Source organism: Ziziphus jujuba, chromosome 9 (assembly GCF_031755915.1).
Source record: "Ziziphus jujuba cultivar Dongzao chromosome 9, ASM3175591v1".
In the NCBI taxonomy this organism is placed as follows: Eukaryota; Viridiplantae; Streptophyta; class Magnoliopsida; order Rosales; family Rhamnaceae; genus Ziziphus; species Ziziphus jujuba.
Window position 1 is genome coordinate 7,805,567 of NC_083387.1, and position 111,931 is coordinate 7,917,497.

The 111,931-nt window shown below is 33.3% G+C and overlaps 10 protein-coding genes and 3 long non-coding RNA genes across 17 annotated transcripts; 8 read left to right on the plus strand and 5 right to left on the minus strand.

The window, feature by feature from the left end:
* Window positions 1-8,609: 8,609 nt before the first annotated feature.
* Window positions 8,610-18,719, plus strand: LOC112492935 (MADS-box transcription factor 23). The gene is made up of 8 exons (XM_025077642.3): window positions 8,610-8,760; window positions 9,002-9,231; window positions 15,024-15,102; window positions 16,072-16,133; window positions 17,901-18,000; window positions 18,089-18,130; window positions 18,217-18,300; window positions 18,542-18,719. The coding sequence occupies exons 2-8, from the start codon at window positions 9,050-9,052 to the stop codon at window positions 18,716-18,718; spliced, it is 726 nt and encodes a 241-aa protein (XP_024933410.3). The 5' UTR covers window positions 8,610-8,760; window positions 9,002-9,049; the 3' UTR covers window position 18,719.
* Window positions 15,456-24,961, minus strand: LOC107426706 (uncharacterized). 2 transcript variants are annotated; one of them, XR_007243054.2, is made up of 4 exons: window positions 24,680-24,961; window positions 24,380-24,492; window positions 19,622-20,150; window positions 15,456-18,361 (listed from the first exon to the last, which is right to left on the minus strand). It is a non-coding gene; the product is annotated as an uncharacterized LOC107426706 (long non-coding RNA). The 2 variants fall into 2 exon arrangements; XR_007243053.2 differs by having other exon boundaries at window positions 24,380-24,961.
* Window positions 24,962-39,245: 14,284 nt separating this feature from the next.
* On the plus strand, window positions 39,246-40,950 carry LOC107426570 (protein WHAT'S THIS FACTOR 1 homolog, chloroplastic). The gene has a single exon (XM_016036789.4). It carries the CDS (start codon window positions 39,287-39,289, stop codon window positions 40,559-40,561), a length of 1,275 nt encoding a protein of 424 aa, XP_015892275.1. The 5' UTR covers window positions 39,246-39,286; the 3' UTR covers window positions 40,562-40,950.
* Window positions 40,951-45,412: 4,462 nt separating this feature from the next.
* LOC107426513 (uncharacterized) lies at window positions 45,413-50,391 on the plus strand. Of its 2 annotated transcripts, none has more exons than XM_060820370.1 (9): window positions 45,413-45,769; window positions 45,904-46,005; window positions 46,098-46,257; window positions 46,376-46,555; window positions 46,911-47,045; window positions 47,395-47,477; window positions 48,163-48,256; window positions 48,361-48,460; window positions 50,253-50,391. In XM_060820370.1, exons 1-8 carry the CDS (start codon window positions 45,513-45,515, stop codon window positions 48,448-48,450), a joined length of 1,101 nt encoding a protein of 366 aa, XP_060676353.1. In that variant the 5' UTR covers window positions 45,413-45,512; the 3' UTR covers window positions 48,451-48,460; window positions 50,253-50,391. The 2 variants fall into 2 exon arrangements, with proteins under 2 accessions (XP_060676353.1, XP_048336571.1); XM_048480614.2 differs by lacking the exon at window positions 50,253-50,391 and adding an exon at window positions 49,195-49,323.
* LOC107426717 (oligopeptide transporter 4) lies at window positions 49,043-54,195 on the minus strand. The gene is made up of 6 exons (XM_016036964.4): window positions 53,510-54,195; window positions 53,218-53,315; window positions 51,261-51,824; window positions 50,791-51,043; window positions 50,341-50,523; window positions 49,043-49,825 (listed from the first exon to the last, which is right to left on the minus strand). The coding sequence occupies exons 1-6, from the start codon at window positions 54,032-54,034 to the stop codon at window positions 49,211-49,213; spliced, it is 2,238 nt and encodes a 745-aa protein (XP_015892450.3). The 5' UTR covers window positions 54,035-54,195; the 3' UTR covers window positions 49,043-49,210.
* A 4,689-nt stretch (window positions 54,196-58,884) lies between these two features.
* LOC107426589 (large ribosomal subunit protein eL38z/eL38y) lies at window positions 58,885-60,665 on the plus strand. The gene is made up of 3 exons (XM_016036811.4): window positions 58,885-59,045; window positions 59,985-60,168; window positions 60,487-60,665. Exons 1-3 carry the CDS (start codon window positions 59,043-59,045, stop codon window positions 60,507-60,509), a joined length of 210 nt encoding a protein of 69 aa, XP_015892297.1. The 5' UTR covers window positions 58,885-59,042; the 3' UTR covers window positions 60,510-60,665.
* A 1,812-nt stretch (window positions 60,666-62,477) lies between these two features.
* LOC107426559 (uncharacterized) lies at window positions 62,478-66,505 on the plus strand. Of its 2 annotated transcripts, XM_016036770.4 has the most exons (7): window positions 62,478-63,019; window positions 63,168-63,228; window positions 63,389-64,276; window positions 64,972-65,051; window positions 65,471-65,735; window positions 65,860-66,131; window positions 66,231-66,505. In XM_016036770.4, exons 3-6 carry the CDS (start codon window positions 63,529-63,531, stop codon window positions 66,123-66,125), a joined length of 1,359 nt encoding a protein of 452 aa, XP_015892256.1. In that variant the 5' UTR covers window positions 62,478-63,019; window positions 63,168-63,228; window positions 63,389-63,528; the 3' UTR covers window positions 66,126-66,131; window positions 66,231-66,505. The 2 variants fall into 2 exon arrangements, with proteins under 2 accessions (XP_015892256.1, XP_015892259.1); XM_016036773.4 differs by lacking the exon at window positions 63,168-63,228.
* Window positions 66,506-70,023: 3,518 nt separating this feature from the next.
* On the plus strand, window positions 70,024-73,996 carry LOC107426748 (heat shock 70 kDa protein, mitochondrial). The gene is made up of 6 exons (XM_016037015.4): window positions 70,024-70,363; window positions 71,115-71,191; window positions 71,304-71,382; window positions 71,488-72,054; window positions 72,139-72,759; window positions 73,148-73,996. Exons 1-6 carry the CDS (start codon window positions 70,286-70,288, stop codon window positions 73,772-73,774), a joined length of 2,049 nt encoding a protein of 682 aa, XP_015892501.3. The 5' UTR covers window positions 70,024-70,285; the 3' UTR covers window positions 73,775-73,996.
* A 972-nt stretch (window positions 73,997-74,968) lies between these two features.
* On the plus strand, window positions 74,969-84,196 carry LOC107426757 (rDNA transcriptional regulator pol5). The gene is made up of 9 exons (XM_016037025.4): window positions 74,969-75,125; window positions 75,611-76,225; window positions 76,801-76,926; window positions 77,023-77,220; window positions 79,174-79,401; window positions 79,510-80,634; window positions 81,219-81,509; window positions 82,133-82,616; window positions 83,002-84,196. The coding sequence occupies exons 2-9, from the start codon at window positions 75,641-75,643 to the stop codon at window positions 83,847-83,849; spliced, it is 3,885 nt and encodes a 1,294-aa protein (XP_015892511.1). The 5' UTR covers window positions 74,969-75,125; window positions 75,611-75,640; the 3' UTR covers window positions 83,850-84,196.
* Window positions 84,197-86,676: 2,480 nt separating this feature from the next.
* Window positions 86,677-89,389, minus strand: LOC107426740 (transcription factor GTE7). Of its 2 annotated transcripts, XR_009640850.1 has the most exons (4): window positions 87,758-89,389; window positions 87,425-87,638; window positions 87,162-87,325; window positions 86,677-87,031 (listed from the first exon to the last, which is right to left on the minus strand). XR_009640850.1 is itself a non-coding variant. In XM_060820393.1 (3 exons), exons 1-3 carry the CDS (start codon window positions 89,138-89,140, stop codon window positions 87,267-87,269), a joined length of 1,656 nt encoding a protein of 551 aa, XP_060676376.1. In that variant the 5' UTR covers window positions 89,141-89,389; the 3' UTR covers window positions 87,160-87,266. The 2 variants fall into 2 exon arrangements, 1 of the variants encoding a protein (XP_060676376.1); XM_060820393.1 differs by lacking the exon at window positions 86,677-87,031 and having other exon boundaries at window positions 87,160-87,325.
* Window positions 89,390-97,152: 7,763 nt separating this feature from the next.
* On the minus strand, window positions 97,153-98,331 carry LOC107426647 (uncharacterized). Its single transcript, XR_001582203.4, has 3 exons — window positions 98,128-98,331; window positions 97,686-97,776; window positions 97,153-97,492 (listed from the first exon to the last, which is right to left on the minus strand). It is a non-coding gene; the product is annotated as an uncharacterized LOC107426647 (long non-coding RNA).
* A 1,150-nt stretch (window positions 98,332-99,481) lies between these two features.
* LOC132805440 (uncharacterized) lies at window positions 99,482-101,834 on the plus strand. The gene is made up of 2 exons (XR_009640901.1): window positions 99,482-101,437; window positions 101,552-101,834. It is a non-coding gene; the product is annotated as an uncharacterized LOC132805440 (long non-coding RNA).
* A 73-nt stretch (window positions 101,835-101,907) lies between these two features.
* Window positions 101,908-103,851, minus strand: LOC107426773 (uncharacterized). Its single transcript, XM_016037047.4, has one exon. The coding sequence runs from the start codon at window positions 103,592-103,594 to the stop codon at window positions 102,077-102,079; it is 1,518 nt and encodes a 505-aa protein (XP_015892533.3). The 5' UTR covers window positions 103,595-103,851; the 3' UTR covers window positions 101,908-102,076.
* Between the last annotated feature and the right edge of the window lie 8,080 nt (window positions 103,852-111,931).

Sequence of the window (111,931 nt, forward strand, 5' to 3'; positions counted from 1 at the left end):
GAAAAAAAAGAGGCTTGAGTGGTCAAGTTTGGACGAAGTGGCCTGGCCTGGTGGTCGAGCAGCCACTGCTTGCGCCAGAGATGCGCGAGTTCGACTCGCTGGGGTGGAGGGGCATAGGGGTCAGCCAAAAAAAAAAAAAAAAAAAAAAAATGAAAATGGTCAAGTTTGACTGTATTATTTAATAAAAGTTTAATTGTACCTTTTTTAGTAATAGTTTAATTTAATTGTACCACTTACTGACAGATAATTTCATCAAATATTTCATCATTTCATTAAGGTATTTTGACACATAACCGTATATTAAAGGGCAAAAGTGAAAACTATTCTAGTTTTTTTTTTTTTTTTTTTTTCATCTTAAATTCATGATATTTTGGTTAGACAATGTTTGGTTGGCCCTCTTCTAAAGTAACAATATTTTCTTTCAATTTTTTTTTAAACTTTTTTATTGTGTCTTACTATTCATTATTATTATTAATGATAATCAATATTTATGTAGCAAATTTTAATAGAAGGCATTTAATTTTATTATTTTTATACTAAAATTTAAAAAATAAATTTTTTAATATAATTATTTAAATTACATTCTGTATGTAAATCTCATCGATAAACAATCACTAGTAATGGAAAACAATATTTTTATTTTTTATTAGATTATTTTCTTCTACCAATAAATTAATTCTTTGGCTCATCCATGAAAAACTTTTTGGGTCGATATATTCCATTATATTCTACTAATAATGGATTTAGTAATCATTATATTTGGAAATATTATGGATCAACACCTCAAATATTAAACAAATAAATGAGCATTTGAAAATAATTGAGAAGAACAGAATTTAGTCCCAACTAAGATATACTAATATTATTGGTTATAATTTCAAGTTTTACTATTTATCAAGTCATCACAGTAAGATGCGCAGCTAATATAGCAATTAATAAATACGACATTTAAGACATATTGGTATGCCAAATAAATATAAAAATAGAGCAGTTATTTATAAGATTCATAATTATTTATTTGTTTGATATATTTTCAAATTAAAAAAAAAATATTCCATAAAAATACATATTCTTTATTTAAAAAGTAACCATTATTTTTAAAAACATAGAATTGGCATTCATCCATTTCAAAGATAAACATACTAACCATATTTAAAATATATTTAAATATAAATTGATTATCCTATACTAAAAATACATAATTAATTATAAAATTTGACTTTTAATTAAGTTTTACCAATTTTAATCTTTTTAATAAAAAGATATTTATAAATGGTAAACATTGAATCTAATTCAATATAATAATCAAACATAGTAAAAGGAATAATTATTTATTTTCCTTTTTTTACTTTTATGAATAAGTATTTTTATTAATTTCATCAGAAATAATCATATCATATACCAAACACAACTTTTTTTTTTTTTTAATACTAAAAATTTACTCTCCTTATAATAGTAATCATCATGTAGCATGTAATTAGTCTTGCTTCATAACCAATGATGATAAATACTATCTTTTATTAATAGGCTTTGTCTAACAATAAAACTACTGGGAATATACTTTTAGATTCAGCATTCAAAACTCTACCTGGATAAAAATTTTCCCCCGTAAGCTATAATCAAATATATACATACACACGGCCATCATAATCACCAAGGAATTTGAGAAATATCATATATATAATCATTTTCTTTCAAAATGTTATAGAATTAGTTATAATTTCCATACTAATAAATAATGATAATAATAATAAACATTAAAAGTGTATCTAATGTTATCCCTTTTAGGGATTTTTTTTTTTGTTTTTTTTTTTTTTTGTTTGTTTTTTTTAAGTGGCACCAGCCCAAAGCAACCTATTGGTGGGTTAAGGAAACATCGTATCTTCATCGGATTGCAGAATCAGGATCACGTGGTTTTAGCCAATCAAAAATAAGGTTAACGATGCTTTTGCCTCTTAATCCTATATATTAACTAATTTATTAATATTTGTTTGGCCTGTAGACTGGTCCCCAAGTCCCAAATTATATGACTTGGTTTGTAATATTAATTATTTAGTTAGTTAATTAACCTTATTCATCTTGATTAATTAATAAATTTAACTAAAACTACTTTAATACTGCCTTAAGCATGCGTAGGGACTTGCTTAGTGGCTCAAGTGTACGATCTGTAACGTTTCCTGTTGACATGAACTCCATGAAGAAGGCATGCGCAAGCCATTGCCTAATTACCAGTGTGTGTGGGGGACTGTATATATATATATATATTTATATATATATGTTCATATACATACAGACACAAACATATACATACATATATTCTCTCTGACCTTCACGTGCATGCTATATGAAAGTAAGACCTTCAAAAGTTTGCCTTTATCTATATATAGTACTTTTGGTAAATGAAATTTCTGTATATTCGTGATGAGAGAAAAGAATAAGAAAAGGGGAAGAGGAAAGCATATATAAAGAATGCCGACTAAAAATATATGTTGTTGAATTAGTAGAAAAAAACTATATATATATATATATGAACATTTTGCAATAAAGAGATCAGCCTTTTCAATCTTTAATTGCTTTGAGCTTCCTACAAAGTTTTGTATTGGCGCAAATAGTTGTTTACTTTACCCATAGATCAATTCTTTCTGCCCTACCAGCCGCTCCCAAAAAAAATAAATAAAGTTTAGTTTTTCTTTGGTTAGTTCTTCATTACCAAAGCGCTTTGCATTTAATTTATTAACCTAATTAAATGTATAGCATATGTATGACATTAGTACCAAACAAGAACTAACTGAGAATTAATTAGCTTTCTACCTAAAAGTTTATGTGGTAGTTAGGACCATTGTTCGCTAAATCTTATTGTTCAAAACAAAAGAAAATTAGGAAGAGAAGAAACAAGATCTCAAATTTTTTTTTTTTTTTGTTGGGGGGGGGGGGGGGGGGGGGGGGTTGGGTTTAGTTCACCTCCTTGAGAAAATAAAAATGGTAAAAAGCATATTGCTTCATATTTAAGAAAAGGTTTCTTAATTAATTATCTCAAAATCAGATATATATTTGCTTAATTAAGGTGTTATTAATTAAGCAAGTCATCATCATCATTGAGCAAAGGTTTAGGTTTCCGTGTAGATCATATATTTGTACGTGTGGTAGTGTAGCTTTTGTAAAGAATACTCTAATGGTCAGATGAGGTTGGTCGGAGACTATGCCTCTCGCACCCATACATGTTGTGGGTTCAAAAAACTTCTTTTCCTTTAGAATAAAAAATATTTTAACCCCATTTTAGGGGGGAAAAAAAATTTGTCACTGGTACATGGTTACATAGTATTCTTTTTTCATATTTAATTACTAGCATGTGGGATGGGTTCACTTTCCCATCTACTGTTATATAAGATATTTCTTTTTAAAGGAAAGATAATGTGTCTCAAACCATGAGTTTATGAATGCGGATGCGAGAAGTAAACCATTGAACCAACATCATATACCTACTTCAATAATATTAGTAACAACATTGATATATGGAATTTTTACCCCAAAAAATAATAATAATAAAATAAAACAAAACAAAACAAAACAAAATACAAAGACATTTACGCATTAGAAATGGTGTTATGGTATTATAGTAGCTTATATTGAATTTTACTTATCGATTTGATTGTCTATTTATAAATTATTTTCGAGAAGAGGTTTTTCACCTTTGCCAGAAGAAAAGAGGTTTTTTGCCTCTGTAAGAAGCAGTTCACTGTTCGAAAAGGTTTTTGGCTTTCTATATCAGTATAAGCGGTTGCAATTAAATGCCACATTTTAACAATCTTATGTCGGGTTCAAAATACAAAAGAAAAATAATTATTGTTTTTTTGAAATAATAAAAATATTTTTAAAAGAAAAAAAAATTTTGAAGTCGAATTTTTTGTTTCTTAATATATGGTTGCGGCATAAGAGTCACTACAAAAAGTGCTTAACTAAAAAGTACAGTGACAAAAGTTAATTACAAAATTTAGTTGTACCTAAATTTAAATATATTTATTGTTATGACCCAACATATATACATTTGGCCATACAATATTTTATTATGTGACAAATTAAAAAATAGGATAAAAAAATGCATAGCATGTTATTAAAATAAAAAAATAAAACAAAAAAAAAATAACCTAGATCATGACCTGGTGCATGGTAATTGGAGAAAAAAAAAAAAAGAATTACTAACATAAGTATTATCTAAATTTTCATCTTTTCATAACTCTTTAAATTTACCATACCAAAAAGTTGTAGCCTACAACTTTATGGCTTACAGATTTTACCTGTTATCAATTTCTTATAATGCGGATAGAGCCAAGCCAAGAAATCAGATCTTCTCGCGTGATTTCAATATCTTCTATTTATTTCATTGTTATTTTACAGCTAAGACTATTCAGCTTTTTGGTCGTAAGGTTCCTTCTATATATGATTGACAATCATTCCATAACCTATGTCGACCTGCAAATTTAAGTAACCTTAATTAAATTAAGTGTTAGACAATCTCTAATGGTATGTAGTACAAAAATTGACTGTCTAATTATGTATTTAGGATTGATTTTAAACCTCTATTTTTTATTTATAGGAGAATTTTTCATGTACAACCTATAGATTATAGATTTTTTAATAAATTAGCCCTTTCAAAAGCTAGCATGTGAGAAGTAATCAAGAATAGCTTCTTAAATACTCCTTATAGCATAATTAGAATTTTAAAACCAAAATTACAACTATATCATTCAATTAATAATAAAAATCCTTTTTACCAATTTATATATAGTAATAATATATTTACAAGGAAATAATTATTCATATTTATTTTTATCATTACATACAATTAAAACAGTTAAATTAGTTTTTTTATTAAATGCTCAATTTTAACTTTATAACTTTTAGTAATATTGAAATATTAATTTACCAAAATACTATTGAGATTGTTAAAAAAAAATTGATTATTGCTTCAGCAGAGCTTTTGTTGAATCTTTCATAATCTATAACAACTGATAATTAAGCTTAAATGTAAATGGCATAAACATACAATCAATTTAACAAAAATTTTAATGGTAATATGCAAAAATTATTTATTATTATTAATTAATTACATATATTTTATTATTTAAAAAAAAAATAACATTTGAAAGAAACTTTTGCTTTAAAAAAAATCATAATATTTACCAGAACTTCTAAAAATAGAGGATCTCATTGAAAATGTCTTCTTTTTTTTTTTTTTTTTTTTACCACATCAGTTTATTAGATTGTTTAGACAAACCCATTAAAGATTTTTTTTAATGATTGTCTATATTAAATGCTTTTATTGTTCTTAGTCATTAATCTTAATATATTCAATTTAACCCAATTTTAGCTAGTCTCATATATTATTACAGTTACATTTGCAAAAGAGTAAAAAGTGTGAAGCATCTAAGTCTAACAATAATGACAACCATATATTTTTGGTATATGAAAAAGTACAGAAACAGAATACATAATTTATTGTCAATATTTCAAGATAAAAAAGCGCAAAATCCATTGTGGGGAATAATACACTTTATATATATATAGGACTGTAGCTAAATAATTTTTAATAGGAAACATAAAAGCAAGTGGGGATTAGTTTATTTATATAAGCCTTAAAAAGGAATATTAATCAGTTACTTACCTACACCTTTATGATAAGTTTTTATTAATTTATAACAGCATTCTTTAATATATTTTTTGTAAACGTATAAATTAAAGCGACAATTGAATGCTGACAGTTGGACCTCCCAATTAATTGGCTCATGAAACATGGAAGAACTAGCTAGCAGAAGACATTTCTCAAATTTCCTATTTAGGAAACCTTGTTTAAAACCCAGATATAAACTTAATCATAGTATTAAGTAATTAATTTAGTTTTTATACATTAATAGCCCTGTGCCTAGGCCACCATAAATTATCTCACATGGAATGCATACTACTGGGGGTCACATATATCCAATTTATAATATGCACTTGCAACAAAACCACCTTCATTGATATATGAGGTTCCCTCTTCCAGATTCAACTTGATTGGTTACCTATAGGCCATTGCTATATGATAATGATTAGATTCATTGCCCAGACAGTGAATACCTGACAGCTGATACCTCTCAATTAAATTCCTTTTTGAAATTGTTAGTGATTATTTACTACCCAGCCACAATTTTCTTTCCCCGTACCACTCTGATTTTCCTTGCCCAAGATTTCCCTTGTCTTATAGCTAAAGCTTCCGTTGAAAATTGATGTGTCTATATATATACACATACATGATTCCCTTTTCCCCCCTTCTGTTTGGCAAATTTTTGGGTTAAGCTAATTACTTTTTAGTAACACTTTTATATATGTTTCAAATCAAATTATTGATGTGGCTCACAAAATAATATATGTATATATATATATATATATAAATGACAATTTTGTTTGGTGGCATTAGTTTGACGAATTCGGGGAACCAAACAAGCAATGTAACAAATTAAAAATTAAATATACAATTGCAAAGGCTGACGTCCCACCCTGTTGCCTGGATGGTTGGAATGCTTAACAGTCAATATTTTAAAATCAAAGTTCAAGAGGAGTTTTATTGAAGAGAATGACAAGAAAAAATAAAAATAAAAAAAGATTCCCAACCAGTTTGTGTTTGTCAGACTAGAAATGTTGTACATGTACTTTCAATAATCTTGTATAGAAAGGGTTTGCTAAATCCTAATAGATTAAGAACTTTTAAAACCCACGTTTTTTTAAATTTCAATCATAAAAATGGAAATTTTGAACTCCGAATTTTTATCATAAAAAATAGTTTTTTACCATTGAGTTGCCTCCATAGGTACTCTAAAAGCACACATCTTGAATTGGAGTAATCAACCTTAGACGAACGTAGCTATTTTTATTTTCAGTTTAAGTACCTAAATAGACAATATATCCAATATATATAAGAACAAAAAGTCATGTTACTTATAGATCTATAGCACTATTTAGCTTGGTATTATTTTTCATAATCAATAATAATTTTCCATATCATGTCTTTGTCAAGGCTTATTATACAGCCGCTACAAATAATCTCAAATGGTATTACATAATCCAAACATAAACATGCATATCCTTGTTCCTTCAACTAATTATAAACTTAATTTTTCTGTGTCAATGAACAGATAATTCCAACAACAGAGATGCGTAATCAATTGGTCAAGAACAAAATGATCATTTTAGGGTAGTGGTAGAAGTTTGACATCCGTGACACGTGTAATTAAGCGATTGGGTTTTATATTAATTAATAAAATACTGGTGCCAAGATGATAACGTTTTTAATTAATTTTCTGTACAGTTCCACATCCTAAGTAACAATTAAATATTCCTTTATCAATATAAAAAAACATGCGCGCGGACCTTCAATTTCAATGATTGGTATAATGTGAACTCTTTAGTTGTAATAATGCTGAATCTGCAAGCTTGAATACATCCTCAACCTCAAATTTGAGCTTTAAATAAAAACTTCGAATTAATTAATGTACTCCATTACATTGCTACCACAAATAAGTCAAACTGACTATTAGTTCAAACCAAAAGAGAAAACTGAGTTTGTTTCTTTTTTTTTTTTTTTTCTTTTTGTTTTTTAATCAAAAGGGTTTACTTGAGTCCGAGATCTCATATATGAAAGATTATGGACATCATTACTAAGTTACCTATGCTCTTTGTCATCGCTATAAGTATTACGTGTTATACATATCATATAATAATTTAATTGATTAAGTGCTTGTAAGAATTTATTTTTTTCAATACTATTTACTATCATTAATAATTATTATTAATGTGACGCATACACTATATAACAATTTAATTAGTTATTCAAAAATATTTATTTTTTTCTCTATTAAATATTATAATATAAAATATATTTATTTTATATTAAAAAATATATTTATATTCAAATTATTTTAGATTAATTTTTAAAATAATATAATTAAATATATCCAATTAATATTTATATCTCAAAATGGAAAATAACTAACTGTAGCCAAAAGTAAAATCCTACTTGAAAATAAATAAATAAAAGAACACATGGCAAAGTGTGAAAGCGGCGTTGGAGAGGACATACATAGCTAAGAATGGAAAGGCAAACAGGGAATTGCAGCCTCAAAAAAAATACAATAAAAACAATCCCTCCCAAAAAGGAAGAAAAGCGCCATCGGTTTTAGTAAGACCACGTGTCAGCGATCCATACGTCAGACAACCATCATTTCTGCTATTTCCACGACCTCCCACGAATCCAGGGCCCTCTGAAAGTCCGAGGATACGCTGTCTTCCACTCGCGCAATGTCCACAAAATAACCCATAGCCCTGACATGCCGACACGTGTCCCTCTCAATCTCTCTCGGCTCCTTTAAATCTTATGTGATTCTCTCAAAAGGGTCAACAGGTCTTGGATTGATTTACTCACTAGACTGTTGGTGTCGGAGAGCGAGTAGCTAGATTTTATAATACTCGAGCGAGTGGGCTCGAAGGCCAAGTCCTAAACCGCCAGGCGGTTTTGGGTTCACAGAACCGCTCCATGTTACCAAAATTAAGAGGGTTTATTTAATGGGTTGTCATGGAAGACCAGCCTAAGGTTTCCATATAAAGCATACAATTTTTCCATCAGGTTCAGCTTCTCTTTCTGTCCCAGCGGCTAAAAACACCCAAAAGAGGCGCTTTCTTTCTTTCTGTCACTGTGTGCTGCCTAGTCTTCTTGTATATTTTCAGCAAGTAAGCTCTCTATTTTTCCAACTTTTGCTTTTTTTAGCAAAATAATATATATATATATATATATACTCTTTTTCTTTTTGGGTTTTTCTTTTGGATATACATAACTTCGTCTTCTTGATCTCATTGCTTTTGGCTTTTTTTCTTCTCTCTTATGTTCCTATTGTTTACTTATAAAAAGGGAAAATGGAAAATTGATTGAAATTTTGGAAGTTTAGAGTGACTTTATTTACCGATCTAGCAGAGAATTAAAAAGATAGAAACCCTACAATTGTTGAAGAACAAGAAAGAGATGGGGAGAGGGAAGATTGTGATCCGAAGGATTGACAATTCGACGAGCAGGCAGGTGACTTTTTCCAAGAGAAGAAACGGCTTGCTTAAGAAGGCCAAGGAACTTTCTATCCTTTGCGACGCTGAGGTCGGATTGATTATCTTCTCCAGCACCGGCAAGCTCTATGATTATGCAAGCTCCAGGTCGATCATCTTTCTCTTTCTATTTCTCTCTCTCTCTATTTTTTTTCTGTCAAAAATCTCCACTTCTTTTTTTTCTTTTTTGTTTAATTTAATGGGTTCTATATACATATGAATCTCTCTTTTTTTTTTTTTCTCTCTCTCTTTTTTTTTTTTTTTTTTTTTTTTTTTTTTCCTTTTGTCTAGATATTCTCTCTTGTTCTCTTTCTAATCTTTGTCATCACTTTTGAATCGAAAAATAATGCCCTCTCTCGCTTCGTGATGTATTATTATTCACGTTAATATTTTGATATTTTAGATTAAAGTTAGTGGACTTATTATTTCATTAGATTTGCTAAAGAATAATATTGTCGAAACTCTTTTTTTTCTTTTTTTCTTTTTTAACTGAAAAATATTTCACAATACCGATGGTAAGAGAGAAAATAAACTGAAACTTTTCACCAGCTTGAAGGTCGACTTGGAAGATGGAAAAAATTGTCACGCACTGGTGTACATTCGTGTCTTTGTGTGTGGGTCTATAGAATAGAGATTTAAAATGATAGTTGCATGCTAGCTTATGAGATTTTTAATATTCCTTCGGCAATATGCATAACTAGGGAAATTTAGATAGGGTACTATATATAGCTAGGATTTGGTCCGATATATCAGTTTAAGATATTAATACAGCAGGAAATTGCATGCTTCTCATATAGATAATTTAATTAAGTTTAATTAATAACAGCTTTCTCAGACACCCTTAACAAGAACCTTCTTTGTAAGCAAGAGATAGCCAATTGTTTGAAGTCACAAAGAGAAAATCAAAGGAAAATATTGTAAAATAAAACAATGCATAATAATGTATTGGTCATGTCTAAGGAAGAAGGTGATGGGGTATTGGTAAGCTTAATTTTTTTATCCTTTAATCATCTTTTGGTTTGGTGGGGGTGAAGAGAGAATCATTTTGAACCAACACAATGGTGTGAAATTAGCTCACAGTTAATTAATTTCTTAGTATCCCAATTGCATATAGTTCCCAATATGTATTATAACATATGTAAATTAAGTTCGTAAACAATGAGAAGGCTTCATGCACCCCTTTCGTGCATATATCAAAACGTCCATTCTTCACATTGTGTTGTTTGAATACATTACATTAAATCATAATATAGTATTTATCATAGTATAATGGAGCACTAAGTCATGTTCATTCATATGCATATGATATATGTATAAATATATACATCTTTCTACATTTGAATTATGTTTTGAAACGCTATCTATAGATTAATCTGTTAATTAATGTGGTATATATGTATATATATATATATAGGTATGTAAGATCACTTGTGCTTCTAACTTTATATTCCAGATAACCTGTGAACCTAGCATTAGGAGTGCTTGCATTATTGTCCACTCATGTGTATTACATATATGTGCCAACTAATTATAGAAAGATTAGAAGACAACCATAAACAGTTCTTTGATAGAAACTGTGTTTGATTTTAGCTTCGTTTTTAATTTCTAGTCAGCCTGCAGTTCATATAGATGTAATATATATAAATATATATATATATATATATATATTATAGATTTAAGTAGAAGCTTTAAGTCATGGAAGACTCGCAACATGACAATTGAGTCATCCATTATGTTGTATAACGCTGCCCCAAACAAATTTTACTCCTTACTTTCATGCAACATATGCATGGAGAAGGAGGCTCATTTCTGAGAGATGGACTAGTCAAAGCGATAAAGTATAATATGTCCATTTATATATAAGAATGCTATAATGGAAAATGTCACCCATTTTATAAGGAGGGATACATATTTTATCAATTTTGGTAGGATATATGTTTATTATTTCTTTTATAACACATTAATATTGGCGGGGAAAACAAAATTGGTCGTTGCCCATGTTGTAGTCAGGATGATTGTTGTCCACTATAGCTAAGCTATGTATAGGTAAATTTGCTGTGATAGGGAACATTGCTTGGTAAATAACAGATATTTATAATTGTCTAATCTGCATAATCACACAGATCGAACGATTATAAAAAGTTGCCACCTTCCAATTAATGCCCAACTTCACCTACTATAAAATTCCTGTATGTATTGATATTGATATAGATAATTAGTTCCCAACTGCTTTATAAATATAGAAGCCATTAGCTAGCTAGGATAGCTTAAGGATGTGCCTAGCTAGGTAATGCTGAGCGACATAATAGAGGCCATGTAATTAATTTGTTTTGTCTGCTGAAAGACTAGCACCACAACCAAATGAGAAACATTAATTATGAGTGTTTTTTTGCACTGATGCTCTCTGAATGTCCTTGATTTTGTACTTTAATTTTTAAAATATGTTTTTAGTATTATAAACTTTTGAGCTCGGTGAACAGTGTAGCTTCATTCTCTAACCTTTAAACATAAATTTTTACTTATAGGTGCTTGAAAGAACATTTTTTACATGTAAAAAGATTAGGTTAGGGGTGTAGGGTGGAAATACATGTTAACTCAGATCATTCACATGCAAATAATAATAATAATAATAATAATAATAAAATTAAAAAAATAAAAATAAAAAAATAAAAACTGTAAACGTCAAACATGACTATACCGGCACTAGTTAAGATATTCATTAAGTTATATAATGTTAAAAAATAATGATAATAATAAAGATTTAGAGACTAAAGTGTAAAATCATGAAATATTTAGGAGGAACTGGTACAAAAAATAAAAATAATTGACAGGTCAAAGTATTAAGAGAAAATTATATATTACTTTAAAATAAAAATAAAATATATATACATATAGTAGAAATTCGGTTTCTCATTTTCGTAATAGAACTCAAAACTCTTTTTCTTTATCCTTTTTTTTTTTTTTTTTTTGGCGTAAAATAATAGAACTCAAACTCTAGGCATGGGGAAAATGGTTATGCAGATATCTTTCCTACTTTTCCCTAATTGGTTTCTTTTGAATTAGATATATATATATATATATAGGTCATCTTATTCTTTCATTAATATTGAAAATATCACACAGTATTGGGATATGGTTATTCGAATTTCGAAATTATTATTCTACGTACATCCGAGAATGAGTTGCATATAGTTAAAAAAAATATACATCACCTATAAGAGATTAGTTTAAACCATTCTAATTAATGGAGCTATCGGATTTGAAGCTTGTATCAACCATGTATATGACCATATATTTCAACACTACCATTCCTTCGAAGATAAATCGGGCATGTAAAGAAAATAGTAGTAGATAACACTTACATATACATTTGGTTAAATTTGAACTTTTCTTTTTAAAAAGTTTTGAATAGGAAAGTTAGTAATTGATCATATAACAGTTAAGAATTCAATGTTATTTTCTAAGTATCATATGGACGTTATTCCATTTAATTATTCATTATTATTTTCTGTTTTTGTTATTGCTTTTCATAGTGTTCGTTTAGTTATATATGTTTAAATTTTTTTTTTCTAGAAAAAATCAATTTGCATATAATTGATTTTTTTTCAAATTATAGTTAGACTTCTTGCTTGATTACAGGTTCAACGGACCACAAAAATTAAAAAAAAATATATAAAATAATAAAATAAAACCACACATACAGACACCATATATTGAAAACCATATCAAACTTAGGTTCATTTTGATAATTTTTTTCTACTATAATCTTTCTTTGATTGAAAATAACAAAGAAATAATTACGAGCTAACAAAAACCATTTTCCTAATATGTACTTCCCGTAGAAGCACTTCAACTATACTTCAACATCAGAAGAGCATTTTAACGTTTCTAGCCTCATCTTTTACAAAGCTTTTATATATTAACCTATTACCAAAAAAAAAGCTTAAATATATTAACCTTACCCAGTAACTTTGCATGCTATGGTGATTGTAATACATGAACAAATTCTGTGAATTTAATATCACTTTATGAGTATACATAAAAACTTTATATAAAATAATTTGTGAGTCATGCTATTAAATAGCTTAAAAGTTTGACAACATAATATGATGTTTTTAACATATTCATAAAATCTCCTTTTCGTTTCTTTTACCTCGTGATATATTCCCACCTTTCTTATTCTCAAATTATTTACTCATTTTGGGATGACTTTTTTTTTTTTTTTTTTTTTTTTGGGTTGTTGTTTTTGAGGCTGAAAATGTAGTTTTGAGGAGTTAAAGGCAATTTATTATAAGAGATATTTAGACTCTCTCTAGACTCTTAGTTAAAACTACTGAATTATAGGTTTTTTATGACACTCTTAAGAGAAAATATGTGAAACTGCTCTAAATTTTAATGAAACTTTCATAAAATATTTCATCCAGCAGAAGAAAAAAAATAAACAATAATAAAAATGCATATTTACAGGTATGCACTAACTTGTTTACCATTCTAATGGATTGGTTTTCCTTTTACCCTTGTGTATATGTTTGCCTTTTTTGGTTGACTAAACTTAGATACAATGTTGCGATTTATAATCTTAATTTTGTTAGAAATTAGTTCAATTTCCAATTTGACCAAATTAATTAGTAACAATTTCACTTAAAAATTTACAGTTATATCCAAGAGGGAAAAAATTAAGATATTGATTAATGAGATGAAAACAACCATGTAGACGAAACTATTACCAATTTATATAGTCAAATTAAATATTGATTAATCTGTAAAGAATTTAAATATTGAAAATTTAAATTGCAAAAATTGAATATCTAAATTACCAAAAAATAAAATCATCACATTCATCCTTTCATCTCTTGGAAATTGTCGACGAAAGGGCCTCAGAGGCAGTAGGAAACATAAATCATAATTGAGGATTCCTTTTTTTATTTTTATTTTTTGGGTTAAATAATCATATAACTGAAAATTCAAACATAAATTCACATGTTTTAATAAATATGTGATCATATATGTATATATATATAGAGGAAAACATTACGGTACGATCCGTCAGCATACGAATCTAAACCAAAATTGATATTTTTAAAAAAATATCGATTTTACTGTATATGTATACACAGCTGCTGTACACAACAAAATCGATATTTTTTTTTTTTTTTTTAAATATCAGCTATGCAATCCGCAGCCGCTCCTTTTTTTTTTTAAATATCAGCTATGCAATCCGCAGCCGCTCTTTATATTGCACCGCAGCCGCTTTCTATATGTGCATATTGTTACATATCTGAATCCTTTCAACTTCAAGAATCGTCTCTTGAGACTTTGGCCTCCGTCTATACCCAAAAACAAATAAAAAAATTCAGGAATTGAGAGAAAATGTCTCCTTTCTCTGTTTTTGATACTTAGCCTCCTCACTGCGTTTTCATGTTAATGATATTATCAAATATGATGTTAGCATGCGTTATGGTAGCATGCACTTGTTTTATGCACCTTTTTTCTTTTTTTTTTTTTTTTTTTTTTTTTAAAGAGGTTAATTTGTTTTATGCATCTGACACATTACACATGATGGTAGTGATAACACATGGTAAAATTCATATGTAATCATCACTTGCAACCTTGTTAGTATTCACACCGCTCCCTCCAAAAATAGATAAGTAAATCACTTTTTCATAGATATTGGACACGATAAATAAAATAAATATATAACCAAAACTTCATATTTTCACAAAATACCCATAGTAGAGCAGGATACGCTGCCTACTTCACTAGCATCAGCGACTAAAACTATTACTAACAGTGACTCTTAATGAGATTACAATTTGAATGATCTTTTGCTTTACCAGCTTATATGTGCCAAAGTTAAATTCTGGTTATCTGATAATAATTGTATGACTGTATTTCAACAGCATGAAATCTGTAATCGACCATTACAACAAATTGAAAGAGGAACATCACCATCTGCTGAATCCAGCTTCGGAGGTCAAGGTATTCAATTATGAACAACTCCCAATCCTTCTGTCGAGTTTTATCTGAGCATTTTCATGTCATAATTGCCGAGTTTCTTCTAAATAAGTAGCTCAACAGTGCCAACATGCATGCATGAACCATGGTTTTAAAATGAATTCAAAGTTCAACCTAGAAACTAGTTCAACCAGAATAATGTCCTTTTCCTGCTCCATATAATGTCATTTAGATAAGTTTTAACAATTAGATTTCGAAATGAATTTGAATGTGTCAAAAATTTAGGAAACATATACTGTTATATAGTATATTTACAACGATAGAAAACATGCATATGACATAAAATGATATTCTGATGTCATAGGCATTGACAGATATCTATAAATCAATTGCAACCATGTGATTATTATTTGAAATAAATACCTCATTCGAAACTATAAAAGCTTATCGATAGCCAAGTCACCAAAAGAACTTAAAATATTTGTACATTCAAAATATCATTAACATCATCAATTTCATCAGCAAAGTGACTTGGTAAATGAAATATTTCCCAATATTTACACAGGTTAGTTGATAGCTTCTGTTTGTGGTCAAACAATTAACAACTTGAGACCAGGTGAATAGCCCTTCCCATCCAAATTCCATCCCTTTAATTGGTGAAGTCCACGAACCTATAGATTATTTATCCATCATTTCAACGCATTTGAATTGTTTATCTTTCATGTGGCCACCATATAATAGCCAGCACTCCGCAGACAATGCAAATATTTTCTTCTCATTACCAATATTTTCAGCATTTTAACTCTGTTTCTAATTGTTCACCAGGAATTCATTGACAGATAACCAACTTTCCTGCCTTTTGAACTTATGTTGCATCATACATGCATACTCATCCCATGCTTTTGAAAAATAGGATTCATTATTTAGGTCTGATCATAGCCCACGCCCTCAAATAATTTTGCATGAAATACCTGAATATTATTGCATTACTAGTTTTGGCAGAGGGAGGCGGCAAGCTTGAGACAACAACTTCAGTACTTGCAAGAATGCCACAGGTAAACTGCTTTGATGCCTAATAATTACTCTCTCACACTGCCTAAGATTGGATAAAAAGTAGTGGAACATACACGCACAAATAAACGCCTAAACAGACTACACTTCACCATGCATGTTGTCTTTTTGTGAATATTTGATATCCCACCAGTTAGGACTATGGCTCATCCAACTTGACCCCCACCATTCCTCACTCAATTATACAAGACTAACTACAACAAACTAATTTTTAAATGGAGACGTAGAAGAAAACTAGGATATAAAACAAAAGTCACAACAAAGAGAAATAAAGAGTTAAAATTTGGACGAACTGAATGTCTAGGCTCACACATGGACCTCCAAGGACCCAATAGAATCCATGATCTTAATTCAATAATGAACTACAAAGACGATGATTTGATCATCACCGATAATTAACATTTCCAAAATGGTCAACTAGGCTTATTATGGAACCCCTTCTAGCTTTACCATTTAAATCTGACAAAGGTGGATCAGAGAATGAAAAAATAACAAATAAAAATGAAAGACCAGTAGCATTAGAGTTCCAAGATTACTTTTATTAGACACTAAATGGAGTTTAACCACTCAATTATGTTAACATTTCCAAAATGGTCAACTAGGCTTATTATGGAACCCCTTCTGACTTTACCATTTAAATCTGACAAAGGTGGATCAGAGAATGAAAAAATAAAAAATAAAATTGAAAGACCAGTAGCATTAGAGTTCCAAGATTACTTTTATTAGACACTAAATGGAGTTTAACCACTCAATTATGTCTCCATTCCCTATAGATATCCACTTAATCAATAGATTGAAGAAGGTTTTTTACTTTTAGGATCAAATAAAAAATCGAATTTGCATCTTGTAATTTTAAGAATGTCTTCTATTCAATCTGCAATTTGAGGAATTATAAACACTGCATTGTCATTAGACAAGACCTAGAGGACAATTGGCTTTAGCAGCTTGAAATACAGAGTAATAAAGGAAGGCTCTCTAAAACAACATGATGTAGAGTAGACGAGTGCTGCCATAACACTCAATGTTAGAATGGAATGGACCCATGTCAAACTAGAAAACATAAAAAGAAATACCAATAAATAAAAAATAAATAAAAAAAAGAGGCAACTGTCATTTTCCTTTTATATTGTAAAATCAAATCATGCTCTATTTCAGAAGATCTACTTTAGCCTCTCAAACCATGAAAAGCAAAAAAGACAGCTGCATGCAGACCCTTGTCTGCAAATTCAAAGTTGGAAAGTTGTTAAAATTCTTTTTTCCCACTGAAGTGTTTGAAATAACACCATGGATCTAAAACTAGATTACTTTATCAAATTTATACAATGGTATATATATCCACACCCGTTTCGACGATGAAGAAGATACGATGAATCTATAAGAATAGTATCTGATATTTATCTCTTCAGTAACGGCCAGGTTGACAAGATTAGAGCATATAGAGAAATAAAAATGAATCGTAGTTATAATAATGAATCATGTCAGTTCCATTATTTCTTTCCAATAATTCTCCCATCCAGCATCTAACCATACTTTCATACATCTAATTTATGCCAACTTACTATAATCCTAAATCCTAGTTCTCTTATCTCAACCGCCCCACCCACCAGAGTCTTATACCAAATCATCTCTAAATGACAATGTAAAATACATGAACAAAACCTTGACGCAACAAGATAATGTAGAGATGCACATTATGAAAATAAGAGAAGCTTTCAAAAACATACCCGTTGTTTAGCCATGATGCATTACAGACAATTGATGGGGGAAGAACTTTCTGGATTGGGTGTCAAAGATCTACAAAACCTGGAAAACCAACTGGAAATGAGTTTAAAAGGTGTCCGCATGAAAAAGGTACAATCCATACCCTACTACCTTTCATGAGGCCTTCTATTTATCATGAATGCTTAACCAACCTTCTAATATCCTTTTCCTTCTGCAGGATCAAATATTAAATGATGAAATAAAAGAACTAAACCGGAAGGTCTCCTAACAAAACTTTGACATTTCTTCAATTCCATTCAGGTCCAACTCAAATATATCTGCTAAGTAACATTGACTTTATTTCAGGGAAATCTTGTTCATCAGGAGAATATAGAACTCTATAAGAAGGTAGACCTTATGCGTAAAGAAAATTTGGAGCTGAAAGAAAAGGTACTGCCCAGATAACTGCAAGTCAGCGAGAAACTTTCTTTTTCTGTAACCTCTTGCTTCCCTGAGACATAAATAACTTCATAAGAGGACAATAGGAGTTAAATATTTGGGTAAAGTAGCTTTGTTAATATAAAGAAAGAGGAAGAATCTACAGGTATAACTAAGCCGTAAGGCAAGTATTCTTCTTGAATATTGAAGGTAAGGTCTCTTCTCTAGCAAATTCTAAAAAGTTCAGTCCCAGGTGTATGGAACTAGTGATGGAAATGAAGGAAACAGAAGTCTGCATTCTCCATATACTATCACCAATGGATATGAAGTACACCCCCCCATCCACCTCCAGCTAAGCCAGCCGCAACCTCAGCAAAACGAAACACCGCATAAAGCTATGAAACTAGGGTATTTTCCCTTAAAAAAATAAATAAATAAGTTTTATCTAAGTTATATGTGCTGAATATTTTATTTTGAAGATAATAATATTGTATCTTAAAAAATCTGCATCAGATTACAACTTCATTAGCAACAGTACTTGTCGGCTGCTGGTGGCTCTGCATCACAATCCCACGAACATTTTATCCCAGAATGAAAAATCAACTCTCTGCTAATGACATCTTATAGTTCAGCAACTCAAGATGAAAAGCATCCGGCAGTTGAACAATCAGAGTCGGTATGATATGTTCTATGACATGTTAAATGTGTAAATTCACGTAATAAAGGTAAAGCATTATATGTCTTAGGTGTTTGGAGCGTTTCAAATTTGTGGTGATCATAGCATACTGTCAGGATTAGTTGTACCTATATTTCTTTTATGAAGAATAATCATGTCTCAAGCAAATTCTCCAATTTCTTTCAAACATTTTTTCCCCCTAACAAGTGAGTTTAAAATCTCTTTTAGAAGAGCTCGGTATAGAAGGTTGAATATTGAAATAAGAAATAGTCAATTCTCAAATTTTCCACTAAATTTTCATTGTTTTCCCTCTACCAGCATAAGTTTATTATTCCTTATATGAAGAGTTAAGGGAGAAAAAAGAAATAACAATAAGAAGTTAAAGCAAAGTAATAAAACTCATGGAGTAGATTTTAAAGTGGATACGTAGCAACATTTCAATATATAGTCTGTTTATTCAACAAAAGAAAAGTACTTGTATGTCTAAGCAGTAAGCGCAAACCAGCAAGCAAAAGCAACATGGTCAATGCAGCAGGAAAAGTATGAGCAATTACAGTTCAAATTTATAATATGATAGAAAAGATTTGTGACATGAATTGACAGTAACTAAGGTTTCTATTACTCATTCAGTTGATTATTGATTATGGTGGACATTACCTGTAAATTTGACATAATATATCTGATCAATCTGGTAGTCAGCTACAAGCACAGACAAAATAGAGTAACACGACGTATAAAGAAGGACAACAGCGACACATATCAGTCAGTTATAACAGAATGAAAAATACAAAGAAAGTATTTAAAACCAAGCCCAGTGCTTATCTTGCCAAAGCAGGTATCTAGGTTGGGCAATTTAAAAGCCAAAAAAGGTTAATAAATATCATATATGGCTCCGGGAAATATTAAAATTATAGAGACATTTTTCTTCACCATCATAGTTCAGACCAATGATATAATAAATTGGAATGCAACACTTATTAGTTTCTTATGATCAATTTAGCAAAAAGAAGAGTATCTTTTATAATTGCAAACCAACGAGGTTATTTTGATAGATATCTAATAAAATGTAAGGTTAGGCATTATAAGTAAAATAAAAGATTAGAGGATTTCCTCCACATACCTTATTTCCTCTAATGTCTGGAAGAAGTCCTTAGCATTTCTAGTGAACGGAAATTCCAATATTAGCCTAGAAGCAGTTGAAGCCCACAAACATTAGAATGGATACATGTGCTTTATGCACTATCAAGATCACTAGGCGTATGCAATAACAAATTCCAGAGAACATATGTATAGCTAAAATGACAAGAGTCCAGCTGTCTAAATGCAAAATACAAGGGATGGAAATGAACCAAAAATTTGAAAATTTAAAGATGAAAACAAAAAACATACATACCCACCCACACATAGAAGTTACAAGTATTATATGCATATTTTACATAAAATAATCAGAAAGACATTTTGCAGTGACCATGTTTAGGCTAGCAATCCACTAAAGCCTTTAATGATGCAATCAAAACCTGTACACCAATCTGAATAAAACGTACACCTTTCTTTATGATGCTTGGAAATCGCATTGAAAGTATAGGTCAGTTTTCTCAAAAAAAGGTAAGAAATGATCAAACTATATGGGCTGAAACGCTTCATTGGGTTATTTTTTAAGAAAGCCTGGCACAATTTATGTGGAAACCAAGTGAGAATTGTTGAGCAGTAAGCCAAACAAGAGTAAGACGCCACATTCACAACGTGAGTAGCTAAAGAGACACTTTAACTCAAGAGTTGATCATTCAGTAAGATATTCATGTAAAAATACTGTATTTTCTGTAGCTATGCTAAAATTCAACAGACTTCTACTTTAGCTTTAAATATAAAATAGAATTACAAAGATGCTTTTTGGGCCCTTCATTTCCCTAAGTTAGCTCGTAGATGTACTTGGGCCTCCTCTAGCTAAAAAGGCATTAGTATATGCTATGCTACATTGACGTTAATTGCTGACTGTTTCCTACCACTTAAGACTTTTGGATTTAAGGTAATTTAACATGTTACCAAGCCCACATTGGTTATTACCATAATTGACAAATGTTTGCTCATAATTTTTTAAACCTACATGTGTCACCCCTGCTTTTGGTTCTTGTTTACTAGGAGGGGCGCAGCGTGAAGGGAAATATTAGTTTAACAGGCTTGATATGCATTCCAAAAGTTTGTTTCCTAAATACCTAAGCTTTTGAAATCAATGGTCATAAAAGGGAACTCAACATCTCTTGACAAGGTATCATTCACTCCCATGGTTCTGTCATGTGGCAAGACCTAGACATAAAGTATTACAAAGCTCATCCCGACAAAATCAAAGCTTCTATGACCCTAGATGTAAAATCATGAAAGAAATGTCTGAATAAATGTAGCACCTCAGATTTGCAATCATGAATGCTCCTACGATCAGCTACATGGACCAGCAAACTCATCTAACCACCATGACATAATCTATATGTAGAAATAATGGAGCACTTAAATATACAAGGACCATGAAGAAGCTCATAAGCAATCAGGAAAAAATAACCATAATGGCAAGACATCTAATTCCAACCATCAATGAGGACCTGAACCAATTCATAAGAGAACAGACAGCATGATACAATAGGTAATACAAATTAATTAGATCTACTCTAGCTAACAATTATTATTAAACTACTCTTATATTATATACGTTCTTCCTCCTGCAGCTTCACTTCTCCACACACACACACACATACACGCACACGCACATGCACACGCGCGCACACACACACGCGCATGCATGCGTGCACACACACAAAATAAACAAATTTGTTTAATTGTTTTCACAAAACCTTGAAATCTTGCCAATAACGATATGCCCAAGTATTCATCCCATAAAACAAAGTACAGTCCTTCATTTCACATCGCATTACAAAAAATGGCTCCAAAATATAAATGCTCCTTGAATAGTATGCTCCAAAATATAAATGCTTCTAGAATAGTATAAGACAAATTTCCTTCAAAAAGTAAAAATTTCCCTTATAACTATATTATTGAAATAAATAAAAATATCCCTCAGTATGCTGAATCAAAGAAGCATTGTCATTTTTACATTAGTTTATATATATATATATATAATATTTATTATTAAAAAAAATTTATAAAAAAAAAAACCTTTCCATATTCCCATAAAAAATTATACTGTAATGCCACCAAGAAAGGGTATATCATAACAGTCAAAACCTATCCAAGAGTATCTAGCAAGAACTATGCTCATTTCAAAAGTTTAAAAACTCTACTTTTGAAATTTTATCTATGCTTGAAAAAGGAATTGTATGAGAATGCCCAAGTATTCATCCCATAAAACAAAGTACCAGTTCTTCATTTCACATTACAAAAATGGCTCCAAAATATAAATGCTTCTCGAATAGTATAAGACAAATTTCCTTCAAAGAAGTAAAAATTTCGCTTATAACTATATTATTGAAACGAATAAACATATCCCTATGCTGAATCAAGGATGCGTTGTTCATTTTTATATTAGTTCACACATATATATCTATATATAATATTTATTAAAAAAAATTTCCATATTCCCATAAATAATTATACTGTAATGCTACCAAGAAAGGGTATATCATAACAGTCAAAACCTATCCAAGAGTATCTGGCAAGAACTATGTACATTTCAAAAGTTAAAACTCTACTTTTGAAATTTTATATATGCTATGGGAAAAAAGGATGACATCGGCTAGGACAAAGGAAACCCCTTCAAGAACAATTATACTATGTTAACATCATTGACCATATCTACAATTTTTTTTTTTTTTCATTTTTCCTACTTTTCTATTTATCTTACACGTTTCTGGAACGAAAATGCATAAGAATCTATTTTTGTCTTCAACTATCATTTATGATATGTATACAATCATAAGCTATCATTAAAATGAACATATAATCTTCTCAACTACATTATTCAAAATAGGTTTGCAAAATCTTCACTCATAATTATATTAGGCAAAAACTAAATTTATAGTTTGAGATACTAACTACTTAACTGGAAAACTCATGAACCATTGCTCTATATGAGATTCCTACAAGGGAAAATAATTCCCTTCAGTCCCCTCATTGAATAACATATCTTTATACCTAATAAATGGAAATACATGCAATATGGAAGATTCAAACATGCATAAAAGAGTAACATACTATACATATAGTCACAAGCACATAAAACCATGTTCGAACTCACAGTTTCCCTAAAACTGATGTGCCGTCTAAGATATTACAATAATCAATACAATAAAAACAACCTTTTTTCTTTTTTCTTTTTTCTTTTTTTTTTTTTTTTTACATATCTAATCAATTTTCATAATGATTTGAAGTATCTAAGATCTTCTAACCAATAAGCTGTCAAGTTTCCAGGTTAGTAGTATGATAACTAAAGTGTTCATATTACATACCATCTTGGAACTCTTTTACCCATAAAATCAATGAGTTGTCTACGATACTGCCATAGGCAGGCCGTATCAATGTAAAATATCAAATCTTTTTTCTTTTTTCTCTTAAAGAACATCTTGTCAATTTTTCATAATAATTCAAAGTACCTATTTTTTGCTAATAAGCTGCCAGGTTTTCCTGCTAATAGTAAGGACAGCTTTCAGATTTTGTACCATTGTAAGCTTCAATTTTCCAGGTTATTATTGTGGTAACTGAAGTGTTCATATTACATCCATATTGGAACTCTTTTTTTTTTTTTTTTTTTTTTTTCCCTCCATAAAATCAATGTGTTGTCTACAATACTGCCATAGGCAACACAACGTAATATATCTAAATCTTTTTTTGTTTAAGTAAACATCTTGCCAATTTCTCATAACAATTCAAAGTACCTATCTTTTGCTAATAAGCTGCCAGGTTTTCCTGCTATATATAACTACAGCTTTCAGATTATGCACCATTATAAAATAGCCCTTCATTAACAAATGTATGTGTTTTCTTTCTTAAACTCTGTTGAACTCGTTGAATTCATTTGATATTAAATCAATGGACAAGTAACTATTCGTTTTTCAATCAACATATTGGAAAATAAATTATCTGGAAAATAGAAAATTCAATGTACGAAAAAATCCACCATCACTGGTGAGATTGTCTGGAATAAAATTTTATCAAGCCTACTGTGCATAGCATATGACCTAGATTATACAAATTAATTATTCAATTATTCTCAAAAAAAAAAAAACAAAATCAGTTATTCTCATCAAAACGTTGAAAGAAAATAAAAAGTAAAAACAACGAAAGAATAAAAATCGAAAAACAAACAATACAAACCTAAAAAAGTTCAGCAGGCCTATACGCATATGAATACATAAAGCTGCATACATACATAATTTTAACATACATAATACATAACATAACTATCTTCACCTGATAAAGCAAATAAAACTAAAGCACGCCGTTTTCCGAGCCGTTGTGGTCCAAACTTCAACCACTAAATCATCAAATTAGCAAACGCGAGCAAACGAGACCTAACTGTGAAACTAAAAATAAAGTTTAAAAAAACAAAAAAAAACAAAAACAAAAACAAAAATTCATTTCAGAAGCCGTTGAAGATTGCCGTACTGATACCAAAAAAAAACAACAAAGACTTTGCAGTGATATGCAAAAAGCTTAATCTGCAGCAAACCGCCATGGAAATCGCAGATACAGAGACAAAACGAGACATACATAAAAACGAAGAAAGCAAAAAATGGATTCATTCCAGAACAATAAGGAAACGAGAAAAATTTTGCAGCAACATTATTGGAGCCGAATGTGCACCAAACGCCATGGAAAATCGCAGAAAGAGAAAGCGAAAGAGAGGAGGTGAGAATTTGGGGAAAAGCGAAGAAGAAACCGAGACCATGCTAGGATAGAAAAATGGATCTGATTCTCTTCGGCAAGCAAACGGACGGTGATTTTATAAAATGGCGAGCGTTTTTGGAGAGAGAAGAAAATATCTGAGGAACAGTTGCGTCCGGGGGTTTAAATAAGGAACCAGTGGGTGGGGACAAAGATTGTGTACAACCAAGTTTATGATAGTGCGAATGGACAGCTGTCGAGTATTGACGCGGTAAGAATGGAATCAGAAGTGGTAATTTCGTCAAATGGGTAATGCATGGAAAAGGTTGCTCGAAAGGAACAGCCGGCCCCAGGTGCTAGGGTAATGGGATTGGACGGAGAATGATGATTTGATTCGGTGTGGAGCCCCACCTATGCTGAACACCCAAAGAATAGACGGTGCATGGAGACTGTACGGTGATATGGAATTAAGGATTTACGAATGTGGATGGGTCAAGTGGGACAACTTGATCTAATCTAATGGTGGGAACTGAGTCAAGCCGATTTCTTATTGTTGCTTCAACTTGGTAAACATAACTCCACCATGCCTCGCTGGGACAAACACTTTTTACTTTTCTGATCAATAAATTTATTCTTCTCGAAGTCTATGACAAATAAATTCATTTTATCTGTATGCCATGTAATTCGATTCAAATATAATTAAACTTCACTAAAGTTTGTCTGTAATCTGTATCAATGCAATAATTTTTCTTTTTCTTTTTTTTTTTGTTTTGTATTTTCCCTCGAAGCAATGCAAGAGGTTGAATTCATCCATTTATTATGAAATATTTTTCTTGTTTCTTTTTCTTATTTAAAAGTATATTTTATTTTAATATTTCTGTATAATTTGAAATTCTTGAAAATGATGTGTTTTTCAATATTATGAATCACTATGAAATAATCTTATGTTAAAAAATAGTTATAAGAATATTGTCTATAAATCGTGAACCAAATGAGCTCATGATGTGGGTGAAAAAAAAAAAGAAAGAAAGAAAAAAAATATATAGAGTTCATATTGCCCAAAAAAAAATTAAAAAAAATCTAACACTACTTAAGCAAAACTTGCCATATTAATAATATTCCAAATGTTATTATGGTAAGATCAATATGATAAAATTATAATCCCTACTTGTATTCCTGTATTCCAAGGATAGCATTGCTAATAATTTATCAAAAAAACATAGCATTGCTAATAACTTCAACAAAAAATAAATACCACGATATGCAAAACTAATTTGAAAAGTCGGTCCTTCAAATAGGTGTTATTCTAAAATTTTTAAAGAAATTAATTATATTTATATTTTTAAATACAATTTTATTCTTTAATGTTAATACATAAACTTATTTAATTATTTGTAAATCTTATATTATTTTATTATTAACCAAACATTGTAAAAAAAATCCTAACAAAATTTTTTTCTAATAAACTATATTTTAAAAAATTGATTTTCAGAAATCAATTTCCCTCAACACTTTCTCTTTCTACCAAACAAAGCCTCAAACAAAATAATATCACATTAGCATAATTTTTTTATTATTATAATGTTGGCATAATAACTTTTTAATCATTAAACATATAATAAATATATAACATGCATTGACATGTTCATTTTTTTTAACAGGAATTAAATAATATCAACATAAATACATAATAAATACAGTTTTTTCACTTCCATTAGTATTGTACGTTTTGAAACTTTACATATCATATTTTATTGCCGGAAAAAAAAAACTTATTTTATTTAGTATGTTTTGAAATATTTTTCACTCCTATATAATAACTATTTCTTTTCTTTTCTTTTTTTTTTTAAATCTACAAATAGCTATTCTTCGTTTTAATTTTATCTAGACTGTTTATTTTATTATAAATCAATATTTTTTTACAGTTTGGAACCTGGTCAATGTCCATATGTCTCTGGAGGCTGCCAATGGTAAATTTATTATATGATATAGAAAATTAAGTTTACTTAAAACTTAACAAGAAAAAAGCTTTTAATTAAAATCCAACATTTATATTTATTATATAACATTCAAAGAAAAACCTGATAAAAATAAGGCAGGAAATAGTAATTACTACAATAGTCTTACAATAAGAAAGCAGGCCAAAGCCAAGCTTAAAACCAACAGAAATACAGAGAAGGCAATCTAAAAAAACTCTTACATAAAAAGCACACCCTCATCAGAAGCTCACTCATACCACTTTTGTTTCTCACACACCAAATGCGCTCAACTGCATTATCCAAATACAGAAACCTTTGCTTCAAATCCAGGAGCTCTAACATTTAAATTAAAAAAAAAAATAGAAATAAAAAATACAAGTTTAATCTTAATTCTTGTGATACGAGAAATGTATTTAGTAATTCATGTATGTCAAAGATAGAAAACTTTGCAGAATGATCAGCCTAGCTATCCAAGAGCCAATAGCACAGCTCGCCCAAATTTTCATACACACACAGACATGATAGAAGAAAAGCATGTACATTGCTGTACTAAAAAACATAATTTGATATAAAAGTAGATTTTGTTTATACCAACATCACACCAAGTAAGTTTACTTAGCACTTAGAAAGATAGAAGGAATAATCTATTCACTCTAAAGAGGTGTTAAGAGTAGATAATAGACACAAAATTGTGAGAACAGTACCTGTATGAAAGAAGCAAGTGCTGTGGTGACAATTTTGATTGTTTATTAATTCATCAAAAGAGATTCATCAAAAGGGATGGATTTGTTATAAAACCATTTTACTCAGCAATAAAATCCTGAATAAAAGTATATTAAAAAGAGATACAAAATAGATAACGACTTCTACTAACAGTAAATGATGAATCAAAAGTTGCTTAACAATGATAGCACAAATAAGACTAGAACTCTGCTTTAATTCGAAGAAATGCTTGTTTCACTTTGATGCCTAAGCTCAGATGATCCAAGGTGCTTAAATGGCACATGGGCTATCTTTGGCCAATCTTCACCACTTTGCTGCCTACACCTTTTAAGAAGTTTAGGACAATCTTGAATTGAGAGGTGCTGGAGTCCAATGAGATGTTTTAAACTTTCAGGTAAGCATGTTATATTCTGACAATCTGAAATCGCTGAGGATCTCAACGAAACAAGCATCTTGATCCACTCTGGCAAAGCTTCTAAGCCAGGACAACTTCTGATTTCCAGACTCTGCAGTCTCATGAGGTTTTGCAGCTCATCTGGAAGAGATTTGAACTCCCAACAGCAGCCTAAGTTGGTCAAACTTTGAAGGGAAGAAAGATTTTGTAGGCCTTGCAGTAAAGTAACAAGATTTGGACTGTACATAATAATCAAATGCCGAAGAGATGTGATGTTGTTGAAACCCATTGACAAAGAAGTCAGATTACTGCAGTTCTGGGACTGGCTTCCTGGTGCTTTGGCCATAAAACTATTCACTAATACGCCTTAGTCGATGCATTCCCTGCAGCAAAAGGCTGTTAAGTAACGTAAAATTCCCAAGGGTAGGAAAAGCCTCGCAATTTCTACAGTCTATCAACTCAATTGCAGTCAAATTGGTAAGAGATCTCCAAGGAGGAAATGAGAATCCTGGATACCCTTTAACAAGAATTCTTTTAAGATTTTGGTGGGATTGGAGGCAACCAAGAAGAACTTCTACCGTTGCAACATCATGTCTGGCTTGGGGCCAGCTTTTCTTGATGTTTGGACAAACATCATCGTCCCCCGAGTATAGTCCCAATGACTGAATGCCCTCCTTTTCCATCAATCTATAATACCATATGTCTGGTGTATAATGCACCACATTCTCTTAAGTGTGTGATTTTTAGACTCCCGTGGAGGTTAAGGCGCTCCAGAAGCATCAAGTCAGGAATTCCACCAATAACAAATAATGGCAATGTTTGAATCTGATTTGAAGATCTAGGTAGAGCCATCTCCATCATTGCTTCGAATTCTGGTGAGAAATGTTCTGAAAATCTTTGTAGCTGATCAAAGGGTTTGTGTAAAGGTAACATAGTGGTCAATGCTTTACATCCAGTGGTATCGAGATGTCTGAGGCATTACATATTTACTAAGTTAGGCAAGGTGATGCAGCTGCAATATATTTGTTTTCTGTCTAAACGCAGCGTTTTATTTCCTTTTTACTTTTCCTTGCTAATATGGCTTTGTTTTTGTTATTTTAACTGCTGAGGTGGCTTTATGCCTTTTATCCTTCACCCTGCGTGGTGACAAAACAGAGATATAAAAGTTAGCCTACAAAGATGTAAAAGACAGATTTTCTATTTTTGAAATAAACTAAAAGTGCTTGTTTTCTCTCATTCTTCGTGACTGTGGTGGAATTGGACCAGAGTTAGATCTGGACAGGAATGAGAGCCTGAGATCTACTCCTTGGTAATTCCCTCTAGGATTTTCTGCATCAAATTGGTATCAGAGACAGGTTATCCTCTCTGAAATTTCCATGGCTAGTTCCGGTGAAAACTCTCAACGAAATTCTGGCGAGGACCCAAGCTCGAAAATGCTTTTATCTGCTGTTGCTAAATTAGATCAGAAATTCAACACCCTTTCTAATGAGATTCGGCAACTTTGTGCTGCAATACATTCTGGTCTGACGTTGAAATCTGGAGCTGCTGGTTCTCACCTCCCAGAGCACTCCGGCGACCAATCTATAGCAACACAGATGCCACAAACGCCCATTCCTTTGGCACATCCAGCAGATCCACACCTCCAAGACTCGCCTCCTCCTTAAATTCCCAGAACTCAACACCGTCAATTTCTGGATGTTCAACAACGTATTCCACTCTCAATCGACTCGAACTCGGAAGATGAGATGGAGACAATGGCCATGAATCGAGCCCCTCATGCTATTCCTAACAGGTATGCTCGAGACCACCAACCTTCAGACTACCGAATTAAAGTTGATATTCCAAATTTTGATGGGTCTCTGAATATTGAGGATTTTCTTGATTGGGTACAAACTGTTGAATCTTTCTTTGAGTATATGTCCATACCGGAGGATAAACAGGTTCGTTTGGTGGCTTACAAATTCCGTGGGGGAGCCTCGGCATGGTGGGAACAGGTTCTGAGTAATAGACGAAAACAAGGAAAAGGTCCGATACAATCTTGGTCACGGTTACGCCGAATGTTACAAGCCAGATTTCTCCCCGTTGATTTTGAGCAAATCCTTTACCAGCAGTATCACCATTGCCACCAAGGTAACCGTTCTATTAGTGAGTATACTGAAGAATTTTATAGACTCAGTGCTCGGGTGAACTTGAATGAAAATGAAGGCCAACTAGTTGCTAGATATGTGGCTGGGTTACTTACTCCAATTCAAGAAAGAATAGAGCTTAGTCCTGTGTGGAATCTTAGTGAAGCTGTCAATTTAGCTTTCAAGATTGAAAAGCAAATTGAGAGGCATGTAACTAAGACACCAACTAAATGGAAACCCATGAGTGAATTGTACCCACCAAAAGTTAAATCCCTATCACCACCAGCACCTTACCAAAAGGCCACCATTGCTGATAATTCCATGAAAAAAACCAGCAAACCCCAAAATCAACCCAACAGGCCTTCAAATCCTTATGACCGAAACTTTCCACTCAAGTGTTTCAAGTGTGGCCAGCAGGGCCACAAATCTAATGAATGTCCACTGCGTAAACAGGTTAATATAGTGGAAACTCAAGACGATTTGGGAGAAGAGTTTGCCACCGTGGGGGATGAAACCGAGTTGGTGGATGAAGACCAAGGAGAACCCTTTATTTGCATCATCCAGATGCTATTGTTCTCTCCTAAACACCCCATGGAGCCTCAACGACATTCCATTTTCAAAACGAAATGTACTATCAACAAGAAGGTGTGTGAAGTCATTATAGATAGCGGGAGCAGCGAGAACATAGTGTCCAAGTCCTTGGTTAAAGCCTTGAAGCTTCCTACTATGAGTCACCCGAATCCTTACAAGGTGGGCTGGATAAAAAAAGGCATCGAAACTATTGTCACTGAGTTGTATAAAGTTCATTTCAGTATAGGAAAACATTATGCCGATGAGGTTGTTTGTGATGATGTGGAGATGGATGCATGTCACATTCTCTTAGGCTGACCTTGGTAGTTCGACAACTCTGTATCGCATGATGGTCGACAAAACACACATTCGTTTCAATGGAATGGGAAGAAAATTGTCCTACTCCCTTCCAAGCCCCAAAATGATCCTACTTTACTGCCCACATCTGGAGTACCACCAAAACAACCTTCGGGGAAGGGTCCTATACTTTTAACAACCTCGGAAAAACATTTTGATCTTCAAGTTAAACACTCACAGATTTGTTTCGGTATTGTAGCTTCAATTCAAGCCCCTGCAGATTCTCAGTTTCCACAACCCATTCAACAACTTCTTCAAGAATTTGCTTAAATCTGTCCAAGTGAACTTCCGGATTCTCTACCACCCATGAGAGACATCCAACATGCTATTGACTTGCTATCCGGGGCCAAACTTCCTAATCTTCCTCACTACCGAATGCCACCAAAAGAAGTTCAAATCCTACAGCAGATGGTTGAGGACTTGCTGAAGAAGAACCTTATCCGAGAAAGCCTAAGTCCTTGTGCAGTACCAGCTCTTCTAGTCCCCAAAAAGAATGGTAAATGGAGAATGTGTATTGACAGCCATGCTATCAATAAAATAACTACCAAATATCGGTTTCCCATTCCCCGGTTGGAAGACATGTTAGACAAATTAAGTGGGGTTCAAGTGTTCTCTAAGTTGGATCTTCGCAGCGGCTACCATCAAATTCGGATAAGGCCTGGAGATGAATGGAAGACCGCCTTCAAAACTCCTACAGGTCTCTACGAGTGGCAAGTCATGCCCTTCGGGTTATGCAATGCACCAAGTACCTTCATGCGCTTGATGAACCAAGTTTTACAACCTCTCATTGGCATCTGTGTGGTGGTATATTTCGACGATATTCTTGTGTACAGCCACTCAACCGAAGCCCACATTGAGCATGTGCAGCAGGTATTTGTGATACTCAAGGAAAACCACTTGTATCTTAACCTCAAGAAATGTGTATTCATGACCCCAGAGCTTCTTTTCCTCGGGTTTATTGTGGGCAAGCATGGAATCAAGGCTGACCCCTCAAAGGTAGCTGCAATCCGTGATTCGAAAACACCCTCAACAGTCACTGAAGTTCGCAGCTTCCATGGACTCGCGACTTTTTATAAGTGTTTTGTTCGCAACTTCAGTTCTATTGCAGGTCCACTAACAGACTGCCTCAAGAAAGGAAAATTCCAATGGGGGCCTGCTTAGCAGCAAAGCTTCGAAATTCTGAAAAAACATCTTACTGAAGCACCGGTATTAGCACTTCCTGATTTCGACAAGATCTTCGAAGTCGAAACGGACGCGTCTTCAACGGGCATTGGAGCTGTCCTTATGCAAGAACGGCGTGCTATTGAGTTTTTCAGTGAAAAATTGTGCCCTGCCCATCAATTGTGGTCGGCCTACGAACAAGAATTATATGCTATAGTGAGAGCTTTCAAGCATTGGGAACATTACTTGATCCAGCGGGAATTTGTCCTTCATTGTGACCACCAAGCTTTGCAACATTTCAGTTCACAAAAGCACATTAACAAGATGCACATCCGATGGTCCCAATTTCTTCAAAAATTTCTGTATACATTCCACCATAAAGCTGGGAAACACAATCGAGTGGCAGATGCTCTCAGTCGCAAGGTGTGCCTCTTGAACAAGTTGCAAATCGAGGTTGTGGGATTCGATGCTCTCCAAGACCAATACCCCGATGATCCCGACCTAGGACACATTTGGCAAAAATGTCGTTTGCATGAGGCAGCCGGCGATTTTCATATTTATGATGGCTATCTCTTCAAAGGGCTCCAACTATGTATTCCTCGAACTTCTCTTCGTTTTCAACTTATAAGAGATCTTCATGGAGGTGGTTTGGCTGCTCATACTGGACGAGACAAAACAATTTCCTCAAACGTGATGTCACCAAATTGGTCAAACATTGTGCTGTTTGTCAAGCCGCTAAAGGCCAACAACAAAACACAGGCCTCTACACACCCCTGCCTGTCCCAAATCATATTTGGGAGGACATTTCACTTGATTTTGTCCTCGGTCTGCCACTTTCACAACGCAAAGTCGACTCCATTTTGGTTGTAGTTGATCGGTTCTCCAAGATGGCTCATTTTCTTCCTTGCAAGAAAGCTGTCGACACTTCGTATGTGGCCAACCTGTTTTTCCGTGAAATTGTGAGGCTTCATGGCATACCGAAGTCCATCACCTCTGACAGAGATGTAAAGTTCCTTAGCCATTTTTGGAAAACTTTATGGCGCAAGTTTGATATGGTGCTTCAGTTTAGCAGTGCTTATCACCCTCAAACGGACGGTCAAACCGAGGTTGTGAATCGAACTCTTGGTTCCATGCTGCGTAGCCTTGCAAGTGACTCTCCAAAATAGTGGGACTCATACTTGCCCCAAGCTGAATTTGCCTATAACAGCATGGTCAATCGTTCCACAGGATTTAGTCCCTTTGCTATCGTCTATACCAAACCTCCCAACCATATTGTCGACCTTGCCTCCACCTCTTTCCCTCCTCACACAGCTGCTGACACTTTGGCCCATAGAATTCAAGATATTCACACCCGGGTCCAACACAATCTGAATGCCAGTAATGCTCGTTACAAGGCTACAACTAATTTCCATCGTCGCCATAAGTCGTTTGAAGTTGGTGATCTTGTCATGGTTCATCTTCGGAAAGAAAGGTTTCCTGTCGGTGCCTACAACAAACTCCAAGCTAAAAAGATCGGTCCTTGTCGCATAATACAGAAACTTGGAGATAATGCCTACCAACTTGAGCTCCCTTCACATATAAAGATTTCCAACACCTTCAACGTTGCTGATCTTTTTGAATACCACCCCCCTGATGTTGCTGATGTTGCTGATTTATCTTCCTCGCTCGTGGTCGAGCCCTCTTCAAGTGTGGGCGAATGATGCAGCTGCAATATATTTGTTTTCTGTCTAAACGCAACGTTTTATTTCCTTTTTACTTTTCCTTGCTGATATGGCTTTGTTTTTGTTATTTTAACTGCTGAGGTGGCTTTATGCCTTTTATCCTTCACCCTGCGTGGTGACAAAACAGAGATATAAAAGTTAGCCTACAAAGATGTAAAAGACAGATTTTCTATTTTTGAAATAAACTGAAAGTGCTTGTTTTCTCTCATTCTTCGTAACTGTGGTGGAATTGGACCAGAGTTAGATCTGGACAGGAATGAAAGCCTGAGATCTACTCCTTGGTAATTCCCTCTAGGATTTTCTGCATCACAAGGCTTTAAGATTTAAGCAACCGAGTAGCTTCAAAGTTTGTAACTGACGGAGATTTTCAATGCTAAGAGGTAACACTTTGATATTTGTATGGGAAACATCAAGATATCTTAAACACAGTAAGTCACCAATTGAGCCATCTAATGCAGCAAGGCCACAGGCACCCATATCCAGCTCACGCAAGTATCTAAAACTTGAATATAGTTTACTAGGGACGTCCCAAAAATTTCCTTCTGAAAACAACAAAAGAGTTCGTAAATGCCTAGCATCATATACCTCTTGTGGAATCATTGGGGCCCCAAAATCACAAACAACAGATGCATGACGAATATATTCAGAACTCTTTGGAGGAAAGCCATGGTAAAATATCATGGACTCTGTTAACAGAATGCGCCAGATCATAAATTACATCATGCATCATATATCCAAAAACAACACCACCATTATCAAAATGCTTCACCTCTTCAAAGAAAGACATCCACAAAAGATCATTGAAGCAGTCCTCGCTAATGTCCTCTAGTGATCCCCAATTTTTACTTGATTGAATCAAGCCTGCTGCAATCCATTGACGGATTAGTTTCTCTTTCTTGATCTCATACTTTCTAGGAATTACTAAGCAGAATGAAAAGCAACGCTTGAGATGGGGTGATAAGTGAAAGTAACTCTACTTTAACGATGGTAGAATCCCATTACTTTTGCATCCATCCAAGTCCCATAGTTCACTGTTTTGGACAGCCAACCACTCACTTTTCTTTCTTTTGAGGCGCATAAGACTTCCCAATGTTCTTGCAGCAACTCCCCCACATTTCTTGACGATTTCTTGTCCTATAGGCAAGAGATCAGGGTGCTCCTCTTGTTCTCCTATACGGAATGCGCGGTGCATGAACAAAGACCAGCAAGCACATTCGGACAAACCCTTCAAGTAATACGGAGGAGTTGGGTAGTTCTTCATGATCAGTCCTACTCTTTTACTGCGGGTTGTGATTATAATTTTGCTTCCATCAACCACTCCTCTAAAAAGTGGTTCTAATTCGTCCCACTCTCCTTGATTTTCAGTCCAAACATCATCCAATACAACTAAATATCTTTTCTTGTATAACAAGTCTCCAACTTTCCTGTGAAGTGCATGCATCGTAAAGCAGTGACATTTCTGTTCAAAAAGAGACTTGATGACTGCCATCATTATTCTTTTAGCATCAAAGTGATCCGAAACAAAAACCCATATTTTAGCATCGAATTTCTATGAAACTCTTTGATCATTAAATACTAACTGAGCAGGGATTGATTTTCCTATCCCTCCTAAGCCTACAATTGGAATACATGAAACTGCTGCTGCACCTGGAGCTAATAACAGCTTAATTATATTCTTTGTTATCTTTCTGTAACACCCCGTCCCAAATCGCACCGGAATCTGTGCACGTTGACCGAGGTTGACCGTTGACTGAAGGGGTCAAAAGTTGACTTTTTGCTCCAGTTGGAATTTTGAGTTGACCAGGATACCGTGGCGAAGTGCACGATGCCCTGAGTTCGTAGACTAGTAGCACATTGAAAACGGAGCTACGGTTTGAAAGTTATGGGCAAAACAAGTTGCGATCCAAACTGTCCAAGGGGTGCCGGGGTTGACTTTTTATTTATGGGGAAATGAGCTTTGACTCATGCATGGTTGTGAAGTACTCGTTGATACGAGTTCACAGACTAGCGGCACGCTCAAAACGGACATCCGGTTAAAAAGTTATGGACGTTTGAAGTTTACCGGATACCGTAATATTTTAATATTTTTGAGTCGGTGAACAGTGAAATGTCACGTGTCAGCTTCTGATTGGTCCACGTGGCATGAACAATATCACACAGGGGTTTTTATTTGATAAAAATCTCGGGGAAGAGAGAGAGGAGAGAGAAAGAGAGAGAGAGTCCGCCGGCCACCGGAGATTTTCAAACTTTTCCGGCCGATCTACAATACACGCGCCGGCCAGCAAGGTTGCCCTCCTCATTTCCGGCAAAACCTCCAAATTTCACGGTGAACGGCCGCTGGACGCGCCCGGATCGGACGTCCGAAGATCAGCGGCCAGTTTTTCCCTCCACTGCCGGCCACCGCAGATCGAGCCACTTCTGGCCATTTTCCGACCACACGCGCCGTACACCCTTGATCCTCTCCTCAAGTCCGACCGACCCACCAAGTTTCACGGCCATCAGACCACCGACGCACCGGGATCGGAGCGTTTTCTGGCGAGGGGCCGGAAATCTTCAAACGGTGATTTCTCTGCCGTCCAGCCTCCGTTTTGCTCACCGCCGGTCCCGTTGGATTGCTCTCCTCACGATCTACAAGTCTACAAAAAATCACGACCAACGGCCACCGCACACGCCGCCGCCGGTGACGGTTGCAGGTGACCGCGGCGGCTCGCCTGAAAGTACTGTTCCGGCTAGTACCCAAATTTCCGGCCAGCTCCAGTCAACTGTGTTCGACCTCCTGAACCTGAATCCGGCATCCGTTTCCACCAATTAGGGACGATTTGAGAGAATTGCGGAGCCGAAACCCGAAAAGCTTTCCGGTGAGATTCCGACCCCGTCGGGTCCAATCACCGGAAAGTAAGACCGAATCCGTGATCCTCATTACGCGAGCTTCGATTCCGTATATAACTCATAACCTTTAGATATCGTTTGGTGTTCGCTCCCCGGGTACCCATTTGGGAATTACCCGAATAAAATATTAATATTTTTGGTTGGTACATTGTGGTTGTGTAGGTGCGCGTACGAGTGGTGGAGTTGATCCCGAGGAGGATCTTAGTTGATTTATGCGCTTAAGGTGAGTGACCCACCTTCAAAAATTATTTTGGGCAATTAATTATATTTAATTGGTATTTAAATTGATATTTAAATTATGCTCATGTGGTGTGATTTAATTATGGGTTATTGTGGTTTAATCTATTTATTATGCATGAGCAAGGTATGTTTCGGTATTAATTGTACGTGGTTTTAAGTAATATTTTTCGGGCATAATTGGGTTAAATATTTTACAAAAATATTTGTTTAAATTTATAAATTATGCCCACGGTATTTTTATGGTTGCATCTTGTACTTCGAGAAATTTGTGGTTTGTTGGTTATCAATGTTTCGTACCGGGTTGTTAAATAAAAACAAATTAGTGGGATGGTAAGTGTGAGAATTTAATATATTTCCCACGGTGATTTTGGAAAAAACGGTACGGTTGGTTAATAATGTTTATTTTTAGACGCACTCATACAGTATTGGTGTTTTGGTGTATGGTGTATGGACACGTGGTAGCGCGCGGTTATTATGTGGTTTAGCGCGTGGTTATTACTTCACCCGTGAGTTGCCATTGGACCGTGGGCAGGCAAGGTTATTGTTGTGCATAGCCGCCCCCCTCCTTGGCCGGGTGATGGTTTTAGCAGCGATACTGTCGGGACGCCGAAGTGACCGTTGCAGGTTTCTCTCTTTAACCCCCCGCCAGTCGGTGCTCGGGACGCTGGGTATCGGAGGGCATCACCGGTATATGGTGTGGTGCGGGTGTAAATTGCAAATAATGTTTTATACCCCAAAGGTGTTCAAAATTATTTACTATAATTTATTACATTTTAATTATATATTGGGGTATGTATTTATTTAAATGGTTTAATCCTTTGGTTTTCGGGAGGTATGTACACTGGGTTTTGTGAAAAGGTTTTAAAAAGGGAACATTTCAAACGAAGCGATTGGTGAGAGTTTTGAGGGAAATTATTATTTTCCAACAGTTATTATTATTTATTTATTAATTGTTGGTATTTGTTCTATTCCTTAATTGCTATTAATATTATTTTATTATCACTAAAGGTGTTCAGTAGTTAGGGCCACTCACTGAGATGATTAGCATCTCACACTCTTAAATTCCGTTCCCTTAGGTGCAAGTGGTGGTAGACGTTCTTCCGGAGCGAACCAAGTTTTCCGCTGCTGTTGTGTTTCGAGAAATACTTCTATACTCTTTCATTTCAGTGTATCATTTATTTCATCCTGGTTGTATTTCTGTTAATTAGCACTTCTTAAAGCTCTGTATACTATTGGGATATTTATGTTTTATTTATGCACTGGACTGTTGTTGTTTTTTGAGAAGTGCTGAAATTTGTGGAACAATTTGTAGTTTGTGGGAGGAATAAGGGGATATTTTTAGAAGTGTGTTTTCAGTGCAGGTAATTTGTGGTAAGTAAATTCCTTAGGGGAGGCTCTGCCGGATTTTCCATTGGAGGGTCCGGTAGGGTTTCCCTGGGATCAGGGCTTGTTTAGGGTTCCGGGGAAGGAATTCTGGACGGGTCCTGACATTTCTCCCTCCCATAAACTTGAGATTCAACAATAAAAGAGCTAGCTTCCCTTGTAATTATATGGGACATTTCACGACAAAGTAGATTAAATTTGGACTTCTGGTCGTTTCTAACTTACATAGCATCTCTTTTGCTTGATCTGCATGGTGTGTGCCATGAAGTTCAAGTTTGATACCTGATACTTGCTCTCCATAATCCACAAGGGCACCATCCATGGTAATATCGTCAAGCAGGTCTTCAGCATCACAAACCACACGTTGGAGCTTTGATAGCAAAGTTTCTCATATGTCCATCGATCACTTGCTTCTCTTCTGCATCTTGAAGAATGGATTGAACATAGATTAAGGTGCGCTGAAACTTTTCAAAGTTGTTAGTGAGGTTCCACATATTACCAAGCCTTTTTGGAAGAGGAGAAGCCAATCTGTCAAAGATCAACTGTGAAACTGGGGATACAACAAGCTCTCCCGTTCTTCTTCCTTTTTCTTTTTTTTTTTTTTTCTTTTTTTTTTTTTTTTTTGTGGGAGCGACCAAACTCAAGGATTAGAGGATTCTGACTTTTGGTGAAATTTTAATGGTGAAGAAATAGGCACTTTGCCAACACATACAATGTTTTTTCAGTCAATAATGAAGGCTTGAAATGAACATGAAGATCAGCTTGCAAAATGTAAAAATTCTAAACAAAATAAATCAGGTAGCTGGTTAGTACTTACTTTTTCTCATATTTATTTATTCAAAAAAATACTAATTAACATATTTATCTGTCAATACGCTGCCGTTTTGCAGGAGAAGCGAATCGCCGTTCGTAATTAATCCTCTAAAACCACCTAAAAAACCTTTATCCTTATGGCTTGGCGACTCCTCTTCTCCCGAACTACTCTGTTCAGACCATCCCAAACCTTAATCCTAACCTTGCAAACATTCAAAGCTCCTCTCCTAAACCCTAATCCTAACCCCAATGCCAGCCCCATTCCTTACGAGTATTGGCTTCCCTTCTTCGCTTCTCCATTCTCCACCTCATTTCTCATCACCAAAACCCCCAAGAAATTCAAAAAGAAGCACAAAAAGAAAGAGAGCCCCAGAACCAAGCTCGTCCAGTCCGATCCCAATCGAATTCTGCCATTGGAACGCATCGTCGAGCGCGACGCCTTCTTCCGGTTCCTCACCAAGTCCAAGGACTTCATCTCCAAGCAGCCCGAACACGTCATCCTTCTCGACGAAGCAGGAAAGCTCCACCGCGAGCTTGGATTCCCTCGCGGCCGCAAGATTGCCCGCTCCATCCAACGCCACCCTTTGATCTTCGAGACCTACCGCCACACCGATGGCAAAATGTGGTTCGGCTTCACGGATTTCATGGAGGAATTGCTTGAAGAGGAGCGAGCTATAATGGACTCCATGGAATTGGATAGGGTCAACACGGTGCGCAAATTGCTCATGATGTCTTCTAAGAAGCGGATTCCGTTAAGCAAGGTTCATCATTGCCGGTTGTTATTTGGAATTCCCGATGATTTCAGGGACCGGGTTGCAAAATACCCAAATTGGTTTCGGGTTGTGGTTGATGGTGATGGCAGGAGGGTGCTTGAATTGGTGGATTGGGATCCGAATCTTGCTGTTAGTTCTCTTGAGAGGGAGTTCATGGTTGATGAGGAAAAGGCCAAGAGGGCTTTCAAATTTTCAGTGAAACATGGTAAGGATTTGGATTTGGATGAAGACGAGACGAGGAAACTGAACCTGTTGAACACGCTTCCGTTGGTTTCGCCATATTCGGACGGATCAAAGTTGGATCTTTGGACATTGGAAGCAGAGAAATACAGGGTGGGAGTGCTACATGAGTTCCTGAGCTTGACATTGGAGAAGAGGGCTTCTATACACCACATTGTGGAGTTCAAGGAGGAGTTTAGTCTGACCAAGCATACGTACCAGATGCTGTTGAAGCAGCCGAGAACCTTTTATCTGGCAGGGACAGAGATGAACTGGGTTGTATTCTTGAAAGAAGCATATGATGAAAATGGCTTATTGATAAACAAGGACCCCCAGGTGGTTTTTAATGAGAAATTGTATAAGTTTGCTGAAATGCCGGAAATGGAAACTGGTTCTCTAGTAACTGGGGGCAGCAAATAATTGATGCTTGAACCTTTCTTGTGGAGTAACGGTTTGGATCACTAAAGCCAGAATATATAGAAATTGCTTCTGTACATGGTCGCCAAATATATAGTAGATTGCAGGGTTCCATTCCATTTATTAACCTTTCTTGTTGAGGGGTTTAATTTGTTTACCATTTAGAATCTTCTGATTTTTACATCTCAATGTCAGGGGAAATTTTTGTACGAATTATAATGCTTCCAGATATTATGTTACTAAAAAAGGCTGGTAATATAGAATCTTCCATGCTGTATGTTACATATAAATTTGATTATTATAATGAATGCTATGCATGCTGATCAATATAAATATGTTTTACTGTACAAAGTTTGATTGATATATAAAAGTATCTATATCAGTTATGAAGAGATACCACGGTCAAGCAGATAAAGAATCCAACTTAAACATGAAGAAGTCTTGAACAAAACATAACATTGTTAAAAATCAGCTCCAAAAACAAAGAGGTTGCCGACATCAAAATGGTCACAATTCTTCAGTACACGGTTTTGTTAAGAATGATTTAAAAAATGGAATGAAATGCTGCAATATCGATAAACGAGGAAGTTTTGTACAGAGCTGATCAAATTATCTCCTTTACGGACAAAGGATGAATTCAAAAAATAAATAAATAAATAAATAATCAAATAAAACAGTGCAACAAATGTTTATGTTACATTGCTGAATAATGGAAAAACTGTTTATGTTAATAATTATAACTATAATTTTGTTATGAACCTCCTATGAGGATCACATAATTTTGCTGTTGCATCCCGAACTATATCCAAACGTGATTCAATATCCTCATAGAGAAATCATTTGTTTGGTTTACTTTCCAGTCATATCCAACTTGCTAAAATTATCGGTACTCCTTAAATTCTACTTAAATAAGATTTACAAAGTGTTGTAATAAAAACTAGTTTTTTGCTGTAGTGAATGAAAATAGGAAAGTGTGCTTAATCCGAACTCAAAACAAGCAAGAATAATTAATATCTTGCCTAATTTAATGACTATCTCTCTTGCTAGTTACTGAAAGGTAGGCTAGATGATAAACCAGAATCAGTGTCATATACACTAGAATTACAGAAAGCTCTTCATTTTCTTTCTCATAATTAATTACATCATATGAAAAAAAAAAAAAAATTAATTGCAGTAAATTAAACAGGAGGTCCAATACAATATTAGTAATTAAAGCATAAAAGCATACAATTTACTAACTAATAAAAATAAAATAAAATTGACCTAACAACAAAGAAGTAGAACTAATAAATAAAAATTTTATTTTATTTTATTTATTTAAATAAATAAATAAAATAAAATAAAAATCAGCCAAAAAAAAAGAACTAATAAATAAAATTAAAAGAATTTTTTTATAGGTGTCTTGGGCTTCAGACTGGAGGGTCAACGTCAACCAAAAAGTCAACCAGTGATAGAGGGCTCCAAAATGTTGGTTTAGTTAAGCTTTTCATTTTCGTTGATCTTGTCGAGCATGATTTTAGCCCCGAGCATACAACCACCAGCAAGAGCCACGTAAGCCGCAGGGCGGGGATCACAAGTGCTAGTGAGGAGGAACATGGTTGCCGGGACGATCGGAATGGCTTCCGAGAAGACTATCAAAAGCATTAAAGAAGCCAACAAATGCGGCGCAGAGCACTAATTATATGTCTCTGATGAGCCGAGACGGCTTGGGATGTCTGATGAGCCGCGCACAAGTGCGGCTCTTGACGAATTGCCGACCAATGGAGTAGTTGCCATATTATGTCTCTCCGAAATGAAATTTTCTAAGGGTTTTGGAGGAGGGAGATCCATCTTATCAACCATATATATATATATATATATATCTCTTGGTTTTCGATGTGTGGAAAACAAGAAAGACATATACTCCATGATCTCCTTAAATTTCTTATATTTATATTTCAATGCAATACACTTTAATATTATAGTATTATATAAGTTTTTGGAAAAACCCATCAGGAATGATGCTTGCGACGTTGACTCGTCAGCTACATGCTATTATTATATTGCTGATTTGCTGTAAATATTTGGTGAGTGTTTGTGGGCTTTTATCTGTGTTTGATTTTTGGTTCTGAAACTTTGTGATGATGTGAGTCTTAATTACAAGTTTAAAGCATTTTTACTGAACATGAATTGGTTGTTGTATGGTGTTGCGGCTCCACATTTGACAGTGTTCGTCCTGAAGTTATCCGGTGGGGGCTAAATCTGTTCGAACATGCATGTTGCCGTAGAGAAACAAAGAGTGGGAATGTTGCATATAAGTTTCTAGAAAGGCTTCTACAGACCACATTGTGGAGTTCAGAATCAGAAGAGCTTAGCGCCACGGGCGGGCTTAAACTTGCACGACTAAGATTGCTAAAGAAGTACAGGAAGTATACTTGTAAACCTTTTAGAAGTATTACAAATAAAGGACCAACTATATAAAGAGATTGGCACATATCACAAGTATCTACAATATTGACACATATTACAACTATTTACAATATTTTAGATATGTATACTTATCATTTATCTAGCTAGTCTTCAGGTTATTCTAGATTAGTTTACAAGAGCATGTGTATACAAGCTCGTAAAGAGGGACTTGGTCTTGCTCGTGAGGGTATTGAAATTATTCGTGAGGCTAGTAAATGAAGTCTTGAACTAGCTTCTACTTATGAAGTATGGAAGGAGATTAAATTTGAATTTGAAGCAATGGATATTTACTGTTTATTCTCTTAATTATAATTGAAATTAAACTTGATCCAGTAATTTAGTAAAAAAATTGAACTAAATATGAAGATTTTATCAATTTTTAATAGATATAAACCTATTTAGATATATAAAGTATTAAATATAATATATAAGACTAAACAATTTAAACGTTTTTATTGTTGTGTTGGATCCATAATTAATCCTATAAAAAAATATTTTAGAAATGTTATATTTTATAATAGTCTAAAAATTTTAAAGATCCTTTAAAATATTTTAGATTAGTTTTGAATTCTTATGAAAAATGTAGAAACTTCTAGCTAAGCTTCAAGAAAGCATGCTCTTGAAGCAGCCTAGAACTTTTTATTTGGCAGGGACAGAGATGAGCTAGGTAGTGTTCTTGAAGTTGAAACATGCATATGATGAAAATGGGTTTTTTGATAAATATATATAGGAGGTAGAGGACCTCCAGGTGGTTTTTAATGAGAAATGTATAAGTTTTTGATGAAATGCAGGAAGTGTCAGGTTCTTTTGTAACTGGGAGCAAATAATTGATACATGAACATTTTTTCGCGGAGTAGCAGTCCGGAGGATCATGACTAAAGCCAGAGCATATAGCAATTATTTACTTCTGTACATCACTCCGTTAAATATGTAGATTTGCAGCGTTTCATTCCATTTGTTAACCCTTTTCTTTTTCTCTTTTTCGGTTGAGGTTAATTTGTATTACCATTTAGAATCTTCTGATTTCTCATATCTCAATACGAGGGGAGATTTTTGTAGAAAAATATAAATACTATCTGAAAATATGAGCCTGTCTGGTTATTAGATTTTAAACAGTTTTTTATTTTATAAAATAAAAAATTATTTTCAAAATAAAAAATTATTTATTTGACCATAATTTTCAAAAACAATTTTAAAAAATAAATTAAAAATAAAAAATAAAATTTAAAAAATATTAAAATGATATTTTCTGTTTTTTGTTTTTTAGTTTTAAGAACTGTTTTTAAATATTATTGGTCAAATACTATTATTTTGAAAAAATAAATAAAAATAATTTGTTTATTTTTTTAAATAATATTTTAAAAATAGAAAATACAAACAATGAGATAATTTGCAGGTAATATAATTTTAGATTTCTCTACAGTGCAAATTACCTACAAATTTGATAACCATCACTCTGCACGATAATCGGTATAAATATGTTTTACCACTCGACGTATCCATACCATCTTCATCAGAAGTTAGAAATACTTACTACAACCAACCATACAAAATATAATCTATAGTTTCAACATAAAAGTTTTGAACAAAAGATCACATTTTACTTGGGATAAATGTAAAAATCAGCTCAAAAAAATAACAAAAAAATAAAAAAAGACATTGCCAACCTCAAAATGGTTACAATTCTTTAAATAATTGAAAATTTCAAAATATTCTAACTTATCATGTCGCATGCCAGAAAAGATTAAAAAAATGGATAAATCCTGCAATATAGATATCTGCGGAAGTTATGTACAGAGCTAATCAAATTATCTTCATGCCACAAGATGCCATGGTCTGAATAAGCTGAAGAGTGAAAATGACTCTCTAATATAATTTTCTTTTTAACTCGGAAATGAAGAGTTTTTTACAGTGAAGGTGAGTGGAGTGCAAACCTATCCTTAAATTGCTATTGTTTTAAGAGAGAAAGAAAAGAAGAACAAGAATTTTATGATACCTTGTTTGGTAATGGTTGGGTTTTAGTTTTTGATTTTTTTTTTAAAATAGTTTTTTTTTTTTTTCAGACAGTAGTTAATTAATTTAATAAAACACAAAAACATTTGAATAACCGAACTACACAAATTTATTTTTTTTTCCCACTTTTTTTCAATTTACTTATAAATGAGGGGCTATGACATAGCCTTTAAAGTTTGAACAAATAAAAGGACGTTGAATTTATCAATTTACTGTGAGCACTTGTATCATCTCCTTTAACTATGTCTAACAGTACAAGTAAATGTTTATATTACATTACTGAATAATAAAGAATTTATTTAGGTTAATAATTATGATTATAATTTGTTCTTAGCATTATTTCCATTTTATCAAATATATATGTGTGTATATATATATATATATATAAATATATATGTAATCCATTTGAATAAAAGCCAAGGTCCAAAGAGCCCAGTGCTACGCCACTCGCAGTCTCTACGCTGAAGAAGAAGAAGAAGAGGAGCAGCGTAAAATGTGTCTATTGCCACTCCGGAAGTGGAGAACCATTATTACCTCCGTCTTACCTCCATTATCGTCAGCTCAAAGCTTCCGATCAGACGCGGCTTTGGAGGCTCTGGCGAAAGCTTCCATAGACAAAGTCCCAAATTTGGTTCTGTACAACTACCCATCCTTCTCAGGAGCATTCTCGTCTCTTTTCGCTCACCTCTTTCATTCCCGTCTCCACCTTCCTTGCCTCGTTTTGCCTCTCTCTTCCGTCGAGCCCTTCAGGTCCCCAACTCAATTCCACACCACCCCCCCCCCCCCCCCCCCCAAAACACACTATTTCCCTCCGCCTCTTGAAGATTTTGCTTTTTCTTATTTACATTTTTTTATTTTTTTGTTCTCTTCGTAATTGTTTTCAGGGTTGAGGATTTATGTATCCAAGGACTTGAGACTTGCTATCTTCTTGATTTTATTGGCCCAAAAGGATTTGCGCAGGAGCTTTTGCGGCGATCTTCATGCAAGTGAGCTCGAGTTTCATTCACATTTAATCTACTTGTTCGGCTTCCTTTTTTTTTTTTTTTTTTTTTTATTCTTAACTGTTTGTTGAATTTAGGATAATAGGATTTGATCATCGAAAATCTGTGCTTCAACATATAACCTCCGGGGAAGAATTTCCTGAGAACCTTAGATTTCATGTGAATGTTGAGAAGAGCAGCTCCACTGCTGTGTACGAATACTTCTCTGCTAAACTTAACGATACAAACTGTTCTAATGTGAGTGGAATTTCAGTTTTTTTCTTTCAGCTTGTGGTTTTTTTTTTTTAATTTTTATTTTTTCCTAATTTATAATATGTAGCTCCATGATGAAGATTTTTTTTTTCTCGAAATTTAGGGGATGGCTACTAATCTGTTAGAGACAAAGGATAGAGAACGTGTGGAAGTGGTACTCAAGTATATTGAGGATGGAGATCTTCGCCGTTGGAGCTTACCAGATATTAGGGCATTTAATACTGGACTTGGTGAATGGCGCTCGAAGTTGAATTGCATTACCAATCCATATATGTATGAACAGGTTTGGAAATTCAATAGCTTAAATCTTTCCTCAGTTTCCTATGAAATAATTTGTATAGTGATTATGGTTTTAGGTTTACACAAAATGTTGCATTACTTTTATTGAATGTTATCCTAGCTTATGGTTTGACCATCCTCGTTTCGACATACCCAAGTATTAGTCTTTAGTTATATTGCTTTACCAGTTGCCACTATATCATGATCTACAAATGTGAATAAAAACAGAATGGCTTTGTAATTGCAATTTTTGAAACTTACAACCTCATCATCTCAGCCCCAAAATACTTATTGTCTGATCTTTATCTTGTTTTAGTTCTGAAGTCTCTCTAACTTGGTTCTGATATTCCTTTTTGCAGTTACTGGAAATAAGTGCTGTGGGTTTAATTGCTAAGGGAAATTCTTATATTTCTAGTCGTCAAAAAGCTGCAGAAAAGTTGCTGAATAAGGTTTTCAAAGTCAGGTTGGGCAGGGGATTTTATGGGGAGTGTCTGGTAAATTATTAATTTCTCCTTCAAACTGTCATCCATGAGAAATAGATCTACATTTTAATATCTTGTCTTCTTTTATCATATGAGCTTGACATTTTAATATCTTGTCTTCTTTTATCATATGAGCTTTACATTTTAATATCTTGTCTTCTTTTATCATATGAGCTTTTGTAGCAATATTCTAATAAGTGCTTGCTCTTCATTTCATGGAATAGTTTCTTGCTTTTTAATTATATTATGTATCTCTGTATGTTTGGGTATCGTACAACTTAGATTCTCACTTCTAGTCCATTCTTCTGACTTTGTCTTTGAAAAGTTCTTGACAAATATTTTTCCTTTTTGTTGTGGTTAGGGAGTCAGAGCAGATGGGAATTCTGATTTAAGTAATGAAATTGGCAAGCAACTTAGCATAAAAAGTGCTGCAGCTGGTCTAAGGTAATTTAATTACAAAAGTTGTGTTTCTGGGATACTTATGTCTGTTTTTTTAAGGAGAATTTGCTCCATGAGTTTGGCTTAGTTTACTTTGTAGTTAAGGCTCAATGAGTTTGTCTTAGTTTACTTTTTAGTCAAGTTTTAACTTTGTGCTTGCTCAAGATATATATTTATATTCAATTTTCAGAATAATATGAATTAGAGGCAATATAGCAAATCTGTTAAACATTTCATTGACTAATTTACTTCTAAATGAATGAAAGAATACTAATTCCTTGGCAGCAACTAGTATTGGTTAGGATCACTTGTTAAGTCCTTAAAGGGGCAGAACCACTTGTTTGGCTAGGTGTTTGCTTTATATTTGCTTTTGCCCATATATAATGGTGCACAAATGGGGAGATGAAATTTCTTTATATCGTGGTTACTCGGTCTTTTATTTTGATAATAAATTTCAAGTTACAGTTCCCATCATGACGTATTAGTGTCATATATCTAACATCTCGCTTATCAATTGATTCCTAGTAATGTTTTATGGCTCCTATTTGTAATGCTTCCCATACTTAGATATGTGTTGGTCTTCTTATTACTATTGAATTGTTTTTGTTTGTAGAATAGTAAATCTTTTAATTTGGTATTATCACCATGATGTCTCTGATTATTTTAAGATTGTGGTTATTCATGGTACCAGACCTATTGGAGCTGTTATATTCATGCAACGGAATAATCTCAAAATGTGCTTGAGGAGCACTGATGATGCTACTGATACCTCTGAAGTTGCAAAGGTAACATCAGTATTCATTTTCCATGCAACTATACTTTTTTCCTTTGTAAATATTGAATTATGTGCTTAACAGTTTAGTTTTTTTATGGATATTAAATTATGAAGGCATACGGTGGAGGAGGCTCTTCATGTTCTAGCTCCTTTATAATAAGGATGGATGAATATAACCAGTGGCTTTCTTTACATTCATCATGAGCATATCAAGGTGCTGAAACAATACCCTTCACTCAATATTGAAAAATGATACCATCAGATTTTATTTCTCATATATGTCTCCTTGTACCTTTCATATCTCAACTACAAGTGAATATTTCTTAACATCTCATTGTCCATTTTGTATTTGTTATTTTCTAATACTGAAATTTAAATTGTTTTATTATTCCTGTATGTGTGTGTTCGGAGAGGAGGCTATATAGATTCAACTGTGTTTTCCCAAGTGCTTGATATGGGAAGCTATTTGTTTAATTCCAGTTAGCATAAATATCTTCAGTTGATACTTCAGAATCCTCGGCTTCTGTGATGGTCTTAAATATTAGAAGCTTTAGTTCTGGTTGTGGATTGGAACTAAAAACCACCCAGACACTATAAAATTGAGGTTAAGCAAGTTTATATGGCTATGAAAGCTCCTAGTGACAGATTTTCCACTCTTAAGGAAACATGGTGTCCTAAAATTTCTCCTTAAGCACTTTTATTTTCAACTCAGGAAAGAGGTAATAGATTTATGTCAATTGGTACTGCATGTGGTAAAGCAAAGTAAGTGCTCAATTTTTTTGAGTTAGGAAAGGTGTGAAGCAGCGCACAAAAATAGAGAAGAATATATAAAAATAATAACTATTGTGATACGTACAATTTCCAATTTTTATGCATTAAATTTTATCCTCCTTTTATTGTGTTTCTGATATTGATATGTAAAATTCTAATGGGAATCATGAGTAACAGAAGGGGTAGAGAACCTTTAGTTCAATGGACAACCATCAACTACAATGCCTCTAGCAGTTGGACAGGTTGCTAATGGACAGTGTTCACCCTCTGTGCCCCACCATGTCAAACTTTTATCCTCCACACCAACAGAAAAGTACAGTAACACTCCCATGAAAGCCACACCAGCATCGAGTGCTGCTGAAAGAACGTAATTGTACCTCTGCCACCACTGCTTCCTGTAGCGGAAGACAAAGAAGTTGAAAATTGTTCCTACTAAAACCCAGGAATTGTAGTTCAATGGTGTTGCTGGTGGCATCATTGCTGTTGCTCCTAGAAGGACTGGAAGGTTAATCAGCGGTATCCAAGATTGCTTAGGGAATGCTTTATGCATCAGCCAAACAATAATGGGTCCTACTGCACCTCCAAGGAAGAACCAATTCATGGATGTATAATTTCCATGACGTCCAAATATTCTTTTAGGTCCCACCAAACCCCATATGACAGATGCATCAAAGAAGACTCGGTCACCAGGGCATGTCCACGGACTATTTGGGGGAAGGAGTTCATCCTGGCATATGTTCTCTATAGAGTTCAGCAACCACCAGGCTACTGCAAGGTTGACGTTTCCAGCAAGAATTGTTCCTATGAACTAGGCATTCACATGGGCAAATGCAAGAATGGAAAATATCAGCATTTTATTCTCTTTTTATTCTTTTTTGGTGAATATATCTGCATGTATTCTATGAAAAAGTAATGCTGTAAATTGTATAAACATAACTCAATTTAATTTGTGCAGATAGAGAGCTAGGCGGAGAGACCATTTAGTTTTTAGAAAGTCAGAATAACCAATTCCTAGTTTAAATTAATAATATCGTAGTTTTCAATTATGCACACCTGAATTTTTGGGATTAAGGCTTAAATTATATGGCGTTCAATAGTTTTCTCGTACTAATATTTTTTTGAAGATTATTATATCTGAGACTGTACCATCTGCTTAACAGTATGGGTATTATTGGAACTTCACATGTTCTGTATCAGGTACATTTCTAACAACTACTTTTTTTATATTGTTCTAGATCATTATCCTCCCCTCTCAGCCTGTTGTAGGGTATGCAATGAGTACTAGTTCTACTGCTTTATTGATGGTGTTAAATAAGAATGTACCTGAACTAGGAACATTGATCTTGGTGGGATCTTCATGTAATGTCCTAGCTTGAAATCATTGAGAAAGGAGACAGCCTGCGACATGCTCATATAGCCATACGTTTTGAAGCATACATTTGCAATTGGTCTCCCAGGTAATATCACACCCATAACATACTCTGTTATTATATTTAGCCCAGGAGTCTGTATATCGGTTCATATGGAGATCAGAACATTAGCAGGAAGCACATAGATGGTGAAAAGAAGATGTGGCAACATTGCTTTTTGTAGTACAATGAAAATAAATTCACTTCAGTTGCAATTGAAGAAATGCAAACTAATAGCTTTATTTGATTAGAATTGGTTTAATCAATCAATAACGAGCAGCTTTTAGATATCTAAAATTCTATGTGATTATACTTCAGTATGGTATGCCAAGCATATTACTTAAATGAGAAAATTTTCACTTGCCTGGTTTGTTGTTGCAGTTATAATGCTGATCGGAAGGGTGAAAGTAAGGGCCATTGCACCAGCAAAGAGGAGTCCCCACCATGGCATCTGAACCTGGTTATTCAAAAAGATGCAGAGTGCTAGGGAAACTGCCAACGTCACAGTAAGCAACAAGTAAAACCACCAAGAAGGTATGTCCTTGTATCTTCTCATCAATTTTGTATGGATATCCTCCTTTCCTTTGTAAGAAGCACGATACCTCTCATAGATTTCCCTGTATGTTTTATGGTAAAGCAAACGTGTCTATTTTGAATACGATGAATTGGATAAGGGAGGAGTTATTTTGGTTGTTAATAACTAAACTAGTTGTACTTAAAATAATTCAATTGAACTGCTATTAGTAAAAAGGAATTCTCATACTAAATCTGATCCAAGTGAATTATCATATAAAAAATATTGTAATCATCAGTTAAAGAATTTCAGAGTATTACCTTCCATAGAAGAAGGCAACATGTGTAAGTGTGGATGCAATGGTGGCAAAACCAAATCCATAAGTGAGGGCAAAAAACATGCTTAAATGAATTCTTCCTTGTTCCTCATATGTTGTTAAATCTAACTCGAACTTGTTATTTACAATAGCTGATATATTGTAAGCTTGACCTTGTTCTGTAAACAAGTGTGAGGAGAAAATTGGAAACTTGTGTGCGCCATACAAGTCTAGGCCCCAGTATGCTAAAGGGATGACAATGTATATAATCAGTGTATAGCCTGCAAACACATTGGCAATGGAAAAGAAAGGGCTGATAAGGGGGCTGAACAAGAAGGATGCCACAGCTGACCAGTCGAGTGTGAAGGCTCCAAGTCCAAGGCCTCTCATGCCTGAGCCTATCTGCTGGGCTGTAACAGACTTGGAGAATATCCAGCAAACCCATGATATGTTGGTGAGTGTTGAGAACAGGTACCCTGGGACAGCATACCATGTAAAGCTGCAAATTAGAGCAATTACAAAGAACTTTGCCCTTGACATGCGCCGCTTGTCTTTCTCATGCAAAGCCCTGCAAGTTGAATATGTTCAAGAATTTATTATAAATTAGATGGCAATAGACTTTAGTCTGTACTGATCCAGCACCGAATTGTTTTTTTTTTTTTTTTTACCAGGATGATTATGGTAGCCAGATTATGTGCACTACACCAAGTTCATGAGATTATTGATTCGTTCAGATTGTCTAATTTTCAAATTTTAATCTTCTTTTGAATATAGTTTTTTCCAGTTTGGTAGCAGTTGGGAAAGTAAAATTGTCAGAATACTATTAGGTTGCTATAGATATAGAATAATGAGCTTATTTTCTAGTCATAAGCACTGCCTCCTGCTACTACATCGTATCTTCATCATTATCATTATCTTTACATCATTAGTGCTGCAAATATCTAGTGTGGAAAATTGTTACTTGTCTTTATTCGAACTTTTTGTTTGGTAGAATCTAATTGATGATGAAGTTGAAGGTGGATATGGTGGAAAATGGGTCCAATTTTCCCGGATTCGTGGGCAAAATCAAAGGGCTAAAATTTGGAAGTCAATAATATATATAGGTCTTAATCTTCCATCATCCATCGGTCAACAATGTCAACTTATTTAATTTTCCGTTCGGAAACTTGCGGCTGCCATATGAGCTTGCCCAGAGTATGGTTTTGACTTACTATCCCAAACTAAGACTGCGTTTACCACATACACAACACGCATACTTTCAACAAATATTGTGGTGGCCTATATATGCTTTGATAATTTTATTTTATTCTTTTTCCATTTACTTGACTTTGATTAATTTTAAAACTATTTCATCAAATAATGTTATTAACTAAATATTAATCCTCTCATCTGATTCCAAATCCAATTGATACATCCGAGTTTTGACTTTTGAGTGACTTAAAAGAAAAAACTCGTGGGTGCCATCTGTGATCCCGCCGGAAACAAAAGCCCGTCAGCCTGACTTTATGGCGCTGATACAGAGACAAAAACAACTGGTGTGGTTTGCCCGTGACCAAGTGTGAGGTGACAGCATTTGCATTTTTGGTTTTATAATAATAATAATATAACTTTTTTTTTTTTTTTTTGGGTAGATATTTTTCTTCATGGTAAAATGTTTTTTTTTTTTTTTTTGGTAGATATTAATAAAATAAACGTTAATACAACATCATCTCCAACCGTTTTTCTCACAATTTTTAATACCGCTCCCACCATAAATTTTTTAAAAAATATATGTCAATATAAATCTTCAGAAAGTTTAATTTAATGAAACTTTGGGTCTAACATTGTGATGGGTGTGGATTCCGAATATTCTTGCCAAAACTTTTCTAAAACAATAACTACAATATATTTTATATACATAACCATTTTACTTTAAAGTCTGAAGGAAAGAAGAAGACAGAGCAAGTTCTTCTAGTACATACCGGAAAAGTGAGACCTGAACGAGAGTGTTGGGCCACCACATATGAGCGGGTTCAACCACGTATTTCCTCAATAACCCGGCCCAACCATATCCTAAAACCTGAAAAATTCACATAAGTTCACATCTACCTCGTATACTACTAATAAATGATAAGGAAATTGATGGAACATCAACCAGCTCAGCTTCTTTTCTAAAAAAAACAAATTAAAGTAACCTTTTCTTCTTTTCTTTTTTTCTTTTTGATTCTCAAAACAAAGAAAACAGTTTCAGAAAGTGAAAGAAACAAAACTTACCTGGGTAGTGATAATAAGAAGCCAACTAGCCAGAAAAGAGATATTGCGGCGATAAAACGCTTTGATTATGTTAACAATACTAACTGCATAAGCCGAACCAGATCCGAATGCACTCCCAGCATTAGCAAATATGGAAATGAGCACGTGCTCCTTTATGTTAAACGGACCCGGGTTTAAAGAAAACCTCCTCAGCCCAAACCCGGGTAGTCCGAACTGGGTGGTGGGGAGAGTTTTGGCCAAGAAGTGGCCAATAGGAAGGGTGGCAATTTGGACGGTGATTTGGGTAATGATTAGGGGCTCAGTTCGGTAGGCGAAGAACTGGTTGAGAAAAGAGAGGAGAGCACAAGAGAAGAGGCCCAAGAACCACATTCTGAAGGTCCATACTGGAAGTGTTGGGTCATCGTTGTTCGTTACGGTTAGCCGGACTTCTTCGATGGGTGAAATGTCGTCGTCGTCGTCGATGTCGGTGACGGCAGTGATGTGTTTATCACCAGGGACGTTGGTGGTGGTGGTGATGGTGGCCATGGAATATGGATGAGTAAAATTAAAGAGAAAAAAAAGATGGAAGATAAGAGTGAAGATAAAGTTGGTGGTACCCTTAGGTAGTGGGGGTTTATATTGTCTGCATGTGAGGACTTGACTTTAGTTAGTACAGTGTTTGTGGAAATTAAAATGTGGTGGAGGCCTGGAGGGGGGCGCTCTTTAGGCCCTGTTTAATTAGCTGGAAACCTTGAATAATTTAAAGTAGTCAAATTCCGTATGCTACTCAGACAGTCCAAATGGGATATAATATATATATATATATAATTTTTCTTTTTTTAATTCCGAAGAAAAAAGATATCTACTGACAATGGGAATCAGATCGTAGTTCTGATCATGCGGCATTGCTATATAGGTTTGGCATTACATGCTATCCTTTTAGCTTGCTTGACGACGAGGCTAGGCTTGCAAGATGAGAGCTATAGCCTATAGGTTTGAGATTCACTTCATTCACCCATAAAAGAAAGATTCACTTCATTCTTGGAGAATTTTCTATAAGAACAACCCATATATGTACGGATTTAATATTCTAAATTATTTATAAAGAAGAATAGTTATTTATAACCATTAAATTTTACGGATTATACAATGATTATAGATAATTTTTCTTTTTTATACTTTTTTACAATATCAAAACAGTATATATATAATTTAAAAATTAAATGATTTGTTACCAATGAATAATGTGTGAAATTCTTGATGATTATCAATTAAAAGTCCGAAGCAAAAAATTAAAAATGAAAATTAACGCTAGCCATTGCATTTGCTAAGCCACAAGTGTGGATGTGGATATGTTTGCTAAGTCTGGGTATATTTATTTTTTGTAAATTTTCAATGGGGAAACCTCCAATGAACTTGGTCTCAATCCTTGCCATTATTAATCTTATGATTTTTATTTAATTATTTATAGCCCAATTATTTTATAGGACCTTTTTCAATTGAAGAACTTTACCCAAATTACTAAATTGACCAATCGCTCACCAAAATATTTATTTATTAATCTTCTTTACTCGCAGAAAGAGTGAAAGGAAACAAGAAAATAGACTTTACATTAAAGAGATTATTAAAATGGAAAGAGTGAAGACAAGTTGGTGGAAGTGTCATGGGGGTGCGGGGGGGTTTATAAACTTTACATCATTGCATGTGAAGATTTGAAGTTATTATAATTATTTTGGGGGAGGTGGGGGACTTTACATGGTGGAGCCGTGGAGGGGCTGTTTTTGGGCTTTTAAATTTAGCTGAAAGCTTTTAATAACTTCGAAAAAAAATAGAGTTTATGCTTCTTGGCATTTTTTAACCAAAATTTGGAGATTTTCTATAACAATAACCCATGAATCTACAAAAAATGGTCGTTGCCAATAAAATAATGTGTAATATTCTTGATGATTATCAATTAAAAGTTGAAAGCCAAAAAAAAAATAAAAAATAAAAAATTAACGCCATCTATTGCATTTGCTAACCACAAACGTGGATATGATGGTTTAGATTTTTTAGTCCAAGAGAGGCAAACAGATATAATATGTGTATGGTTATTTTTATAAATTTTCAATGGAGGAAAACCTCCAATAAAAGCTGGTCCCATTCCTGGCCATTATCAAACTTGTGATTTATTTAATTAGTGATAGCCCAATTATTTTATATGTAGGACCTTTTTCAATTGAAGTCTTTGCCCAAATTTACTAAATTGAAGATCACTTTCTAACATTTATTATATGCATCGTTTTACCTTGACTTCCACACAAAAACATATATTTATTGATAGTCATTTAAAATCATAAATAGTATTTTAGTTATTTATTTATATTAATGTTATTTACCCAGAAAATATTGAAAAAAAAAATCCATGCATAAATGAATGGTGAGAGAAGGGAAGATTCAAAGATGGAGAATCCCTAACTAGAATTTCTGTTAAATAGCATTATTATATCATATGTATCATTCTGGTCATGTGACCCAATTGCAAGCTGTATGTATGTATGTATACATATGTTTTTATGTCTAGTCATGATCTTCATGTTTTCATGAAACACAGTTATCAATATATATGTATATATATTCATTAAATAGTGATGCTGTCAAATAATGTATAGGTACTGTCCCTTTAAAGCCTACTTGATCTTTAAGTATTTTCTACCCTCATACAGCTTGTATAGGCTTGCACTTATCCACTTTGATGTCTTGTTACCAAAAAAGAATAAAAAATAATAATAAAAAAAATCCTTGGATGTCCATGAAATGTCTGTATTAACCTTAATTTTATATGAAATATTCTTCCCCCAAGAAAGAGTATGCTTTGTTTTTCCTAATTAATCCCAGCCAATCATCTGTATGGAGAGCTGGAATGCATAAATAAGTACGATTTTTCATAAAACTGATCTACCTTAATACTATTACTAGGTGAGGAAAGAAAGAAGAGAAGAGACATTGTTGAATAATCCCAAAAGGACCTTTTCCTTAACAAAGACGAAGTATATTTTTCAAACATTTTAATTATAAAAATAACTGGCACAATTTTGAAGAAAACAAATTTATCATTGTTGTGTGGGTTATGGAATTGAAAGATTTTATTCTTTTTTATTTTACCTTTTATCTCTTATAACTTGCAAAGGACAAACAATAATTACCAAAAAGAAAACATAATTATCAAAAAAAGACAGAGAAAAAAAAAAATCAAAATCATTTTCCTATTTACAGGTGGCGATGATGTAAACGGTCTGGTCACATTGTTCAATACTGACAATCCCAGATTGCTTGAAATCAGAATTAATGAGATGGCCATCCATGTCATATGTTAATGGAGATGATGATCACGGTGGTCTTTTTTTTTTTTTTTTTTTTTTTGGGGCTTTAATTCAATTTTTGAATAGTATACATTGATAATGATTCTCACTTAGACTTTCAGCCAAAAACATGATCCTCACTTGACTTTTGCATGATGAAATTGGTTCCTATGGCATATTAATATTTTAGTGAGAAAAAAAGGGCAAAACACAATGTCATGATTTTGTTTTTCTTGATATATAAGTCTGGAGAATATGAATACGCGTCTTTGCCTGGGTCAAACAAGCATAGATCTGATCGGAGACTAATGTTTTTTTTTTTTTTTTAATTTATTGTATTTTAGTTTAGTCTATGGATCAAAAGATCAATTTATGTAAACTTAATATTTCCTCTAATAATAATTTTAAATTTGAATTATTGTGATGAAAATAAAATAGTCTATTTCCATCACAAATGTAACTTTCACAATATATATAGGTTATATTTATATAAGACTGATTTTACCATTGCTTATCATCCACGATGCTGACAAGGGAATGACAGCAATATTTAATTATAAACTTGAGGTTTTGGGGTAATTAAGGACTAGTGTGAAATTAATCAGTAAAGTTATTTGAGTTTCCACGATGAAAGAGACATTTTTAGATTTTCTCATATATATAAGTCCAATGATGTGAGAAAATTAAAAGTCTATGTTTATCTGTCTGAAAAAACTTTGATTTTCCACTGTGATAATGTATGCAAAAGATACCATTTCTCTGTATATTTTCAAATAATTTTGATAGCAAAGCCTTAGAGATGAAACCAAAAAAGCTTGACCATTTGTCATTATGCAGCCATCAATCGGTTTCACATTAATAATCCATTAAGACTTAAAATAGTATCAGATACTGCTGCATACTTTTTCTATTTACCTACTATCCTGATTACGATCAACTAGCTAATACGAAGTTATCTTCTTTTCCAGTGTATGTGGTTTCTATTTATTTAATTTTTTTAAAATTATTATTATTTTCTTTTTGCCTGTGTAAAAAGTAGTGGTCTTTGTTGCTATGCCGAATATCATTAGCAATAACGGTAAGAATTTTTATTTTTTATTTTGTGGTCCTCAATTTTTATAGGAAATTGATATTGTGGAATTGGAATATATAGCCAGCTTACTAAAATTTTCCACAAAATGAAAACAGAGGATTGGACTTTTCCGCTCCATCTCGGTTGGACAGGAGTTAGAGCTTAATTAATACAAGGATGTTCGCATTTTCAGGATGAATAATACTGGAAGAAATTAAAATGCCCACTAAATTTATTTATGAAAAATATATATATTAAAATATTATTAATTTATATAATTTAAATATAAAAAAAATAAATCAATTAAATATTATCTTATTATTTACCCTATTATTCGATAAATAAATCTCGTAAATATTTAAAAAAGTGAAACATTATTGTTTCACAATTTGTTTATGTTAGCATGATCATTCAAATAGCATATCCTCCTCTCCCAAGCCAACATAGAAAGAGATGAGAAGCCTGTAAAAACTAAATAACGTAAATAATTTCATTGCAAAAAGATAAATGCAATTGCTATTAATTAATAGCTATAAAATCATTTTCAATTTTTTGAGACTGACCTTCAAAAATTTTTCTTCAATTAATTATATAACATGGCGATACATTACTGCATTATTAATATAATAAAATTTTACTAACTGGATGTATAAGAAATTATTTTGCAAGTTTTGTATATATTAAGTGTGATGATATTGTTTAAATGATTAAGTATTTAATAATAATTATTATATTTTTGCTAAAATATTTAATGATTACTTATATCATATAAGTGGCAAAAAGAAACCAACTATAAAAAACTTCTTGGTACTAAAATTGCGTATCATGCTCTTCGAAGGCTAGAAAGACCTTTGATTGTCTTGGACTGTTGGGCTTTTAACTCGAATGAAGCAGGCGTCATTTCATAGGTGCGTATAAAGTCTCAAATGTCAGTGCACATAGAAATTCCCCGTGCCTAATGTGGGAAAAAGCCCATCAACTCTAGAACGAAGGAAAAAAGAGGGACAAAATCGACAATACAAGATTAGAATTAGGGTTTGCAAAACATTAACGATATATATTCCCAAGCTAGGTCACCGTGCAGCCTCCCGCTGAGGTGTACTTGGATAGCTTTGGGAGCACTCTGGTTTTTCCGAACAAAATGGTAAGTGTCTCTTTGCTTTCTTGCATTTTCTCAGCAGCCAAACGCCAATATTCTTTTTATTGCACATGTGCTTTGAGCTTTTCATTGCTTCAGTATACTGCGATCTGCCTTTTTTCTTTCTTTTGGCTTAAAAAATTTGTGTTTGTTAGTTGAGGATACTGGTTTGTTTCGTTTGGCTTCTAAAGAAATGTAGATCTTTAGCTTTGGAGTTTTGTTGTTTGCACAGGAAATATGAGAAAGAAATTACCGTGCTTTATCGATCTTGTGGCTGATGTAATATGAGGCTGTGGACACAGCATATATATATATATATATATATATACTTATTCTATCTATTTTCGCGGGCATAGAACTGCAAGATTAAACACTTTGGGGTCACCAAGTTAAACTTTTGGAGTTGTTTATATTTTGTGACTTTGGTGCTTCCCTAGTGGATCTCCATACCCAATTCAACAAGGAGAAAAGTTAGCTTTTTTGATTATTGGCCATGTTCAATGGTTCATACAGTTATATTTCTAGATTATGGATTGTGGTAATATTAGTTTTTTACTAATCATATATTAAGTTCATTATATAGCAGCTTCTGTTGTGTAGTAACATTTTGGATTTAACAACATTATAGATATCCTTAAATTACCGTGTAATTTTTGCGGTATGGTACACTTTGATTATGTTCTTAATTTTAATAAGAAGTAACAGAGTTCATATTTTAGATTCTTCAAGTTTATCCTACCATTTTTTTGAGTCTCAGCAGCTTTTGTAATATTTGTTTCAAGACCAGTTTCCATGGATGATTAATTATGTTAGGATGTAATAATTTTGTTAAATGAATGCTTTAATCAGGTCTAAGCTTTCTAAAGAAATTTATTGTGTTTCATAAATGGTCTTAGGGAATGCCCAAGTATAAATTTTTATGATTTTGTTATTCTATGTGAGCAGCCGAAGCAAAACCATGAGATTAAGGATTTCCTTCTTACTGCAAGAAGGAAGGATGCACGATCTGTGAAGATCAAGAGAAGCAAAGATGTGGTCAAGTTTAAGGTTCGTTGTTCAAAGTACCTTTACACACTTTGCGTGTTTGATACCGAGAAAGCCGAGAAGTTGAAGCAATCCCTTCCTCCAGGTATTGCTTTTATCTATAAACCATTTTATTTATTCCTTTGATCGATTCCTATTTGAAGTTCAGGTGCCTTTTTCATTTTTTCCTAGCATGGACAGTTTCTATTGCCATTTAAAGTATGGAATAGTTTGATGTTGGTTTTTTACCCTTTCAATTGTTGAAACAGATAGTTACTGTGTAGCTTTATCTCAAAGCTTTTACTGCTTATCTTACTCTGAAAACCTCCAAACTTCTTATTATTTCAAATTTGGTTCTTTTGGTGCTTTTTAATGGTTTTATTTTGTTGATCAAATTTGAAACTCTCTTTTATTCTGATTGTAGGTTTGACCGTGCAAGATTTGTGAAGAGTTGTGCTGTGTCCAGCTATATTGTTTTTGTCTTTCAGATTTTAAAAATTTTAGCATTGTGAACCTTGTATGTTATTTGGAATTGATATTTAGACCTCGAGTGGTTTAGCTTAGTGCTCAATGAATTAATGCATCTTTTGAAACTTATATTTTTGTTAAGGAGTTATGCAAATTGCCCAGGTTGATGGGGTAATGTTCGGTGGGAATTTGGATAAGCTTCTACAAAAGCAAAAATAAGTAGTTATTTCTCATTTTCCCCCGCCAAAAAAAAAAAAAGAAAAAAGAAAAAAGAAAAGAAATGAGGATAAATGGTGCTAGAACATTCACACATATATATATATATATATATTTATATATATTTGTATGACAATAACATAGCCAATCTGGGTCTGTTCCAAAAGTATACATACGAACATAGTAATTATAAATTATTGCATAAATTTTGTGGTTAAAAAGTTTAATGGAAATATAAAGTTAAATTAGTAATGAAGGAATTGTTAGAATTAGCCATACTTAGCAGAGAAATTTATTTTGTCAAATGTCAAGGCATTAATCGATCTAATGCCTGCATTTTAGTACTCTTTTCCTGTTTTAAATCTGGATCTTCATTTTTTAATTTTATTGCTTTTGAAAATCTGGATCTTCACTTTTTCTTTTTTTCTTTTTTGCTTTGTTTGTTTGAGTGAATCTGGATCTTCATTTTGTCCACAGACGACATAATTTGATATGAATATGATGTTTTAAATCTAACTTCGTTAGGTACTACCTAACCTGTTAGGGTAAGGGACAAGATCTACCTTGTTTTGTGCTTTTCACAAATTTTAAGCCCAATTCACTATATTTTGGGTGATCTAAGTAAAAATATAAAAAAAAAAATCACAATTGTTTGTCTCTATTGCTGATTTATGATTCTCTGCTTATTATGGAAAGCGTATAGGATTAATGTCAAAATAAAACTACGAAGATTACATATTACGAGGAAACCACATATATACGGTTTTTGTTTTCTTTAACATTTTAAGGATTTAAAGGATTATAATTTAATCTTAAAATAAGGTTGAGTAAATAGAAATCATTGACCAATAAATGCATACATACATATCAAATGGATATTAATAGCAGACGATTTTTCAAACAGACAGAATATACCTTACGAAATGGTCTAAATTCGGAATACGATTCCTACCATTTTCAAATGTTTCACTTTGAACGTCAATTTAGAAAATATCTGTACGGAAAAATCCACAAAAAAGAAGGTAATTGCTATAAATGGTATGGATAAGAGAAAATAGTAATCCATAGTTTATTCTAAAATAGGTGAAAGTATTTTTTATGTAATTTTTTTTTTTTGGCTTGAAATAGGTGAAAGTATTTTGTGAAATAGCTATTCCAATCCGCGGATAAACATAAAAGCGGGAGGAGATATGCTTTCTATAAAAACATTTATAGTGGAGAAGTGACAATAATAATAATAATAATACTTGTACTTCTATATTTTGAATAATGTAATGGTTTTTGTCATTTTTTATTTATAATTGTGCTTTTTATCACATTTTTAGAAATTTTTTCTTTTTAAAAAAAAAATCACTATTTTAGTATTGAACAAATTGAACAACCAGTTTCACAAATATGTTGTGATATTAATAAATGCAATGCAAGAGCTGAAATATTTGAGGAGTGAAAAATTATCTATTTCACATTTCCTTGGTAACTTTCTTTATCTTTAATAATCTTTCAAATCATTATTTACAGAATAAAAGGTACTTTGAGGCACATTTGTTTTTTAACGAGAAAATTGACCATTATAATAGATTTTACCCGTAATATTTATTTATTTATTTTGTTTGCCAGGACAAGAAATATCTGAATTAGCAATTGCCACGTAACACAATAAAATAATAATAAATAAAAATAAACACACTCAAAATAGAAAATAGATTATGCATGCAACAAATAAGGATTAATAATAATAATAGTTCGGCTACAGGTTTTTTGGGCGATTGTTTAGCGTGAATCTCTCTATTTTACGCCTTCACCTCTTAAAAATCTCCAACGAATATTAAAGAATTGAAAAAGATGAGAACATGGTCATATTAAAAAGCTGACTTTGTGTTTTTAAATTTTCAAATTGTAAATCTCGTTTAATTGTTTAATACAGAGTTTCTGTTTTTGTTGGGGTTTTGGTTTGGGAGATGGACAAAGAAGTTTCTCAGAAACAGCACGTTCTGTGGAACACGTCTCGTTGCTTCAGAGCCTTCTTGGTTTCTCCAATATATTAATTTCTAGATATTCCAACATTTATCCAATTTCCTTTTTTTTGTTAATTACTTAATAAAATAATAACAATTGGTTGCCGACTCTCTTTTCAAAAACAACTTTTTCTGGGTCTTTCTCTTGGTTCTCTTCCTTCCTGGTGGGCTTTGCTGGGTCTTCTAGGTTCTGATATGGCAGTGGGATTTTCATGTTTAGGCCATCATGGGCTGGATTTGTTGCCTTTTTTCAACAAGGTAAGAATTATCCTTTCCATTTTTCATATATGGAAGTTTGTTTTGCTGGCCTTCTGTTTGTTTATGTGTGATTCAGTTAATATGATATTTTGGCGTTGCAATGGAATTTAAATTAAAAAAAAAAAAAAATCTTGATGGGTCTTTTCAGGGTTTGATAGAATGTTGAATTTGGAATCTTGATGGGAATGGTGGGGTTTATTGCAAATTTGGTGAGTGATTGTGACTTGTGCTTCTTATTTGGATCTAAGAGTTGGTTCTGAGGCCGGTTTGGTTCAATTTGATATCCCCATCTTTGTATTTGTTACTTAATTCGATTGGAAGGAATTGAATTAACATGTTATTTGGATGTGGAAATCTTGCTGTATACAGATTACTGGAATTTGAAAGATTGCAATTTCTAAATTTGACTGGAGAGGTTGGATTAGGAATTGCTGGATTGCATTGATTTTGTGTACTAAGCGTCTTATTTGATTAGTGGATTAATCATATAAGAACAGTTGAAGAAATTTATGGAGCTAGCTCACGAGGGACAAGGCAACAACGAAGAAATGGACAGAGAGACCTCTGCAGATATTCCTCTTAGGGAGCGCAATACATATCGTTCACATTTTGCCGGTATGGTTAGGCAGAAGGCTTATATATTTGATGGATTTGGTAATTTCTACAATAAGGAATGGGATCTAGCAGAGGGGAGAGGCAATGAGTTCTGTTGGTACCATGTGGAGTTTCCAAAAGAAAATCATAAACTCACTCAATCTGCACAATACCTCATTGGCGCTCTTTGTCCACCTTTGAAACTCCAAGACATCCTCTCACTTATTAGCAATGGTCCATTTTGTGGGCATGTTGATGGGGCTCTTGTATTCAGAGTTAATTCACCAGGTCCTCCATCTAGTGAGTTTACCTTCAGAATTGCTGCTAGAATTACCGAGAATTCTGTGATTACTGTGTCATCTGGACGCGTTCCAAGATTAGGTTTCTCACGGATGGGTCAGTCTCTTCTCACTGAGATTCCTAGCGTGGAGACTCCCTCTTATCTTAGAGGTCAACAGAAGGAAGGGAGTGGGGTAGTGTTAAAGGAGCATGTTCTTGAATTCTTCTTGACAATGAATCACTCTGAGGAGGCTGATAATCCTGTGCCGAAATCTGTTTCAAATCTTTTAGTTCATATCATTGACACACATGTGGATCACCTTCAAGATGTTGTAACCAAACTTGAGATAGAATTGGATTCTGTTGAGCTTGAGTTGGATAAAGGTAAATTGCATGCTTGCGGTTACAAAGTTGCCCTTGCACAGTTTAACAAAAACTTTCTATGCAATTATTTTATATATTCTGAACAGATTGGTTCCTTGGAATTCATTATGAACTTTTGTATTCGATAAAATCTTGAATTTCTCATTTGTAATTTGGCTACAAAAACTTTATCTGTGATTCAATTCTATGTGGAGCATTAATGTTATACTCTTCTGAATCATTAGTATAGTTATGCTTGTTTCACATTTAATGGAAATTTTCTTGTTGGTGTGCTTTCATTTTTTGTGTAACGTTACCTGCCCACCATGTATTTCATCTTTGTTGCACGATACTGGACCATTATAGATATCTTTCTTTCATCTTGTAATCTATTTTGCCACCATTGAATTGCCTTCATTTACTCTTTCAATTTTTTCTTGTTTTGCCACTCGAGAGTTTGAAATTAGAACTTATCAAACGTCTGAAATGAAATGCACTTTGTTCTTTAGAGTATAACATCTTAAATATTAAAAGAATCCTGTAAAGCCACTACTCTTATCAAATGTAAGTTGTGGCTGGTCATTCGTCTTCTGTATATAATAAATGCCATGCTTAAAACCACAGGACAGCTTCCTACTAATTCATACTAATTATTGATTTGGATTATATGGCTTTTCCTTGGATTGATAAAGGGGCACTTTTTCTTTTTGACTCAGGTAGTTTTGCATTGAAGAAAGAAATGTTAGATGAAAGAAGATTTCCTAAAATGCATCTTAACCTGCAGCGTCTCCTTCAGGTAGTTTCTCCACCTCATTCTCTTGTTTCAATGGCCAGGAGTAGGAAGGATTTGAAACAATTATAAGTTGCTTGATAATTGAAATGTTACTGTTTGTTTTTTAGTGATTATTTCTCATGTTTTTGTCTGTGATAGGTAAGAACGGACTATCATAAATGAATCAGAAAGCACACATAGAAGTTACACTTGCACATAGCACATAGTTCATAAGAGTGATTTCATGGAGCCAATTTGATGAGCTGTATTACTAAATTCTACCTAGACAATCTGTTTTACAGGAGTATGTTCATAAATATGTTTTCTCTGGTAGCAAAAAGAGTGGCCGATGGGTGATTTTGCTGTGATTTAGTTTTGTGTAATAATAAGAATAGAACCATTTAAACCCTTATCCATTGTGCTTTTAATGTTACTGAAATTAGGTGATTGCACACGGGGAGCAAGTATTTCCTCGAGTCAAGGAAAAGTGCACTTCAAAACAATGGTTTTCCAGTGAAGACATCAACTCTCTTGAAGAGTTAATTGGACGGTTAAGGAGGCTAAGAGACAATGTAGGGTTCATAGCAAATCGTGTCACTGCAATCCAGGCTGGTCTAGACAGTTGGCAGGCTGAGCAGATTAACAGAAAGCTATATTATCTTTCATTCCTCTCTATAATCTTCCTTCCTCTGTCCATCATCACCGGAGGTAGGTAACCTTTCTCTTTGACACCTTATGTTGAAAGAATTCTCTAGAGGGCATACTCAAATAAATTTCTTTTCAGACCGAGAAGCTTATCGATGCCAATGATTTTCTTTGTCAATTGTTTCAGTGTTCGGCATGAATGTTGGAGGAGTTCCATGGACCGACCAGAAAAACCCGAAGTTAAAAGATGGTTTCCGTAATGTCATGTTGCTTTGTGTGGCGATGCTGTTTCTGGTGCTGCTTTGTTTCATTTTCCCTTTTCTTTATGCTAGAATAGCCGAATGGAGGAGGAAGAGGGCAACAAGGAAAAGCTGGGCACTCAACAGGAAGTCATTCCTAAAGAGAACCATTAGAAATGTTGATCAAGAAAGAAGGGGTTACCTTCGAATTTAAGGAAAGGTAAAATTGTCCATAATGCCTTTCCCAGTCTTTTGTATTTTCTTTTGTTTCCACAGCTTCAGGATCTCACTTTTTATTTCCTCTATCTGTGTTTTCCAGGAGACTTTTTGTATTTCTTTTCTATAACCATCCAATTACTTGGCCGACAATTTAGAGCATCTTTGAACGTGTATCTTTTTACATATATTTTTTCATTTTGTTTTGGAATTCCAAAGTTTGAATTAGAATTTTTTGAAATTTCAGGAAGCTTGTAGCATGTACAGTGTTCCTTAAGCTTTAATATTTTCTTTTTCTTTATTCTTAAATTCAACATCAAAGAATTTGTATTATTGAATCATAATTGAGATGAATGGTATTTAACCACTTCAGTGCCACCTCTCTTTTTGCGCATATAAATATATATATATATATATATATTTGCTCCTCAATTGTTGAGATTTCAATTATTAATTCTATATGCATTAATTGGTTGATATTCAAAATTTGAAAAATAAATTTATTGCACTGCACATTATTATTTAATTTTAGTAAAGAACAATTTTTAAGGAGTATAATGATTTATTTATTTCTTAAATAAAATATAAGTTTCCAAACCTGGCATCACAAGCTGTTAAGGATTTTTTTATTATTAAAAAAAAATCAATTTGCATAAAAAAAGGGTTGAAAAAATTATCTTGAATAGTAGTTTTTAATATTATTAAAACTTAAAATTTAGTTTTTACCAATCATGGATTATTGTATTTACATAATGGATGGATGGATGCAGAGAAAGTTTGATCTGGTGTATGTAGATAAATTCACCGATTAGTGATTAATCAATTGCGATCCTTGAATTTTCTCCTTTTTTATCAGAAAATTTACATCCCCTTTTTTTGTTTTTCTCCATCCTTTTTAATGTTAAATTCCATCCGATAGAATGAGAAAATTCGAAGTCTTTTAAAAAAAAAAAAAAAAAAAAAAAACTGATAAAGTAGGTAACATGGAATAATGTCATACGCAACACTGACAATAAATATATAAACAAATTATATAATACCCACTAAACTTTCACTCAAGATTGAAGTTGATATTTGAACTTTTTTTTTTGAACCAATGTCCACCTTTTGTATAATGTCAATTGGATGTGATTTTGCCCTAAAATTTTGGTTGGAATTTGCCTGTATTAAGTGGATAGCATTGAAATTGATTATCCGTTCTCCTTCCTAAATCAATACATTATCATTTCATGACCAGGAAAAAAAAAAAATCATCAAATTAGCTAATACATTTGTCAAATTCTAAGTTTCTAACAAAAAATGAATAAATAATTAAACAAAGATACAAAGGGAACAGACTGATATTATTTTAAAGTTAAGGAACAACATGGTTTCAAAAAAAAAGAGATTATGGAGCAAATTTAAATTTGAATGAAATTTCAGAGTATTTAGGAAACTTTCCATTATATAACAATTTAATATGATTTTTAGCTATTAAATCTAAATATTTATTAATACACACTACTCCCCTTTTTTTTGGGGTATTGGAGCAATTATAGCATTATTATAGAAGGTTTTTTGGTAGGACATTATGGTAGATAATTGTTTTGTTTTGTTTCAATTGAAAGTGCTCTGTTCACCAAAAAATAAAAATTGAAGGTGCTTTTCTAAAACACGTGTAAGGAGGAGACTAAATTACACGTGATTTGCCTACACCATATTGATTAAAAGCTGCGCGTTACAACGCAAATGACATATTTGGTGAAAAACCTGTACACAAGTGTAACGAAGCGGGTGAAGCGGTAGTTTTAATGGTAAAGTACCTATAAAAGTCGAGTTATGAAAAAAAAATATTTTAAATAGTTTATAAATTATGTGAATTATTAAAAAATATGAAGCAGTTTTTAGCAAATAATAATAATATAATAAATAAAAATATAACAAATAAGTAGTTTTAATGGTTAAATATTTCTATTTGTAAATTAGATGATTTATTTAAATATATATATATATATATATATATATTTTTAATTGATATAAACTCAAATCATTTAAAATCACATATCAGTAATAAAAAAATAAAAAAAAGTGAATTCTACAATCTATTTTTAAAGGATCTTTATAAGTAATTTATTGCACTATATCACTTGTATAATTGGTATATATAAATTTTTTTCAACACATTATTTGTTTTAAATAACTTAAACCCCAATATACTGCAATATTACAAACCCAAATATGTCTTATATTGGTGAGGTAAACCAAATGTGGCAGTATCAATTTCAATTAAAATAAATAATTTCAATTTATATATATACAATGGGGTTCATTTATTTTTTTAACCCCAAAAAAAAAAAAATATAATATAATTTTTATTGTTTAAGTTTGTGTTAAACCATGATATTCCAATTGAAAAATACTGAAAATATAATTTGCTTTCGATCTTTAGTGTGCATATATATGTGGAATTTATTTACATCATATTTTAATTTTATAAAATTAATATATTGCGGTGTGATGCGATAACTATTTATATTTAATCTTCAACTTTTAAAATTATATTATTAAAATTATAAAATGTAATCTATATATAAGTATTCGGTATAATAAATTATCAACTATATCAATATATATAGTATATATATACGTCAAATAATTAAATAAATGGAAATGTAACATACCTACAAATTCTTTATTTTGAATAACTTGAATTTAGATTAAAATATTATTCAATTCAATAAACCTAAGTGAATTGAGTTTTTTAGTTTGAGTCAATTTTAGTGTAGTAAAGTAGGAAGTTCTTTTTTTTTTTTTTAAAAAAAATAATAATAAAAAATTGCCTGAATCTACTATTTAAAACTTACAGAATAACTTTTCTAAAATTTATCTTTTATTTATTATTATTATTATTATTATTATTACAAGTTTGATAAAAAGATCATAGATTTTATTGAAGTGCATTTTCTAAATTGAAATAATAAATGGCTCAAAAAAATAAGTTACATTTTTATTTTTATTTTTTGTTGGGGAAGAAAGTTACAGAATTCGAGAAGTTAAAATATTACTAAAATATTTTCCAATTTAAAGACATTATTAAATATATAATGTTGTGTTTACATATATATATATATATAAACAATGTTAACTTATGTATTTACATTACATAAAATAGTGGAGCCAATTTGAGATTATTATTAAACCAAAAAATCTACGTATAAGTAAAGTGAATTAAAAAAAAAAGAAATTGATTATTACATTGTAATGTTAATAAAAACTATAAAATGTAAACCTCGTTTGGAGATCTGAAGAAAAAAAATTTTTTTGACGTAATTATTAGCGTAAATAATTAAACAAAACAAAACGCTAATATCATTTTGACTTTTACACCTCAAACTATAATATGTTATTTGCACTAAAAAAAAGAATAAAGAAAAACCTATAACATTTTCTACACCTTTGCCTCCAAATCATAAATTTTCTCATATTACCTCCAAACTATCAAGCATGGATGAATTAGATATTAAAAAAAAGAGATGAAATTAATAGTACACAATCTATGTAACTTTGTTTATAAACAATTTTATTATATTTTATTTTGATTTTTTATAGGCCAAATTAACCAAGAATCACTAGAGTTGCATAAAAATAGTTTGGAGTTATTCAAAAAAAAAAAAAAAGAAAAAAAAAAAGACAACAGTTTGGAGGAAAGATTTATAGTTTAGGAACTATAAAATTTTGTTTGTTTTATTATTGTTTTTTTATGAATGTAAAAATAATCATAATTCTTATATCTATGATATACATATATATATATATATATATATATATATATATATTTTTTTTTTTTTTGTTGGGTTATGAAAATGAAGAATTCACATAAATAAATAATATAATTCAATGTCAAAAGGAAAAACCCCTAAGTCTGGGCAGATCTAGAACCTTCCTACCTGTGTGTAAAGACGCCAGAATAATCGCTACCAAACCGCAACCCACAAACCCATTTGCATTTTTTGCCCTCTCAGCCTCTCATTCTTATTCTTATATAGAATAAGGAAAAGAAACCCGACCGTTCTCTCTCTATCATATAAAACCCTAAACCCTAGTAACCTCTATCAAAAAACCCCACTCACATATCTCTGTCCTTTACCTCCCGATCCACGCTAATCACTCAATCCATCCATGGCTGCTACTGCTGTGTTGCTCCGTTCCTTACGACGCCGCGACGTCGTCTCTGCTCCTCTATCTGCCTGCCGATCCGTACGTTTTTCTTCTTCTTCTTTTTACCGATTGGTTTCATTTTCTTTCGTATTGTGTCTGAGCTTTTATTTGTTTACAAGTCGATGCGTGTGTTTTTTCTTGTTATACTTCTTTGTTTGATTATGAGATTTTAGTTTATTTTATTTTATTTATTTAGTTATTTATTTTGATTTTCATGATTCATCAAGTCTCCATAATTGACTAATTGAGTATCGAATCCCTCTTCTTCTTCTTCTTCTTCTTCTTTTTTCCTTGATTGATTTAGTTTAGTGCGAAATTGTTTCCTCCCCCCCCCCCTCTTCAGTTCATTGGGTGGGCTGAAGTCTTTTGTTTTTTTTGGTTCTCCTTTATTTATTTATTTATTTATATTTTTAGTAAAAAGTTTCGTTTATCTACGGTGGTTATACACGGTGCTATTGAGTGCTTTATGGGTATATTTGTTAATAAAATTTCAAAAGGTTAGGATGATTTGTTTTCTGCCTGTGAGATTGTGGTGTTGATTTCTAATCTCTTTAATTTTTATTTTATTTTTTTAATATTTTATTTTTTTGCAAATTTTATACTGTTTTGGTCGAAACTGATTAACAAGTATGTATTATGGCCTGCCAGAGTCTCTGGTTCTTACTGTGATTATAATTTAATTTTAAAAATGATTGATTTGTTTAACTTAATTAATTATTATTATTATTTTATATGTGCTTTTCATAATTGCCGCAGTTGTGTTACATGTTTCTTTTTTTGTTTTCTGCAGTTTGTTAGCACTACTAAAGCATCATATAAACCATCATATTTTGGCCACAATTGGGCGAGCTTGTCAAGACCTTTTAGGTACTAAAGACTGACCTGATCCATTCTGTATTAAATATCATTCTTTTTAATTAAAAAAAGAGAAATGAAAAAAGAGAAATGCCTTCTTTCTAATATCATTTAATCTACACAGTTCAAAACCTGCCGGAGCTGATGTTATTGGGATTGACTTGGGTACCACCAACTCATGCGTTGCTGTCATGGAGGGGAAGGTAGGACCTATCGAACTTCTCTTTATAATGTTTTGGATTGTCCTTCGTACTGGGTTAATTTATGCAGTATGGTTTTATTCTTATTAATTCTATTATCATTGGCAGAATCCCAAAGTTATTGAGAATGCAGAAGGGGCTCGGACCACACCATCAGTTGTTGCTTTCAATCAGAAAGGAGAACTACTTGTGGGTACACCAGCAAAACGTCAGGCAGTGACCAATCCAACTAACACTGTTTTTGCGACCAAGCGTCTCATTGGTAGACGATTTGATGATCCTCAGACTCAAAAGGAAATGAAGATGGTTCCATACAAGATAGTCAAGGCTCCAAATGGTGATGCGTGGGTTGAAGCCAATGGACAACAGTATTCCCCAAGCCAAATTGGAGCCTTTGTTCTCACCAAAATGAAAGAAACTGCAGAGGCTTACCTTGGGAAGAGTGTTTCTAAAGCTGTGATTACTGTTCCGGCTTATTTCAATGATGCCCAAAGACAGGCAACGAAGGATGCTGGCAAAATTGCTGGCCTTGATGTGCAGAGAATCATCAACGAACCTACTGCTGCTGCGCTTTCCTATGGAATGAACAACAAGGAAGGTCTTATAGCTGTTTTTGATCTTGGAGGTGGAACATTTGATGTTTCCATCTTGGAGATCTCTGGGGGTGTTTTTGAGGTATGTATCTGTTTCTATTCTAACAGATCTTTGCTAGTGTTTCTTTATAATGGAAACTTTCTCTAATAATACTCTCCTATCCAGGTGAAATCAACCAATGGTGACACATTCTTGGGAGGGGAGGACTTTGACAATGCTCTGTTGGACTTTCTGGTGAGCGAATTCAAGAGGACTGAGGGAATTGATCTATCAAAAGACAGGCTTGCCTTGCAGAGACTTAGGGAGGCATCTGAGAAGGCCAAAATTGAGCTCTCATCTACTGCCCAAACTGAGATCAACTTGCCATTTATAACTGCTGATGCATCAGGTGCTAAACATCTTAACATCACACTAACCAGATCAAAGTTTGAGTCTTTGGTGAATCACTTAATTGAGAGAACTAGGACACCATGCAAGAATTGTTTGAAGGATGCCAACATATCTATCAAGGATGTGGATGAGGTCCTTCTTGTTGGAGGAATGACTCGTGTTCCAAAAGTGCAAGAGGTAGTCTCGGAGATTTTCGGAAAGAGCCCAAGCAAAGGAGTCAATCCTGATGAGGCAGTTGCTATGGGAGCTGCTATCCAGGGTGGTATTCTTCGTGGAGATGTCAAGGAGTTGCTTCTTCTGGATGTCACTCCATTGTCACTTGGAATTGAGACATTGGGTGGCATATTCACCAGGTTGATCAATCGTAACACGACAATCCCAACTAAAAAGAGCCAGGTATGTTGTTGATCAAACAATTCTTCTGTAAAACCGTGTTGAGACAGTAAGGATTGGTAATATGACCATTTATATGGTATTTCCTAGAATTGGTAATATGACCATTTATATGGTATTTCCTAGAATTCCTTACATCTGCTTACTGTGCGAGAGATATGCTAGAGTGTGCAATGGGATATGATGTCTGAGTTGATCCCAAGTCTTTCTCATATTTTGCTGAGATTTGATTGAGTTTTCAGCCTTGACAGTTATTGTAACCTGTCTTTTGTCTGCTTTCCTTTCTGATCTGGTTTTCCATGTTTATGTTTTAATCAACTTCAATATTGAGCTTTCACACAAGTTTAGTGATGCTAATCATGTAATTGATTTTGCACTTGTACCATTGCAGGTCTTTTCTACTGCAGCTGACAACCAAACTCAGGTTGGCATCAAAGTACTCCAAGGTGAACGTGAAATGGCTTCTGACAACAAGCTTCTAGGAGAGTTTGAGCTTATAGGCATTCCTCCAGCTCCTAGAGGCATGCCTCAGATTGAAGTTACATTCGACATTGATGCCAATGGTATTGTCACCGTTTCTGCCAAGGACAAGGCCACTTCAAAGGAGCAACAGATTACCATCCGCTCATCTGGAGGTCTTTCAGAAGATGAAATTGAGAAGATGGTCAAGGAAGCTGAAATGCATGCCCAGAAAGATAAAGAGAGGAAGACTCTTATTGATGTTAGAAACAATGCAGATACCACCATCTACAGCATTGAGAAGAGCTTGGGTGAGTACCGTGACAAGATTCCAAGTGAAGTTGCCAAAGAAATTGAGGATGCAGTTGCAGATTTGAGGAAGGCAATGGAGGGCGATAACATTGAAGAAATCAAGTCAAAGCTTGATGCTGCAAACAAAGCTGTATCCAAGATTGGGCAGCATATGGCAGGCGGTTCTGGGGGTAACTCTTCTGGATCAGGAGGTTCACAGGGTGGTGAACAGACACCAGAAGCCGACTATGAAGAGGTGAAGAAGTGAGCCATCTGGAAGTAATTCATCGTTGGTCTTGTTTTTCTGTTGGCGGAGTTAGTATTAAAGATTAAAACATGAAATTTTTATTTTTCAAGTAGAAACGGTGGTTTTTTTGTATCTAAAATGTTGGGAGTTTCAAATTGTTGGGGAATGGTTAATCCATTCGGGACTAGCACATGCTTTTTTTATTAATTTCTCACATATAATATTAGATCAAATTTTGCTGTTGATTGACATCTAATCGAGAGGTATTTGAATTGTCTTGGCCATATAAGAGAATGGTCTTTAATATTAGATCTGGCTTCTTTCTCGAAGGAGATCATAATGATATATGGTTTGTTTCGTGAGTTTAGTCTATCGTGCATTGCTGTGTCTTAGCTATTATTGCCTCGTATTTTATTGCTTTAATGCTGGTGGTTCAGCAAACTCCTAGGCAAGTTGGCTTGCGGAAATACCGTGTGTGTGCTTAACAGGTTCTCCTATGATGTTGAAATCAATTTGGTTTCTTTTTCTTTTTCATTTGTTTATTATTAATAAACGTTAATCGCCATCTCTTTTAACTCTTTCTTGTAGCTTGCTGTAAAACCGTCATTGGAAAACATTACCATCTCTTTTAACTCTTTCTTGTAGCTTGCTGTAAAACCGTCATTGGAAAATATTGCTTATTATTATTTTTTTGAATAATAATTTTGCTTATTTATTAACTGGATAAAAATATCAATTACATAGTCGTTTACATGAGAGCAAGTTTTATTTATGTTAAAAAAAAAAAAAAAGGGTGAAATAAATTTGATGATGCGAAGCTCATTCTCAATTTCTAATCTCAAAGCAAAAATGGTTTTCACCAAAGGAATAAAAAAAAAAAAAAAAAAAAAAAACTATTCTCAGTAAATTTTCATAATTTATCTATTCTCCACGAATATAAATTGATAAATATCTTCCTTCTTAATTTTTCACCCGAATAAATAAAAATAAAATAAAAAAATAAAAAATAAAATTTTAAAAAAGGGCTAAAGTCTACCAAAGCAAAATTAAAAGGGCTAAAGCATGAATGGGCCAAATGTTATCCAAGGCCTAGGACCGGTAGAATACTGGGCTCTCGGGTCGGTTTTTTGTAAAAAGCCGATTCAACCGCCCAACGTTGCCAAATCAGAAGGAAAAGCAAAGCGGTGTCGTTTTACAAGGCCCGGTGAGCGACAAAGCCATTATATTTATTTAATTGGACGGTCGTGATTTAGTAGAGGATCTGTAACCCTCCTCCTCCAGCTTCTCTGAAGCCCCATATACCCTTCTTCTTTCTCGAGTCTCTTGTGTGTTTGTGACTGTCTCATACCACTTCGTCAGTTGCCGAAGACAAGTGCGTATCATATATAAGTTTTCGGTTTTTTGTTTCGGCATTTTTATACGCTTTTCTGTTCTTTGTGTTTTTTATTTCAATATTTATGGCGTCGTTTTTGTGGATGTTCATGGTTTTCGTGTTATGGTCATAAAAAACACTTTGTTTCAGTGGTGGGCTTTGAAAATTTTTTTTTCTTTATTTGTTTTTATGTTTGCTTTTTACTTGTATTCTACCTTTTGCTTTCTGTCTTACTCTTTTCTCAAACACTTGCTCATTCACACATGGCAACCTCTATATCTAATTGTCAGAAACCCCTTCAAATGAAATCTTCAATTAGGAGGACAAATTTATTTATTCTAACAAGCGAATTTTTATTTTTTTTGGTTGCTTTCTTTTGTTCTTTTTGTTCATTAATTAGTAGTGGCATTGCTGCTTTGCTGTTGCTTTTATTGATATTACCGTTATTGCTATTAAATTTGGTTCTACCAACTATTTGTTTACAGAAACTTCTTAGAAGGTCAAATTAGGATCCAATGGGTAGCCAAAAAAGGAGCTTTGATTCTGTAGAGGTTGTGGAGGGTGAATTGGATGCACCCACCAATGAGGTTGTTATCAAAAAGAAGTCCAAAAAGAAAATGAAGAAGGAAAAGGGAAAAGGCGAAGAATTTGTTGATGGGGATAATGGCCCTTCTGAAGTTCCTACGTCTGTCAAACCCATGGAGAGAAAGAAGAAGAGGAAAACATTGGATAAAGAAAAACACCGTACTGCTGCAGACAACAAGAAATCAGAGCCTAAAGCGATGGATGTTGAATCAAAATCCAATGTATTTCAGGAATCTACATTGGCCTCTTCATCTAGTGGTGGTCTGCCTGAGTTCCATATTGGTGTTTTTAAGGACTTGGCATCTGCTGATGCCTCTATCAGAGAAGCGGCAGCAGAAGCATTGGTGACAGAACTGCAGGAAGTTCAGAAAGCATATGATAGGCTTGATACTAAGGATTTGGTTGAGGGTGGATTGAAGTTGGAAGCTCAAAAGGATGATGGGTTGAATGAGTGTGCACCCTCCTTGAGATATGCTGTACGTAGGCTGATCCGCGGTGTTTCATCATCAAGAGAGGTGTGTTTGTTCATCTTTTTATCTGCCTGTGAGTGCATGCACTGAAACTAACTCGTGCAGTCTCCTTTATCTGATCATATATATGTTTATATATATATATATAAATATATATATATTATCGCAATGCTTATTTTATGATATGTACTGTTCCTTATTTTTTTAAGTATCTAAAATTTCAAACCTTGGTTCCGACACATAAATTTTTTTAAAATTTATTGATAATATTTCTTCAAAAATCACTTGTAAATGCTCAAACAGGCTACATTGTAGTTTTAGGAACTACATTTATGCTTAATCTGATGTTTGCTTGGCCAGTTAAACTCTTTGTCTTCTTAGTTATTAGTTGGTTTGTCGTTTAAAGAATCCAGTTTGGGAAATGATGCAGGTGAGGTTGAAGTGGGATATCAATGCTATTTATGCAGATTGAAAATGTAAATATGTGTGGTTTTAATTTAAAAATCGTGGAATACAGACTTTTAGTATTTGGGAAACATGTAATGGAATGGAATAAACTTTTAAGAGACTGGTGATCTTGGCTAACTTTTGACTTGTGTGACCTGAAATTTGCTTTGCAGTGTGCTAGACAAGGATTTGCCTTGGGGTTAACTGTATTAATAGGTGTCATACCCAACATCAAGGTGGACTCATTGCTAAAACTAATTGTTGATTCGTTGGAGGTTAATTCATCGACGAAGGGTCAGGTGGGCAATACCTCTTTTCAATATATTTTAAGGAATAATCATTAGTTGCTATTCTGCTCACATAACTTTTCTCTAATTATGCTTATGGATTTGCAGGAAGCAAGGGATTGTCTTTTGGGTCGCTTATTTGCTTATGGTGCCCTTGCACGGTCAGGAAGGCTGGTTGAGGAGTGGATTTCAGATAGAAACACTCCTTACATAAAGGAATTCACTAGTCTTCTTGTTTCCCTTGCAATAAAGAAGCGATACTTGCAAGAGCCTTCTGTCTCGGTTATTTTAGACTTGATTGAAAAGGTAATTATTCTGGTATGTAAGTTTGGTTCTATTTTAATGACTATTTTACCTCTTTGTATAACGTTTTAAGTCAGATTTCTGGAAGAGTTCAATGATCTATCATGCTCAAATTTTTTTAGTCTAGTTGGTCTTATTTATAATCAGTCAACTCGTAACGTTTTACTACTTACGCTTTTCTCAGTCCTCTGGAAGTTCGTTAGCTGTGCTGTGTGTGTCTTTAGTCATAATGAGCTGTTCTTTCTAAATGGTTACTTTCTTGTATAATGTAATTGAACACTGGCCAGGGTTGTAAATATTAACTAATGAGTTGGCTTTATATATGAAGTTGACTGTAATTCCTTTAACTTAATCTTTGATAACTTAACATGGCATTAGAACCTAGGTTGTTTGTTTAATCTTGTGTTTGAATCCTACTACCTCCACCATATGTTAAGTTATTGTTTTGCACATGCACATTGCATTTTCTGTTTTGTTATTGGATGTTGCTTACTTGTGATGGGAAGTATGCCATTACATAGTTGAGTCCACTAACTATTAGCTTAAATTTGGGTGATTAACGGTAATTAAACACTATAATTCAAGAAACTTAGATCACTAATGGTCTTGACAGCTGTGATGCTCAGACTCTCTGAAATCGAGAAAGTATCTATTGGACGCGATATGACATGGATAATGGTATGGGATCTGTACCAGATCCTTTAAGTTTGAAGAGGCTATGGCTCTTTGTTTCCGTTTTTTATTTTTAATTTTAACAAGCTTCTCTTGGTTGTAATAAGAGAAGTGTTATAACTGATTTAGCTTTGCAAACAGTAAAAATAGGGGATTGGGTTTGTTTTATCATTATTTATTTTAACTAAAAATGTGTTTAAGATGGATAACAATCGTCATTATACTTATCAATTTATATTTAATTATTATTTATATTCTAATATAGGATTTTACTGTCAAATATATAATATGTAACCCTAAAAGATACATCTAAAAGTATTAGTATGTAAATTTCTTTATTATTTTATGTTTCTAGCACGTACACGTGTATATATCTAAATTCTGGATCCTTTTTAGCCGTATTCTCATCTACTAAATTTAGAAAAGAAAGGATTAGACTCCTAGATGTGTACCCATATCCAAAACCCTCACCCAGGCCCTAATAACATAGCATGACACTGATGTAAAACTTACACTTGTACCAGATTGTGCTTTCCAGCTACTCTTGACCATATGATAATTTGGGTTTTGATGCTTTCACATTAGCCTAACATGCTTGTGAACTAAAGATCTTCATGTTCGCCCTCTGTATTTCTGCTATAACTGAAGGGGAGCGAATTAAAATTAAAATGGATCAATAAATTTTGCCTATAAATGGATTGCTTTTCCATATGTCAGATATCTGTTCCAAAACTGATATAGTTCACTTATATTTGCTATATATTCTCATTTGGTTGGCTTCGTTTTGTTGGGATTAGCTTTCGGCATTCTATGTTTTGCAACTCAAGGGGCTTCTTATGCTTATTGCTTTATTCGTCCTTTGTCATTGTTTAATTGGTTGTTGCTATGAAAAATTGAAAGTTATTCAGCGAAGAGAAATCCCATAAAATATATTTTGGGTTCTGAGTTTTTTGTAAAGTAGGATCCTCATTGGTGATTCCTTGGACTTGATTTCAAGATTGAAACTCAACAGCCCTTGGGGAGAGGAGATAAAGAATTGATTTGACCTTTACATTACAATTCCTGTTTAAGTAGCTTTTTATGTGAGGTTCTGAGTTTCAGATGTGACCTTCACCAGTCATTTATATGCCTATCTTGTAGTCAGAGAGAAGGTGGCAGTGTATGCTGCAGTTTTTCCTTTGCTTCATGTTCTTTTACCTCACCTGCTTGATATGGATGAGCAATAAAATGTTGTTACTACGATGTATTATGTTGCTGTTCCTAAGGTGTCTCCTTATTTCGCAGTTGCCTCGGGAAGCCTTGGAAAATCAAGTTCTTAAAGCTCCTGGAGTACATGAGTGGTTTGAGGGAGCAACTGAAGTTGGAAATCCTGATGCATTGCTTTTGGCTTTGAAAATTCATGAAAAAGTTTCTGTTGACGGTGCCGTGTTCAGTAAGCTTTTGCCAAATCCATTCAGCCCAAACAAACTTTTTGCTGTTGACCATCTCTCCACTCTTGCTAATTGCTTGAAAGTAATGTTTCAACGTGTGTGTTTATTTGGCTGAAAATGCTAATCATATTTTTACAGATGAAGATAATATCAAAAATTAAATTCCTAATCATTTGCCTGCATATTACAGGAATCTACCTTCTGTCAGCCTCGAGTGCATAGTGTATGGCCTGTTTTGGTAAATATTCTTTTACCTGATATTATTTTGCAAGCTGAGGATGCAGTATCTGCTTCCAATTCCTTGAAGAAGCATAAAAAGAGTCGGAAGTGCAGCTCTTCTGAGGAAGAAATTGCTAAAAACCTTCAGTCTTTTATTGAGGTGATTATTGAAGGATCTCTTCTTCTATCATCTCATGACCGTAAGCATTTGGCATTTGATGTTCTGCTCCTTCTCCTGCCAAAGCTGCCTGCATCATTTGTTTCAATAGTTTTGTCATACAAATTGATTCAGTGCCTGATGGATATACTTTCAACAAAAAATTCATGGCTCTTTAAAGTTGCACAACATTTCCTCAAGGAATTATCAGATTGGGTTAATAATGACGATGTTAGAAGGGTTGCAGTTATTGTTGCTCTACAGAAACATAGCTATGGAAAATTCGATGCCATTACACGGACAAAAACAGTTAAGGATTTGATGGCAGATTTCCAAACAGAGTCTGGTTGTATGCTGTTTATTCAGAACTTACTAAACATGTTTGTTGATGAAAGTCATGTTTCTGAGGAACCTTCAGATCAGAGTCAAACAACAGATGACAATTCAGAGATAGGTTCAGTTGAAGACAAGGACTCAATTGGGGCAAATGGTAATTCTGACTTTTTGAAAAGTTGGATTATAGAATCTCTACCAACTATATTGAAATATGTAAAGGTAGATCTTGAAGCGAAGTTTCGAGTTCAAAAAGAAGTTTTGAAGTTTCTAGCTGTTCAAGGTCTCTTTACTGCATCTCTTGGCAGTGAAGTAACATCATTTGAACTACAGGAGAAGTTTAGGTGGCCAAAAGCAGCCACTTCCACTGTTCTTTGCAGGATGTGTATTGAGCAGCTTCAGTTGTTGTTGGCAAATGCTCAAAAGGGAGAAGGGTCTCTAGCTTTGCCTAATGGGCTTGAACTAAATGATCTTGGGTCTTACTTCATGCGGTTCCTTAGCACTTTACGCAACATTCCTTCAATTTCTCTCTTTAGACCTTTGGAAGATGAGGAAGAGAACATATTAAAGAAGCTGCAGGCAATGGAAACTTCACTTTCTAGAGAGGTAAGTTTTTCCCTTTTCGAAACTAAGTTGTAAGAGCTAGGGGTTAGATAATTTTGGTTGACTTAATCTGAACAAAGTAAGAGTCAGTTTACCATCCACATCAGGCTTCAATAGGCACTCCCTGCCTTGGAAATGGACTTTGCTATGGTAAATTGCTTCTCTTATAAAAATAGGACTGCATGGACTTCTACAAGATATTATTTGGGGTTAGGATGGACTTGAGTCACCTGACTATGATATGCCTCAGAAGCATAATCAGTATGGTTAAAATTAAGGTTTCTGACATGAATTATCACTTGGTAAGGCACATCTTTGTGCATTCTTTTTAACCTGTGTAGTTTTGGTGTAAAACCATTTTATATGCGCACTGTCCTTCTGCCATTTGAGCCAAGACCCAGGGTTCCATGGAATGATCTTTGGTCAATAAATATATATGGCACGTCTGGTTCTGTTTCAACTACTTATTGAACTTAATTCTCTAGCTAGGTCTACTTCTATATTTGAGTCACCTGTTTGTCGCTCCTTACATTGTTTATTTATCATATGATATGATATGCAACTCTTTCTTGCTTCAATGATGCCAGGAAAGAAATTGTGGGCTAAGTGGTGATGCAAATAGATTGCATGCATTGAGATACTTGCTCATCCAGTTGCTTTTGCAAGTGCTCCATAGGCCGAGGGAATTCTTGGAAGCGGCTACTGATGTAATAGTATATTGTCGGAAAGCTTTTCCGGCTCCTGATCTTCTTGATTCCTCTGGGGAAGATGATGTGGATGCTGATGAACCTGCACCAACAGATGTTCTTGTTGAAACATTTCTATCAATATTAGTATTGCCTGAGTCACCAGCTCCTATGCGATCTGCTATTGAGCAGGTATGGGTTTGGTGTTTTTAAGTGTCTGGGGTTAAATGCTCATCCACATCTTGGACATTTTTTTGATGTTGCAATTTCATGAAGCTTCTACCTGAAGTTAGGATATTTTGCTGTAGTCTCTAATCATGTATGATGCTGATAACCGGAATGAATTATGTGCCTCTTCTTCTTCTTCTTATTCTTTTAAAAAAAATAAAGAAAAAGAAAAAGAAAAAAAATTGGCGTGCACAAGTAAATTGGGATGCTTAAAAAGAGTTGATCATAAGTGGAAATTGGTTATTTATTGCACTAAAATTCCATCCTATACTTAATTATGAATTTTGATGTGTGTTTTGACAAAATATGGATTATTTCTCTGAGGATGCGCAATTTAAAGCAAAAACTTTAGCCTATGTTTGGAGTGTAGATTTCATGAGGGAAAAGGAAAACTAAATCTAAAAGATTTTGTCCTTCATTATTTGGTTATAAAAAACAATATGCAGAGAATATAATGCAAATGTTTTAGAAATTTTACATTTTCATTTAAACATGGATTTCAATATTCTTCTTTCTTTCCATTAGTTGATTCCAATCGCTAAGCATGGGATTAATGATTATTATTTGCCATCAATTTGTCTTTATAGGTGTTCAAATATTTTTGTGGTGATATAACGGATGATGGCTTGCTGCATATGTTGCGGGTCGTTAAGAGGAATTTAGATAGACATCAGGTTTCTGAGAGTGAAAATGATGATGATGTGGATGAGGATGAAGAAGATTTCCTTGAAATCAAAGATGATGAGGTAATTGACGAGGAGACAGGTGAAACAGTTGAAAGTGATGATCAGACAGATGACTCTGAGGATGTAGGTGGGATTGAGGAAGTTGGAAAAGAGTCTTCTGAGGATGTAGGTGGGATTGAGGAAGTTGAGAAAGAGTCTTCTGAAGTTCCAGATGATTCTGATGAGGAATGGGATGATGAGACAATGTTCCGAATTGATAATATGCTCGCACAGAGGTGTAAAGAGAAAATGAAGCAGGCTGGAAGTGAAACTGCTCAATATCAGCTTGAGCAGTTCAAACTTCGTGTCCTTTCATTGCTGGAAATTTACCTACATGAAAATCCGGGTAAGTATCACTTCTATTTATATTAGCTGATGTATAGAATTTGATGTACAATAGGTTGTTCAAGTACTAAGTATGCATCTTAAGAAGTTCTTTAGAACTGAGTTAGATGTCGTTGTATCTGGTGGGGTATATGAATCTGATTAAGTAGATGTTCTAATTATTTCCAAAAGTTGTTGGATTTTAGAATTTTGCAATTGGAGCTGGGTTTTGGTAATTTAATTCATGTTGTTGGTGGAAACATCCTGGGTTAATTTGGGTGATGGATGATTTATTAGCATGTTGTTTTATGTAGAGAGGATGCCTTTTTTATGATATAACAATTCATAACCGGGATTTTCACGAATTTTCTGGTTTTTTGTTTGTTTCTCTGCTGCTTACCTTACAGATAAACCTCAGGTTCTTGTAGTATACTCAAACTTGCTTTGGGCGCTCACTAATCCACAGGCTTCAGAAAGCAGTGAACAACTTCGTCAGCGTATATGGGGAATTATTCGAAAGATAATATTCAACAAAAAGGATCATCCCAAGGGTGAAGGCGTGCAACTATCTACTCTTGAATCTTTGCTGCAAAAGAATTTGAAGTTGGCATCAAAACCAATTAAGAGAAATATACCGGCTAACTTGTCAAAGAAGCAATCCTCATCCTGGAACCAACGGAAAGTGATTGCTTCCCTTGCTCAGAACTCCACATTTTGGATTTTGAAGATCATTGATGCACAGAATTTCCCACGGTCCAAGTTGCAGAGACTTTTTGATATTTTCCAGGGTGTTATTGTGGAATATTTCAATAGTAAAAGGTCTCAAATAAAGTCTGAATTTCTGAAAGAAATATTCCAGCGAAGGCCATGGATTGGGCATCATCTCTTCGGCTTCCTGTTGGAGAAATGCGCCAGTTCAAAATCAGAGTTTAGGCGAGTAGAAGCACTTGACTTGTTGACTAAAATATTGGGAACAATGGGTTCATCTAAAGGAACTGACCAGGATCTGCTGAAGAAAAATGTGGAAAGCCATTTAAGCAATCTATGTCATCTAATGGAGACATTGGTGGAAAATAAGCCGGAAAAGCAGCCGAAGCGGAGGCAGGCTGAAGTGCGGAGATTTTGTGGCAAGATCTTTCGGATTATATCGTCTCTGGACCTCATGGAGTCCTTTCTAAATACTTTGAACCCAAATGCTCATGCCCTGTGCCAATCACAATTGGGTGATAAGTTTGTTAAATTAAAGAAAGCTTAACCCCATTAATGAGTCTTTGATTGATTCTTATATCAAACCGGTGCTGAAAGCAGTTTGTAATTCCAATTACAATTTTGATTCATCTAACGAGGCTGAAGAGAGAGATGTTGTTTGAGAAGACCCTTTTAAGTCACTTTCTCAGCTGCCTAAGAGAAAAGCCATTGTTTTATCTTTTGGAAGCTTTATGTTTTTTCTGCAACATTTTGTAGGTTATGTCAGCTTTAGTATTTGCTTGTTTGGTTTTCACACACACAGGAAAGAGTTGGGTCGGAGCCATAGAAGTTGTGAACTGCGGTCGATACTAAATGTATTATCTTTTTAGAGAACCCGTGGGTTCACTTTTTGAACTGGAACTGTCACATCTATTTGTCATTTTGTTTACCCATTTTTTTTTTTTTTAAGTTTTCAACGGCTTGACCTGGTGGTGCTCATATCCCTTGGCAATGGACTCACATTTTCAGAAGAGGGGTGTGATAAATTTAAGATTTTATTTTAGTTTTATTTTTTTAAAATTTTTATTAAGTTGCACTATGATATGATTTCTACAATTTTTTTATTTTTTTATTTTTTCTTCTATTTTAACGTTTTAGCCATAAGTTGAACTTAAACAATAATAGTTAATATGAAGATGATAAAATTACCATTGGTTACAGAAATACAATTTTTATTTATTTATTATTATTTTTTTTGTCCTTTCCTTTTCTGCTTCTTGTTTCTATTTATTTTCTATTGCACATCCGTTGAATTTATACATTTAAAAATAGATATTCCATACAGAAAAGATTATGGAAAAATAGCTTTTCCACACGGAAAATTGTTTTTAAGTTTGACTGTTCGCAGGTATTAATTAAACTTAAAATGTAAATAATCAAAGTTCTTGTTTGGTCGATAAAAACAAATAATCAAAGTTTAAATAAATGCCGAAAATGACATGAACTTGAGTCAGCAAAAACTATATAGCCATGCGTATGCCGTCTTGCTCCTGCACAATGTTGACGATAATTTTCCAATTTGTGGAATTACAAATTTCTCACTTAATTCGATTTAATGAAATGGTACATAGAGATAATGTGATTTGTTTCAACATTTAAATTTTTGATATCAACAATTTATTTGCAAGTTATACATAAGAAATATGGCGATTTTTGTTAATTTTCAAAATTATTTTGTTGACATTTGTCAAAGCTTATAATTTAAACTTTCTAAGACAAAACAAAAAATTGACACTAATGTGAAAGTTAAGGGAGACATGTTTTTTTTTTTTTTAGTTCACTCCAAATTGAAATTGTCATTTTTTAAGAATCAAAGTAGACAGAAGAACCTGTTACCAAGAAAAGGAAAGAAAAATTAACAAAGACAAGAGCCATGTATATTTTTAGACAAACATACTCAACAGCTGATTTACGATTAAAGCATTGTAAAATATCATTTGACCAAATTATGTAATTGAGCAGCAGATAATCCAAAATTTTCTCTTTTTCCAGTGGAGAGTATGATAAAATTTAGTTAACAGCTTACTTATTTTCTATTTGTTATCCTTTACTTCATGAACCAGAATGAAACTGCATCACCTAATAAAAGAAAACAAAATTGTATAATTTGATTATACTATATAATTGGGTTATCAGATTTCGCCTGGTATCATAGTGGGATCATCTAATTGTAAATTTTGATGGGTAAACAAACACACCTATATAGATACTGTGCAAAAAAAGTTGCTTATTAATTTTCTTCTGCCTTTTCTTTATGCTTTTTACATGATATAATTGTGGACCCACTACGAGAGGACCTTTACATCTGGCTTTAATCTCTCTCTCTCTCCCGTGTTCATGTGGAATTATGAATCTGCAAAACTCAAATTCCTTATTTAATCTCAAAGTCAAGCAAAGAAAAAAAAATTGTCTAAAATGATACTGGCAAGTAGGCAACAAAGATTCTAAACTTGCTCTCTTTCTATTGTAACATTACAAATCACTTTCTGGAACTCGGAAAATTCTAAGGAAACCTCCATAAGATGCCTAGGCTGACTTTCTATCTATTACCCTATTACCTTTTCTTCTTTTTGATTATGTTCTTGAATGCCTTGTCTAAGCAAAAGCAAAAACGCAACAGCCTGTGAATGAAACTGCCAAATTGTCAAAAACTGAGCACAAAGGCCAGAGAGACAGTGCCATGACAAACCAAAACCCAATCCATGCCCGTGAAATTCCATCACCATCAAAATACAAACAGTAAAATCCCTCCCCTCTGCCAAGTAACATGTTATGTTAAGCTACCAAGCCGAGGCTTTCAAAGCCACAAGCTTTCATTTACTTTTCAGTTGGTTGGACCAGCCAGCCACCCACCACTTTTGTTAGTTTTCTACATTTTTCTTTTACGGGTAAGCCTCTCTCTGTCTTTGGCATAACGTGCCAATTGGCTTTGGTATGGTTAAAAAAGCCATTTTAACATCATATCGGAAAAAGCACAAGGCTTGCCACTCGTAACAGACATTTTCATCTAGGCACAAAAATTCGGAAAGCTCGTCATGATGCGTTGGGCTTTATATCTTTTGTCTGATCCTTTATTTTATTATATATTACCAGATACCGTTAAATGCATCTCTTTTTATTTTATTGGCTGTGATAGTGTTAAAAGCAATTACCAGACATGATATTATGTAGAGATTTTAATTTGTCTGACTCTTTAAGTTCTAGTCCTGCAAAACCATCTTTATAACAGTAAATGGTTCAGAACCTTGGCAACAAATATCTCCTGGTCTTATCCCACAAATATGAAGGGAGAGAGAATAGAACCAAAAGAGCTTTCTTCAGCAGGGAAAAAAGAATACGAGAGAAAAAAATATATGTATTTAGTGTCGTAAAATGTTTACACAATGTTCTCAGCCCTCTAATTCATCTCACTATTTTTTCTCCTACCACCTTCTTCTCTAACTGTTTCGCTACTTGTCTAAACCTTCTTCTGAGCTACACATTTTTTTTTTCCTTTCCTTTTTCGGTTTTTCGAAGTTCTCTTTACATTTTTGTAGCACACCCTCCAGAAGGCACACAACAACCATCCAGAAATACCAAACCCCCAACGCCATCCCAATTCCTCCAACAACTGCAAGTTCAGAAATCATTTCTGCCGAGTCTCTTCTTTGCTTTTTTTTTTTTTTTCCCCCGAGTTAGAAATCTCCTCACCTGCACAAAAACAGTTTCATAAATTCAGCAACTTGCAAAATACCCACCGACAATAAAATGGAATAGAAGCAAGTTACACCACAGTTTTCATATCTTGGCCATCAATGAGACATCTACCAAGATAACCTACCTTGAAAGGCTTTCTCCCTCATGGAAAGCACGCGGTTGGAAAAAATTTCTTCCGCAAGCTCTCCACATGGGTATCCTGCTTATCCGATTCAATGCGCATTGTCCACTACGATTGCGCATTATCATCATCGGATTCACTCCCAGAAGAACTACCAGAATCTGAATCTGCAACATCCCAGAACACGAACATTTAAGCAAATTTTTAATACAGCAACAAATTTTTCTTTACACCCCAACCTCAAAAATTCAGGCATTGTGTTATACCACTAGATGAGGAGGAACCACTGCTCGAACTGCTGGAGCTGCTTGAGCTACTACTACTCGCACGGCCTCCTCCAACATCCTTCTCGATTTCCACCGGTGGGAAGCTGCTCATCGGAATGTCATCCCCTATGTCTACATCTTCATCCCCTGCTTCCCCTTTCTTTGGCCTTTTCGGTTCCACTGCAGCTTCATTCCTCTCGGTTGAAGGTAATTCCTACGAAAAACAAAATCATGGTTAGACATTAGCCCATTGGGACAAACTCAACTCAATTTTGGGTGAAAATAAGCAATGCCATTCTAAAGCAATCACGTATCAAAAACCCAGATATTTACCCCATTGCCTTTGTTGTTCGCAGCCATATTGTTATTTCCCATGAGAGCTTGGCGTTTAATCTTGCTCACCATCTTCTTCCAATTGGTGACAAGCCGATCCAGCTCCCACAACGTTTCTGTATCAACGGCCTCAATGTCGAGCTCAATCTCATCCCCATCCTGCTTCAAATGGCCATTCCTCTTCCTTATGATTTGCACCACCTGTTCCATCTTCTCCTGCGGCAAACTCTGCAACCCAATACCCAATTTGTGTTTCTCCTCCATACTCATCTCCCTCTTGTTCGGATCCTTGGCCTTGGGCTTCGGCTGCTTCAACGGTTTCACCGGCGGAGCCCTCATCGGTGTAGGCGTCCGAACCGGCGATTGCACCAATGGCGGGTTAGAAGAGCTTGCCGGGGCCCGAATTGGCTCTGATTTCTTCTCGATCCGCAAAGAATCGTCTCGCTGCTTTGGCGGCCTTTCCGGTTCCACATGATTCCAAGAACTCGCTTGTAAATCTTCGTCGTAAGTCCGTTCGGCCCGCGATCCATCCACCAATTTCTCGTTCACAGGCCTGAAAAGCTCCTCGAACCTTATAAGAAGCTGATCGGCCATAACATAAACATCGTGGCCTTTAGGGTTATAAGTCATGGCATTGGTGAAGGTCAACCTCACATCGTCGGCGAAATCCATAGGCGAAGAGTAGAAATTCTTGCCCAGATTCGATTTGACGGTTCCGAGATCCATCGGTCGCTTAATGATGTCGTAGTAATCGTGAAGCCCCATACCTACCACGTCAACAGGCTTGTTGAAGATCCAGGCGTGCTTGTGCTTCATCAGCTTCGACAAAATCTGGCCGCAATTCTTGATCAAATTGGGACTGTCCCAATGCGACCTCTTGGAATTCGAATCCTTAGCGTGATTCAGATTGAGTGGTAAAGGTCGCTTTGAACCGGAGATTTTCTTGTTCTGCATCGATGATTTCTTCGACAAAGGATGGTTGTGGAACGGCCTGGGTTGAAAATCTCCGGCCTCGATTCGTCCTTTCAATTGTCGAATCTGGTCGAGCTCGGCGATCAGACGGTTCTTGAGCTCGCTCAGCTCTTTCCTCGAATACGATGCGATGTTGAAGCTCACGTATTGGGAATGCCCCAAATTGAATTCGTTGGACCGGCGGTTGATCGACGACGCGTCATCCGACACCGCTTGGGTAACGGCCGGCGACTCGTCGATCTGACACCCGTTATAATCACCCCCCGTGGGAGTATGGAAGTGGAATTGCCTTTTAGGGTTCTTAGGGTTTGGGTTCGAAAAAGGAACTTTTCCCATGAATCCGGCTCCGGCACCGCCTCTGGGCTGTGGCCAATTGGGTTCGTTACGATTGGCTAAGACGGCGGACGCCATGGAAGTACGGAACCGGTGTCTTTCGCTAGGGTTCCGGTGGATCTCCGGCGAGGGTTTCCAAATGCAGGTGACGGATAAACCACCATGAATCGGCTACGGTTGTGGTCTACACGCGCCTCCAATTGACCCCACGCGCCGCCGAAAGATCGAAAGACGGACAGGAAAAAGAATTAAAAAATTAAAAATATAAAAAGCTTTTGGAGGGTGAGCTTAGGGTTTGGGGAAATTTACCCTAATCAGAGCGAGGAATGAGAGGAGGGCTAGGGCCGCTTCTTAAAGGCGGTGAGATCTGCCCGTTTATGTTTCGGGCAGTTTATTGGACGTCGATCTAAGTTATATAGTTGATCTGACGGTCCGTTTGATTTTCTCGTCTGCCCGAGGAAGTGACCGTTCGATCTGTCACGGACGGTTCAGATGTGATGGGGACTGCACGTGGCGAAATTTTGACGTCAGATGGAAGGGAGATTCCTAGAGGTGCGATCTCCAATTTGGATTTGAGTTTGGAGTGAATTTGGTGTGAATGTGTCGTGCATTTAGGGTTTTCAAAAATTCCGGGGGTAGTGTGGGGTCCACACTGGTGATGACGTGGACCGAAAGCCAATTGGCTCTCTGGTCCCAGCGTAAGCAAAAATAAGGTTTGGTGATGTTTAAAAAAAAAGAACGCGTGGCCATCACCTCCTGATCGCGCTGGGTAGTTCGGTGATTTCGTATAAACCATGGGAGGTTAGGACTCGTTCTTCCCCTTTATGAAATTACAATAATATCCCTACAATGGATTTTAAATCACAATATAATCCCCCCCCTTCTCAAGTGGGGACACCCAAACGGACAGGTATTTGCCAGCCCGGGAATTCCAAAATTTTCAGTGGGTTTTGATATCCTACGGTCCACCTTACAGGGACATAACTTAGCCAGCAACACTTGCCCATTGTTCTTCAACATATTGACCGTTCTACCCTTTCTCCATGGCCGTTGCTTTCTTTGAAATTTTGAATTGTGGAAATGAATTCAACCCTTTGAATTTTTAGAAATTAGGGAAAAGCATTTTAACTATAATATAAATATAATATGGAACCAAAATTAATACAAAATTTTTTTTGCTGAATTATTATTTATTATATATTATTTATGTAGAACCATATGGAGTTGGATAGATTGAAAATGTTGGGCCTTTTCATCTTTCTAATTGGCCCTGTTTCAGTTCCTTCCAAGATTTTACCCAAACTTTTTTTTATTTTATTTTATTTTTACCCTAATAACAACAAGAAAGTGCAGGCCATATTTCTCCACAATCTTCCAATTACAGCACCCACTCTTTACAATTTGTTTTTTGCCACCTTGTATACCAATATACACCACTTATAAGGATGGAATATATATCAGTACTGTGACTGCTCATTCGACACCAAGTTTTTCACATCAAATAAAAAAATTAAAAGTTTAATATTGTTTTATGTTCAACAAATAACATGCCACGTTACTTGTGTTTAATTATTGTCACCAACTAATGTCAAAATCACAATGCACATTAGTAAATAATGGAGGGAAAACTGTAATTGGAGGAACCAAAAAAAAAAAAAAAAAAAGTGTGTTTTATTTCATATTGAGAAGAAGATAGAAACAAAGAGAGTAAAAATTGGGGAGCATTCAAAGTCTGTTTGATTTGAAAAGATGTCAAATTGGGAAAGAGTGAGTCAGATGGAAAAATGTATAGGTTGTGACGTAGTAGTCAGATGTCTTCACAGTCTTGACCACCCAATAATGGAAAACCCCATCATGCATGGAATTCATTTCTAATAAGCTTGTAGTCCTTATTTATTATCCCAAAAAAAACAAAAACAAAAAAAAAAAAACTTGCAGTCCTGATTTATTCTTGGTGATTTTGAAGTTAATTAATTTATGTTTTGTTCCGAGTCTTTTCTCCTATATTTTGGAGAGTTAATTAATAATATGTGATAAACAATTAATTTTTCTATACAGATTATTCATTGCTGTGTAAACTTGATTTTGAACAGAACTTACTAAAATGTTCTTGAGCTTTTTATACATCAATTAATTAGCAGAATTCTCCAGCCGCTTTTCCAACAACAAGTATATGTATACAAATGGAGAAATGTTCTTTTGAAAAATTTAATCTTCAGATTTCCAATTAATGATACAATAATATGATTAACCTATAATAATATTAAACTAATGATGTTCACCAACCAAATTAGGCCACTTTCTCCTTCTTCTTTTTTCTGAATTTATTTAATTGGATTAATCTACCCTTTAAATTAAATTTTAAAAATTAATTTAAGATATTTGTAATACAAACTGATAAAGTCAACTCGATAAGAAAACAAAATATATATATATATATATATATATATATATATATATATATAAGAGTGTGTGTGTACGCTGTATGTATGCACATGTTAGATTAGGCAGCCCCCTTTCTTCTGATCCCATTTATAATCTCTTTTTTGGGGGGGCCAACAAGTGAGTTCTTACTGTGAATGCAGTGTTTTTGCTTTTGGGTACCTTACAACGTTGAAAGCTCAATTAGATATTTACAACTTTGAAGTGGGAAAGTCATGTAGTATGAAATGGTGGTTTGGGATATTTGTCCAACCATACCAAAACTTTCCAACTTAAAAAAAAAGAAATAAAGAAATAAAGAAAAGCACAAGGATGGATGTTTCTTACTTCCTCTCTTTGTTAGCAACAAAAAACTTTCTGAATTCATAGCATGGGTACCATTGGATTCTTGAGCCAAAGTCCTGTTAAGGTTTCATGGAAATGGAATCATTGCTTTTCTACAAAGGATGAGGTTGAACTTTTTATCTTCGTTTCCTACACACTGTTTTTAAAAGCTATAAAAGATAGATTCCCAGTTAATGACAGTGGAGTTTTACAGGGAATTTTTATGTTTTTGGGATATATTTATTGGCTGGATTAAATAAAGTTAGCAACAGACTTTTTTTTTTAATTATTTTTTATTTATGCTGAATATGTTTCTAAATAATCAGTGTAATTCGAAGACAAGATTTACCAAAATTACATTAAATTGTGCAAGATTTGTTTCTAAAGAAACAAATTACATTAAATTGTATAATTTGTTTGTTTCAAAAAAAAAAAAATCTGTAATTTGTTAACTTGTATTTATAGTTACTTGATACATATGTTGAACTTGTTAATAACATATGTGAATTGTTAAATATATATATATATATATATATATATATATATGTGTTTGCAAAGTTTAATCTTTATCATTTACTGCAAAGTAATTAAGTTTTATATACATATAATAAAAATTGTCCCATCCCTACTTTGTAGAATTGTATATGATTTCTGCAAAAATAGATGTAGAAAGCATATATACTTTTCATGTGGTGCTCTTTTTACCGCCGAAAACTTGGAATATGTAAATTACCTGCAATTTTATTATGAGTAAAAAATAAAATTAAAAAAAATGACCTTAATGTTTTGAAGTTTTCTGAATTCAATGGCTATTAAACAGTCTCTTTAATTAGTTGGATCTTCTTTTTATTATTATCTTTGTGAAATTTTATTTATTTTTCAATCATAATCTTTGTGAAGCCGTTTGAGAACAAAAAATAGTCGAGACTAGCTATAATTAATAATTTTTCCTTGTAAATAATTTTAGGAATTCGATAAGTTTGTAATTTTGACAACCACCAATTATCTAGAATATCACAGAGTATGACATTCTTATTCTGATATTATTATTTTTACTTTTATTAACGCTTTTTCTTAATCATACTCTTATTAATGCTTATCCTACCTCCCCTTTTTTTCTTCTTTTTTTTTTTTTTTTTGGGTGAAAATGCTTATCCTACCACTTAAATGTTTAGAAACAATGAAATTTAAATATCGGTGTGATAGCTATATATGGTATTCTTGCTTTATGAACTAGATCATGTAATATAGTTACCCACTTTACTATTTATCTTATATTGGTAATTGGAGGGTTACAAGTTTTAGCTTTTTCTCTATTTTTATCTATAAAATGAAGTACTTATTGGAAAATCTATATGAGGAGGAAGTACGTCAACAATGGTATTGCAGAGAAACCTACAAAAACTTAAAAATAATTTAGATAATAATTAAGCACATAGTCATCCTGGACACAGCCACAAAGGATTCAAGAATAAAATGTTATGTATTGTGGGGTTGGAAACTTCCAATGTTCAAATGTGAACTTTATTTATTAGTGATTTTTTGAAAAGGCATTGCAGAATTATTTATTAAATATTAATTAGAAAGTCCCAAGGAAATATACTAGCTAGGAAATTCTACAAAACAAAAGTGGATTTTGTTATTATTGAGAACCTTAAATATGACTTTTGAAGTCGGTGGGAACCAACGAAATGCTTTATATGGTATTGAAGAACTAGCAATTGGAGCCTGTAATCTATCCGAAACAACTAAATAAAATAATATCTATAATTAATTGAAAAGGTATTTGGTGCTTTCTAAATTTGTGTATATAAAGCAATTCAATAATTTTAAATAAACATCGTTACATGAATGGTCATATTATATGTGTAAGCTAACTTAGACTTGTAGGCTATTGATGTTTTCATAAGGCTATAAATAGATTAAAACTTATGAAAGAGATTTTCTATTTTTTTGAAAAAATTACATCCAGTGGTCTTTTGAGTTTCTAGCTAGCTTAAATCATCTTCAATAGCTTTATCTATTGTTTATTTATTTATTTTTTACTACATTAAAAAATAGATAGTCATTTAAAAAAAATATAGTGTATCTAAACACCTTGTAAAACTTATATCACAAAAATAAATAAATAAATAAACAATATCAAAATTACCCTTACTTCTAGATAATCTATTAGACATTTTGATATTTTCTAAAATATAAAATTTTCTTTAAAAAATCAATTATTTCATAAAAAATAAACTAATAAATATTAAATTAATTAATAGTCATAAATAATTTTTATATACATTAACATTGGTGCAAAATTTTAAAATTATTAGTGCCGCATAAATTTGGACAACGTTATTTTCTATAGCTATGTCTACTGCTATGTTTTTTTGGTCAGCTTGAGGGCTACTTGTGAGACCCCCTCAAGTTTTGTAGATAACCACTAAAAAAAAAAAAAAATCTCAAATTGATCTGTTTAAACACATTGTTAAGTTGATGTGGTTAAAAAAAAAAAATTCAATAATGGGTATGTGTAAACACATTGTTAAACTGATATGGTAAGAAAAAAATTAATACTGTTAAGATAACTCTATACTTTTTGAGACTATCAAACATTATGATGGTCCAGTAAAAACAAAATTTTCCTTTAAAAGCTATTTAAAAAAAAACATAATAAAATATTTATAATTAATTAATAACCATACCATAATTAGTCTTTTAAGGAAAATAATTTTAAACTTAACGGTGTATTTATTTTATGCCATTTAAATTTAAATAATATAAATTTTTATGCCATATAAATAACCCACATTCACCATTAAAAATAGTATTATATTGCATAGAAATTGATATTATTTAAATCTATGTTGTATAAATATAATTTTAAAATTGCTTTTTAATAATATTATATAAATATTATTTATTACTGTTAATTAATTATATATTTTTTCAATTTGACTTCTTAAGAAAATTTTATTTTTAAATTTAGTAGAGGATCATATTTATAGTGTCTATTGTTTTTTTTTTTTCTTTCCATATTAGTTTAACAAAATATTTAAATAAATCTATTAATTATTAACTATCTAATAAGAAAAAAATAATAATAATAATAGATAAAGTCATGAAAGATCATTTTCATTTATTTTTAGTACATGACAACAATTTTTCTTTTTCTTTTTTCAAAATTGAATAATTTCAATTTTTTAAGAAGAATTAAGTTAATTGGAAAAAAAAAGTAATTAGCATCAATTAAGGGATGATAATATAGCATTCCTTTTTAACTTTTTTTGGTAATTAGAATTGTTTTTTGACTTGTAAAAATAGATCAAAGGAATTCTATATAGGGAATGATTGTCTAGGGAGAGGAACGGGCATCCAAGGTTTCTTTATGATTGTTTCTTTTTTACACGCAAGAATGCCAGCATATTAATTTTAGATGTTGTGAATCTTTTGTTTTATTGGATCCTACTCTATCTTATATGAAGTTGCAATAGCATATACATTCATTTCGTTTTACTCTTTTTTTTTTTTGGGGTTTGTTCTGTCTTGTTTTTGGACATGTATTGAATAGATAGGAGTACGATTTTATTTTATTTTTCCTTATATATATTGGTTTTGTTTTGTTCTCAGACATATATATCAAAGGGATAGGAGGACGAAATCTGTTCATTGGTTTAATTTAAATATTGATATGATCCAGCAGAAAAAAAAGGACATTTTATTTCTTTTTTCTTTTTTTAATATATATATATATATTTGTTGTTCTATGTATAAAAATATAATTATAAATAAAACCATATTATTCCTTTCAATAACATAATTCACTGTTAGACGTTATATGTATACTAGCTTTTTCATGAGAAAGTATGCATTAAGTTTTTTTGAAGCAAAAAAAGGTATATATAAGTTTCCTATTTGAAGTTATTCCGAAAAAAAGTTTCCTATGTGAAGAAATATTGTACCATTTATCTCTTAAGCAGGAAGTACTATAATGGTTTCGTGTCTAATTGGGTTGGAAAAAACTTGTTAATTATATGAGTTTAATGAAAAGTGACTTAATTTGTAATTATCATGATAATGGCCTATTAAAATCGATATTAAGAGGATCAATATAGAATTCACATAATGATCAGAATGGATAATATATCAATTAGTTTATTTGTAACATATATCAATTAATTTATTTGTAACCTTAATTTTGTAACCATGGATTTCTATTGGTAAAGTGTAGGACATGAATATCCGGGGGCAACAAAGGGGAAAATATTCTACAATTGGACCTTATGAAAGAAAATGTTTAGAGAAGGCAGCGTTCATATATATAATTTCATTAGGAAAGGCATTTTCAGTTTTTTTTTTTTTTTTTTTTTTTTGGGGGGGGGGGGGGGGGGGGGTGACTAGCATTTTCTAGCTTTCTTGAGGAAGTGTCGTTAAAACATATTCATTAATTCTACTGGCTCTTATATAAATTTGCTAGATCTAGATGTGTATATACCACTTCATTTATGATGGGGATCAAAATAAACTCTACTAATTAATATTCATCAATTAAAAAAATCCTATAAAATTTATAGGTTTTAATATATATATATATAGACATATTATGGATTTACTCTAGCATCTCTCCCTTTTTTCTATCATATGACTTATATGATACAAGCTGTTGGTGATTCATTTATACGAGTTGAAATACCAAGCTTAAGCTGATGGGATCTTTTTGGCTTTTCTGGATTTTTATATTTGTTTTTTTATTTTAGATGGAATCGTTAAATTTTGAACTCAGGACCTGTTGAATTTTTGGTTCTGATATTAAATTGAAATACCACTTATCCTAAAAGTTTAAACTAATAAAAGATGGACTTTCATTTCATTTATATTTATTTCTAATAATACCAGTCAAATTCATTCTAGTATTTTCAATTTAAAAAATTTCCAAATTAATCAATAAAATTTGTTAAATATATTTTAATATCAGTCAACCTGCAACTTTTTGAATTTTTTTATTGGACAATGCTACAACTTTTTGAATTTGAAAACTTGAAATAATGAGTACAACATTCTCGAACTACAAAGTATTAAAATGAAATTATTTTTTATTGAAAAAAAACCATATATCTTACAAAGCTTATTCGAATCGCGGATTATTATTATAAGAAAATATGCTTCAAGTGAAAAAGACCAACTAGAGATGGTTTAATTCTTTAATTACATAGAGGCAATTGAGATGTTAATTAATTATTACAAAGAAAGCCAGAGACGGAATAGAGATAAGATGCCTTTAATTCCACTCCAAACGCGTGCAACGTCTCACATAAAAAAATGATAATAATGAAATAAAACCCAACAAGATACTATAGTAAATTGTAATTTGCAAATTGTTGTTTACACAAAATATAAATTGTAATTTGCAAATTGTTGTTTATACGAAATATACAACATAATGCCCCGACAATATAAATTACTACATTAATTAGTGAGTGGAATTCTATACTAGGAGTTTGTACTCCCTCCTCTAACGTACATGTAGAATTCATTATTCGGGATGTACATGTGTACTAGAAAAGGGAAGATATATTCTCATTGTATTGTAGATTTTTTCTTGGTTAGGTAACAAATACGACAGAAGGGTCACAGCAACACTCATCCAAGAGACAGCAGCAACACAGAGCTGCAAGGCTGCAAAGACAAAACCAAAAGGAACTTAAAATCAACCAAGTATCAAATAAATATATAATTCATCCTTCAATAAAAAAATATACAACTTTGTTACACCATTTTTGAGGAGGTAAAATTGTGATTGCTTGGAGAGTAAGGAAAAAAATTAGGCAATAAAAAGTATAAACCAGAGGACATGCACATAGACATATACCATCCCTCAAGGAACCCTGGTTCTCTCTGTGGTGGAGCAGCGGCATATTGAGGAGGTGCCATTACAGGAGGAGGTCCTGCTGGATAAGTTCCTGAATTGATCCAACAAATTCATTTTATAATTTCTCCTGAAGCAAAAACTTCATGGTTTCTTCAACAAAACACAAAATCATGCACAGTTTTAAGGACATCAATAGAAACTAATACTATATACAAATATACACATTTATATACAGACAAGAACAGCTTGCATACAAGGTCACAGATGCAGCAAAATATTTGGGGGACTAGAGGAAGTAAATCAACCCATTTGTCATATAGAAATAGAAATAAAATAAGGGCAAAAAACTGAGATTTATATATGTATATACCAAACTTTTGTGATTTATTTTGCAGATAAAAAAAAAAAAAAAAAAGGGGATATTGGGAAAGAAGAGAAGTACCTTGAGGAGGAGGATATGGATAAGCATACTCATACTTGGGACCATTCATCTTTGCAATTCTTAAAACCCAAAATGCAGAGAAAATTTTACAGGAAAAGAAATGAGAGATAGATATATAAATATGGGTCTAGCATATTGAACTGTATATATTTTACTGCATGAAAAAGAGAGTTGGAGAATATATGTTAAGATGGAGAAAGAATATTGGATACTTGAAAAGAAAGCCGTAGAGACATATATATATATATATTTATTTAAAAGTATGTATGAGTACTTTTTTTTTTTTTTTTGGCGAAAGTATATATGAGTACTTTCCACCTCAAAGATGGCCATAGTTTATTTAAATATATATTATCTTCCAGAGAAACATATATTTTTATGCAATTTTTTTAATGTAACTGGTATCCGATTAGTGGGTTCTAGAGGGAGCCGGAGAGTAAAAGCTAGACCTTGTTAGAAAATTTGTCATAATTCTCTCTGTTTCAACACCTGGCATGACAAAGAGGGTGGACTTTTCTTTTTTCTTTTTTATTTTTATTTTTTTTGAATAAAATAAAAACCTTGATCTGCTTTGAAGTTTCCTAGAAGAAGGGTGAAGAAAACACTGGCTTGCATGTGATCACACATTTTTGGAGTTTATATTGAACCCCAAGAATCTGGCAACCACAAAGCAAAGCAGCTATTCCATGCCCTATACTACCACTACTACTGTAGAAGCCCCACCACCATCCCAATTTCATACACCACAATTATTCCTTTCACATTATCATGAAAGTAATATTATAAGTTGTGACATTCAAAACCTCTCTAAGTATGTTCAATTAATATTAAGATATTTTAAAAACTGACTTTCTTAAGATATATGCTTTGTTTTTTTTTTTCCTCCTTTCGCTGTGTTCTTTTGAGATATGCTAAACAGTATGTTCTTTTGTTCTGTCATATCACATCTCATCTTTGAACATGACATTTACCAGTTGATTTATTTTCCTAAAATATATTTATCAAAACTAAAAATATCCACAACCATAGTCACATTAGATCGATCTATACTTATATCTTTGTTCTATTTATCATATTCATTTTAAAAAACTGCAATTTAAAAACATAATAATGATATAGAACTTTAATACATATTTAACTAAACTCGTAGTACATGTTAATGATCTAGAGCATTTTTAAATCTTATTTCTCTAAGCAATCCAAAAACTAGGTTAATAAAGAATATTATGTTGCTAAAAATAAAATTATCGAATTGATTTGATGTAAATTCTGACTCTATAAATAAATTAAGTTATTTCCTTTGAATAAAATTATGTCCCTAACAGTACAATTGTCAAGGAATTAGTAGCTTTTCTTAGAATAAATTTTATTATAAAATTTATTTATTATATATATTTTTTTGAAAGTAGCGTTGAATGATTCTCTTATAATAATTTTCTCTTTCCCTCATTATGTAGGCAATTAGTGTCGAAGTACTAGGTAAAATTTTCTCTTTGGCGTTGCCTATTTGATGTTTTGAATTATTAACTTTTTATTTTACATGATATTTCCTTCGCTGCAAGTTGTTCTTCAAATCTTGCTTTTCTAATTATTTTCCCCAAATTCGTATATTCTTTGATTGGTTCTGAGAAAAGGGAGCAAAAAAAATTTCAATAATTTAACAAAATTTTAGGAGTTTTTGGATACTTGGGAAGGGCCTAAGGATTGTAATCGGGCTTGGCTACATATGGAGTAGTCCATTAACTTTCTCGGCCTTATCGGCCTCATTCTTCTTTCAAACTGGGATTGAGCCCGAAAATTTCTTTTTTTTTTTTTTTTTTTAATGATTAATTGGCCTACCACGAAATAAAATTTTAACAACGTAATGAAAATATTACGTAAATAAAAAAAATTAACATAAATCATTATTTTCCGTGTATTTCAATTATTATTTTATGATTTAGAGTAACAATTCTATCATCTTGGAATAAAAAATAGTTTTTTAATACAAAATAAAATATAATCTGGAGGTCCCAGCCATCTGCATATCAGAACATATTAATGTGTGTGTATATATATATTTTATGTTATTTTTTGTTTTTGTTATTATTTTTTTTTTAAATAACGGTAGAGGAACAGAAAACAGTAAAGTTAGCTTCTTTTTGTTTTTTTTAATCAAAATAAAATTGTAGTGAAAAAAAAAATAATAATTATAATGAAATCACAAAATTAAAAATAAAAAGTGCAGACATGAAAATCATGAAAAGCAAATATTATTAATCTGTAAAAGTATTTTCGAAAAATAAATATACACCTACATATTAGTAAACAACGACTAATTAGGAATTAATTTAAGTGAAAGTACGTGGCTGTAGTAGTGTTTTAATTTGATCTCAATATCGTTACATTGTTTTCTCAATTATGATATTTCCCCACTCTTAATATAAATATGTATGCACTATTATATATAAACAATACAAGCTATCTGAACCTTCCCTTTAAAAAATTAATTGAATAAAATATTAAGAAATGTACATTAGATTGGTAAAAACCAAGTCACATAAACATTGATTGAGGAGCCAGACAATTTTTCCCACCCAAACTTGCCGCATAATTTGTTTTGACAAAAAAATAAAGCGCAAAAACAGGGATGACTAGTGCCAGGAGCGGAGGGGTTAATGGCGATGATTTTATTGTTTTTCAATGGAAAATAATAATAAATAAATAAATAAATAATAATAATTATAAAAAAAGAAAAAAAAAAAAAAGAAAAAAGAAAAGAGATAAGAAAGTGACCCACCTTAGACTTGAACCCAAAGAATAGGCAGGTGGGGTTACATGATGAGGTCGTGTTTGATTCACGAGATAAACATTAACGTACACCTGTCTTTGCCGAGTCCAGCTGGTTACATTTGGAGGGCTTAGAGAGGTTGTATTTCACATTTTTTGGGTTTTCAATTTTTATTTGAGATTTGAGTGCTCATCTAACTAATACCATAACTCCTCCTAAACTGACCAAATTCTTGATGTTACACATCTTTTTGTTCTATCTTTTAATTTCTATTGTCCCTTTCCCCACTTTATCATTACCAATTTTTTAATTTTTTTTTTTTTTTTTTAAGATGTGCATATCGACTCTGCGATGTGGACAAGAGCCCGTTCATTTATATATCATACAAAAATCATCTACATTTTTCAATTCTATCAATTTTTTTTTCCTTTGGCTTTTTGCTGCTTTAGATATGTATTAATGAGTACAACCATGAAAAGAAATTTATCAATCATGATTATAAATTTGGAGTAAATTAGCCAATTATTTTACATTAAATAAGTAAGAATTACATTTTATAACTAGATTTAACTTTTAATAATTCTGTCTTATATATTGCTCTCTTGAATTTCTCAAGCTGTTTTTGTTCAAAACTAACAAACGGTTTATTAACAGTGAAAGCCAAAAGGTATCCGACATTGTCAAAATGTAACAATCAAAAGGACCATCCTCGCTAAAGGCATCTTATACAGGTAATAGGTTCTTCAACTTTTTACTTTTTATTATTACTACTACTACTACTATTATTATTATTATTATTTGTTTTTACGTAACTAACTTTACACATTCACACTGGATTATATGCTTTTTACCTAAAATCCACAGCTCTATTTTTCACCTAAATAATAATCAACAATATAAAATCAAACCAATCATTAAAAAAAAAAAAAAAAAAACCCATTATCAACTAATAAAAAGTGACACCAATCAAAAGAAACTGTATACAAAAACAAAATTCAGAAACATGAAGCTGAACATCAAATCAAATTCCGCCGATAATTTTTTTTTTTTTCTTGTTTATGTAAAATATGTTACACATATTGATTCTAAACATGTAAACCCCCATTATCAAATTTACCAAAACATACATTTAATTAATATAATTATTATATTATATAATATATATTTTATTAAATATTATCAAACCGAACCCTGTGATACCTTTGTAACCACTACCTTACCCTCCTGTCCCAACGCACCACCGCTTCCTCTGCCATCGCCGCCAACCGCCGCCGCCGCCGCCACCGCCGCCGAGTATTGCTGCTGAGGCGGTAGCTGTTGTTGCAGTTGTTGCTGCTGTTGCAAAGGTGGAGGCGAAACGACCATCCCACCTCCGGCAGTGTAGTACACCTGCCTCCCAGTCGCACTATCGTACGCCACCTGTGTGTACTGACCCGAATCGGTTGTAACCGTTACGCCACCGCTCTGCCGCACCAGTCCGACGCCTTCCGTGTATGGCGACGTCATTTTCGGCGCTTGAGGAGGCAGATTCGGCGGCGGAGCTGAGATCTGTTGCTGAGCTTGGGGTACCACATTGTAGACCGGTTGTTCTCGGTAAACTTCCGAAGGCATTCGCTGCTGCGGCACGGGGTAGTACGCTTGATTTGGTGGGGCGGTGACCGGTCGCACCATTTGCTGATGGTAGAGAGCTGCTCCCGGGGCTGGGACCATGTACATCGGCTGTTCTTGCTGTGTCGCTCCGGGAGGTGCTCCAACCTGCGGGGCAAATCCGCCGCCGCTTGAGACTTGTTTTTCCTGCCAGTATCCCGGTGGAGCTGATACCGCCGGTGGTGCTGTCATCGGAGGAAGCTTTTCCGGAACCTTCTGGATGTAGTAATCTCCGGCGGTGGTGTAGCCGAGGTTATCGTCGCTCTTTCTCCGGTACATGGCCTGTTCTTGTTCTCCAATGTGCATCCTCTGCAAATCATGTAATTGTCTCTGGAATTCGATCTGGTTCAAAGCCGGATCCGAACCGATGATCCGATTTGCTCCAGCTCGGAGGTGAAAATCGGGAGGAGGAACCAGTGGTTCCGGCACCGTAGGCTGCTGCGGCGGCGGCGGAGGTGGAACCGCGCCCTTCTCCAAGCCGAACAGAAAGTCGACGTTGTTCGGAACCGGAGGCTTCTCCGTAGAATCAGCAGCCTGATTCGGTCCCGAATTCAAAGCCTCAACGAAACGTTCGCGTTCGGACCTCCCATCATCGGATCCGAAACTACCACCCGAATTGACCGGGAACAGAAACAGCCTCATCCTAGCCGGTTTGGCAGAAGCTCGATAGAGACGATCATACTCATGCATCATATGCTCCAAATCATCATCGTTCGTAACCGAAATCAAGGCGTCGAGATCTTCACCTGGAAGCTGGTACTTGAAGGAAACATCGACTTCACAGAGAGCAGAGAGCTTGGAAATAACAGCAGCAAACTTGATGTTACGATCAACGGCCAGGATCTTAGTCTCACCGCCAACATAGCAAAGCTGATTATCATGAGGACGAGGAAAGATCTTACCGCCATAGCTGCACATGAACTTGACCTTATAGTTATGAGGCTGCTGGAGCTGATCATCCCACGGCGGAGGATTCTCGAACTCAATCTCTCGGGAACGAGGGGAGGAGTCGCCGGAATCAGGATACGAACTGTATGTGAAATTCTCCATGTTTTCCGGCAGAAAGCCCAGGAGATGAAAGGGAGGGCTTGAGAGAGAAAAGTGTGAGAGGGAGGAGAAAAATGCTTTGTGATTTGTGAGTTTGGTTTTTGGTCCACGGGGAAGAAAGAGAGAGAGAGGAGATGAAGACTTTTAGAAGATAGTTTTTTATATTTCCACAAAGGGGTAGGGTAGTGTGTATTGAGGAAGGACAGGTGGTGACGTGGAAAATGAGGTGTAGGGGGCTTAGGGTGGTATGAGAAGGAGAGGATGTTTGAATTTTTGTTTTTTTATTTTTTTTGGCTGGGCCGGAGGGGATGGGGCTTGAGTTGAAATATAAGAGAAGGTGGTGGGGTCCGAAGGGCATTGATTGGGAGGGTTGGAGAGAGTGGGAGTGTTTATTGTGGTGTGAGTGAACGAGTGAGAGGGAAGCGATAAGGCAATGATGTGTTGACTGAGAATCGACCCAAAAATAAACACGAAACTCAATTTTCTCTCTTTCCTCTTTTTTTTTTTGTTTTTGTTTTTTTTTTTTTGTTTTTTGTTTTGGTATCATATGAAATGAGAGAAAATTGACAAGTTGCGTGTGCCAAATGGAACTCCACAACTAATCCAAAATTATTTTCACTTTTTAATTTCCAGATATTTTAATTTGTATTTTTTTAAAATTATTTAATTAATTATTATTATTTTTTAATTTCGTAACCAAAAAAAAAAGGGAAAAAAAAAAAAAGCAGAAAAAGGCAAGCACTCAAAGCGGAGCTGCGGAAGAGAGCAGAGAAACAAAGCAAAGCCAACGTGAAATACACGTCGTTTCCACGTGGCTTTGAGAAAAAGCGGCCAAGTCAAGCACCTGGACCCGGAAGTAACGGCTCTCTCTCTCTCTCATTCAATTAATCAATTCTCCCCTATAATCCTTGCTAGTTCACTACACTAAAATTCTTTTTTATTTTTTATTTTTATTTTTCATGTTATGCCAACAAAATCAAAAGTTATTATTAACAACGAAACAAAACCATCCCGATCGTTTTAAATTAAAATTTTTATTTTGTATTTATAAGCATTCCGTGTCTAGACCAAAATAAAAATCACAATCATGAAATATATGTACAAAAAAAGCCAGGAGCAATATAATATAGCATGCGACTTGACTTTTATTGTAAGGGCTTATTGGGTTCAAGTTTTTCAACAGCATGATGGTGGCCGCCGACACCAACTATATTGAATGCTAGCTCTCCATATTCCACTCAGCAACCCAAGTAATCTATATTTACCCCATGTGGTGCTGTAGATGCTTTGGGTCTTGGGTGTATTTTCTGTTTTTTATTTTTAAAATATTATTTTCACAAATGAAAATAGAAAATTATTTTTTTTGATTTTATAGAAAAAAAAAATGTTTGATCATTGATATTTGAAAATAGTTTTTGACACCAAAAAGTAGAAAACATGTTTACTTATATGTTTTTAAATAATTTTTTGTTTTTTTTGTTTTTTGGTTACATATAAGGGTTTTTTTTTTTTTTCATACAAAAAATTTTATGTATAATGTATGTAGCTATATTATATTTATATATATTTACATAATATTAATTCATTCACATATTAATGAATTATATACATATATAATATAAAATATATATTGAAATATAATATATATATATATATTTTTTCCGTTGAATTTTTTGTGTCTATTATTATTGATTAAATTTTTTTCCTATTAGTATTGATTCATTGATATTATAATATATATATATATATATATGCATATATATATATATATGTATGTATATAGTTATATATTTTTTTTGACTGTACGTATATAATTTTTTATTGTTTTATAATTAGCTTTCTAGAACTATATCCCTCCATTCCATGTGTGCCACATTATCAATCAATTATTTTTTTATTAATATATTATTAAATGTGATTGATATTATATAATAAAATAATTGTTGCTATATATGAAATTAAATTTCATAAGTCTAATATAAAATCTCCAACTATAAATATCCATTAAATTACTAATTTTTACATATGATTAACATAGTCATGCCACTTACTTGTGAAAGCTGATTTCGATAAGCTGCCATAGTTGTTGTTGCTTCGTCTGACAAATCTATACTATTGTTTGATCCACTTGTATTAGCATCTTCATCTTCAATCTCTTGTTCTTGTTCTTCCTATTATGTAAACATAACATCATTTTGTACCCACTTTCGAATAAAATTATGTAGTGTACAACAAGCTATAACTATCAAAGATTGTCTACTTTGCTTGGAGGGTGGCATTATTTTCACAATTCGAAACCGCGCTTTCAACACACTAAAGCAACGTTCAATAACATTTCTAAGTGAAGAATGCCTATAATTAAACAATTCTTTTGGTCCTCTTGGTTAGCGACCTCTACCATGATATTCTTTTGGTCCTCTTGGTTAGCGACCTCTACCATGATATTCTTGGTTGGCTCACTAAACTCACGATTCTTACTTCGAAGCCTATTGAATTTCTGCTTAATTTGCTTCATGTTGTAGTTTCTTTTAGACTTATTATTCAGAGCTTCAAGCATATTAGTCCATTCCTTTGAACTGAACTAACCATCTTTCATACCATTTTTATTTATCAAATCTACCATAACATCTATATAAATCTTTTCATTGGTAGCACCCCATAGAGTTGAATCATCACCACCATCATTTTCCATACTTGACATCGTACAAATATACTACAGAAAAAATAAATAGTAGAATTGAAGCAATCATCATAAACATTTCTAGGAATTTAAAAGTTTCAACAAAGGCAATCATCATAGAAAATGAGAGAGACAAATTCCATGTTGACACAAAGACAAAAATATTACTGAAAATGCAAGAAAGATGATCAACATGAAGCTGGAAGACCAAATTAACAATAGTGTAAATATCACTGGTCGATAATAGGAATATCAAATTCATTGTTGTAAGATATCATTTGCCAGTAAAATACCACCAAATATGAGGGACGTCATACAACATATTGAACATGTGCAACTTTACATGATTTTTTTTACCAGAATTTCACAGCCTTACATGATTTTTGACCTGAACGTTACAGCTACAGGCATTTTATCAAACTAATTACACACATGGAGGGTATGGAAGATTAATCTACATTCATATATCTAGCTCCTGTTTCCTATCCATTTCTTTGCATGTCTTTGTTAGTCCATTCTATATGCAACTTTTTTTTTCCCCCCCACAAAAGTGGCCCACTTCTTAACTCTTCATTTCATCAAACTATGTGAAAATCAAAGGTTTGCCAGTTTCTACAGATTCTATTTTTTTGGTGCTGCTTATAAATGTTCATCCAAATTGAATAATATATATATATATATATATATCTAAAAAAAACCCATCACAATAAATCTCCACCTAAACCTTTCACATTTGAATATGTGTTTTATATAAAAACTATTATCTTCTATATAGCTTTTTATCCAGATCACCAAAAAAAACAAAGGCATAGAAAAGAGAAATTCAATATGGCTAAAAAGTTGCTCTTTATGAATGACAATATGGGATAGTTTGGAATATTGTCTAAATGAATTCAAGCAGCAGTTGATCTCAGGGTCAAGGAAAATATAAATATATGCACAACATGTTTTTTTTATATATATATATATATATGTTTTAGTCATGTTATTGAAGGTAAAGGATTTATTAAAATGTGTGTATTTTTTTTTTACCCCCAAATCAGGGCTTTCCATGCCTTAAGTTCTAAGCGTATTATAGTAGCCTAAAATTTGACAAATAAATATTTCAAAGATGTGGTATATATATAGCTGTCAATACCTTCTTGCCCTGCCTCTCAGCCACTCATTGAAAAACAACAACAAAAAAAAAAAAAAAAAAAGAACCCTAACTTTATGATTACAGCCAATCCAAAAATACAGAATTTTTTCAACGTTCTAGATTAGATTAAATGAATTTTGTGACATCCAACTCAAGCAATGAAATTCACAGCTGAATTAGACAGTTTGTCATGGTGCTGTTCGGTGATGTGTCAACTTTCCTAATACAAAGCTTTGATAAAAGGGATATTAGAAAGGGACTTGTGTATAGGCAAATTAAGCACAAAGAACATGCAAATGATATCATAAAGTTCAAAAAACACACTCAACCACACTAAAGCAGAAATAACATAAACTTAAAACTAATCCCACTCAAATTAAATTTGCTAAACCCCAAAAATAAAAAATTAAAACAAATTTAAAAAAAAAGTATACTTCTACCGTATAGACTGAAAAAACAACAGGGTAACAAAAAATTATCACCGATTTTTTCCAATACCCAAAAAGCAATCCAGAGCAAAATGCACAAACTAAATCCGAAAAAACCCAAGGCTAATGAAACAAAGTCACACCAGCTTGAGCAGGAGGGACAGTGTGAAATCCCACATCGGTTGAAAAGGGGAACGAAGCACGCCTTATAAGGTGGTGTGGATACCTTTCCTGTACGACGCGTTCCTATGAGGGCAAGTAAAACCGTAAGGGGTAGGATTGAGCTCACCACCTAGCTTCCAAAGCGGATAATATTGTGATTGGGCCTAGGAGGCCTGTGCCAGTGGGACTGGTAGGTAGGGGTTGGAAGAGGATTTTCCCTAACCATTACGACGCGTTTTGACAAAACCTTGAGGGCTGGGTTGTAAGAGGATTCTCCAGGCCCAAAGAGGACAATATCGGACTCAGGTGGTCTGAGCTGCTATAGATGGTATTTCCCGTATGACGCGTTCCCATGAAGCAAAATAAAACCATGAGGGGTAGGATTGGGCTCACCACCTAGCTTTCAAAGTGGACAATATCGTGATTGGGCCTGAGAGGCCTGTGCCAATGAGATTGGTAGGTAGGGGTTGGAAGAGGATTCCCTCTAACCATTACAACGCGTTTTGACAAAATCTTGAGGGCTGGGATGTAAGAGGATTCCCCAAGCCCAAAAAGAACAATATCGGATGTGGGTGGTCTGGGCTGTTACAGACAGACTTAGAAGGAAGCTTGGCAGGCTTAGCTGGCTGAGCAGCAGTAGCAGCAGAAGGAGCTGAGGTTTCTTAGTTTGCTGTGAACGAGGAAGAAGCTTCTAAGCCGGAGATAGATAAAGTTGGGTTGAATTTGAGCTCCTTTTTTTAAAAAAAATTTTTAGGAATGGCAAGCCCGATATAGGGAAAAGACAGAAGTTTCATCGAAGATGTTGGGAGGAAGAAGAAGAAGAAGAAGAAGAAAGAAAGGTTGCAGAGCATTGTGAAATTGGTATATGACTCAAAGGTTAACCAAGAAAAATTCACAATCAATAATAAGCAATTAAACCCAAATCCAATAAAACTACAAACACAATTTATCAACAAAAATATAGAATCCAACCAGTATATCTATATAACAGTATAGAATGTTGAAAGATTTGAGAAGAGAAGAAAAATCTGATCGGTGAACTTAAGCAGATATCTGTTCGAAATTTGTTGAAGGAACGGCTGGCTATTCGAGATCTGTTCGATGAAGGTTAGCTGGTGTGAGTGGGTCGAAGAGCAGTGAACGTTTCGAAGGCCAGTGAAGGAGCAAGTCGAGCGGCGAAGGTGAGAGAATAGTAGAGAGGCGAAGGTGAGAGAACAGGTGGAAACATCTTTTTTATGTTTTCCCAATTTTGTGTTTTTTGTTTTTAATTCGTTTTCTAGATTTGTTTTTAGAAACAAATGGCCAAACAGCTATCTTGTTGTTTTGGAAACAAATTTCTGTTTTCAAGAACAGAAAGTTGTTCTAAAAACAGCTAGCCAAACATGCCCTTTTATTTTTATTTTTTCTTGCTTCCAAATGCTGTAGCCTATAGGTGAATTAATGAGGCATTCATTAATGCTATATATGAACGAGTGAGGCATTCATTAAAGAAAAAAAAGAAAAGTTAATATGACGTGTTAATATGTTTATTTTTTGTTTTTTATTTTTTATTTTTTCCTTAGAATGTATATATTTTGTTTATTTTAATTATTTATTAATGTTAGTTAATGATTATTAAACATGCATATTAATTAAAAATATAAGAAGAACAAAAAAAATAAATAGAAAATGATATACAATTTAAAATTGTGTCCTTTTTTTTTTTGTTTCCCTCACATTTATAGTTAATATATTTAATAAACTCTAATTACAATTAACTAACTATTAAAATATGTAAATTACACATAATTTAAAGAAAACAAAAATAAAAATATAAAAGCATAACACCTTGACAAACGACATCTAAAGCATTTGGGTTTTAATTAAGAAGGCAAAAGTTTAAATATTATCAACTTGGTCATAGTTGTGAAACTATAAATGATAGATATTCCAATCAATATAAATGAATCTACTATTTAAAATTGCAAAGGATATGCCAACTTGAACTTTTTCTAACCTTTTTTATTCAAAAAAAAAAAAAAGTAATATAATTTTTTCTCTTCTAATATTTGATAAAAATATATTTGGATTTGAATAAGTTTATGAGGCTGCTTTTGAATGGAGGTGAATTGCAGTCAAAGTGAAGAAAGCAGAAGAAAGAGGGCACTTGACAACTATGTTACGGCCTAATTGACCAAATTAAATAAAGGAGTAAAGCAGACGCAGAATAGTATGTGTAGTTGGCATTTTTATATTAAGAGATGTTTAACCAGTTTTCTACAATTGGAACATGGGAAATTGTAAAGAATGAATAACAAAAGCCGAAAAAGTGTTGCTATTATCCGTAATTATCACAACGATATCTAAATTTTCTTGTAATTCTCTCTCTCTCTACTTTCTTCTGTGTAAAAATATATACTCCTTGGACTTTCCGTAACTTGTATATTGACAAACATTTGACCATTACGTATTCTATCCTATTCACTTCGACCTTTTGTTAAAATTTATTTTTTAATCTTTTTTTTTTCTCTCTTTATCGTATATTTATGGAGTTTTATTGATTATAAACATCAATATCGATTCATTTTCAGATTATATATATACATATATATAGCGTATATTCCTTTTAGGATGTCATTTTTTCAATCTTGCCCTTAATTAGCTCTTTATGGAATTTTTGAAAAGTTCCACAATGACTATAAGGTCAACAGGTAATCAGGTATCAGCTGCGACATTCTCATTGAATTTGAGTATATTTTCATCAGGAAAAAAAAGAAAAAGAAAAAGTAAAAGAAAAAAGGATAGAGTGTATATACTCTAAAACAAACCAAAAATACAAAGTAGAATCAAAATTTGGATACAAATAAAAATGTGAAAAATTCAACAAGTTCAAAGAAATGGGTATTTGGAATGTACCAGATTCAGAAATGTATTAATTCTCTAAATGTTTGAGTTCGATACTGCTTTAAATACATTATAAATCGAAACTTTAATTTCTTTCATGTCCACAACGAATTAAAGCAATAATGTCTTCCTTTGGGTTCAAGTTCTAATTAGATTCGAAACATAACAATATAAATATAAGATGATCCCGTCTAAATTATTGAACAAAACATATCTGTTCGCATATATGAATAATTCATGTTTTATTTATTTATTTTTTGGCTGAAAAAATCCATAATGGTTGAAAATTATAGGAAAGATTCTTTAATCATGTTCAATAATTTTTTTCAATCAAATTAGCGTTTGGATGCGTTTAGTGAATTTTTTGGTGGGAAAATGTCAACCAAAATGAACGGCCAACAGATTAGGTGGTGGTTTTGGACTTTGATGTCGTACTTATATATATATATATATATATATATATATCGATAATTCGATTTATATATATATAGTAATTTTTTTTGTTTTTTTTTTTATTTTTTGTTTAATGAGCCTAATGAATGAATTTAATGAAAAAACTTTATGCCCGGCGACATTTTCTCAGAAACATCATGCCCAGTCAATGAAGGTCGATATCCATGTGTTTCCCATCACCTATTTATTTCCAACTCTCTCTATCTCTTTTTCTTACCAAAAAAAAGACTTTCTATCTCTTTCACCCCAAAAAAAAAAAAAAAATCACTTTCTTTCTATTATTAATTTCCTACTCCTTTGACCCAACTCCCTTTATTCTTAAGTTTGAAATCTTCATGGCAAAAAAAGCCCGAGCCCCACTGATTTTATTTTTATTTTTATTTTTTTAATTAATTACTAATTTGAAACATTATATTACAATAATAGTATATCTGAATTATTGAATTTTCGAGGATGATTATGTATATAGATGTATATATATTATATTAAAATAATAGTATATCTGAATTATTGAGTTTTCGAGGATGATTATGTATATAGATGATTAATATATATATTACATTAAAATAATAGTATATCTGAACTATTGAGTTTTC

Coding starts and splice junctions, on each gene's coding strand:
- LOC112492935 (XM_025077642.3), top strand. CDS start 9,050: ATGGGGAGAGGGAAGATTGTGATCCGAAGGATTGACAATTCGACGAGC. Junction 15,103..16,071: donor ATCCAGCTTCGGAGGTCAAG/GTATTCAATTAT, acceptor TTGCATTACTAG/TTTTGGCAGAGGGAGGCGGC. Junction 18,301..18,541: donor ATTTGGAGCTGAAAGAAAAG/GTACTGCCCAGA, acceptor GTTCAGTCCCAG/GTGTATGGAACTAGTGATGG.
- LOC107426570 (XM_016036789.4), top strand. CDS start 39,287: ATGGCTTGGCGACTCCTCTTCTCCCGAACTACTCTGTTCAGACCATCC.
- LOC107426513 (XM_060820370.1), top strand. CDS start 45,513: ATGTGTCTATTGCCACTCCGGAAGTGGAGAACCATTATTACCTCCGTC. Junction 45,770..45,903: donor TCTTCCGTCGAGCCCTTCAG/GTCCCCAACTCA, acceptor AATTGTTTTCAG/GGTTGAGGATTTATGTATCC. Junction 46,556..46,910: donor ATCCATATATGTATGAACAG/GTTTGGAAATTC, acceptor TCCTTTTTGCAG/TTACTGGAAATAAGTGCTGT.
- LOC107426717 (XM_016036964.4), bottom strand. CDS start 54,034: ATGGCCACCATCACCACCACCACCAACGTCCCTGGTGATAAACACATC. Junction 51,825..53,217: donor GTTCAGGTCTCACTTTTCCG/GTATGTACTAGA, acceptor TTCAACTTGCAG/GGCTTTGCATGAGAAAGACA. Junction 51,044..51,260: donor GTTGCCTTCTTCTATGGAAG/GTAATACTCTGA, acceptor TAAAACATACAG/GGAAATCTATGAGAGGTATC.
- LOC107426589 (XM_016036811.4), top strand. Junction 60,169..60,486: donor GAAGCAATCCCTTCCTCCAG/GTATTGCTTTTA, acceptor TTCTGATTGTAG/GTTTGACCGTGCAAGATTTG.
- LOC107426559 (XM_016036770.4), top strand. CDS start 63,529: ATGGAGCTAGCTCACGAGGGACAAGGCAACAACGAAGAAATGGACAGA. Junction 65,052..65,470: donor ACCTGCAGCGTCTCCTTCAG/GTAGTTTCTCCA, acceptor TACTGAAATTAG/GTGATTGCACACGGGGAGCA. Junction 65,736..65,859: donor TCTGTCCATCATCACCGGAG/GTAGGTAACCTT, acceptor CAATTGTTTCAG/TGTTCGGCATGAATGTTGGA.
- LOC107426748 (XM_016037015.4), top strand. CDS start 70,286: ATGGCTGCTACTGCTGTGTTGCTCCGTTCCTTACGACGCCGCGACGTC. Junction 71,192..71,303: donor AGCTTGTCAAGACCTTTTAG/GTACTAAAGACT, acceptor TAATCTACACAG/TTCAAAACCTGCCGGAGCTG. Junction 71,383..71,487: donor TTGCTGTCATGGAGGGGAAG/GTAGGACCTATC, acceptor TATCATTGGCAG/AATCCCAAAGTTATTGAGAA.
- LOC107426757 (XM_016037025.4), top strand. CDS start 75,641: ATGGGTAGCCAAAAAAGGAGCTTTGATTCTGTAGAGGTTGTGGAGGGT. Junction 80,635..81,218: donor AAACTTCACTTTCTAGAGAG/GTAAGTTTTTCC, acceptor CAATGATGCCAG/GAAAGAAATTGTGGGCTAAG. Junction 81,510..82,132: donor TGCGATCTGCTATTGAGCAG/GTATGGGTTTGG, acceptor TTGTCTTTATAG/GTGTTCAAATATTTTTGTGG.
- LOC107426740 (XM_060820393.1), bottom strand. CDS start 89,140: ATGGCGTCCGCCGTCTTAGCCAATCGTAACGAACCCAATTGGCCACAG. Junction 87,639..87,757: donor CGAACAACAAAGGCAATGGG/GTAAATATCTGG, acceptor TGTTTTTCGTAG/GAATTACCTTCAACCGAGAG. Junction 87,326..87,424: donor TGGTTCCTCCTCATCTAGTG/GTATAACACAAT, acceptor GGGATGTTGCAG/ATTCAGATTCTGGTAGTTCT.
- LOC107426773 (XM_016037047.4), bottom strand. CDS start 103,594: ATGGAGAATTTCACATACAGTTCGTATCCTGATTCCGGCGACTCCTCC.